Source organism: Periophthalmus magnuspinnatus, chromosome 5, assembly GCF_009829125.3.
Source record: "Periophthalmus magnuspinnatus isolate fPerMag1 chromosome 5, fPerMag1.2.pri, whole genome shotgun sequence".
In the NCBI taxonomy this organism is placed as follows: Eukaryota; Metazoa; Chordata; class Actinopteri; order Gobiiformes; family Gobiidae; genus Periophthalmus; species Periophthalmus magnuspinnatus.
This window is the reverse complement of record NC_047130.1, coordinates 33,408,343-33,552,521: the sequence shown is the minus strand read 5'-3', so window position 1 is coordinate 33,552,521 and position 144,179 is coordinate 33,408,343. Positions and strand designations below refer to the sequence as shown.

At 39.2% G+C, this 144,179-nt stretch overlaps 9 protein-coding genes and 1 long non-coding RNA gene across 11 annotated transcripts in view; 6 read left to right on the top strand and 4 right to left on the bottom strand.

Moving 5' to 3' along the window:
* The first annotated feature begins 63,705 nt into the window (after positions 1 to 63,705).
* LOC117371675 (monocarboxylate transporter 1-like) lies at positions 63,706 to 71,042 on the top strand. The gene is given in 6 exon segments (XM_033967373.2): positions 63,706 to 63,954; positions 66,516 to 66,695; positions 66,698 to 66,776; positions 69,219 to 69,362; positions 69,608 to 70,381; positions 70,586 to 71,042. Coding segments are annotated over 5 exon segments (1,353 nt in total). The 5' UTR covers positions 63,706 to 63,954; positions 66,516 to 66,557; the 3' UTR covers positions 70,804 to 71,042.
* Positions 71,043 to 72,005: 963 nt separating this feature from the next.
* Positions 72,006 to 78,788, top strand: sycp1 (synaptonemal complex protein 1). The gene is made up of 33 exons (XM_055222019.1): positions 72,006 to 72,444; positions 72,890 to 72,974; positions 73,071 to 73,114; positions 73,193 to 73,354; positions 73,448 to 73,515; positions 73,583 to 73,656; positions 73,722 to 73,780; positions 73,861 to 73,936; positions 74,011 to 74,084; positions 74,159 to 74,267; positions 74,356 to 74,429; positions 74,530 to 74,702; positions 74,791 to 74,858; positions 74,926 to 74,987; positions 75,056 to 75,172; positions 75,239 to 75,301; positions 75,378 to 75,481; positions 75,558 to 75,675; positions 75,749 to 75,819; positions 75,919 to 76,000; positions 76,068 to 76,130; positions 76,201 to 76,263; positions 76,376 to 76,492; positions 76,566 to 76,676; positions 76,761 to 76,853; positions 76,946 to 77,020; positions 77,098 to 77,172; positions 77,224 to 77,367; positions 77,462 to 77,515; positions 77,586 to 77,651; positions 78,223 to 78,330; positions 78,408 to 78,470; positions 78,561 to 78,788. The coding sequence occupies exons 1-33, from the start codon at positions 72,334 to 72,336 to the stop codon at positions 78,696 to 78,698; spliced, it is 2,964 nt and encodes a 987-aa protein (XP_055077994.1). The 5' UTR covers positions 72,006 to 72,333; the 3' UTR covers positions 78,699 to 78,788.
* Positions 78,789 to 79,014: 226 nt separating this feature from the next.
* LOC117371348 (uncharacterized) lies at positions 79,015 to 80,296 on the bottom strand. 2 transcript variants are annotated; one of them, XR_004541439.2, is made up of 4 exons: positions 80,222 to 80,296; positions 79,654 to 80,104; positions 79,258 to 79,410; positions 79,015 to 79,180 (listed from the first exon to the last, which is right to left on the bottom strand). It is a non-coding gene; the product is annotated as an uncharacterized LOC117371348 (long non-coding RNA). The 2 variants fall into 2 exon arrangements; XR_004541440.2 differs by having other exon boundaries at positions 79,258 to 79,364.
* A 325-nt stretch (positions 80,297 to 80,621) lies between these two features.
* On the bottom strand, positions 80,622 to 88,725 carry slc5a8l (solute carrier family 5 member 8, like). Its single transcript, XM_033967010.2, has 15 exons — positions 88,227 to 88,725; positions 87,973 to 88,038; positions 87,695 to 87,746; positions 87,529 to 87,596; positions 87,201 to 87,355; positions 86,295 to 86,435; positions 86,078 to 86,207; positions 85,877 to 85,965; positions 85,287 to 85,399; positions 82,209 to 82,276; positions 82,032 to 82,118; positions 81,768 to 81,961; positions 81,507 to 81,616; positions 81,332 to 81,417; positions 80,622 to 81,230 (listed from the first exon to the last, which is right to left on the bottom strand). The coding sequence occupies exons 1-15, from the start codon at positions 88,578 to 88,580 to the stop codon at positions 81,135 to 81,137; spliced, it is 1,809 nt and encodes a 602-aa protein (XP_033822901.1). The 5' UTR covers positions 88,581 to 88,725; the 3' UTR covers positions 80,622 to 81,134.
* Positions 88,726 to 90,001: 1,276 nt separating this feature from the next.
* On the top strand, positions 90,002 to 90,553 carry tshba (thyroid stimulating hormone subunit beta a). Its single transcript, XM_033966859.2, has 2 exons — positions 90,002 to 90,177; positions 90,252 to 90,553. The coding sequence occupies exons 1-2, from the start codon at positions 90,016 to 90,018 to the stop codon at positions 90,534 to 90,536; spliced, it is 447 nt and encodes a 148-aa protein (XP_033822750.1). The 5' UTR covers positions 90,002 to 90,015; the 3' UTR covers positions 90,537 to 90,553.
* A 2,610-nt stretch (positions 90,554 to 93,163) lies between these two features.
* Positions 93,164 to 97,510, top strand: slc25a55a (solute carrier family 25 member 55a). The gene is made up of 10 exons (XM_033966202.2): positions 93,164 to 93,297; positions 93,859 to 93,946; positions 94,038 to 94,163; positions 94,455 to 94,510; positions 95,474 to 95,564; positions 95,650 to 95,768; positions 95,859 to 96,054; positions 96,130 to 96,284; positions 96,359 to 96,434; positions 96,516 to 97,510. Exons 2-10 carry the CDS (start codon positions 93,927 to 93,929, stop codon positions 96,670 to 96,672), a joined length of 996 nt encoding a protein of 331 aa, XP_033822093.1. The 5' UTR covers positions 93,164 to 93,297; positions 93,859 to 93,926; the 3' UTR covers positions 96,673 to 97,510.
* A 97-nt stretch (positions 97,511 to 97,607) lies between these two features.
* On the bottom strand, positions 97,608 to 104,621 carry tspan2a (tetraspanin 2a). Its single transcript, XM_033966205.2, has 8 exons — positions 104,517 to 104,621; positions 103,109 to 103,211; positions 100,720 to 100,817; positions 100,294 to 100,368; positions 99,990 to 100,082; positions 99,843 to 99,908; positions 99,483 to 99,566; positions 97,608 to 98,612 (listed from the first exon to the last, which is right to left on the bottom strand). Exons 1-8 carry the CDS (start codon positions 104,583 to 104,585, stop codon positions 98,547 to 98,549), a joined length of 654 nt encoding a protein of 217 aa, XP_033822096.1. The 5' UTR covers positions 104,586 to 104,621; the 3' UTR covers positions 97,608 to 98,546.
* Positions 104,622 to 107,371: 2,750 nt separating this feature from the next.
* On the bottom strand, positions 107,372 to 115,507 carry ngfb (nerve growth factor b (beta polypeptide)). Its single transcript, XM_033966204.2, has 3 exons — positions 115,414 to 115,507; positions 109,510 to 109,650; positions 107,372 to 108,224 (listed from the first exon to the last, which is right to left on the bottom strand). Exon 3 carries the CDS (start codon positions 108,205 to 108,207, stop codon positions 107,635 to 107,637), a length of 573 nt encoding a protein of 190 aa, XP_033822095.1. The 5' UTR covers positions 108,208 to 108,224; positions 109,510 to 109,650; positions 115,414 to 115,507; the 3' UTR covers positions 107,372 to 107,634.
* A 15,193-nt stretch (positions 115,508 to 130,700) lies between these two features.
* Positions 130,701 to 132,351, top strand: LOC117371681 (potassium voltage-gated channel subfamily A member 3-like). The gene has a single exon (XM_033967380.2). It carries the CDS (start codon positions 130,710 to 130,712, stop codon positions 132,225 to 132,227), a length of 1,518 nt encoding a protein of 505 aa, XP_033823271.1. The 5' UTR covers positions 130,701 to 130,709; the 3' UTR covers positions 132,228 to 132,351.
* A 10,334-nt stretch (positions 132,352 to 142,685) lies between these two features.
* Positions 142,686 to 144,179, top strand: part of LOC117371444 (potassium voltage-gated channel subfamily A member 2) — a 6,304-nt gene continuing 4,810 nt past the window's right edge. Inside the window, exons 1-2 of the mRNA XM_033967132.2 lie at positions 142,686 to 142,817; positions 143,610 to 144,179. The exon at positions 143,610 to 144,179 is cut by the window's right edge and continues 4,810 nt beyond it. Coding sequence (XP_033823023.1) covers positions 143,747 to 144,179 — 433 coding nt within the window. The 5' untranslated portion in view covers positions 142,686 to 142,817; positions 143,610 to 143,746. The remainder of the gene's footprint in view (positions 142,818 to 143,609) is intronic.

The window sequence follows — 144,179 nt, the reverse complement described above, 5'->3', positions numbered from 1 at the left end:
TTAATTTGGCTCGCCCATATTACTGTACTGTGTGGCGAGAACTGTGGCCCATTAAAATTAAGACTGCAGTGTTTGATAGCAACATTAAAAGTCATATATATATATATATATATATATATATAGAGAGAGAGTTTCTATTAAACCCACATTTTTATTTCAGTTAATTTTGACGTACTGATTAAACTTCCCTTATTTAATGAAAGTTAACCCAGATGTGACTTCCAAAAATGAAGAATAGTAACATTTACGTCAGTAAAGGGGAACATATTATAGACTTTTAGTCATGTTATAATGATTTTCCCTCATCATTAACTTGCTTGAGTTGTATTTCGATTGAGTCATGCATGTTTGAGTAATCTTGTCCAACATTCATGTCTTGAGTGCTTGAGAAATGCACCAGAAAATGGACCTGTAAAGGCAGGCAGAACGGACCAAACAGTGCAAGACTCGGGCAATATTTACAGTGTTTATTTACAATTTGTGAATTAAAGTTCAAACACAGGAATAGATCTGGCGGGGAACAGGGGACAGAGTCCAGGAGCGGAGCGGGCGATGCGGTGGAGTAGTCGGTGCGGGCAGCAGTGGGACAGGAAGCTGAGCGGGAGCCAGTATCCAGGGACGGGAGAAGCGGGAGTGGAGACAAGGCGACCAGAGCCAAGACGGGGAGCAGGGTGCAGAGCAGGGTCCAGCGAGGCAGAGTGTAGGAGACAAGAAGAGATGAGACTTTACCAGGTCGGGAAGGCAGGGTAGGAGCTGAGCCGGGAGTGCAGTAGCCGGGAGGGTCCAGAGAACCGAATCTGGAGAGCAGCATAAAAATCCAAATGAGCGGGATGCAAAAAGACAAAATGGCAAAGGCATTCAAAGACAAGCAAGAGCATTCACGTGAACACACAGATGATCTGGCTCCAAGCTTCTGACCCCTCTTATCCACGGTAGGTGGCATTGATTGCGCTGATGAGCTGCAGGTGCACGAGGGAGGAGCCAGGAGGCCAGCTCTGGCTCCGACAGGTGGGGGAGGGAAGGAACAAGGTAGGAGACAAAACAAGGACAGGAACAGTACGGATCGTGACACCTGTTGTTAATTACTAAGCATTTTTAGACCAATGTTACAGCTTACAATTAACACGATTTAAAATAATGATCTATATATGTTCTTTTCATTATCACAGTGGCTAATATAACATAACAAATCAGGCATTAGAATATTGTCCACACAAAACCATTTTGTTGCACTGCTGGTTGAGTATAAAGGTGAGCTCAAGATGAAGATATGAGTTTAGGTTGAGACAAAATAGTAGGATGTGTTTTTTGGACAGTCCAGAAAAATATGCCTATATAGCCTTAAATGTATGATTTCATCAAGAGTTATATATGCTCCTTGTCCTTTTTATAGAACCTTAAACTGTGATGGTGCTCTCAGGTTGACTTTCTGAGTAACATCAAAACTCTATCTGACAATTGCAGTATGTTTAATTGCAGGGGGGGGGGTGAAGTGTGGTCTGTGTGACCCTGTCGAGCTGTAGAGGGCTGGATGGAGAACAGGTATTAGCTCATGTAAAATTAGCAGCAGGGCCCTGTGTCAGTCCAGGCCTAGGCACTTAATCTTGGACTTTTGTCAGACTGTTGCCTTAACAGGTCAAATGATATCTATAAATCAAGGATGCCTCGATGGAGAGCAAGGAGAACACAGGGAGAGAGAGAGATGCCGAGGAGAATGAGATCGTGGCCATAAAGCCTCACCTGAGGAAATAATCCAGTCATTCATAAAGGATTAAAACCTGTAAAGAAGATTGATTGCCTCTTTTTCTCCTCTCTGCTCAATGTAATCCCAGATTAGAGAAACCTCACAGGGTTAGATTTTAAGGAAATTTACCTAGGATTAATGGAGAAAGGCAGCCATCTTTTGAGATTGCTCTGAATTTTGCCACAGAAAATGCACCTCTGTGCTTTCTCATCATTCATCCATCTAAATATTTTTCTTCATACTTTTCCACTTATTTATCATGGGGTTGAAATCTGCAAGCCAAAGGACTCCATATGGAAAGGCACTGCACATTTTGGTCTGGTTAGAGAAATATAAAAAAACACAAAATGTAAATATATTGTTGAATACCAGGGGAGGTAGTGGGGGCAGGCAATGGTTAGAAACTGGAGGGTTACCAGTACGTGTCCTTTCCAAGCACATATATTCGTTGTGTCCCTGGGTATGTCCCATTCCACTACAATCACTGTAAAGCCTCAAAAGCTTTGTTGAGATCGGTAAGGAATCTGATCTAAAAATTTGTCAAGTCATGATCCGCAAAATAAATGGTTCATACTGTAAAAGTTTTAGTCTTCATAAATTATGTCAGAAAAGTTGTCTGTGTCTGCATATAAAGATGACTGATATATATTATATATAATATATATATATATATATATATATATATATAATCTATATATATATATATATATATATATATATATATATATATATATATATATAATATAATATATATAAATAAATAAATAAAAGATATCTTGCTAATGTATTTATTTACAGTGATTCTAACATTTTAAGAGTGTTACTGAGACAGTGTTTGGGGCATGGTATATACTTATTACCCACTTATTTTTTTGTTTTTATTTAAATCTGTTCGTGGCGGTGGATGTTAACAGACACAAATTGTCACCATGGAATAATTTCCATCTGTTGTGCCAGATTGACACTTACAAACACACTGTGATTCATACACCGATGCACTTCAAAAATGTGATTGAAGAATAGGGCAATACGTTTTAGATGGACAGATAAAACCAACAGGTAAAGAGACACATTAATGATATGTAATCACAAAGTTTACCATAGAGTCATGGTGCTGTCAGGCCAAACCAACAGTAGCTGCTGATGGAAATGGAGCTTGGTGGGACCTTCAGGAACTAATTTAAAGTCCAGGTCTAGGGGCTGTCACGGCGACACCCGCGACCACAGCACAGTTAACGTTCCCAGCAGCTGTCACCACACTGACAGACAGGTCCACCACTGAATAATTACATACAGGGCCAGAGTGAACTGTGATCTGGTGAACTTTATTCTTCCTGGCAGCCCCGACATGCAGCGCATACCCCTGTGCAGTCCCCATTCCCGCGCCAGGCACAGCCTCCATCTCATCCATTAACACTGCCAAGACATAAATAACCCTGAAAGCTGATGATTTATTGATTTGGTGGCACCTCGGTAGATGAAAAAATAAATATGTTTTAGTGGCATCTCAGACAGTGGCACAGAAACTTTCTTTCTGTGTACAGGCAATAGTAGCCAGTTTTTATGTCCACGTCATAACTCCACTGGACTAATCTCGGTTTCATCAAAAAAGATGCATCATTCCAATACTTTTGAGTTTTAAGTCATGTTATAATAGTTTTCCCTAGCCATTAGCTCTGTACTGTGCAGTTCAGTGTTGAGTGAGATTTTGTACAGTTAAAAAAAAAAGTACATATATTGCAAAAACATGAATATTTGCTACTTGCTACTGTAAAATATAGCTATCACGAAATGGCGGCTAACAGTACCAACAACCAATTCCAGTTTGAACACATATTCAGTTGATCCGTTTCTATATTAGTAAGTCATTTTCAAACAATATTGCAGTTTAAAGGATATTTATCCCTGTCTGGGACCTGACCATAATCCTACACATTCCTCATTTTTGAATTGCTCAGCACGTTTGACAGGTGCTAGTTCAGTCATTGCTGTGTAGGTGTCACCCACCGTGAGTCTAAATGAAGAGTGTTTAAAGAATCTCACTCAGATTTATCAGCATTTACCGTAGAATGAGCAGCCAAGCTTCTTTCCAGAATCAGCAATTACCTCAAAACGGCACATTTCTCAAGTGGGAACATATTAGTGGCTCCTCAAGAATTACTGCACTGATTTCAAAGAGACAGCCCTCTCAGTTTGATATGAAAACAGAATAGAAAATGAAGAGTAATTACCAGGAGGCATTTCAAAACCTAGTAATTAAAGGAACACGTGTCACTGGAGGCAGCTCAAGATTTGTCATGTTTTTTTTACTTAGTATACTGAAGTATGAATGTACATATAGAATGTGACAGTTATGATAAGGTCAGTTACATTTCACAGTTTGAAAATAAATCTTTGCTTCAAAGGTTGTAAAATGTGTATGCTATGTATTTGTTAACATTAAGAAGCTGCATCCCAGAAGCAGTTTGAATCATATAACAAATTTTATGACAGTGTAAGGCAAGGCAAGGCAAGGCAAGTTTATTTGTATAGCACAATTCGTACACAAAGTGCTTTACAGAATAAGAAGGACATTAAAATCACACAAATAAAAACATAATCACAAATAATCATCATAAAATTAACATTAAAACAGAAGAGTGCAGAATAAAAACCTTTCAGTTGTGTGCACAGCTAAACAGAACTGTTTTGAGCCTGGATTTAAACATTGTCAAAGTAGAGGCCTGTCTCACATCTTCAGGAAGAATATTCCAGGTTTTAGCTGCATAAAACTGAAACGCCGATTCCCCATGTTTAGTCCTGACTCTGGGCACCAGCAGGAGGCTGGTCCATGAAGTCCTCAGAGGCCTCCAGAGAGATGGTTCATATGACAAGCATAACAACGTCCAAATGCTTCCTATTGTTCTTAAATAAATAAATATAACCATGACTTATACAATAGTATGCCTATATGGAATTGACAGTGGCACAATGAAACATTGATTATACAACTGGATATAGTAGTTCATTATCAGAAACATGATCAAAAGAACATATTGTATTGCCTGTCACTGCTATTGAGAACTGTGAACATCTCTATCTGCGTGACAAAAGAAAGCTATCACATAAGAATTCTAACCTGTCTACCTGCAAATCTCTCTCCATCTGCAGATTAGGTCTAAGTCCTCCCAAATCTTGGGCCGGGGCTACATCAGAGGATATGCAGTGCCAGGAAAGTTACGTAACTCATTAAGAGCGCAGTGTTCTCTCCCGGGCCGCAGCCTCATCCCTCTAAACTTACAGCCTTTGAGCAAATAAAGCCATAGCAGAAGACTGAACTATGAGACAGCAGCAAACTCCATAAGACCTTCTGATCTAACAATTGGGTTTCAAACAGAGGGCAGCTCACCATGTTATTAGCAGCATTACTCTGGTACTTCTGTGTGCTAATCAGCCATTTTATTCGGCATTGTGAATGTATTTGATGAGGGACTATATAAACTTTTGAAAAGAACATAAAGTTAACATTATACAGTCCATTATTATCTACATTTGAAAGAGCAATTACTGTGTGAAAAGTTCTCACTCAATAATTTGCCAAGGAGACAGTAAGTCATTTGATTCCCTATAGTTTCAGTAAAGCAAACAGCACTCTCTCACCCGCTGCCCTGATTGTAGTAAAGAAGTGAAGGAATGACGGACTAAATTGTTATAGGCTTAGGGGAATTGGTGCTACAATTAATATTCCACCCAAATAAGCAACTGCAACAACCCCTTTGTCCCCCCTATCATATAATTACATCAAATCTATTGATACTAGCTGCATTCCTTTTGCATCCTTTCCTATTTAGATTTACCAATATAAATAAAATGGGTGGTTTGCAGGATCTGGGCTGATTTGCTTAACATTACGACCAAAGTATAACCATGACAATGTGGTTCACCTGCACACGCAGTTCAAAGAGCTGTCAGGACACAGCACACTAACTGACAAGTTTCATATTGTCAAAATAAACTTTCCTTTTTTGCTGCAGCATGTCCTTGAAGAAGACTGAGCTCCCGGGCCTCCGTACCTGTCTTTCACTGAACATATTAGAACAACATTGCTATGATTGGCATTGTGCATTAGCGATCTCCTCCCAAGCCTTTCCCTATTGTCATTCTACGTACGCCGGTCTGCGGTGTTCTCCCTGAGTCTCTGTGAAGTGCCATGACAACACGCTGCAGAAGCCCGAAGGCCTTCTCAGTCAAGAGGCCTGTGCTCAGATCTGCACATGACTGCTCTCCTTCATCTATTTTCATGAAGAAAAACAAAAGGGCAGTTTGAACAGGGGATAAGGCAGTGTGGCTAAACATGCCTGAGGGACCCCATGTACATGAGTGGGCGGACCCTCTTTGCTCTCAGAGACATGATGAAAGTATTCCAGTATGACTTAAACTACAACAACTATGTGAGCAAGGTAAACAATGGCAGAGGCTAGTTACATTACTCTGATCCGCAGGTCAGCAGTTTGACTCCTGCAATCTATACAAAACATTGTAGGTACAGTGGCCATATCCACTGGTCCATAGGTTGATGGTGCGATTTCAGCTCACACAGATGAATACTGCCATTGTGTCCTTGGGCAATACACTTAATCCACCTCACCCCTCATGTATGTGTGCATTGGTGTGTGAATGGGTGAATTTCCTTTGCACTTTCAGTGACTTGGAGATGGAAAAGTGCTATATAAATGTGACCATGTACCATTATACATACTTATAATTTATCTTTCAGGTCCATTGGGGGAAGTTGGAGTATAATTCTCTTTAAGTTGGACAAATATGTGGCTATGAATCTGTTTGTCTGTCCAGCCATTAGTAATATCGCACAACACAAGGGAGATGAACACAGTAGCAGAATCCATTTGTTAATTCCAAACGTGTCCTCTTTGCATTTGTTTAACTGATGCTGAAATTGGAAATGAGAGCATGGAGAGCCTGTGTAACTGTCTGCATCCTTGTAGAAGTGTTTCTGGAACACAATGCAAAGTGACTAACCATGCCTCAGTGCTCTTTGCAGAGGTTATGCAGATGTAATGTGTCTATGTTACGATAGAGACTTGATGACTACTGAATGTCTTGTGGTTATGCAGGAGCAAAGCCTCTGTGAGCTGCCTTCTGCCTTCAGGCACCATCAGAACTCTGCCCCATTTAGGCCCAACCCTTCTTCTCAACTCACCAGCTGGTTGCTAACTAGCCTGTATCCTCTACGCTACCTGCATTGTTAATAAGAACCATAGCTCTCTGTGTCAACACAAATCGGTTGCTTCCCTCCTATCAATACTTCCATCAGCCAAACAAGCATTAAAGCCAGACAATATACGCTTTCTCTTGTCATAGAATAAAAAAACAAACAAAAAAAACAAAACAAAAACAAATCTAGCATTGTGGTAATAAGCACTTGAGGTACTTAAAGATGCAATGTAACTTTTCAGGTGTTCAACAGTATGACATTTAACACATCTATGTATTTCAATGGAGAAAAGACAGAAAACACTATTCAGTAATAAATGCATCTATCAAACAACCCTATGTATCCCCTAGGGGCAATTTAAACACATAGGGTGGTCTTCATAAAAATGCTCAGTGTGCCAGGCAGTTAGCAAGAAGTTTGTTTTTAGTTTTTTTTTTTATAACTTGCTTATTACTGCCGTTATTTCAAATTCATGGATACAACAACAGTATATTACTGGGGGTGTAGCTTAAGCAACAAGCCAAAATTATGTCCTTTTTTTGACAAAAAGGTGTAAGAAGAACAAGAGGAAAAAGGTAAATCATTGCCAAAACCATCCATATGTACATTTGCAGTGGTTCATGCAGAAGTAAAATTCTAATATTTCAATAGGAGGCTGCAGTGAGCTATGAATTCCATGTGAAAAAGGTGAAGAACTATTTAAAATAAAAGAAGAATTGGACACTTACTCCAACATGTATTCCATTTATACATCTTTAATCAGCTATTACTTTGAATGCTTGTTTTTCATCACTGGAGGTTTTACAAAGGTTCTGAATGTATGTTTGACTTGTGAAGCAGATAGAAGAGTGCATGTGGGTTGTGAAGGGTGTCTGACTGTTACTGAAGATAATGTGGGATATGAATGTGAAAGTGCTTTTAGCTGGTGCACCCTCTGCTTCAACCTTGCCCAGAGTGAGAGCAGAGAAAGGGCAGGGTGCCTGGGGCCTGGCCATGTCTGAGTGATTAGATAAAGCTCGAGAGACCAAGAGCTGGGAGCTGCAGCCAACATCCTGCAGCAGTGACTGCTCCCAAATGACAGCAGCGCACTGGATGCCTAATGTTACCACCTTTGTTTTATATGGTTTTACTGACATACATAACAAAGCAATGAGATGAGAGGCAGCTTTATGGAAATATAGAACCTTCCCTAGCCATTACATAATATTTTATTAATTTATTTCAAACATACACAATGGAACTTTTCTGGGGGTCTGCCACATATTTGTCCCCATGGAGATGTTTTTGCTTTGCCTGCCTGGAATGTTCCTCAGTATTGCTTTCAACTTATCTGTCTCTGTGGAGAAAAGTAGGTCACATCGAAAGGTTGTAGTTCAGATCTGTGGAGAATGCATTATTCTCAATGGATGTTATGAAATAAATGCTGATTTGGTAAGTTCAATGTCATACTGTGCGACATTACAGACTGAGCAATATAGAGACGAGCAAGTGGTGGAACAAAACTGTATAAGTAAACAAGTCTAACCAACAGATGGCAACAGTATGCAGCTTGGTTACGTAGTAACATAAAAATGTTTACTTTGTCTTTTTATATATGGAGAGAAAGAAGATTTATTTACAAAAACAATCATTCATTTTTCAAAGCAGAACCTAAAGCTCATTTGTGCCAGTGCCCTGTCTTCACTGTGACAAAACAGCTGGTAGGGGTCCAATCCTGCATATTTCATGGGACCTAAGTGTAGCATTTGTGGATTGTTTTATGATAATCAGATTCACCGAGGTGTCAGATAGATCTCAGAGTAAATCCCCATCTCCTGCTCAGGTCAGGTGAGAGCCACTCTTCCTCCACACAGCAGATGTCGAACATGACAGTTAGGAACCAGCACACTGCAGCGAAACAGTTTTGCCTGTTCTGACTAGCTCTGTGACCTGCTTCACAGCCCCATCCCGAACAAGATGGGACCTTGGATAAAGCTGCAAAAACCAGGTGAAAACAACTGCATCAAATGTACCTCAAATGTTTTATTCACAACAAAAGGAAAACAATATTTTAATTTTTTATTTTATTTTATTTTTTTCAGTCTTGAGCTGGACCAATACTTAGCTTCCCAAAAAGAAGAATGGATTAATTTCAATGATGAGCAAAATGTTATTTTGTTCCAACTATTGTTAATATTAGGATTTAAATGACTACATGAGTTCTTATTGCATCTTATTGCATCTATTTTTTTTGTCTGAATATATGCTATATTGTGAAAACCTGTTAAAAGAGATTTCAGTATGCACGTGTAGCTGTATTCCATCCATTAAATCAAACCCCCAGGTGTTCGAAACATTGTGAAGGGAAAATCTCAACAACAGCACTATCTTGTTCAGCTGTAAGCCCTTTATTTTTCTGAACGCTGGCTATCAAGCAGAGACAAATGTTTTTTAATAGGATTCCCAGTGCAGGAAACTGACAGTCACAGACCTCACGGCTGTCAACGGTGGATGTTCAGAGGACTATTGATAGCAGGGATGAAGCACAGCTCGCCAGAATCCTTGTCTGTCTGATCAGATGGTTTTAACAGGTTTGGAAGTCCACGCGCATGAAGATAGTGAGTTTATAGATTTCATTGAGGAATACACATGTTAATGAGACAATTTAAATTTGCAATTTACATAACCATTTTGAGCATGCAGACAAAGTTGTTGTGCAGAATGCTTGCAATTGCACAAAACAACAATTGTGATGCAAATGCATAGCCGTTTTCCAGTTAACTGACAAATTGTAACAATGAAAAGTTATTTGCGTGAATTTCTGCCAGTGTGTCTATGCTCCAGTGCCCACAGGAAAAGTACCATCTGCACAGCATTCCACAAACATTTAGCCTTTTTATTGTGAGACAAACGCATTTGTGACGAGCCTATTTCATTATGAACCTTAATGAGGGAAATGGTTTATCTCAGGATGGCTGATGACATTCTTGTTTTGTCTGTGATGTAGGTGAGTATATTGATTTGATGACTTATATGAGCAAATGTAACGCCAAAAAGAGCATTCAGAATCCCAAGTTGAAATATAGGGCATTATGTTTGATAAACAAATCAAAGGAAATAAGTAATTAAAATAGGACTGTTGTATTGCACTAGGGCTGGGCAATATGCCAAAAATTTAACAACATTTTTTTATATTTCTTGACTGTCGGTTTGGGATAGAGGCATATAAAGAACTGCTTTTTTTGTTATGTGATATTATACAGTGCAGATTTTGGCGGCATTTATTTATTGTTCTACTATGTCAGCTTAATAGATATGACAGTATTGTACATTTAGCTTACCGTATTTTCCGGACTATAAGCCACTTCGGAGTAAGAGTCGCAGCAGTGAAATAATGCATAATAATGAAGAAAAACATATATAAGTCGGACTAGTCGGACATACTGGACTATATGTTGCATTTTTGGGGGATCCGAGACCAAGAACAGACATTTTATCTTTAAAGGCAACTTATAATAATAACAATAAAATAGAGAACAACAGGCTGAATAGCAGTACAGTAACCTTGTTTACTCTCGAGCTCACTTCAAATCATTAAATTCATTGAATTCTTCATCCTCGGTGTTGCTTCTTAACAACTCCGCCAGCTCTGGAAGTAGATGAAGTGCCGCTTCTGCTTTTGTATGGCTATCATACCTTCAAGTGCCCTGCGTGATTGTCAATATGACAATAACAAAGATGTGAAATTATATATTTTAATAATTCATTTTTCATCTCATCTCATTTCATTTCAAGTCGCCACACTATGAAAAAAGTGCAACTTTTAGTTTGGAAAATACGTGATTTTCTATAGTCTTTGGTCAATCTCAAACACTGCTGGATTTGAAATGTGGGAAAAGATACAAACAAGGTTGTTACAACAAAACGGGAAGACATTTTAACCTTGAACTAAAAAAATTCTTGTCAAGGTCTAGATACAGAATCTTTATCTGTGCTCTGAAAGTATTTTATTTATTTTCTTTCATTTAATTACAGTTTTTGTAGTCCCACTATACTTGGACAAATCCGTAAACATTTTAAACTGAATTTCAAATGATGTTCCTTTAAGACATTCATTAATCATCTATAGCAATCCCGCCTGGCGGATGTTCACTTAATTTCCCTGTGCGCTAGAGTCATTTATTTCTTGAATAGCCTTGAAGAAGTAAAAAAAAACTGTGCATTCCTCCATGCCGAGATGAACTGATGAATAGTGAAGACACATTGAGTACATGTAAACTCTTCTCCATTTTAAGATGCAAGGATAGATATGTTATTTATTGCATGTATTGTCCCTACAGAGGCCCCTGGGGAACTCCACATGGGCACGAATGGCACTATACCACACAGATGGATACGGTCATTGAATACCTCCAGTGAATAATCTTCTCATTACTTATCATGATGAACTGTGGCATGCAAATATCAATAAGAGGCAGCGAGGCAATCCAATTAAGGCCTAAAAGTAGGAGGCTCATTAGTTCTGAGTCTCTGATAATGCAAATGACACCTCGCTAGTAATCAAGCCTGAAAATAAATGGTCCTCCAAAATCCATGACCACAGGTGATCTAGTCTACCTGTGTGTGATTAAGTGTTGAAGTGAACACGCCCTTGAACGAGATTTTAATGTAAAAAAAATATTGTTAGTGGTAATAAGGAAAGAGAAGAGGAAGCAAACTATTTCAGTGATAAAAGTGCTGTGTAGGCTTTTGTGGTGTTACAAATGACTAGATTAAAAACAGGCAAAAGGTAAAAAATAATGATTAAAACTAATAAATTATGCAAGAGAAACGTACCCAATATGAAAGGAAATTATTCCCTGTGGTTGTCAAAGGTGGGTTTAAAGTAGAATATGTACGCTTAAAAACATCCTTCACAAAAAGTGTTGTTTATTTTTAGCACACTGAGATCTCAAAACTCAGCAAATGCATTACTTCTTCTAGAACTTCACGTGTGTTGAAAAGTTGCTTTGTTTATTCAGTAAAAAAGTGTTTTGTTCACAATGTGTGCAACAAAAATATACATTTATTCATTTGGTCTTTTTATCTTGTATTTATGTGAATCTTTAAAACACATCTTTGCCTATTCTAATTATTCTGACCAGTGGCTTTTGGCTTTTATAGAGGTGTTATAGACAGATTTCCTAAACAATTAATTGAATGTATATGCCATTTATTTCTCAATTACAGAGAAAATCATGCTCACATTTTCTTTCAGATCAGATAGTTTAGTTTTAGAAACCCTGTGAATATTTGTAGCATGTAGTCACTAAAATATTCATTAAAACCCTTTTTCGTCCAAACAGAAAGTCAGTAAAAACAACTGAAGCAACAAGCCCAGACTGTGAATTATGTTGTGCTTCTACAACACGGGAGTTTTCTCATGTCCATCCTTTGCACCTGAAAGAGAATTGTGTTTTTATTTCTCATGTTTTATTAGCTTTGAGATTGAAGCCTTCATTTCTACAGATGGGAGTCTGCGGCTGCCATATTTCTGCAGGTTTCGCCTCATAAGACTCTCACTTATATGAGCTGTATTGTCTATAGCTAGAGCGTCTCTCTGCTGGAGCATTTCACAGGGAAGTCACCTAAATAATGGCTCTGCATTTGAATGTGCCCTACCCGAAGAGACTGTGGACTTTACAAAGAGTGCCACATCAAAACTAATAGGACATCTTTCCTGTTGGATGCGTTTTACTTTGGGGTGAATTTCAAACTTTTACTTGCTTCTCAAATCATGGCTCGCCTGCTCTTTAAATATGTTATTTTCAGAAGGGATAAGATTTGGTTTGATTTTACAATGGAAATGCCCAGCAAGTCTCTAATAGGAGGTGGTCATAAAGACAGAAAAGATCAATTGACAAGATGTGTGAGAGGTATACTTTTATGTAGGGCTGTGCCAAGAATCAAAAGATGGATGGATTACGATCTAAACTTTGATTGATCTCAAAGGTCTACAGCCAATCATGTGGCAATAAGAGCGTGTGGTAATGAAGAGGAGTCACCGCTATCTTGTTAAGGTGAAAGCTCTGAGTCAGGGCTACTGCACATCTCCTTATGTGCAGTGCCCCCTTGGGATATTTTTGGATGAGAGCCGAACTGACTGACCTGGCTGATATTGGGGAGCGAGGGTGTGGTGCCGGTCTGCAGCTGCCTTCATCCTGGCTGTTCTGGTTCTTCCCCAGAAGACGTGGTATTGCACGGAAGGTACTTCCAGGTCCTTTACCTCCGACGGGAATAGTGGTGGCTGGTACCCTAGGGAGGCTTGGAATGGAGACAAGCCGGTAGCGGAACTCACCAGGGAATCGTGCGAGTACTCGATCCATGGCAGAAATGTGCTCCAGGCAGTGAGGTTAGAGGATACCACACAGCGTAGAGCCGTCTCCAAGTCCTGATTAGCCTGCTCAGTCTGTCCGTTGGTCTGGGGGTGAAAACGGGAGGTGAGACTCACGGATGCGCCCAGACCCTTGCAGAAAGAATGCCAAACTTGGGACATTAATTGGATCCCTCGATCTGAAACTATATCTATCGGAATCCCGTGGAGTCGGAACACGTGGTTAGTTATGTGGTCAGCAGTCTCCTTGATAGTCGGGAGTTTTGGTTGGGCGACCTTGGAGAAACGGTCAAAACTAGTAAGAATGACTGTGTTACCTTGAGACGGCAGAAGTCCATTGCCACGTGGGACCACAGTCGTTTCGGGACTGGTAGCGGTTGGAGCAGACCGGAAGGTGGCGAGTGGGAGGCTTTACCCCTGGCACACACCTGGGATGCTGAGACATAAGCCCTGGTGTCTTTGTCGATGGTGGGCCACCAGAAGTGACGTCTCAAGAGGGAGAGTGTGTGGTTGACTCCCGAATGGCAGACAAACTGAGAGCAGTGGACCCATTTCAGTATCTTGGAGCAGGACAGGATCTGGAACAAAGAGAGTACCAGGTGGACCATTACCTGGATAAGGATGGGTGAGTTGAGCCTCCCGGACTAAATCCTTAATCTTCCAGTGGACAGTCGCGACCACACAGGTGGGGGATATGATGGGCTCCGGAGGGGTATTAGTATCTTCCTGGGAGAACTGGCGTGAAAGTGCATCCGGCTTGACTGGCTGGCGGACTGGGCCTCAGGGATCCAACAGAACTGTCTGGAGGGAGAGGTGAGTTTAGTGAGGGGAGCTAAAGTCCCTGATGAAACGCCTGTAGAAGTTGGCAAACCCAACAAATCTTTGAAGTTGTTTCCTGTTAGTGGGCTTAGGCCAATCAGTGACCACTTTAATCTTTTCTGGATCGGCTTTTTGCCTGCCCACACCTCACAGTAAACCCCAGGAAACTGACTTTATCCGCATGGAACTGTCACTTCTCTACCTTGATGTAGAATTTATTTTCCAGTAGGCACTGGAGGACCTGGCGCACGTGGTGTTGGTGTTCCTGTGGGGACTTAGAGAAAATCAGAATGTCATCTAAGTACACAAATACCAAACGATTGAGAAAGTCCCTGAAAAGACTGCTGGAGCATTAGTTAATCCAAAAGGCATGACTAAATATTCAAAATATGCCAGGGGAGTTTTGAACGCAGTCTTCCATTCGTCCCCTTCCCTTATGCGCACTAGGTGATATGCGTTCCGAAGGTCAAGCTTGGTGAAGAAGGTGGCTCTGTGGAGTGGCGTAAAAGTGGAGTCGATGAGTGGCAATGGGAATTTATTTTTAACGGTGATATTGTTGAGGCCCCTTGTAGTCGATGCATGGTCGTATGGTTTGTCCTTTTTGGCAACGAACAAAAAATCAAGCACCCAAGGGTGAAGAGGATGGATGGATAACACCAGCGGCAAATATATTGCTCCATAGTCTCCCATTCCAGTTTGGAAAGATTATAGAGGCAGTTGGAAGGCAAGGGGGCACCAGGCAGGAGGTCTATAGCACCGTAGTATGGTCGGTGGGGAGGAAGCGACAGCGCCTGACTTTTACTAGCCTAGCCCCAGTCGATAGTGGGATTGTGAGTCCCCAGCAAGGGATGGCCCAGGATGAGCGGAGTAATGGGAGCAAAAATGATATAAAACCGCCTTGTTTCACGGTGGTTACCCGACAAAACTAGGGTGACAGGCTGGGCAACGTACGTTACCTTGGCTAGCAGCCTCCCATTGAGCCTAGGGCTATGAGGGGTTGCTGAAGTGGCTCCAGCCCTACCCCCAACTGCTCAGCCACCTGTTGGTCTAGGAAATCCTCCTCGGCTCCAGAGTTGATGAGGGCTAAGATGGGCAGGGTAATAGAGCGAAAGCACAAGGTACCATCTAGTTGAAATCTATTATTTTTCTTCTCTGGGATGTGTTGCTGTCCCTCCAGTACTCCCAGTCCTACTAATGGGTGCCTCCCTATTGGCCAAACCGGGCAGGTGGCTAGAAAGTGCCCCTTTCTGCCACAGTACAGGCACTCATCTGCCTGCCGGCGTTGCAGGCGCTCCTCGGAAGTCAGGTGCACTCGACACAGCTGCATTGACTCCTCCGGTGGGGATGTCACTGGGAGTTGGTTCACTGGTGGCAGCAGAGCGGACCGGTTCACGGTCCGGACAGGCAAACGGCGTCTCTATTTCTGGCGACTCTGCAGGCGATTGTTGATTTGGTTGGCTAGGAAAATCAAAGATTTTAGGTCAGGTGGGTGATCACGAGAAACCAGTTCCTCCTTTAATGTTTCACGAAGACCACCTTTAGCGCTCTGTCGGTCCAATCCACCTCCGCCGCCAGTGTCCAGAAGTCAACGGTGTAATCTGCCACGGACCTGGATCCCTGAACAAGGCTTAGTAGGCGGAGAGAGGCGTCAGCTTGATAGCGCGGGTGATCGAATACCAGTTTAAACTCTCCCAAAAACCATCAAAAGTCATATGGTCTATAGCAGTGTTACAAAATTTAGCCTCTGTCCAATGGAGTGCTTCCCCCCTCAATAACCCACACATGTAACATATTTTCACAGTGTCTAATGGAAAGCAGGCTGGACGTTGTTGAAACATGGAGGTGCATTGAAAAAGGAAACCCAGACAGAGGCTGGGCTGACCTGAATATGGGTCCGGATTGGTGCCTCTCGATTCAGGAGGGCGCGGCGCCACGGTGGTCTCGGAGATGGCGGCGGCGGGATGTGAGGGCGGGAGAGTGAGCAGGAGAGTGAGCAGGGTGAAGACCTGGTTGGAGAGCTAGGAAACTTGCTGAGTCAGAGTGTGGTTACAGTCGAGCAGGGTCCGGATGGTTTGTTCATGTTGCCCAATGATTATTCCGTGGTGCGAAAACGCCCAGTGTAGCGTTTTATCCGGCCCCAAGTCTGATTGATCCATTGTGGCCTGATCGGTCTGTCGTAATGACTGACAATGGGGACCAAAGAGACATAACTCTGGGAAAAGTTTAACTTTTTTGGGGAGTTTTAAATGTTCAAATGAAGGTAGATTAATCAGGGAGTTGAGAGTGGGGTGTTTGCCATGGTCCAGGAGTGGAGCGTGAGCAGCGAGGTCTGAGACGAGGTGAGCAGTACTGGTAGAGGTGAGCTGGGTCAGAAGAGGTGAGATTTGTACCGGTAGGAGAGCAGGGTCGGAGACAGAGGAGCTGAGTAGGTCCAGGGAGCGGGATCTGACGAGGAGCAAAAATATCCAACTTAGAATGAGTTACACAAAGCAAAAACATGAAACTGAGCCAAGCAGAGTTGTACCACAATGGATGTGCGGACGAGCTGGCATTGAGTGTCTGGTCCTGGCTCCCTTTGTCCTCCCCAGGTGTAGCTTGATTACTGATTAGGTGTAAGTGTGCACGGGAGGAACCCAACGCTCCGCCCAACTCCAGCCTCAGATACAGAAGGGAGGGGGGAAAACAGTGCAAAAGGCAGGACAGACTGGGATCATGACACATGTGCATGTTTTTAGGTTTAATATATTGTGCAAACTCATTTCAAACTTTAAATATAGTGATACTGACATCCTGCTCTTTATGCCTGAGTCCACTCTTCTACATTTTTAATAAGATGAAAGAGGATTGAATCAAAAATCAAGATAGATCAATATGGGGAAAAGAATTGTGGTTCTTTTTGTTCCCATGTCATCAGCCCTACTTTTATGGCTGCATAATTTTCAAAATCTCATCAGTAAAATATTCTTAGTACGCATTGTACTTAAAGGCCTTGGGCTTGTTTAAACTGTTTGCAGTATCCTAATTCTTTAGTATACAAGCATGTTTCAGTACTTTCCGGGGTGGGCAAAGCTTGAGTGTCACAGGTAATGACAGATTGCTAACAGCAACACTAAGTCTTGGTATGCGATTGATCAAAATGTGTTATAATTATATGCAGTGCAGACAGTGAAAAGCTTCAGTATTTGCCACTTATAGGTGTGTTTATATACTGTAGGCAAAAGATTTCACTGTGCTACAACAAAAACATCAGGTACTGGGCATTTAATGAAGTATATAAACATTGCTGCTTTCAACTTCTGTTCTCCCATCTGGTGGCATTTATTTAAAGGGACATTTCTAATCAAAGTTTTTGTGAAAAAAACTGTCAAAAGAGTAACAGTTTGTAAATTGCTGCATGTGATGAGGGTTTAGAGCAATATTCAAAGCACATTCAGCCCGTTTCGCATTCGAGCGGGTTTCTTCAGTAACTGTGGGAGGACCATCTGCTGAAAAATATGATGCAATGTTCACATAGCCCCTGGTTATGAGAGATGCCACCTCTTACAACTTCACAGAGCTAAAACAAGCAATGTCAGTGGATTATGACCACATGCATCAGATTACCAGGCTCCAAGAGAGATTGTAAATTGCAGTTCCTCCCATATAGTAAGCTTAAGACTTTTAATTAGTTCTGAAAAGATTCACTCAGGAGTTATGGTGATATTTCTAACTATGAACCAAAGTCAATTTACACTTGGTAAAAAGATTTATTTATTGTTTAACAATGACTTTCATCTGGCATTCAAGTACCAAGTAGAACAGCAGTGAACGATTAGTGTGAAGTGTCTTGCGGACACTTGAGGAGTATTTACTGTCACATCAGCAAGGGAACTGGACTTTGGTAACTTTTAAAAATATTTTTGTATATAGCGTTTTCAAGGAACCACACACCCATTCACACACACATTCATACACCAGTGTACACAGACACTGGGGGCGAAGTGTCTCGCCCAAGGACACACCAACCTGTGAGTCAGTGGATCTGTCAGTAGATCTGCTCTACCAATGATGTTTATGTCGAGATTGGGATTCAAACCGCCAACCTTCAGATCATTGAACACACTCTACCAACTGAGCTACTGTCACCAACCTTCCAGTTAGGAGCAACCCAATTGATATTTTGGGCAATTTCCATTGTTTCCAACAATTATTTATGCTGATGTATTGTTTTGAGTCATTTATGCAGTGTACTAACCAAATATAAGGTTACCTCAAGGGTTACCTCTTGAGAAAGCAATTGCAAATTTCCCTCTGAACTTTGAAACATGGAATCATTTGAACAACTCTTAAGTGTGCTCAAACCTGACATTAAATCTAATGACCACTCAAGCTCCAATGTATGCGTCTATCTGTAGAACCGGATAATCACTCTATAAGAACCAGAATGTATTTATTATCTTAACAAGTAGTTTAAGGTCATTCCTCCGCCCACAAAGTGTCATGTATTTGTATCAGTTATGCCAAAAATCCTTTTAAAATGCATAGCCCTATATGTCTTGCACATGTATTATGTGTGGGCACATTGAAAGGAAGCCATTCTTCTCTTACCACCCTTAACACAATACTGAGCTGAGGATCTGAAAAGTGGTGGGATGCCTTTGTAGAAAATCTAATTATGATCTTTGAGTCCTCTCCAGAAACAGATTACCTATCTCACTAATGACATTTAGTTTCCCATTCACGACCATTTCAAATGAGACTATTGAGGGAGCGTGGGTGTCCTGATGATCCCGATCTATGCCTTATAGCTCTATCAGATGGACAGCTCACATTAGCTACAGTGGCCTTCTTAGAGAATAGCAGTTGCAGCGTGCCATGAGCTGGGATTGTTTTAAAAAATGTGAATTGGGGGCAAAAGGGGAATGAGGATCCTCTCACAGTCTGCGATTTAAATGAGATACACACTGAATGACACGAAGAGATTCATATCTATAGTGAAGGGCCACTTTGCCGGCTGTCGTCAGGGCTGCACAGGTTTGCACAATGTACATTATGTATCTCTCTCTCTACCTCTCCCCTTTCTCTATTTCTCACACTCTCTTTCTCTTTCACAATAATCAAGACTAAGGACTAAGGACAAAAATTATTTTGTGTGACATGTAACTACTCCACACTTGAAATCCGCCTGAACACAGGCTTAGCCTCCAAGTGTTTACTACATTTCCTTTAGAGAAAAAGAGAAGCATTTTTGCATAAGAGTGGGTAAGCTCAGTGTGCCACCAAGCAATGTTTTATTGTTTTATTACCTACCAACCAACCAGCCTACGCACTTATCTACACCTTACATCTTATTCTAATATGACTTTCTTAACATTGATTTGGTGAGTATTATTTTTGTTTCTGTTGTCACCCTTGAGCTTCATGTGTGTATTAATCAGTTTGAAAGTCAAGACCACATTAATAAAGCATCAATTGGATTCATCAATATTTAACTCTGCGTGTAAACTGCAGTAGGTACCATATATTAGTTTATGTGTAAAGCTAAAATACTGATTTAGTTAGGTCTTTATGGATTTCCTACATAATATCTGAGCCTTATCATATTTCATTTTAAACACTTTGAATCTTGAATCTGAGTCTTTTTAGGAATAATTTCTTGAAATGAATCCTTATTGGAATTTCAGAGTAAAAATTATTGATGGTCAGATGGAAAGACGAAGCAGTGAGTGGGCAGAAACTTGACTCCTTTTTCGATCTTAAATGATCAAGATCTTCATTGGAATTCCACAACATACGTAGCAGAGTAGTTAGCATGTCTCCAAGGTTAACATTTTTAATGCAAGACTGAGGGATTCAGAGAAGTGCTCCTTTGAAGTTTCTTGTTGCAGTCAGAAGGGAGACTGCAAGGCTGTTGAAGACTGTCTGCGATATTGACATTAAAACTCAACACATAGAATGATGCCAATTGAAATTTCATAGTGTGCCCTTCGGGGAAGCTGGGGAGTTGGGCAGTGTGAGATGAATAATGAAACTTCCCCTACTTTGCTCATTTTTTATTTAATGTGGAACTCCTTTGTAGCTCCCCGAAGCTTCACGGGAGAGAGTGTACACGTACTACAGGTGTAACGAGAGGAGTCAAGCTCTCTACTTTAGATATGCATGAATGTGGCCTTAAAGGTTAAATGATTATGACTGGCTATTTTTGTAGATTTATTATCGACTGCTGCCTGTTACTAACTTGCTATTATTGCATTGCTTCTGTTTTTGTTATGATGTTATACCTATAATGTTCTTATTACCAGGAGGTTAACCAAGTCACACAATAAATGTATGTAGAGGAAAGCAGTCGCCTGTGCTTTGGCATCTCGTCAATTCTTACAGTTCTTCTGGAGGTACCAATTATTCCTAATGACTTTTCAGTTATTCAATTATATCTTTACCATCTAACACACTAAGAGACACAAGTACTAAAAAAGTACTCCAAAAACATAACAAAGATCACACTATTCATGCTCTACCATTAATATAATTTTTCTATCCAGGTACCATCTTTATAAGAGCAAAAACAGGACAGCTGTATACACAAAATCCATCAGAGGACTTCCTGAACTAGCTGATACTTCATGATCCAAAATATCCCCCAACTGCTTGTAGACTGAAAAAAACAAACAACAAATTCACAGATAAACAATGTTTTTTTGTTTTTTTTTAAACTAAGCCCTTCCAAGAACTCTCCTCCAATCACAGACATTTGACACTAATATTTATCCTCGAGAACAGTGCATTTGTTGTTTTTCATTTCTGTGTGAGATATAGTCACAGCCCTTACTTATTCCTGTAGTGACACTAGCCTCAGAACAACAGGACAAGACATCAGAGGTTTTTCATTTGTCACAAACAGCAGCCGGCCTGGTCCCTCTCTTGTTTCTGCTTGATTCATCTGGTGCTGTTCGCAGGCCCCAGGGACGGACCCACCTCTGAATCACAGCCCACCTCCCAAAGGTTAATAACCTAATGAAAAGTCAAGGGCATCTGTTTGAAATGTGCCATGGCTGAGTGTTGGGGACATGAAACAGGAGAGAAAGTGCCAGCGTCTCTATTGGATTTTGATTTAAGTAAACAAAGGTGCTAACCCAGTGCAGCCTTAGAGGGAGGCACTGTTAGAGCAATGGAGCAATGGAGCATGAAGCTTTTGGATTTCTTGTCCATATAAACGGTCAAGGGGCAGGACTGTTGGTCAGTTCCACCATATGTTATTTTCTTGAGGTTTCAATAGCATAGGAGTTACCAGTTAAACAAATAAAATACTTGATGCATTATATATATATATATATATATATATATATATATATATATATATATATATATATATATATATATATATATATATATATATAAAATGCATCAAGTTCTTTAATGCTGTGATTTGCTTATCAAAATTTAAATCATGTGCCCTGGTTTACAACTAAATGATTAGAAAATTTGAGCAAATTAGTGCTATTTTGTCCAAAGCAATGTGAATCTATTCTGTTCACCTCAGTCCTTGAACAGCCTCCTCATTTATTTTGGGAGTACATATAAAAGTGTAAGTGTTACATCGTCTTGCACATTTAGGAAAATTCTTCATTAATCTTCTAATGACTTTGTCCATGAGGATACCCAACATTTAAAAAGCCTCTGAGAGTGCAAATGATCCACCTGTGAGACTGTGGAAGCACTGAGTCATGCTAATTAGCAATTACATCCACAATCAACCACCTTAATTCATTTAGGAGTATAGGTCAGTGTAATTCATTTTCATTTTTTGTAATAAGGACTGACATAAAATGAATACAGCTAAAATATGAGTCATTAGGACCAGAGAGTTCCAGTCAGACCCATTGCTTTCCAGACATAAAGAACTATAAAAGAAGGTACAAATTTAGTTTGCAGCCATTGTGGGGAAGTCTCTAGAGAGGCATGTGCTCATGTCTATCCCCATCTCTATCATTTTCCTTTCTCATTTGCTCCCCTCTTTGTTTACATTGCACGGTCTCCATAGTTCTGACCCCTGACTCTTCTTCTTCATACATTTGTTAACTCGTGAATTGTCTGCCTCAGAGAACCTCTCCCAGATGTTTCTTCTGAAAACACAACACTATGACCTATGGCATTTCCATCACATACAATTTCCAGCAAAGGACACGTCCAATTTTCAGGGTTTTCTGGAAAAAGACAAGCACACATACTTATAGCTTAAAGGGACAACTACTTTACAGTGCTTTCTAACTAATTTCATTGATGTTGCTTAGTTTAAATCATTTCATTTGTTTATGCTCACATTGTAGGAATAATAGTGATCAGCAGTGTCTGGCCACTTTGTTTTAGTTAATTCACGTTAATTTCCCATACAGTTTTCAAATAGATAAATACATCTCTGCAAGCTTGCTTTGGGCTCTTCAGCTTCAGTGGTCTTCAGTAATGACCGCAAGACCAATACTTTTATTCAAAATCTGTACCAAGCTGGTTAACTTTGAATATGGCACTTCCAGCACCATCCAGTCCTTCTGGTCTCTGGCCCGTCACCCACGGAGACACCTGGGACGGACTCCTCAGTGCTAACCCGTGTCCCGAGGTTGGCTAATGTGGCTAGCGCGGCTACCCGGCTTAACAGCACACCGGTCAAAGTCGGGCTTCTGAATGTCCGCTCCCTCACGGGCAAGGGCCAGCTTGTCCAGGACCTCCTTGCGGACCATCGGGTGGACTGTTTGGCGCTGACGGAGACCTGGCAGCAGCCAAACGACTACACTGCTCTCAACGAGGCCAGTCCACGAGGGTTTGTTTACCAGGCTGAACCGCGTGTGTCTGGCAGAGGGGGTGGGGTCACGCTCATCCACCGTGAAGATTGGAGGGTGGTGCCAGTGAGTGTCCCTGCCTGCCACTCGTTCGAGACAACTGTCTGTCAACTATCTGGACCTATCCCCACCATTATAGCCACAGTTTACCGACCACCAAAACAACACAAGGATTTTATCACAGACATCACAGCATTTTTATCTCACCTCATCACACTGTCACCACACGTCATACTCCTGGGAGATTTCAATATCCACATGGACAATTACAACAACCCACTCACCAAAGAATTCACCTCTTGTCTGGACAGTTCTGGTTTTAAACAATACATCAATTTTCCCACACATAACAAAAAACACTCTCTGGACTTAATATGCTGTACTGGAATAACCCCATTGGACCTTCAAACCCACTACATCCCCTTCTCTGACCACCTGCTAATTTCATTCAATATCAACCTGTGTTTTAAAAAATCCAACCCACCTCACACTATACAGTTCCGTAATATCAAGGACATTAACCCGGATCATTTCTCATCACTCATCAATAACCTCCCCAGTGCTGAAGGCCTTTCTACAACAGATGAGTTTCTTACACACTACAACACACACCTCCACCACATACTCAACACCATAGCCCCACTCAAAACTTGGTCCGTCTCATTCACTCACTCTGCACCCTGGTACACCCCCGCCCTCAGACACCTCAAAACACAAGGCCGCAGACTGGAGAGACTGTACAGGAAAACTGGACTCACTATACACAAAGACATGTTCATCTCACACATCCTCCATTACAAACAATCCATATCCACAGCAAGATCCACATACTACTCAAATTTAATCAGTTCACATGAAGGAAACTCAAAAACACTATTCTCACTCCTCTCACAGATCACAAAACCCCCGGACTCACTTCCACCTCACCTCTATTCCTCAGAATTTAGCAGTAACCTGGCTGCTTTCTTCACCACCAAAATTCAACTGATTCATCAGCAACTCAACCCCTCTGTCTCAAACCCACCTGTTTCATCTTCCGCTTCCCCAATGCACCTGCTTTCTTCTTTCACCCTGCCCTCTCTCACCCAAATCTCTACTTTCATTCGGAACTCCAAATCCTCCACCTGTCAACTAGATTCTCTCCCTACTGTCCTCATCAAAACCTCCATCCCTGTACTGTCCCCCCTCATAACTGATATCATTCACTCCTCTCACACCTCCAGTACTGTTCCCTCCACCCTCAAAACTGCTGCCGTCACTCCGATACTCAAAAAACCCGGTTCTGATCCCTCTGACCTCAATAACTTTCGGCCCATTTCAAACCTACCCTTCATTTCCAAACTCCTTGAGAAAACTGTTGCTGCCCACCTCCACACTCATCTTTCCTCCAATAACATCTACGAACAATTTCAATCTGGCTTCCGTCCCCTCCATAGCACTGAAACTGCCCTTTTGAAAATCACAAACGACCTCCTCCTCTCTGCTGACTCTGGTTCACTCTCCATCCTCCTCCTGCTAGATCTCAGTGCAGCATTTGACACCGCTCTCAGTTTATTCGCTCTCAGCTCTAAGTCATTCACCTCACACCCCTTCCCTGTCACATCAGGTGTTCCTCAGGGTTCTGTCCTCGGTCCTCTGCTCTTTCTAATCTATCGTCTACCCCTTGGTTCTATCTTTAGAAAACACCACATTCACTTTCACTGTTACGCGGATGACACCCAGCTCTACATTTCCAGTAAACCCAACTCCACACTTCCACCCTCCTCCCTGACAGACTGCCTTACAGAAATACAAACCTGGTTCACCTCAAATTTCCTCAAACTTATAAATAAAACAATAAATAAAACAGAACTCCTACTCAAAGGCACCAAATCCACCCTAAGCAAAATAAATCCTTTTTCCATATCCATTGATGGCTCCTCTATCTCCCCCTCCCCTCAGGTAAAGAGTCTGGGTGTCATCCTCGACAGCACACTTTCCTTCACCTCCCATATCAACAACATCACCCGGTCCGCCTACTTTCACCTCAGAAACATCCACCGCCTCCGTCCCTCACTCACCCCACACACCACCGCCATCCTCATCCATAGCCTGGTCACTTCCCGTATAGACTATTGCAATTCTCTTCTGTTCGGACTCCCACAGAAATCACTCCATAAACTCCAACTGGTCCAAAACTCAGCTGCCCGCATTATCACACACACACCCTCCCATCACCACATCACACCTGTCCTGCAACAGCTCCACTGGCTCCCCATCATGCACCGCATACACTACAAAATCATACTCCTCACATACAAAGCTCTCCACAACCTGGCCCCTCCATACCTGTCTGACCTCATTCACATCTCCACACCTGCCCGCTCCCTCCGCTCCTCCTCTTCCCTGCACCTCACTGTCCCTCCTGCCCGTCTTGTCACTATGGGGAGCAGAGCCTTCAGCTGCTCTGCTCCCCTGCTCTGGAACTCCCTCCCCCATGACCTCCGCAACACACACTCACTCCCACACTTCAAATCTAAACTCAAAACTCATCTGTTTAGAAAGGCCTTCTCACCCTGACCACTCTGACCATAACTGCTCTGTCTTTTAATCTATATTTGCTTTAATCTATATTTGTTTTTAAATGTATTTTTAATCATTTTACATTGTTTCAATTTTGTGTACATATGTATGTACGGCGACCTTGAGAGCCTTGAAAGGCACCTAACAAATAAAATGTATTATTATTATTATTATTATTATTATTATTATTATTAACTCCTAATATTTGAATATTTAAAAAGTCTATAGGAATAAAAGAGCAGCAAACAGTAGCCAAATGAGACAATTTGTCAGCCAAAAAGTCGTAGGGATTGGCAATGACTCCATGTTTAGAGTATTTGCCCACAAAACGTGCTAAAATTGCTGTTGTGTCTCTGGGCTAGACACCAAAAATATGATTTGATCTTGCCTACAATTGAAAACATGCACAGTAGCTCCACATGTCCAGGGCTCCTTTGATTCCAAATCTCTGTGACACAATCATGGGTACATACATACATTTAAAATTAAAACAATTACAATATATTTTACATCAATGAATTAGGTGAGAAGAAGAGAGAGGTTGATTTTAGTCAGAAAGACTGGTGGCTCAAATTGGCAGCCACATTTCTGTCAGTCAGCCCTAGGGTACTGTGCTAAAGTAGCCTCTGAGTTTGGAAGGAATAAATATTGAAATTACTTGTTATATTACAAGCCAAGGCAATTTATAAAACTATATGAATGTATACATCTGAACTGGTACTTGACTTTGAGAATCATGTTCAGAGCCAAGAGATAATACACTGGAAGTTATCCAAATAGAAACATCTTCTGGGAAACAAAAAAACTATTAATATATCTTTTGTGTGGCTATTCTTAATTGCGATGGGCAATTCCGAACACATTTCTGGGGGAAGGGACAGCACACTATCCATCACACTGCTGGGATGCCCTATCAAGAGATTACTTGATAAGTTGCCCTGCCTAATCTGGTTAACATAGCAATTTTTCACATTTTAACGATTCATTTCCCAACAAACTCCCTTCTGAGGGCACTTCTTAATAGGAAACTCAGTCGTATTGATTGTATTAAATATGTTATCTGGGCTTTTCAGCAACATCACAGCTTTTTTGTTTGTATTTTGGACTGGTAAATAGGAATGAATTATTTAAAGTGCCCTCAACTTAGTTTTCACTTTTTAGCAAGCTATCTGCATTTAGAGATAAACAACCAATTCAATCCAAGGTTTTTCAGTTTAACCCTGAGTTCTATTCCAGCCGTGGCAGGTTTGGAGGAGATTTTCCCTCCAACCTGCGCCTTCACTGTTAACCAAGTGTGAACCAGCAGCTCTGGACATGGGAAAATTGCATCAGATGCTATCATCAATCTCTATCTGCTGGCAGCATGTCTTATAAAGGTGCAGGGCCAAAAAGCTGTGTAGTGGGCTGGCGGTGCTGTATCTCAGACACACAGGCTTTCACAAAACTTCTCCGTGACAGGCCTCAAAGAGTACACGATATGAGGCACTTTAGACAACACAATGATGGGAATGGCTTTTCTGTCAATTAAACTTACGCAACATGTTCAAAGTTACATTTCAACACAGTGTCTTTTAATTTGCGCCATTAGGACATTAGATTCATTCCTTTTTAATTTTTAATTTTTATTTTTTTTTTTATCATTTTCATATTTGCCTTCTTTAAAACTTGCATGCAACTTTCATGGAGGAGGGTCCATCACCTGCTTCTCTCTATGAAGATATTAATACTTTACCTGAAATGTTCCACAGTATGGCATTAACTGTACCTATCCTCATGTAGACAACAAGCTGACACCACCCAGCCAAGTTAAAAGTCAGTTCTATGGAGACGCAACACCATTCAGACTAAGAATGCTTGTTTACAGGAACAATAACACACACCTGGGAACAAATCACTGCAAAATATACAAGTTTAACATCATGCTGTGGAGCATTCTAGACACACGATAACATCTACACAGAGAAAAATAAGTAACAGACTCCCCACCTTAAATGTTACATACTGCACCTTCAGTCTTCTCGTCTGCAGGTTGTGGCAGTGTGCGGCTTGATGATCGGTGCTTCCTCTAATGAAAGACGCATAAATACATAAATGACTATAGCAATTTGTCAAATATATTTGTAATTAAAGGCTCACAAAACAGTATGATACACAATAGCCCATTAGCTCTAGATATAAAATTGCACATAGAAAAACAGAGTGGTGTTTTAAAGACCAGTTCCCCCTGAAAGACGTCTTAATAAATGAACCCTACCCCTTATCTTCTGTGCACCATTTAAGCCTATTACATTTTCCTCTACTTAACAACTAATGCTTTTGTCTTTTAACTGTGGCTCTGCAGGTCTATTGGGTGTCAGACGCCCTTCCCTCTCACCATCTTTATATAAGAATAACTTAAATTAAAGCCGCAAGCGGCGATGATGGCCCTCGCCCCCCCGGGCAACCGTGACCACCCGGGGCCGGCCACTGCCCCCACACACCATAACTGTATCTTTTACGCATATGATAGGGGGCGCTATAGTGTTCATTTTGGTAACAATTAATAATGCATTCTATTAATGCCCTCATATCACATGTGTGATGAGAATTTCAGCTGTCTAGACCAATGCGTGTGCGTGTCTGACATTTTTCAATGATTTTTTTTTTTTTGAGTCTTTGCGCCCCTGGTGACCAAGTGTGAAAAATTACCTATGCCCATAATATTATTTTTTGGTCCACGTCATGTCCCCAATTTATTCCCCAAATTTCATAGGAAACCAATAATGTTGGCCTTTCACCCCTAAGGTAGGGGGCGCTATAGTGTTCATTTTGATTACAATTAATAGTGCATTCTATTAATGCCATGATGTCACATGTGTGATGTGAATTTCCGCTGTCTAGACCAATGCATGTGCGTGTCAGACATTTTTCAATGATTTCTTTTTTTAGTCTTTGTGCCCCTGGTGGCCAAGTGTGAAAAACAACCTATGCCTGTAATATAATTTTTTGGTCCACGTCATGCCCCCAATTTATTCCCCGAAATTCGCAGGAATCCGATAATGTTGGCCTTTCACCCCTAAGGTAGGGGGCGTTATAGTGTTCATTTTGATTACAATTAATAGTGCATTCTATTAATACCCTCATATCACATCTGTGATGAGAATTTCAGCTGTCTAGACCAATGTATGTGTGTGTTAGACATTTTTCTATGATTTTTTATTTTTTTTTGAGTCTTTGCGCCCCTGGTGGCCAAGTGTGAAAAATGACCTATGCCCATAATGTTATTTTTTGGTCCATGTCATGCCCCCAATTTATTCCCCGATTTTCGTAGGAATCCAATAATGTTGGCGTTTCACCCCTGTGGTAGGGGGCGCTATAGTGTTCATTTTGATTAAAATTAATATTGCATTCCATTCATGCCCCAATCACGCATATGTGATGCGAGCTCTGTAGGGCAATGCCTGTGGTCGTGAGAGGACATAAAAAAAACAGGAAACAAAGGCATTTTTCGGCGGCGGCGTACGGGCGAACCGTGTGGAATTCTGAGAAACCGTGGATTTTTTATGAAACCCCATGTGTCTAGATGTGGCATGTGAAATCTGAGCTCATTTGGACCAAACACCTGGGACTAGATAGGTTTTTGAAAACATGCAGCGAAAAAATTGGTGAATTTTCGATTCAATATGGCCAACTTCCTGTCCGCCCTAGGGCAGCACTATGATTGGCTTTTTTGCTTGTCTCCATGAGCTCTATCACTGGTGCGAATTTGGCTTTGATACGGCGAAATATGCGAGTCAGCTCCCAATTCATTTGAAAATTTTGATTTTTCTAGATGGCGCTGTCGAGCCAGTGGCCATGGGACATTGGCGTGATGCCAATTTTATGAAATTTTTCGCCGAGCCGATCGATCCTATGCCTATATGTGGGACTTCTCATTCATGTTCAGGGGGTGAAAAATGCGATCGTTTGGGTGGAAAAAAAAGAATAATTAAAGTCGCAAGCGGCGATGATGGCCCTCGCCCCCCGCGCGCCCGGGGATCATGATGGGGTCATCAGTGATTAGAATTTGAGCTTTTTAGGCTGATCCATGTGTCTGTGAGAGCGAATCAATTATGCAGGAAAGCAGTCATATTTTGACAGTGTGCTGTGCATAAACCAGAAAGAATATCCCCAAAACGTGGATGTTTATTGACAATAATCATGTGTACATGCTGTATGTGAAGTTTGAGGTGAACCTAGGACTAGATAGGTTTCATTTGCACTTAAGTGAAAGTTTCAATCCAATGATGAAGTCATACTTTGAGGGCCTGCTACATGTAAACCGTAAAAAATATCCACAAAACGTGGATGATTATTGACAAACAACATGTGTACATGCTGTATGTGGAGTTTGAGGTAATTTGGATGAAAAACCTAGGACTAGATAGGTTTCATTTGCACGTAAGGAAAAGTCGTGTAGGAATTTAACTCCAATGATGAAATCATATTTTGAGGGCGTCCTACTCATGAACCATAAAGAATATCCCCAAAACGTGGATGATTATTGACAATCTACATGTGTACATGCTGTATGTGGAGTTTGATGTAATTTGGATGAAAAACCTAGGAGTAGATATGATTCATAGACATGTAAGTCAAAGTGCCAAGTGCCAATTTCTTTTCAATTCATTGCACCCCTGGTGGCCAACCATGGAAAATAACCCATGGCCATAATGTAATTATTTGGTTCTTCTCATGCCACCAATTGATTGCCCAAATTTCATAGGAATTGCATAATGTTGGCGTTTCACCTCTATTGTGGGGGGAGCTATAGTGTTCATATTTATAACAATTAATAGTGCATTCTATTAATGCCGTGATGTCACATGTGTGATGTTAATTTCAGCTGTCTAGACCAATGCATGTGCGTGTCAGACATTTTTCAATTTTTTTTTTTTTGAGTCTTTGCGCCCCTTGTGGCCAAGTGTGAAAAATGACCTATGCCCATAATATAATTTTTTGGTCCACGTCATGCCTCCAATTTATTCCCCGAATTTCGTACGAATCCTATAATGTTGGCGTTTCACCCCTACGGTAGGGGGCACTATAGTGTTCATTTTGATTAAAAATAATATTGCATTCTATTAATGCCGTGATGTCACATGTGTGATGTGAATTTCAACTGTCTAGACCAGTGGTTCTTAACCTGGGTTCGATCAAACCCTAGGGGTTCGGTGAGTCAGTCCCAGGAGTTCGGCGGAGGTCAAGACACGCACCCGACTCATATGATTGGCGGACTGCGAGCGTCTCCAAACGCTGACCGTGTCCTAATTCGACAAATGCACCCTTTGCTGTGCCTATCTAACACTGTTCCTTGCGATTTGCGCGCGTGCGCAATTGCGCACTGCTGACGCGGTCTCCGCGCACAGAAAATTTGTGCTGCGCACAAAAAAATCAAACCAGAGTTGAAAATAAAATAAACACACAACAATTGATTCTGCGCTATTTTTCAACGTGAGTCAGTGAGTGTGACCGGGGACGAGCTGCTCCAGCCAATTATGTGATTCACATATGTATTTGCGCAGCTTATCAACGCCATTGACAGGCGTCCTCATGCGCCGCTATCAGAGTTTTAGCCGATGTGGCCGATGTGGAGTGAAGACTCGCTAATGATTCTAAGTGTTGTTTAACCCCTTAATGTTCTGACGGCCCGCCCTCGGCCAAAGATCCACGCGTAAAATTACGCGCGCGTAATTGCGTAATTTTACGCAGTGTTTTGCAACAGTTTTGCATTTTAAACATGACGAAACTGACAAAACAAAGGAAGTACGCGACTGAGGACACTGTGGATGTTTGTACAAGTTAAACTAGAGGCATCTCGGACCCCCCCACGACCACCACCAATCATCACGCACACACCACTTGGGTGAAGTGTCTTGCCTAAGGACACAATGACAAAACTAAGGACACAATGACAGAAGTTGGTCCGAGCGGGACTCGATCCTCCAACCTCTGTCACAGAATGACTGTCACATGTACTGTATTTTTTGTTTCCAGTGTGTGTTTGTTCACTGTTTGCAGTGTGGTTTGTAAATATATATTATATATTTATTTTGACCTATACCACTTGTTTTGAAAATATTTTATTTACAAAAATACATTATTAATTGTGTTTTGATATGATATATAAATGTACAGTAATAGAGCAGCTGGGTGTGCAGATACAGATTCCTCTCAGTGTATATTGGTCATTGAATACTGTCACTTCGAATACTGTCACTTTGAACGGCATAAAAACATAAAACGACATAAAAAAGAAGAAAAGGAACAGACTTTGCTGTGAAAATGACATGAGAGTGGCACTTGCCAAGGGGAAAGCCATGCATCTCTGAACTGGTCTCTCAAAGGCAACAGCAGAAGTCACACTGATTTGCAGTAAATATTCATTATTATTGTAGCCTGGTGGAAATTAGGTGATGGGTATGTGTTAAAATGTTAAAAATAATAAATAGCATAAATACAATAAGTTCATTATTGGAATACATAATACAATAGAAAATTAAAATAATTTCAGTGTGGTAGTGTTAAAAAAGGTCATGTCTTTGTGAAAAGATATTTATGTAATTTGTTGTGAGTTCATGCATTGTATTGGTTTTATTCTTTGCACACAGTGATGGTAATGCACGATTTATTTTGTGCACCAGTAAAACACACATATGGCTTGAATTTGAAAAAAATATATATTTTATTTTTCAATAAAGAAGGGTTCGGTGAATATGCATATGAAACTGGTGGGGTTCAGTACCTCCAACAAGGTTAAGAACCACTGGTCTAGACCAATGTACACTCACCTAAAGGATTATTAGGAACACCTGTTCAATTTCTCCTTAATGCAATTATCTAATCAACCAATAACATGGCAGTTGCTTCAATGCATTTAGGGGTGTGGTCCTGGTCAAGACAATCTCCTGAACTCCAAACTGAATGTCAGAATGGGAAAGAAAGGTGATTTAAGCAATTTTGAGCGTTGCATGGTTGTTGGTGCCAGAAGGGCTGGTCTGAGTATTTCACAATCTGCTCAGTTACTGGGATTTTCACGCACAACCATTTCTAGGGTTTACAAAGAATGGTGTGAAAAGGGAAAAACATCCAGTATGCAGCGGTCCTGCGGGCAAAAATGCCTTGTTGATGCTAGAGGTCAGAGGAGAATGGGCCGAGTGATTCAAGCTGATAGAAGAGCAACGTTGACTGAAATAACCACTCGTTACAACCGAGGAATGCAGCAAAGCATTTGTGAAGCTACAACATGCACAACCTTGAGGCGGATGGGCTACAACAGCAGAAGACCCCACCGGGTACCACTCATCTCCACTACAAATAGGAAAAAGAGGCTACAGTTTGCACAAGCTCACCAAAATTGGACAGTTGATGACTGGAAAAATGTTGCCTGGTCTGATGAGTCTCAATTTCTGTTGAGACTTTCAAATGGTAGAGTCAGCGGAGCTCACGAGACTGTGCGAGATGTAAGATGGCGGCGCCCTGCTGCTAGAGTTTAGACTAAACAAAAGTTATTCTCTACTCGGAACTTTATTTTCGTGTATATTTTCTTTTTCTCTCTCTCTTTCTATCTCAACTCGCGCAATATACCCACAACCCTGGAATCGCTTGAGGAATATATCGACGACTGTTTCACCCGACTGTGCATCAATATGAACCAGGATTTAACCACCTCCGTCAACAACTCCACTCCCAGTAATGAAAAAAAGAGACTGTGTATGGCTTCAACACCCGACTCAGGTACTACCCACACAAACAATCCATCTGACCCCTCATGCTGCGCAGACATCGCCGTCATTCTCAGCTCAATTGACACCAAACTCACCGCAATGGACAATAGAATAGCACTTATCGAACTTTTGCACCAAGAATTCTCCGCACTCCGACACAGCCTGGAATTCAGTCAGGAACAGATACAAACACTCACCGAAGAAAATAAATCATTGAAAAAATCAGTCAGCACACTCACTACACAGGTTACAACAATAGCAACAGAAAATAAAGCAATGAAAGAAACCATACTGGACTTACAGTCGCACAGCATGAGGGACATCGTGGTATTCAATGGCATCCCGGAGCAACCCACAGAAGATGCAGAGAAACTAGTCAAAGATTTCATCACAACACAACTCAAACTCCCAGCTACTACAGTAAACGCCATCACATTTCACCGCATGCACCGTATGGGACCAAAAAACACCACACCAGACAATAAACGACCCCGGCCAATCGTGGCCAAATTCGAACATTACAAACAAAAACAACAGGTACAGAATCAAGGAAGACAACTGAAAGGAACGAATTATGGACTGAACGAGCAATACCCAAAAGAAATAATGCAGCGCCGCCAAAAACTTTATCCGATCCGCAAGGACATGATTCAACAAAGAGATTCTCTGTCGGACCAGATAATCTCACTTGACAATGTGAGTATAGCTTCTAGCCCTACTGTAAAAAATCTTGGAGTCCTATTTGATCAAAATCTCTCATTCACAGCCCATATAAACCTAGCTTGTAAAACCGCATACTTTCACCTGAGAAATATAACTAAAATTAGAAATATTTTACCTAAAAACGATGCTGAAAAACTCATCCATGCATTTGTTACTTCCAGACTTGATTACTGTAATTCTCTGCTCGCCGCCTGCCCCAAAAGTACTATAAGGAGCCTCCAGTTGGTCCAAAATGCAGCGGCCAGAGTCCTAACAGGAACTAAAAGAAGAGACCACATCAGTCCTGTACTAAAATATCTGCACTGGCTTCCTGTCGAGCTTAGAATCAAATTTAAAGTCCTCCTCCTGACATACAAAGCCCTAAACGGTATGGCCCCATCCTATCTGCAAGATGCTATTGTCCCGTACCAGCCAAACAGAGCACTCCGCTCTCAGAATGCAGGACTATTAGTGGTTCCTACAGTGTCCAAAAGTACCGTGGGAGGGAGAGCATTCAGTTACCAAGCTCCTGTGCTATGGAATCAACTCCCTGCAGATGTTAAACAGGCCCCCACAGTCTCTGTATTTAAGACCTGGCTTAAAACCTTCCTCTTCGGTATAGCATATGACCAGGTTACATAGTGAGGGAGTTAGGGACATTAAAACGATAGGATAATAAGATAGGCTGCAGTAGGAGATAACTGGGGGAAGTATGGCAACCTGAGCACTATCCTCTGCTTTGTCCTATTTTCTCATCAGCAATGCTATTCACATGTTGTCCCCTGTCCCACTCCCCCTGTGGAGTGTATCTCTTTCAGATGCCCCGATGACAGCTGGACCCTCCCCTCCTCCCCTCCTGGCCCTCCTCCTCGCCTGGCTCTCATTCTCCTCGCCCGGCTCTCCTCCTCTTCGTCTGGTCTTCCTCCTCCTCGCCTGGCCGATTTTTCTTGTTTTGTCTGATTTTTCCTGTTGTTTTGTTTTTGTGTGTTGGCGGCACGGTACTGAGTGGCAACACTCATGCTTCACAGCAAGAGGGTTTGGTTCGATCCCCGGGTCGCCAGGCCTTTCTGTGTGGAGTTTTTCATGTTTCTCCCCGTGCCTGGATGGTTTTCCTCCGGGTACTCCGGTTTCCCCCATCAACCAAAACATGAACGCCCTTCGAGACAACTGTTGTTGTGATTTTGGGCGTTACAAAAATAAATGAATTGAATTGAATTGAACAAGGAAAGAAAGCAATCATTGTTGTGGACAAACTTTATATAAATGGACAACTATACCGGAATGCAGAAATAACCCCTTGGCTTTACTAAACTTTCCAATACAGTAACCTCTCCATAACTCAACAACACACAGAACCTACACACACACACACACACATACATACATCCCTTCTTTCCCCCACGCATACACACACACGCACACGCACGCATGCACACGCGCACTTTCGCCCTCTTTCTCTTGCTCGCTCTCTCACTCTCTCTCTCTCTCATATACAAAACTGATTCACATAACCCAGGTCTCAACTAACTACTTTAGACCTACAGAACTGCACTAGTCTTCCCACCCCCAGTTAATAACTCTATCCAATGGCTCTGGACTATGACTCTCCCTTTTATCTTTATTCATTCTCTTTCTCTATCCTACACTTGCACTCACTTGCAGACATACATATACTGCCATGCCTCTTCTTTCTTTTCCTCAACCCCCTATCCAATTTTGTTTATTTTATATCTACTTCTTATTTTCAAGTTTCAACATTTTTTTCCTGTTATCAGTTTATTCAAATGATGCATTTACGGTCTGCTCTGTCTTGGTTTTGCACACCTAACACAAACACATGTGCATACAGACACCAAACACATTAACATTTGTCACTTGGAATGTGCGTGGTATTCGCACACAGGCGAAAAAGAAAAAAAATATCAGCGAACTTCAAAAACTAAAACCAGATATATGCCTTCTACAAGAAACTCACTTATCTAATTCAGATCTTGATCAATTACAATTTAAAGAATTTAACAGTATATATTCATCTACATACAACAGCAGACAACAAGGAGTATCAATCTTAATACACAACAAACTTATATTTAACCATCTCTCGACAATAACTGACCCTGAGGGATGGTATGTCATCATCAATGGCACCATGTCCAACAATAAATTTACAATAGTTAATATATATGGACCTAACACCGACAACCCCTCATTTTTTCACTGTATATTTTCAAAACTAAACGAAGCCTCAAATATAATCATCGCTGGAGACTTCAACACAGTACTGGATTCAAACCTTGACCGCTCACACATCGCAGGACATAACAGACACTGGCATTCCACGGACACAATAAAACAATACATGACAGAGTTTGGACTTGGCGATAGTTGGAGATTGTCACACCCACACAAAAGACAATACACACACTCCTCTGCGGTACATCATTCTTCCTCACAAATTGACTATATCCTCATAAGCAATATTCTCTTGTCTAATATAAAAGAAACCACAATTCATCCCATCTCAATTAGCGACCATGCACCAGTCAGCCTAACACTACAATTGCATTACTACACCAAACCTTCTTTGAGATGGCGCTTCAATCTTTCACTACTCAAAGACCCAGTATTCAATATGATGGTAGAGAGGGAGTGGGCATCCTTCATGGAACTGAATGACTCCCCGGAGACCACTGCAGTAACACTCTGGGAAACCGGTAAAGCATATTTAAGAGGGAAAATTATTTCATATTCAACCTACAAAAAGAAAAAACAAATAGAATTAGAACAACAATTACATCAAAAGATAATAACATTGACAGAAAACGGAAATATACTTGAATTGAGAAACACCCAACTACAACTAGACAAACTTTAAAAAAACAACTTTATTATGCAACAACTCCAATATGACCTTTTTGTAAAACATAATATATCTGGTAAATATCTTGCAAACTTACTTCAAAGAAAAAAAGACAAATCAATAATTCCATCAATACAGACCTTTGAAAATCTAATCACTCATGATCCACAAGAAATGAATAACACATTCCATATATTCTACAAGAACTTATATTCATCAGAAACAGAATCCAATCCAACAGAAATAAAATCATTTTTCCAAAACATAAACCTACGACAATTACCTTCCGATATGGCTGAATTCTTAGATGCACCATTATCACTGCAAGATCTCCATAAAGCCCTCCTTCAGATGCCCAACAACAAAGCCCCCGGTCCCGACGGATACCCCCCCCCCCCCCCCCCCCCCCCCCCGAATTTTATAAGCACTTTTGGACTTTACTATCACCACTTTTCACCCGCACAGTGACTGAAATAAAAATACATCTCAAATTCCTCTGCATATGAATACAGCAGCTATAACAATATTACTTAAACCAGACAAAGACCCAACCCAACCCACCAGCTATAGACCTCTTTCATTACTTAATACAGATTTAAAATCATTACAAAAGCACTTGCCCTCCGAATAGAAAAAGTTACACCACTGTTAATTGACCCTGACCAAACAGGATTTATCAAAAATAGAAACTCTACAGACAACCTTCGTAGATTATTCAACCTCATCAATATCGCTCAACAATCAAATATCAGGACAATCATAACCTCATTAGATGCAGAAAAAGCTTTTGATGAGGTAAACTGGACATTTCTTTTCCACACACTCCATCAATTTGGCTTCGGGGAGTCATTTATCCACTGGATTAAGGCAAGGCAAGGCAAGGCAAGTTTATTTGTATAGCACAATTCGTACACAAGGTAATTCAAAGTGCTTTACAGAATAAGAAAGACATTAAAATCACACAAATCAAACATAAATAATCACAAATAATCATCATAAAATCAACATTAAAAGAGAAGAGTGCAGAATAAAAACCTGTCAGTCATATGCACAGCTAAACAGAACTGTTTTGAGTCTGGATTTAAACATTGTCAAAGTAGAGGCCTGTCTCACATCTTCAGGAAGACTGTTCCAAGTTTTAGCTGCATAAAATTTAAACGCTGATTCCCCATGTTTAGTCCTGACTCTGGGCACCAGCAGGAGGCCGATCCCTGAAGTCCTCAAATTGCGAGATGGTTCATATGGCACTAACATGTCGGAGATATACTTTGGACTTAGGCCATGGAGAGACTTATACACAAGCAGAGCTGCTTTAAAGTCTATTCTTTGAGCTACAGGAAGCCAGTGCAGAGACCTGAGCACAGGACTTATGTGCTCATACTTCCTGGTTCTAGTCAGGACCCGAGCAGCAGCGTTCTGGATGTACTGCAGCTGTGTTAAGGCTCGTTTGGAGAGGCCAGTGAGCAGGCCGTTACAGTAGTCTAACCTACTGGAGACAAATGAATGGATAAGTCTCTCTAAGTCTGGCTTTGACAGTATACCTTTGATTTTTGCAATGTTTTTAGGTGGTAAAAAGCTGCAGATGTTATTGATTTGATGTGGCTGTTAAAGTTCAAGTCTGAGTCCATTATTACCCCTAGATTTCTAGCCTGATTTGAAGGTTTTAGAGAGAGAGACTGGAGGTGACTGCTGACACTTTCTCTATGTTTCTGTGGGCCAAAGATGATAACTTCAGTCTTGTCTGAGTTTAGCAGAAGAAAGTTGTTTTGCATCCACACACTGATCTGTTGGATGCAGTGGCAGAGTGAATCCACTGGTCCATATTCACCTGCTGCTAGTGAGACATAGATCTGAGTGTCATCTGCATAGTTGTGGTAAGACACATTATTGCTGCGTATTAACTGGCCTAACGGCAGCATGTAGAGATTGAACAGCAGGGGTCCCAGGATTGAACCCTGGGGCACCCCACAGGTCAGGGACATTTTATCTGATATACATTTTCCAATTTCAACAAAGTACTCCCTGTTTTCTAAATAGGACTTGAACCAGTTTAGTGCCGTACCAGAGATGCCCACCCAGTCCTCCAATCTCTGTAAGAGGATCCCATGATCAACAGTGTCAAAAGCAGCACTCAGATCTAACAGGATCAAGACTGAGACTTTGCCTGCATCAGTGTTCAGGCGGATGTCATTTGTCACCTTGATAAGAGCAGTCTCAGTGCTGTGGTAGGGTCTAAAACCTGATTGGAAAACATCAAAGGAGTTGTTCATTTCGAGGAAGTTAATAAGCTGTTAGTAAACAACTTTTTCAAGGACTTTGCCTAAAAATGGCAGATTTGAGATTGGTCGATAATTGTTCAATATTGTGGCATCAAGACTGCTCTTCTTTAGGAGAGGCTTGATAACCGCAGTTTTCAAAGCACTTGGGAATGTTCCAGATTGAAGTGACATATTAACTATGTGAGTGAGTGGTGACAGCAAACTGTTGAGCACAGACTTTAAAAATTTAGTGGGTAGCACATCGAGGCAGCATGTAGATGAACTCAGACTGGTGACAATCTCTTGGACAGTTTTATCAGTTACAGGTGTAAAGTGAGTCAGCTCTAAGTGTCTAGGTGGGTGCTGGGTTGTTATTTGTGTTGTGGAATGTATGGCATTTTTAATACCCTGAACCTTGTCATTAAAGAATACTGCAAACTCATTGCACTTAGATGTGGAAATTAGTTCTAACGGCAGTGGAGCTGGGGGGTTTGTTAATCTGTTTACCGTTGCAAACAGGATACGAGAGTTTTTACTACAACTTCCAATAATGTCAGAAAAATACCTTTGCCTTGTTCTACATAAACTGTGGTTGTACATGTGCATCTTTTCTCTGTAAATTTCATAATGAACCTGGAGCTTTGACTTGCACCATTCCCACTCGGCCCTCCGGCACTCCCTTTTCTGTGCCCTGACCGAGTCATCATTCCTCCATGGCGCTTTCTGCTTATCTTTAACCATTTTAACCTTCATCAGGGCAATGGTGTCCAGAACATTCAAAACACTCGAAGTTACAGAGTTCAACAAATCATCAACATCAGAACATGAGGCATTTTCAAAGTGTATCATTTCCATGAACAGTGCACCTGTGTTATCATTTGTGTGTCTCCTTCGAACAACTGCAGGACCAGCCGCTGGTTTGGGAATAACAGACAGGTCAAAGAAGACACAGAAATGATCAGACAGAGCAACATCCACCACATTGACATTTGAAATATTTACTCCTTTTGTAATGAGCAAGTCCAGAGTGTGTCCTCTGTTGTGGGTGGGCTCGCTCACATGCTGAGTCAGGCCAAAGGTTTCAAGGACAGAACTGAGCTCTTTAGCGTTCCTGTCAAACACATTATCCACATGTACATTAAAATCACCTGTAATGACTAAACCATCAAAGTCTGTGCATTTGACTGAAAGCATCTCAGTAAAATCATCAATAAAACTCAGACAGTGCTGGGGAGGTTTGTATATGACTAAGTAGAGTATGGAGGGGGATTGTATTAGCTCCATTTTGAATGAAACATACTCAAAAGATGAAAACACTCCAAATGACAATCTGTGAGTAACTAAACTATCTCTAAAAAATGCGCACACACCTCCACCTTTTTTGTTTACTCGTGTTTCAGATTCAAATTTGAAGTTGGGTGGAGTTGATTCCACTAGAATTGCATTACCTGTGTTTTTGTCGAGCCATGTTTCAGTTAAAAACATAAAGTCAAGACTAAAAGAAGAAATAAAATCATTAATTAAAAAGGACTTGTTACATAAAGATCTGACATTGAGCACAGCAAGTTTCAGATTAGTTTCAGTAGGACTGGATGTTATCTTCTTACAGGGAATGTGAACTAAATGTCTCTGATTGGACAGTCTAACTGTCCTTCTGTTAATCAGTCTACGCGGTGTAACTGTAGATATAGCTCCATCACAGGGCCTCAGCATGATATTATCTTTATCATGACTGTATGTCCTGAGACAGCAGAGGCCCTGTGTGTCCTAGCTCTTGTTGATAACAGCTCTGGGGGAAGGCAGGGAAGGGCGAGGAGGGGGGAGTTTGGGTGAGGGACCAGGTGAATGAGCAGGGGGGAGTTTGGGTGAGGGACCAGGTGAGGGCCGAGGAGGCGGAGCAGGGGGGAGTTTGCGTGAAAGACGAGGGGGGATAGGTGGGTACGGGGAAGAGTTCAGCATAGTTGATGCCAGAACTCTTGATCGCTCTATATTAGGTGTGAGAGGAGCCATCTTAATTCCTGATCTAATGAGACTTTCTAGATGGTCGGGAAGGGCCATAGGTGAAGGGGGGAGGAAAAGGAGAGTGAGGAGTCCCTAGAGGGAGTGGATGTAGCAAAGGGGACCCAGGGTTGGTCTGTGAGCAGGGGAGGTGATGTGGGTGCTGTTGTGACTGAAACCTCTGCTGGGGCTGTCACAGACAGGTTCAAGGCCTGTGATGTGGGCCCTGAGGGAAGTGACGCTGGAGATGCATCCTTCACTTTTGAAGATGGTGGTGATGCTGATTTGTTCTCTTGGGGAGGTGGTGGTGCAGCTGAATCCTTCGCTGGGGGAGATGGTTGTGCTGCTGGTGGTGACTCCTTCGCTGGGGGAGGTGGTGGTTGTAGTTGTGGTGCTGCTGGTGGTGCTGACACATTGGCTTGGTCTGTGGTTGGTGCAGAAGGAATGCTTCTCTCATTCCTCTTTTCTCTCACTGGTCCAGGACCCTGTCCAGGCTGGTTTCTCAGAGCGTGGAGGAGGTTATCCGTCAACACTCTTACTCCACCTCTGCTCAGGTACGGGCCATTTCCCTTGAACAGGTCCTCTCGTTTCCAGAAAAGATCAAAGTTCTCAATGTAGTGCAGTCCTCTGGCTGCACATTCGTTGAACAGCCATGTGTTCAGCTGAAGCAGCCGGGTAAATTTGTTCATCTTCCTTCTGTCTATGGTAGGAAGAGGTCCACTGATGAAAGTCTTAACCTCCACTTTATCAAGCTCCTCAAATAATTCAATGAAATGTATTTTCAAGATTTCAGTTTCATTCATTCTGGTGTCAACTGCACCCACGTGCACAATCAGCTGTTTAGCTCCTTGGTGTGTTGACAAAACCTTTGGGAGGAGTTTTGTAATCTCAGAGACAGTGTGACTGGGGTACGAGCAAGTTTGGATTCCTCTGTGAGTCACATCTCTGATAGCACCGTCTCCTAGCAGCAGCGTATATCTGACCTTGACGTTTGGCACAGACCGCCTGTCTGCCGCCGCTCTTTTGCCAACTTCATTGCTCTTGTTTTGCGACAAAAATCCATTTTCTGTTTGTATATTAACATCAACATCAGTCTGTGACAGTGGTAAAAATCTGTTTGTAAGTTGTATTTTGGGTGATGTAACTATATTAGCATTGTCTCTTATCACTTGTTGCGTTGGCTTGAAATTCTTGTCTTTACAAAGTTTTGGAAAAGACACCGTATCACTCAGGTTTAAGTTGAAAGTAGCAGATTTTTCACTCTCTTCTCTGAAAGTAACTGTGGGTTGCTTACCACTGGAGGTCACAGGAAGCGTTTGGTGAAGTCCTTTTTCAGATTCTAAAACAAATATCCGTGCTTGTAGCTCAATAATTTGTTGTTGATAGTTCCGACAGCGTTCGCAGAAAGAATTCCTTTTGTTTCTTCCCGCGGACATGTTGCTGGCTCGTCAAAAATTTTGTTAAAAAAAAAGTGAAAATGGTTTAAAAATCTTGGTCTACTTAAGAGAAAATCATAACTAAACAAATCTCCCAGCAATGGAAGAGGTAAAATTATTTAAAAAGCAAAGTAAGGAGGAAGCAGCAGGAGCAAGCAAGGTTTGCGTCTGCACTCTTCAGAAGCAGGAAGTTAAGACACTCTATACCTCACCTAGAGCCACAGTCACAACTAATGGTATCACTTCACCCACGTTCACACTGCACAGGAGCACTAGACAAGGATGCCCACTCTCTCCCTCGCTGTTTGCCTTATTCATTGAACCGCTCGCAGTAGCAATACGCCAAAATGACAGCATACAAGGAATATACGTCTCGGACACACATCATAAAATCAGCCTATATGCAGATGATATTCTACTGTACCTACAAACACCACAGCAATCATTACACCAAACTTTCAAAATTATAAATACATTTTCATCCATATCAGACTACACTATCAACTGGAACAAATCAACAATACTCCCTCTCTCAGATGAAAGAGGAAGTTTTGCAGCTCAGGATTCATTCCCTGGTATGCACACAGGTAACATTCAGTATTTAGGCATTAACATTTCCCCCAGGCTGTCAGAGTTGTTCTCACTTAATCATAACCCTCTGCTCAAAACAATAGAAGATGACCTTGGACGATGGACAAACTTACCACTTTCACTAATAGGACGAATAGCAAAAAATGAAAATCCTCCCCAAATTGAACTACCTATTTGCGAACATCCCAGCTACACCTTTGGACAAATGGTTTCAGACACTAGACTCATTAATGATACACTTTTATTGGAAGAACAAAAAAGCAAAAATCAAACTCTCAACATTACAAAAAACAAAGCACAACGCGGCCTCGAAGCATCAAATTTCATCCACTATCACTTAGCAAATCAACTACAATATCTAGTCAAGTGGACAGGACAAACATACAATAATAGCACATGGATTTCTTTGGAACAGTCATACTTCAAAAAACTTTCTTTGGCAGACATACCCTCAATGAATACTACTCTAAAAAAACATAACTGCTTCAAGAACACAGTCATTTCAACAACTCTGACCGCCTGGTGGAAAGCTTTAAAATTAACCAATTCTTCCACGGCACCTTGTAAATACACCCCCATCTGGCACAACCCTGATTTTCACATGAATAGTACCCCACTTCACTATTACACATGGGAACAAAAAGGCATCACTCACCTTCACCACTTATTCCACAACAATAAATTCATAACATTTAAACAACTTATGGAACAGTTCGAAATCAACAACAATAATCGCTTTCAATATTTACAAATCAAATCCATTATCCAAAGCAAGATTAATATAACTAATAATACCCTGGATCCTCCTCAACTATTAGAAAACATAAAAAATATCAAGAAACCAAAGAAACTCATTTCCAAACTATACAAACTTATCCATTCAGACAATATAATACATGCACCACAACTCAAATGGAACACAGATATAGATACACCATCTACATATGAACTCTGGACAGAAATTTGCAAAAATACGCTCTCAATGACATCCAACACTAATCTACAACTTATCCAATACAAAGTTATCCACAGGACACACATCACCCAATACAAGAAATTCAAAATGGGACTAACAGACACAGACACCTGTTCACAATGCACCGTGGGAGTCACAGACACTTTCTTACATGCACTCTGGGAATGTTCACCAGTTCAGGGTTTTTGGAACACAGTTACACACAAACTCACAGACATCCTGAGCTGCAGAATTCCTCCCTCCCCATCCCTATGTTTACTTGGTATTATTACAACTTTCACCATACCACCTAAATATAAAAACAGTTTGTTGACATCTCTAACTATCGCCAAGAAAATAATTCTACAAAACTGGAAATCAAAACAGTCAATAAGCATCAAACACTGGTCTAACTCTCTCATCCATCACATTTCAACCTCTCAAATGACAGCATACTTTGAGGATGACATACCGTCTTTCATGGGAACCTGGACACCATTCATAAACCACTTTAATATTGTTTTCAATCAGTCATCAATATCAACAACATAAACTCCACCGTTAGACTATTATAACACCATTAACATAATTAATTAATGAGAATGCCACACACATTCCTATACACACCCCCATTCCTACAAAGACACACACACACGACATTATCTAAAAATTATTACAATAATTGCAATCATACCACCACTATTGCTGTATACCACTATTATTGTTGTGTTATTGTTTTCATTGTATGTACACGTTTCTATTGTTGCTGTCACTATTATTATTGTCATTATTATTATTCCCTTATTCATTAACTAATTTATTTATTGAATTAATCTGTGGTTCTGATGGAGATAAATAAATGGATGAATATAAACACACATATTAAATATTAAAAATAAATAACATGAATTATTAAATAATAATTTATATATATATATATATATATATATATATACACATACACACACAATATATATAAATATAAATACACAATAATAATAATTATTAATAATAAATTAATTATTAATCAATAATAATAATAATTGACAACAAATACATAAAAAGATTAGGGCTAGCAAGGAATGGGCCTGTTCCTAGGGGGTACTGCCCCTTGAGTGCGGGCTCACCAAAACCTTGCCTCTTTTAATGCATTGTACAGGACATGCACGCACACACATTATACATTTAAATCTAAACCAATACCACCATTAGGACCACAAAACTAACATAGAGCAATATTGACCAACCATTGAACACTGAGTATGACAGCAATAATAAAACCTGTTATTGTTATTTTTACTTTTATTATTATTAGTATAACAACACTTTCACACAACAACACAACTTTCTCTGTAAATAGTAAGCTGTAAATACTGTATGTTTTTCTATGTCACTGTTCAATAAAATAAAAAAATAATAATAATAAATAAATAAAAAATGGTAGAATAGAATGTAGAATGGTAGAGTCAGAATTTGGCGTAGACAGAATGAGAACATGGATCCATCATGCCTTGTTACCAGGCTGGTGGTGGTGGTGTAATGGTGTGGGGGATGTTTTCTTGGCACACTTTAGGTCCCTTAGTGCCAATTGGGCATCGTTTAAATGCCACGGGCTACCTGAACATTGTTTCTGACCATGTCCATCCCTTCATGACCACCATGTACCCATCCTCCGATGGCTACTTCCAGCAGGATAATGCACCATGTAATAAAGCTCAAATCATTTTAAATTGGTTTCTTGAACATGACAATGAGTTCACTGTACTACAATGGCCCCCAAAGTCACCAGATCTCAACCCTATAGAGCATCATTGGGATGTGGTGGAACGGGAGCTTCGTGCCCTGGATGTGCATCCCACAAATCTCCATCAACTGCAAGATGCTATCCTATCAATATGGGCCAACATTTCTAAAGGATGCTTTCAGCACCTTGTTGAATCAATGCCACATAGAATTACAGCAGTTCTGAAGGCAAAAGGGGGTCAAACACTGTATTAGTATGCTGTTCCTAATAATCCTTCAGGTGAGTGTATGTGCGTGTCCGACATTTTTCAATGATTTTTTTGAGTCTTTGCGCCCCTGGTGGCCAAGTGTGAAAAATGACCTATGCCTGTAATATTATTTTTTGGTCCATGACATGCCCCCAATTTATTCCCCGAATTTCGTAGGAATCCGATAATGTTGGCGTTTCACCCCTATGGTAGGGGGTGCTATAGTGTTCATTTGGATTAAAATTAATATTGCATTCCATTCATGTCCCAATCACGCATATGTGATGTGAATGTGAGCTCTGTAGACCAATGCCCCTAATCGCGAGAGGACATCGAAAAAACAGGAAACAAAGGTGTTTTTCGGCGGCGGCGTACGGGTGAACCGTGTAGAATTTGGAGAAAACGTGGATGTTTTATGAAAACCCATGTATCTAGATGTGGCATGTGAAATCTGAGCTCATTTGGACCAAAAACCTGGGACTAGATAGGTTTTGAAAACATACAGCAAAAAAATTGGCGAATTTTCAATTCAATATGGCCGACTTCCTGTCCGCCCTAGGGCAGCACTATGATTGGCTTTTTTGCTTGTCTCGATGAGCTCTATCACTGGTGTGAATTTCGTTCAGCTAGGGCGAAAAATGCGTGTCGTCTCCCAATTTATTTGAAATTGGCGAATTTTCGATTCAATATGGCTGACTTCCTGTCCGCCCTAGGGCACCACTATGATTGGGTTTTTTGCTTGTCTTCATGAGCCCTTGGCGAGGGTCAATAAGAATAACTTAAAAGGGCTTCTCTGCACCAAAACAGACACATTCACTAATGATCCTGTGCACTATTTCAATTTCTGTTGATATAGCACTAGCTTTGATACAGCTGATTGCTTCAGTCTAACTCATTTAATCGTAGGTTGACTATGCCTTTGGTAAAGGCTTATTCTACAGTGCTACAGGTAGCACTCCCAGTAGATAATTCATCACAAATCATTCAAGCTGTGGTTTTTAAACTATCATGGATGTTAATCAGCTGGAATATAAGAGCTCTACATATAGAACAGAATAGAAAATTCAATATCATGTTTTCTGCACATAGCTAAATTACTCTTATGTGCACTAGTTTGTACAGAAATCTAAATAAGAAAGGAAAACAACGAGGCCGTTTACGTCACCCGGACTGGCGTTACCGGGGCCCCACCCTGGAGCCAGGCCTGGGGTGGGTGCGCCTGGTGGCCGGGCCCCGCCCGAAGGAATGACGTGGGGCCGTCCTCCCGTGGACCCACCGCCTGCGAGAGAAGCCATGAGGGGCGGGTGCAGAGAGATCTGGACGGCAGTCGAAGGCGGGGACCTCGACGACCGGATCTCCGGACATGGAGACTAGCTCTGGGGACATGGAATGTCACCTCGCTGGGGGGGAAGGAGCCTGAGCTTGTGCGGGAGGTTGAGCGTTACCGGCAGCTTGGGCTCTGGAACCCAACTTCTTGAGAGGGCTTGGACTATCCATTTCTCTGGCGTTGCCCGCAGGGAGCGGCGGCGAGCTGGTGTGGGCTTGCTCATTGCCCCACAACTCAGCTGCCACATGTTGGAGTTCACCCCGGTGAACGAGAGGGTCGCGTCCCTGCGCCTTCGGGTCAGGGACAGGTCTCTCACTGTTGTGTCGGCCTACGGGCCAAACAGAAGTGCGGAGTACCCGGCTTTCTTGGAGTCCCTGGGAGGGGTACTAGACAGTGCACCAACCGGGGACTCCGTTGTTCTCCTGGGGGACTTCAATGCCCATGTGGGTAATGACAGTGACACTTGGAGGGGCATGATTGGGAGGAATAGCCTCCCCGATCTGAACCCGAGTGGTGTTTTGTTACTGGACTTCTGTGCTAGTCACAGTTTGTCCATAACAAACACCATGTTCGAGCACAAGGGTGTCCATCAGTGCACGTGGCACCAGGACACTCTAGGTCGGAGGTCGATGATCGACTTTGTTGTTGTGTCATCTGACCTCCGACTGCGTGTCTTGGACACTCGGGTGAAGAGAGGGGCTGAGCTGTCAACTGATCACCACCTGGTGGTGAGTTGGATCCGCTGGCGGAGGAGGAAGCCGGACAGACCTGGCAGGTCCAAGCGCATCGTGAGGGTCTTCTGGGAACGTCTGGCAGAGCCCTGTGTCAGAGGGGTCTTCAACTCCCACCTCCGGGAGAGCTTCTTCCTGATCCAGGGGGAGGCTGGGCACATGGACTTTGAGTGGGCCATGTTCTCCACCTCTATTGTCGATGTGGCTGCTCGTAGTTGTGGTCGTAAGGTCTGCGGTGCTTGTCGCGGCGGGAATCCCCGAACCCGGTGGTGGACACTGGAAGTAAGGGATGCCGTCAAGCTGAAGAAGGAGTCCTATTGAGCCTTGTTGGCTCGTGGGACTCCTGAGGCAGCTGATGAGTACCGGCGGGCCAAGCGTGCCACGGCTCGGGCAGTCACAGAGGCAAAAACTCAAGGTTGGGAGGAGTTCGGGGAGGCCATGGAAGAGGACTATTGGATGGCCTGAAAGAGATTCTGGCAAACCGTCCGACGCCTCAGGAGGGGGAAGCAGTGCCTCACCAACACTGTTTACAGTGCGGGTGGAGAGCTGCTGACCTCGACTGGGGATGTTGTCGGGTGGTGGAAGGAATACTTTGAGGATCTCCTCAATCCCACTGTCACGTCTTCCGAGGAGGAAGCAGAAACTGGGGACCCGGAGGCGGACTCGTCCATCACCCTGGCTGAAGTCACTGAGGTGGTTGGCAAGCTCCTCGGTGGCAAGGCTCCGGGGGTGGACGAGATCCGTCCTGAGTACCTCAAGTCTCTGGATGTTGTGGGGCTGTCTTGGCTGACACGTCTCTGTAACATTGCGTGGCGGTCGGGGACAGTACCTGTGAAATGGCAGACTGGGGTGGTGGTCCCTCTGTATAAGAAGGGGGACGGAAGGGTGTGTTCCAATTACAGGGGAATCACACTCCTCAGCCTTCCCGGTAAGGTCTATTCCAGGGTACTGGAGAGGAGAATCCGACCGATAGTCAAACCTCGGATTCAGGAGGAGCAGTGTGGTTTTCATCCTGGTCGCGGAACACTGGACCAGCTCTATACTCTCCATTGGGTCCTTGAGGGTTCATGGGAGACCAGTCCACATGTGTTTTGTGGATCTGGAGAAGACATTTGACCGTGTCCCTCGCGTTGTCCTTTGGGGGGTGCTCCGGGAGTATGGGGTCCGGGGCTCTTTCCTAAGGGCTGTCCGGTCCCTGTATGACCGGAGCAGGAGCTGTGTTCGCATTGCCGGCAGTAAGTCAGACCTGTTCCCGGTGCATGTTGGACTCCGCCAGGGCTGCCCTTTGTCACCAGTTCTGTTCATTACATTTATGGACAGAATTTCTAGGCACAGCCAGGGGCTGGAGGGGGTCTAGTTTGGGAACCACAGGATTTCATCTCTGCTGTTTGCAGATGATGTTGTCCTGATGGCTTCTTCAAGCCAGGACCTGCAGCAGGCACTGGGGCGGTTTGCAGCCGAGTGTGAAGCGGCTGGGATGAGAATCAGCTCCTCCAAATCCGAGGCCATGGTAAAAAGTTGGACCGGAAAAAGTTGGCTTGCCCTCTCCGGGTGGGTGGTGAGTCTCTGCCCCAAGTGGAGGAGTTCAAGTATCTCGGGGTCTTGTTCACGAGTGAGGGAAGGATGGAGCGTGAGATTGACAGGCGGATTGGTGCAGCGTCTGCAGTGATGCGGTCGCTGTATCGGTCCGTTGTGGTAAAGAAGGAGCTGAGCCTACAGGCAAAGCTCTCGATTTACCGGTCAGTCTACATTCCTACCCTCACCTATGGTCATGAGCTCTGGGTAATGACCGAAAGGACAAGGTCGCGGATACAAGCGGCTGAAATGGGTTTCCTCCGCAGGGTGGCCGGGTGCATCCTTAGGGATAGGGTGAGGAGCTCGGTCACACGGGAGTAGCTCGGAGTAGAGCCGCTGCTCCTACACGTCGAGAGGAACTAGTTGAGGTGGCTCGGGATGCCTCTTGGACGCCTCCCTAGGGAGGTGTTCTGGGCATGTCCCACCGGGAGGAGGTCCCGGGGAAGACCCAGGACACGCTGGAGGGACTATGTCTCTCAGCTGGCCTGGGAACACCTTGGGGTCCCACCGGAGGAGCTGGAGGTCGTGTCTGGGGTGAGGGAAGTCTGGGAGTCCCTGCTTAGACTGCTGCCCCCGCGACTCATATATATATATATATATATATATATATATATATATATATATATATATATATATAGAGAGAGAGAGAGAGAGAGAGAGAGAGAGAGAGAGAGAGAGAGACTACTATTGACCTGTTCACTTTTGCCTCTAAATACTACTAACTAGTATCGTTTTAGAGCATCCCTAATCAGTAACCAATCCCATCTCAAAGGGTAGCTGTCCATCTCCCTGACACCAGCTCTAGGCGTCACATCTATCACATCTTGACTGCCTGTGTCTGTGAAGAGAGTGAACCCCCAAAACTCTCCCCTGATGCATCTCTCATCATCATTTTGCGATGAATGTACAATTTTAGAGGTATATATAGGTATATCCTTGATGACAAGATGCCAAGACCTGTATCTCTACGTCTGGATTCTCAAACTAATTTACGAATAAATTCTTACGCTCATAACAATAAACCATATTCGAACATGTAAATTCTGTTCCCCTCTTTAAAAATACATAAAGTGACAAGAAAAACTGTTCCCCTCTAACTGTAGCACAACTGTAAGCACTGTTCTGATATGAATGGAGAAAACCTCTTGTTTTCTTTGTAAACGCCTGTAAAATGTGTATTGTTTGCCCAGAAAAACAGTAAAATTGCAGGGCAAGATGCAAGTTTTGCATCAGTCGTGACATCTAAGGGCCAGCAGTGTATGACCTTTTCATTAATGGCAGTTTGCTCCAACAAGAACACTGTGACATAAACCTTTGTCAATTAATCACAGTGTGATGTTTCTTTTCAAAAGTGCTCTATTATTTTACAAAGATGGCACTTTATTCTGCAATTCTGCAATTAAAAGTCGCAACTAGCTCAGACTACTCTTTACTCATTTGTTATAAGCATTCAAAAAAAATAATAATAATAAAATAAAAAAATAAAAAAAATTCTTTGCCTAGTTAATGATTTGTCCAATCGAGTTTGTTGTTCTGCTTGTACCACAAACATAAAGGGAAAATAAATATATAAAAAGAAATCCTTTTGATTGTTGTGACTGTGAAGGTCAACAATATGTGGTGAACAACAAGTAGGATTACATCATAGTATCCATTGCCGATCATCATTGCACAAATTACTTAAATTCTGCTTCAACTTCAACAGCAAATAAGTCACAATTTGTGAACTTAATATGCACACATAGAAAACTCCATAGTAAGATGTTTTGCAATGACCTCTCCTTCTCTAAGTTCAGGGAGATCCGGCGAAGCAGCCCACTTTAGTGTTGACAGAATCACACTACCACAGTGTGGCATTTAAATAAAAGATGATGCAATTCAAAGGAAGTGCTGCCGACTCCATAGAAAATCTGGTAACACGGAATGACTTTTACCTCAATTTCAAGAAGAGAGCCACTCTTGAGAAGGGCATTATTTTTATCTTGTGTGCTACATTTTCAGGAAATTGAATATTCATGGAACGCATTCTTCATATTTACATACAATGTGTTTTTCTGTTAGTGCGGCACTTTCCACAGCGCGCGCTTCATCACGCAAAACTCTCATCTAATTGTACTGTTGAATTTGTGGTTCCTCCACAGACATTCCAGTTAAACACAATTATGTCATGTTGTTACAACCCAGTTCGTGTGGAGACAGGAATGTAATAAAAGAAAACCAAAATGGAAAATGGTAAAGTAAGAAGTAATTGAATTAACAGGGATGGTAAGGGTAAATATATAAACACAGGGTGCCTTGCAAGGGTTTAAACAAAAGCAAAAAAGTTAAGTTAACTAAAACACAAATTTTACAGTAACAAAACAAAATCTTGACGAACAGACAGAGTCAGTACTGACAACGAAGTGTCTTACCATAAAAAGTCACTACCCTTGTAGTGACTTGACCAAAAGAGACATGCACGAATTGGCATACTGGCCACTCCAGGCCAGCAGCCCCAAACAGGTGTCCCAAATCTTCTTAAATTGGTGGGAGGGCCCCAGGATTGGCCAGGCTGGAAAACAGTCCTCCAATCACTTCCAAGGGCTCCAACAGTCATGATTATGGGGAAAGTGGAAGATTCGGGGATGCACACGAGAAACATAATGTATAAATACAAACAGCAAAAAGAACTTAAGGCCTAGGGCCGTAACAATGCCATTTCTAAATATAACATGAAAGAGGGAGACTATTGTCATAATTGTTAGAAGAAAAATTAGAAACCAGAGTTTGATGAATATTTTATCCCTATACCTGACTAAAGACCTCCTGTTGAGATAAAGAAATGTACACACATATATATATTTTTAATATATATAATTAATTCCATAACAAACTTTGAAAAATACCATTGTAATAACTATATCAACATCTATAGTGAATCTACTGTGTTACATAAAGTGCTTCAGTTTTCACCTGTTTATTTCACATCCACAGCTGTGACTGTAATCCTCTTTAACCACAACTGCCTTATGACAGACCGATGGAGAAGCGGTAGCTATTCCTCATCAGGGCTACATATTCATTCAAATGTGAAGATGAGCACAATCTTGGATGAATATGAATACAGTTTTTACATATAACGTTATGCAATTATCACCTAGTAAATAATACAATAGATGAAAAAAATGTAAAGGAAAAATTGAATGTGAAAGGCATGATGTCCAGTTCCCCAGCTCAGCAGCAGGAGGCAGTGGCAGCTCAACTCAACAGCTTTCGGTTGGTGTATTCAAATATGCCTTATTCCATGGAGACCTCTGTGGCATTATGAGCTAGAGAAGGATCTCTTCTGAAGCTTTCACCATTCTCCCAAAAAGGTTACCACAAATCCACCATGAACACTGATAGAACAGCTCGCTATGCCAGGCTTTCTACATAGGAGTAGGATTTGTTGATGTTATTGTTGTTTTTTGTGGATAAATCGTAAGGCTGCAAGCTGGCATCCCATGCATCTTTTCTCTGATGAATATTGCATGGACTAACTCGAGCAGCCTGCCAGCTAACACCAGTGCTTAATAAAATCACTGTGCAATGGTGAGGTAAATTATGCTCTAACTGCAGTGGCACCTTTTAATTATTTATTAGGAGATTTTCCAAAGTCTAAGCCTATACACACCTCTAGTCGGACTAGATTACAAAGCAGAAATTGATTAGATAAAAGAATAAAAAAATAATAATGATAAGTAGCTCTAAAGTTATTTTAACATTGAAAAATAGTGTCTACAATTCATAATAACTGAAAGACATTGTCTTGTTGTCTTAATTTATGTTATGGTGTGATGCATCCTTTGTGTAGGAGTTGCTCAGGTTAACTTTGGGTTTTACTCAAAGCAAGGCAGGTTTATTTGTATAGCACAATTCATACACAAAGTAATTCAAAGTGCTTTACAGAATAAGAAAGACATTAAAATCACAATACAACAAATCAAAACATAAATAATCAAAATAATTATCAGAACATTAACATTAACATTAAAATTAAATGACCTTTCAGTCATATGCACAGCTAAAGAGAACCATTTTGAGCCTGGGTTTAAACATTGTCAAAGGAGAGGCCTCTCTCACATCTTCAGGAAGATTGTTTCAGGTTTTAGCTGCGTAAAACTGAACCGCTAATACTAAACTAGTAGTCAACTAAAAGTCCAAAACAGCTTTCATTCATCAGTTTGTCATAGATCTGCCATAATCATACATTAATCACACATTTAGGATAATCTCATCTTGTGATGTCTATTTTTCTGTCACACTTAGGTTTGAATATAGGTTGCCGTTTGAGCACTCACATCTATTTATCCAATATTTAATCACATCATTCCAGGTGCTGTCGTCACTACTGTGTACAGTAGAATAATGTGTGGGATGTTGCATTTGGGAGTTGTTTTTCAAGATTTAAAATGACTCCACCTGTGAGTACAGGAAAAGAGAGCATTAAACAACTATCATCGTTCTGTAAAAAAAAAAAAATATAAAACAAGGTAGTGTTTATAGGGTATAATCCATTATATTATATGCAATTGTGCACAATTGCATATAATAATCCTCTTTAATAATTTAATAATCTTTAATAATCCTCTTTTCTGTAGGTGGAAAGTATATATTTTATTTTTCTATAACTAAAACAAAGAGTACTTCTTCTGTTTGTGTGTACATTATTTAGTATATTTATCACACTCATTATGTTATTTGCAGTGAGATATGGTCCATAACAGACCAGTACAGGCAGTACAGATTTAAAGTCACATGTTGCTGCACTTGGATGCCTCATGTTTAACCATGCAAGAGGAAAGCACAGATATTTTGCATGGAGCAATTGTAAGTCAATTTTCTCAACTTCCTCAAGCGTAAAACGAGCCTTGCAGATAAGATGCAAAAAGTGCACTGAGGCTTGTGCATATATATGCACCATTACAGGTGTACAGTGAGAATCATGTCGAAATCCAACTCAATGTAACTGGAATCATGAGGCATAAATATTTACCATGACAGTTTTTTTGTGATCTCATTTGGTATTAAGCCACAGCGCAGCCCCTCTCTAGTCCTCAAGTTGACAAAGCCGCCTGAATTAATGGATAAATGGATTTACTAAACAGAAGATTAGAAGCTGATGGGGCCTGGCCTGCACAGAGACAGTAATAAATGTGGAAAAAGCCAATATTTTACCAAAATGAATGAGTTGCTAGCACACAGAGCAGCTCAGTAAAATAATGTAATGTAATCTATGTGAATGTGAATGTGTGCTATATTGCTGATTGATGGTTCATAAATCTATAGAGAGTCAAACATACAGAATGTGCAAAGAATCTTAGTGGAAGATCTTTTTTATACTAAATATCATAGAACCATTTTTATATCCCCTAGTATGGCATATTTTAAAGAGCACAAATTCAACAAACTGAAATGAATAGATGAAACATAATAATATAATGGATTGCAGTTTTTCATTTCATTGAGAGTGAAATTAACATAAGCTGGGAAAAGAATATTCTCAAGATTACACTTTATTACATTTAAGTATTTCCACACATTTAAAATAACAGAAAACATTTTAATAATACCTTGATGTCATGGAGTTTGCACAGACTTTAATTAAAATACATAAGACTTTACTTTGACCGTTTATAGAGCAAAAGTTTGGGGGCTGAAGATTTAAAATAGCTATTCCATTCTTTGTCCAGAAGATGTCTATCTGTTTATTCTCATATACCGGTAGTTATCTTTTAGGAAAATGTACAATAACCATGGTCCTATCCATTTTTTTTGCATAGCCAAAGTTATTCTCCAAGCCCTGCGAAGTGGCCCCGCTGTCGATACATAATGAAGGGAGAATCTCGACATTTCTGCTCTGTTCTCTGTCCACACCACAGTGGATCGTGTCAAATGGTCTGGAGGCATAACTGCTCTTGTCTGAAATTTTATCACTCAATAGAACTGCCATCTGGCCCGTCTCCGAGGTGCAGCTACTGTGAACCAAAATAGCAGGCGTAATAGAAAAGGTCAGGTGTGCAGAATAGAGGCGTGGGTAAAATGGCCCTCTGTTGGCGTTGCACAGTAACATTGTGACAGATTTAGTGCAGGTCTGTGGTGTCTGCTGGAACATACAGTACCAGTTATTGAAAAGTGGGCGGAGATAGGGGGTAGGATAAAATGGGAATTCGCTCACTCAAGCCTCAAATGCAGGACAATGCAGAGTTACACCAAAATGCATGAATCAATCAAAATGCTGCTAATGATGAGGAAACACTGTTATATAATGGTTAAAAGCTCAAAAAGTCAGTTTGATGACAATGTGTGTACTCATTAATGTGCAAGCCACTAAAACGCCCATGTTAAGTCAGCAGAGGGAATAGCCACTGAATGGGAGCAAGATCTGTCTGTCATAAGGATTAAGTTCAAATTAAGGATTAACATGTATATAATGCTAATGAACATAACAACCTTGGATAAGCAGAAAGACGATGACAAATTTTGATCATGGTCTGTAAATGTAAAAGATGAGATGGGTTATAGTAAATAAAACTGTAAGATTACCTATTAAAAGATTTGATCTGATACTGCATCAGGAAACCAAGGCCACAGAAAGTGTCACAAATCTGGAGTATGCGTGTTTTCCTGCATCACAAATCCCCATGATTACCTGCCTCTCCGCTGTTGTGTGAGAATGATTTGTTGAGGCTTGATCAAGAGGGCTCAGTCACTCAAAAATGAATCTATCCTGGGCTCTCTTCCCTCGAAAGCTGTGGAAAACCCTGATCTATGGTGCTGCGGCAGGAATTGACCCTCATCGGATAAACCGCTCCAAATTGCCTGGCTGATATATAGTGGGCCCTTGTTACCGCTCTACCTCCCCCCTGTCAGTTTTCCCGATTCCCCTCAAGGTCAGCTCCGTGTGGCATTAGATGGAGCTGCAGCTCTCTTGTCCCTTGGATTCCTTGCTCCAATCACATGTGAGACACGCTAATGACTACAACACCTCCCCATGTGGATAAGGGTTAGAGGGGCTGCAACATGTTGACAACACAAAATGGCTCCAAATCAAACACATACCACAGGTTTATCGGGACTATTAAAGCCTGTAGGAATCCAGCCATCACTTAAATTGTTAAAATGACTCAGAGGTGTTTGCAGGGCAAGTGCACACTGCAGGATGACACAAAATGTGAAGTCAATTACACAAACCGGTCTGCAGGCTAAACAGATTTAGGGTTACCTTTATTACTTTTAATGAATAAACATTTACAAGCAATGAAAGTTAATTACATTAATAAAGCAAGAACAATTTCTCTGGCTTGGCTGACACACAGTAGCTTATGGTATTTGGAGAACTGATGCATGTTTAATGACCTGGCTATTACTCAGGGGTTTACAATTTCTGTTCCTCACTCACCTCTGAACTCAAATAAGGGCAAAGTAGAAGTAGCAGAAGAAGTACAAGCAGTGAAAGAAGGAACATGACTCATTGGCTAAAGATGTTATGGCTAAATTACCGTCACTGGTTCCAGGATCACAAATTACTGTTAAATGATGTGCTTACATATATAAACATACATTGATTAAAAACACAAACACTACCAGTGCCAAATGTCAAATATACCATGAAATACAATGTGTGCACAAGAAAATAGCTATAAAATTATTAGTAATCATTCCCATATTACATGTACATAATAAACTGTCCTGTGCTAAGAAAGAATTGGCTGTTGACTCGACAGATCTGCAGGACTACAGGTTTGTCACTGCAGGCTGCTTATGACTGAACTTAAAGAGACCATTGATTGAGGGATCAGTAACATGATTTTCTTGGTCAATGTGGTCAAAAACACTGACAGGAAATGTGACACTGTTGGCTGCAACAATAAGCAATGACTTTGCGCAATTGTGTGGATTAGATTTTTGTGTGAAATCTGAACTATATCATTTGTGTGTTGTACAAGTGCCTATAAATATTGGTGGTGTATAAAGGAACGGAAAGCAACTCAAAGGGACTTTGTTGTCAGCGCATTTGTTCTAGCCTTGTGCTAACAGAGTATCTATTGCATTGGTCCACACATCATTTCCTAAAATTTGTCTTGGCTCAACAATAGGACCCCTGTGATGTAGGAACATATGTTCTTTATCTGTTTACACAGCAATCCTTTCATGGGTCTTTTATGTTAATACAATCACAGCTGTCCTTTAAAATTCACAAAAATAAAAGTTGCACTGAAAAAATTCAATTCCACTTGATTTCTTCGGGATGATCATAAAGTCAGTGAGTTCATTGTCAGCGATGAGATGGCTTTTGAGATTTTGAGAATTTCTAATGATAGCCACAGGACAATTGGAGTTGGAGGAAATCAGCGAACAAACAGATATGGCGAGAGCAAGAACAAAGAGTCTACAGAAAGGCACCAGTAAACGGTCTAAGAATATTAAACGATAAAAGAATGTCTGTCCTTCTTATTAAGTATTGTATGATAAATAGCTTATACTTCTGTATGAATGTGCTTACTAGTGACAATCCACCAACACAGTGATGCCTGAGCTTGAGCATCACAAAAGCTCTGGTTTAGTCAGTATATCAACTGTATAGCCTGTATGGTCCAATCCAAGAGGTCAGACTACTATTATTAAATAGAAATAAGATAAGGTACACTGCATCATGATTGTTTTAAACAGAGAAAACTCTGCAGGTGAACACATATGCATTGATTTGGAGTTTATTTAATGGTATGTAGAAGCTCTCCTTTTTTCTGGAGATTTCATCACTTTTCGATAACCTGATCTGAGATTTGTATCTGTAATGAGAGGAAGATGTTTAAGAGATCTTACTATCTCCTGATGTCTAACCTCAGTGTGAGTCTTTGCAGATGAGACTGTTAAATTTGTTCATGCAGCTGTCACCCATGGAAATGTCAGAAATGTTAGGAAGGTGACTGCAAAACTATGAGCCATTATATATTGTGCTCTATAAATACTTATCATGTTCTTGGTCACATCATTTTACTGAGGTTATAATTACAAGGAAATGGCATTGTTTGAAAAAAAGGTTTAGAAAATTGAGAGACTTTTCCTAATCATAAGCTCCGAAAGCTCAAAATCCATTTAAAGAAGAATTATCACAGGCAGGAAAGGGATAGGCTTTTTAAGTCCATTATGTTGGAGGCAGTCAAATTACAAATTATTTGATGGACATGTTTTTTGAGCCACTGAAAAAAACAAAACAGCTAGGTTCCTGTCAGAGCTGAATTTTGTCAATAAGCATATATATCTAGTTAGTTACGGAAGTCCCATCTCCCTAGAGCAGCGAGTGGTTCTGACTTTGCTGTCTAACAGTCTGCAGCATTTTTTTTTACCATTAAGTTATTCAAATTCCAGTTGGTCTAGGTACTTAGTCGATTAATCGGTTGATGATATCTTAGTTGATTAATTATTTTATTGGTGTTCTAACTATTTGGGGGTGTGCTGTGAGTCCATTGTGCTTTTGATACTTCTATATACTAGCTTAGTTTACTAGTATCTTTCTGTATAGGGTCAGATATTTGGTCTGATAATAGAGATACTTCATACCAGCTCCCTGCCTTGTTGCTATTAGTCACCTAATTGGTACACAAGGCATTGTCAACCAAGAATGTCTTATACTCCACTATAGCCCTATATATGGCCATAAATATAGAGAAATAAATGTTATAGCACTTAATAATAATGCATTGGCTTTATATATAGTTTTTCCAGATGCTCAAAGTTGCTTTACAATTATGTGCATTACTCATTCACTCCTGGGGCAGACTGATGGAAACAAAGCTGCCAATCTGCACCATCGGCCCCTCTGACCAACACCAGCACTCAACACTTGAGCTGTTAAACAACCTACTTTTTTGCAAATATGCATTAATTACCTATGCTCAAAGCCTATGCTTTGAGGTGTTATTCAGTGTCTTTCCCCTCTGTTTGACCCTGCTTCCTGTCATTCTTTTCTACAGTTTATATAGATTAAAGGCTTCATGTGTCCATGTAACGTTAAATCTTATGATAATTTTCTATAGCCAGAGATCTAAGACTCTTGTGTAAGTTTCATGTTCTCATGGGTGAGGCTGTTCCTTGACTGAGCACAGCATGGGGTGGAGAGTATGAAGGCTCTGATAGGAAGTATACTTTGTAGCTGGATATATGTCAATACAATGCAGTGCTTGAAGTAGAATGTGGGTGTATGGTCTGAGTGCATGAAACAAAACTGGAATGAAGAGGGGGGCTGTAAACGACCCAAACAAAGCTCGCGTGACCAAGGAATTCCTCAAACAGGCCTTTAGAGTTTGACTTCCTAATCTCTTTATAAAATGCCTATTGTACAATACATTGACGTTTATCACATTATTATATAACAATTTATGCAATTACAACCACAGGCTCCAACAACAACTAAAATGAAAGGACAATCATTAGGATTCATGCCACAGTCCTGACACACTGCAAATGAGACAGATTACATTGTATAATGACATTAATGCACTACAATTTACATAGACAACAAAGGAATGTAGCTGCTGTAATGATAATCTAAGATGTGCCCCTGGTAAATGTTGACATTGTTGTCTCATTCATTGTCTCGGTTCAGTGGCACAGTTCTTTGAGTGACAGCTCTGGCAAAAGCACAGCAAGAAATATCTATGCCCAATGCCAAACCAGAAAACCCTGACCTAGAGTTTCCTATTACTAACAGTCTGGATTCTTCTCTCAATCTCCCAAGTTCCAATGGTTGGGACGGATAGGTGGATCAACCAATCAAAGAAACATATTGACTGTCCTTTATGAAAACAAACAGCACAGCTACAATGAATAAAGAAGAGAAAAGAGAGCACAATTGTCTCTCCTTAGACAATGAAACTTGCGCTTGAGACCAGTTAGGTACTCCCACTGCGCTCACCCACTGCAAACACAAACTGTTCCAGACAGGTTTCCCCAAACCATTGAAGGATTCTGGATGGGCCAAGAGCAGAAGACAAATTATTACAAAATAATGTATCATTAAACTTGAATTCAATTTGAACCTAAATCTAAATAAGGAAAATATTTTATAAAGCACAGATCCAAGTGTATGAGTCAACATCTGTAGTAGGTTGCACTTGGTCCAAAGCTAATGATGAGTCTAAATTAGAATATGCCACATCTGAGGTCACATTACAGTTGTTGAAAGTTGATATTCAGAGCAAGAGATGCCTCTTCTCTGTGTGTGTATATACTGCTAATGGACATTGGCCATATTGTGAGTCAAATATGACCTTCACATGACCGCTGTCTGCACTCGCCACTTGAAACTTAATCCTCCTCTGTGAATGTTGTCTAAGTCAAAAGTTACTTTAGGTTGGGCATTTGACGATGTAATTTCTCACATGACAGGGTGCACTTACTCTAATTAGACGATGCTATTTATCTAATATCAAGTTTAATGCCAAAGTTATCTAATGGTGTTTTAACCTTTTCACCTAATGCTGTTTAAGCATGCAGAAATGTTTTGTCAAATAAGGGCTATTTAAAGGGGCTAAAAAATAATTTCAATGTACAAATTAAACTTGGATACATATGCCAGCCTATAAGCAACAAAGCTTTTGCTTAGGGCCCAGAGGTCACCAGAGGGCCCCGAAGAGCCCATATATTTATATTGAAAATAATATAATATTTAAAGTTTTATTGGAAACAGGGCTTGTTTGTTTAAAGCAGCCTAAATATCCCTCTCAAACGATTGCATTTGTTTTTGTTTTGTTTTTTATCTATTGTAGCAAAATATGTGCAGCTGCCTACATTTGCATTTGAGCTGGACATAGGTGAAGGCAGCTACGTGCAGAGCCGGCCCAGCCTATAAGCAGAATAAGCAGCTGCTTAGGGCCCAAAGGGCCGGCAAGAGCCCATACATTTATATTGAAAATAATATAATATGTAAAGTTTTATTGGAAACAGGGCTTGTGCGTTTACAGCAGCCTAAATATCCCTTTAAAATGAATGCATTTGTTTTAATCTATAGTAGCAAATTATGTGCTGCTGCCTACATTTGGTTTTGAGCCAGGAATAGGTGTGGGCAGCTATGTGTTTATACCGGTGCAAGGGCCCCTTCCCCCAATGGTGTGCTGAGGCAGCTGAGGTACATTTGAATGACTGCTTTACAAGTTACATTAAAAGTTAGTGAGCTTAAATTTATCTAAAGTCGAGCTTATTACTTAGTTATTACTCAAATGGACGCAAAATACTCCTTTTATCAATGAGAATGAGTCAGGCATGAGAATGAGTCGTGACTCGTGAATGCAGATTGTATAGGCTAATTAATATGTACATTTATGCAAATTGTCTGCTAATTATGCATGCAAATTTATGTTGTAGGCTACATTTACTTGAGTAACCCTTTTTCAAATTGAATTGTAATAGTGTTCTGATACCATACTTTATTTCTTACTTGAATAAAAGTTTTGGTTACTTTGTTTGGCTATTTTGTACTTCTACCTGAGTAGTCAATATTATTTTGAAGTGTACTATTACTTGAGTACAACTTTTTGGCTTTTGCCCTGCCCACATCTGCATTTTATAATGTAAATGTAAGCCCATTGTAGTCAACTGGAACAACTGGAATTTCAAAAATACAATTGGTTGTGGTCATAATGTTGTCAAATGTAAATCATCGATAGTTGAGCCAGGGTACATCCACTGCCAAGGCACATCAGCTTAGGGCCATCTGAAAGCAATGGCCGGCCCTGTACACGCGGAGTATTAGTCTTTAGCTCTGCAGCTTATTGCAATGTGTAGAAGCCATATTTCCAACAGCTAAGCTAATGATTTTAATCCACCTGATGAAGTTTTAAGCTATTTAACCAGTACTGGATATTATACATTTGGGAAGCATATAGCAGAGATAATATGATTTACTAACTGTTGAGAGTCTGACTACTACTGCAAACAGGTACAGCAATGTTTTTTTCATTGAACTTTGTGTTATATTATAAGAGTATACTTTTGAACAAAATTGTAAAGCGACTTTTGAGTGTCTGGAAGAGTACTATGTAAGACTAAGGCATTATTATTATGTTTTATTATAGCTGTGAAACCTCTGTAACATTTCATATCCACTCCTCTGTACCAACAGGCTCAGTGTCACATTCTATGCCCCATTCAAATGCCTGACTAAGCACCTGCCACAGCCTTCTCCAGAGCACAAATATTTCAAAGGATTAGAAAAGAACACAGGGGACGATGGGGTCGACACGTAGGCTGCACTCACCCATTGTCCTGGACTGTTTGGGTTTACCCAGGGAAGTGATGCTCCTAAACACACATTTATTCTCCCAGGCACACATAGCTCTTAAGAAGCTTAAGAGATCTTGTTCAGTTTTAAAAATGTATTTGTATTTTTCATTGTTCTAAATTATTTCTTGGTGCAAAAAAAAAAAGTTTTTCTTTTAAATTTTCTTTATTTTTTATTAATTTTGTTTGTGAACTAGTTTTCACACTTATTCCACCTCTGAGGGATCAATTGTGGGCGTCCTCTGCATGAATAGTTACAATGGATTTTTTTTAACATTGAGAAAAATAGAGGAACATTAAACACCATAACAAAAGTGTATGCAATACAAAACTGAATAGCCTTTCTCAAGCTGTAACACAGCACCTTCATAGATCCTGTGAGAATTTGTTCAAAAGCTCAACTACAGTGGTCTGTGGTCATATTTATCTTTCTGGCAGACAATGCAGTACTGAACTTCACTTAGGTCAAATAGCCAGTAATATTGATAAATCTGCATGTAAAGGAAATGCATCTTATCTCTTAGTGTGCAGGCATAGTTTAATATCCTCTTGATTCACACAAAGTTTTACAGTAAATTCATTCTTAATTGTGTGTGTGTGTAGAACACATGACAGAGGGGTGGAGAGAGAATTAGGGGCATGGACTAGAATCCCGCACAGCCAATAAGAATTTGACTGACCCTACTATTTAGAGTGGCAGTGCTCAAGCCACCTCAACTGCTTAATCGTGACACTAAATGAACTCAACTTTTCAACTTGGCTCACTGAAAACTGATTGAATTGAGGTTGCGGTGTCATTGGCAACTTTTGGACTGACACAGTGGATTTGGAGACTCAGATCACTTTTGGAGTATAGCAACAAACATATGCAGTGATTTTCCTTTTCATCCATATTCAGCAATGCGCAGTCAAAACCAATGAAGCCTGCAGTGTGTTAGAGCAGTCTTTTAAGAGCTTGCGGGCCTTGTTTCTTCTTTCAAGGTAAGATGCTTAACTCATACTCAAATATGGACTTAACAATGGACAGCACACTGTTCAAAATAATGGTACAATATGCTGACTTTTTATAAAATATGTATTGACCTGTTAGTACTATGTAATGTATATTTTCTCTCATAAATATGTAATTCTGTCATCTATAACTGGTCAAGCAAAATGCTGAATCTGATAAATGGGAATAGAAAGCTAGTGTCAAGAGTGGCCTTAAGCAATGACTTACAACTGATATACCGGGAGTGAAGTCATATTCATTTCATTGAGGTGATTTTGCAGTGTGCTTGGGATCAACTAATCATAAATGAATCAAAATTTCAATTTAACTGATAATAATTTCATAGGATGGATAAAATGTGCACTGAGAACTGGACTGAAAATATATTGTCAATCAGTACCACAAAAATGTGATTCCATATTTTTCCAAAATTACTAAGCTCTATAATGTGCCACAGTTTGCACACTAATACATATGCCATCCCTGTCCCAAACATTTAAACATTGATCCAGGCTTGGGATAAGCACAAATCCAACTTGTAGCCCCCTGAGGCCAGTTTCTTCCTAAATAAAGGTTGCTCTCCAAGAATAGGGTGATGTGATGTTATGTGCCATAGTAAAAGTCCAGGGAGCACAGACTTGAGTCGAGTCCAGACTTGTAACCTTTATAAAGTGCAGTGACAGTACTATCATTCCAGTGCTTTGTGTAAGCATGTATGTCACCAAGTGACTCTGCCAGGACGCCCACTTTGGCCTGCTTTATATAGCACTGTACAGAAAGGCTGTGGGCCATGATACCTTTTCCCATTTGTCTTCTTGTAGCCAATTCAAATTCATGGCCTGAATTATCAAACTACCTTTGTATCCATTATAGGGCTATGTAATCCAACATTAATGTAAAACTACCACCTTTTAACAGTTCCTTTTTTCTTTTTGTCATATTACTGTCTATCTTTACTAGTTGCTCCTTTTGTAATGTGATGTCAGATGTTGATTTACTTTTAACGTCATATTTTTAACATTTCCTAGATGTTAAAAATATGATCCTGGCTTCTGAAATTTCAACACGTGAAACAAATCTCAGGAAAACAGTCTGAAGTATAGTTTTATTTTCCTCTATCATATCTCACAAAACATGTAGAAAGACCTGAAATTACTTCTATTCAGTTCTAACATCCCATTCTGATACTGGTTTAATGAATTTGACTTTTTAAAAATCCCATTAAATATTATCATAGAAAGGGAGTATTCTCTCTCGAGGTATGACAGGTATGACATGATTCGAAGTTTTTAAAAAGTGTGACCTCTATAGCACAGCATTTCTAACATTTCAAGATAACTGTCTTTGTTGTGGTATTAAAAAATCTACAAATTTCACTTTGAATTAATTTGAAATGATAGAAAAGTAAACTGATAAAGAAAAAAATATGTTGACTAAAGCTTTATTATCTATATGCAAATTCAAAACTATCACACCCAAATTGTTTCTTCCCAAATAAACATACATTTTCTCATACACAACCACTACACATACATACATACATTCTTACCTTCATTGTCTGGTGGGTTAGTAGAAATAACACAAGCTGCATATTTATAGTCGAAGAGAAGCCACTAACATCCCAGCTCAATAAGCAAAGTTCTTTAACATATTAAATATTCACAAGTCGCAGCACACCACTGGCGTATCCAATAAGTTTTCGGAGCGCTAAGCCAATTCATCAACCAAATCAAGTCCTCCACAAGTGCAAATCGCTATATCATCAGCTCCTCTCAAGTGAAGCCCTGAGCTATTGAAGAACTTGTATTTGTCTTCTGATCAATGTTCCTTGTGGATAGTCTCCCCTGTGTAAACTATACAGCAAGTTGTTTGACTAGGCACATAGACTTGCATTATTCATTACTGCTAAAGAGAGCCAGTGGGAGACCAGCAGGTTGAATACATAGTCAAGGTGCTTGTAACTATGCCATTGTAAGACTTTTTGGAGTGTTTGACTAATTCATTGAGTTAAGAAAAAAATGATTTTACATACCAGAATGATTTTCTGCAGACAGTCCAGTTCTAGGAGATCAGTATCTATTGTTAGTTGGATTTGTGGTGCACTGCAGATGAATGAGGAAAAATAAATACATTTAGGAACTAAATATAATACAACTTTTCCATGAGTTCCATGTTTTCACAGACATTTGCAGCATGTTGCATTTCCAGGATTGCATTTTATACAGTGAATCTGAATTGCCACTATCAAATACAATCACATTACATCAAAAACTTAGTACCAATTTCAGCATCAATATAATCGGCCTGCAATTTTCTCACCTCATCAGTACAGCATCAGTGCAAGAAGATGCAGATTATAGCATTCATCAGTAACAACTATAGAAAGGAACATATTAAACATTCTCTTGGAGCCCAAAGCTTAAACACAACCATACAGTTCTACAATAAATAATTAACAGTACCAACAATTCATTTTACTAAAATAAGATGTTACATATGTATATAAACATATAAATATATCTCAAATGTACTCTTTTATATTTTCAAACAGGCCTTCACTTTCCCTGTGTCTGAGTCCAAGAGAAGAGTGAGGATGCCCGTTGCCCTTGGTGGTCCAGTGGGCTACACTCCGCCCGAGGGAGGTTGGGGATGGATGGTGGTGGTTGGTGCCTTCATTTCCATTGGCTTCTCCTATGCATTCCCCAAGTCCATCACTGTGTTCTTCAAAGAAAATTGAAGTCATTTTCCAATGTGACCAGCAGTCAGGTGTCATGGATTTCATCAATTATGCTCGCTGTTATGTATGGCGGAGGTGAAGTATGAGTTTCCCGATTATGCTTTCAAGCTGTCAAATATCATGCAAAACTGCAGTGCCCCATGGGAGCTAGTGTTAACATAAACGTCATCACAATAAAGAGCCGTGTAACTGTCGGCCCATCCTATGGATAGCCGCAGATCACTCTAAAGAGTAGCTTTTTTTTTTCCTAGATGCTCTCTCTCTGAAAACAGCCATACGTGCAGTGCATACTCCTGAGTTCACTTTTTATATAGAGTATTGCTGGGTTTTAGATTACTACTCAATATTCTGCATAGAATGTTTATTAGATGGTAAACTTAAAAGGTACGCAACTTTTCTAACTATAGTGCATTATCCATATACTCACCAAAATGACTTTATTGTAAATTCAACAGATTCTTGTCTTTCTTTAAGACCCATGGTCCACCCTCATATATAAGAAAAATAAAACTGCTTAACTGCTGTTTATTAGATGGTAAACTTAAAGGTACGTAACTTTTCTAGTGGAGGGTCTGCAACATGACTGCCTCCATGGAGATATTATTGCTTTGAATGTTACAAACAAGCAGGTGATGCTGCCAGGTCAAGTTACAAGTCAGAACATAGGGAACATTTCTGTGCACCATCTTTCCATCACAATTAGACCTTTACCTCTATAAAATGTTGATTTGCTGTCTAATATATGCAGCTAAATTACCTATCACTAGGTAGTGCCATGCTAGTGGCTTCTTTACCTGTCGATGGTCGTATTGTTATGTCTGATCTGAACATGACATTTAGCACGTCCAGAGAGGGAATCAATTGCTGCTAAGTATAAAGGTTGAGTAAAGTCCTCAGATATTCAATGGCTGCAGTTTAGGGGACATTCAACAAAGCTTTAATTAAACTCTTCATACTAACTGTGAAACATTATCTGTCCTCTACAATGGCTTCTTGTTCTTTGTATTCTATGAGACTCCTGGGCAGACTTTCAGATAAGATGGCTCACAGGCAGTGTAATGCCATACTGATGGGCCTGGTTAGGTCATGATCAGCCTTCATTCATGGGTGAAACATTTAACATTTTTTTTTTTCTAAAATGCATCATCCACGTAGTTATCAAAACTAATTTACTGTAAATAGATTCTTATATCCTTCTTTAAGTGCCCGGTCCAGGCCCGAATACAAGAAAGATGAATAAATCATGAAAAAGGGCCTGTTCGCTAAACTGCATGGAATTACAGTGCTGTACAATACACAGTACATGATTACTAAATACTTAAATCATAAGTAGGATGTTTAAGTGTATTTTAAGAATGTGAACATTATGTTGCAGTTAAGCCCTGATTACAGTGTAATGGAAGTACTGGACTCTCATCAGAGAATCAATGGAATCTATTGTTCAGCAATACACAGCCCTCACCTTCAGCTCTACATAAAGATCAGCGACTTTTTCAAATACAGGTTGTGTTCTAAGCTTTGTATTCGTCCTAAACCTAAATTACTCTGTCCCTCTAGTGTTACATTAATTAAAAGCAAACAGTTCAGTGTTAATTTGGACAGACTCAAGCAAGCGTCGCATGGTAATGAGCAGGCACAGGGGAAATAAGTGAGGCCAGTAGAATTGGATGGCAGAATACTTTTTCTGTAAATTCACTACACATTGTCAGGTATATAAACAAGGTACTCCTCTTTCAGTTTTTCCATTCATTATGCTTATAATTTTCTACATTGCTTCATCTTCCTACCTTTTATCTAAAGGAACTCTCTCTGCAGTGTGGAAGGAAAGGACTCATTGTTAGTGCAGAGACTTGCTGCATCACAATTTAAAAGCCCTTTGTCTTGCTCCATACTGGCAAATGAGTCTGGACAAGCCCTAAACAAAAACTGTCAGTTTCCATTTAGTTTTATTGGGTGGTGCAGAGTTTTGGCAGGAAGGCAAGAATGTCTTCAGTGTGGATCCCCAAACTCATTAAATCGAGTTGTTATAGCCCACAGATAGGGATTGTATTTGTCATATTTGCTAAATCATTGTGATTTTTCAATGTTTGGAGACATTATTTTAGTGGCAAGTGTTTACCCTTTCTTTAAACCTGTGTATGAGGTGCTAAATGGATGGAAGAAAACAAAAGCTATTTTGATCAAATATAAAAAAAAACAAAAAAAACCAAAAACAAATATACATTACTAAACCAGTCTACCATTTATACTTACAACGACTATCTAAAAGAACTTAATGGTCAATTACCCTTTAATCCTTCTACCAAAGGTTTTTTTTTTGTTTAGTTTTTTTTCAGAAAGAGATTATATTTTTCATACAAGTAGTCATCTACTGCACTGCAGCAATGACATGAATGACTGAAATAAATTGGTGATTCCACTGCTTTGGCAATTGCACCCTCTGCTGGATAAACTTTTGTAAAGGCATGATGTCTTTTTAAAATTTTTATTGATTAATTATTTTTCTTTTTTGTGCAGGTCCAATTAGCAGTATTCTGGTAAATAAATATGGGAGTCGTCCTGTCATGATGGCTGGGGGTTGCCTGTCTGGAATCGGCCTCATAGCGGCTTCCTTTTGTAATTCTGTGCAAGCGTTGTACTTCTGCATTGGTGTTGTGGGAGGTATGGCATCATTTTGTGATTTTATTTTATATTCATATTTATATTGCCATTGTGTTTGTAGCTTACATGTTAACATATAAACATATAAAATATACACATAAAATCATTTTGTAAAATTCATGATAAACTGATTGCCTGAAAATACAAATAAAAATACTATTACACCTAACAAACTGGACACACACTAGACAGATTTCTAATGCCCATTTTTATCACACTTACTAAAAATATGTTTATTCTTTTAGGCTTGGGCCTTGCATTCAATCTCAACCCTGCTCTCACTATGATTGGAAAGTACTTCTACAAGAGACGGCCTATCGCTAATGGACTTGCCATGGCTGGTAGCCCGGTCTTTCTTTCCACTCTTGCCCCAATAAACACGTGGTTCTATGACCAGTTTGGGTGGAGAGGAAGCTTCTTGATTCTGGGTGGTCTTCTCCTAAACTGCTGCGTCGCTGGTGCCCTCATGCGCCCCATTGGACCCAAACCCAAACCACCAGAGAAGACCAGTGAGAGGTGCACTATGTCTCAGAGAATTAACAGTTTCATTGACTTGTCCTTGTTCAAACACAGAGGGTTCCTGCTCTACATCATGGGCAATGTCATCATGTTCTTCGGTCTCTTTACTCCCCTCGTGTTTCTCAGTAATTACGCAAAGAGCATCCACATTCCTAAAGAGAAAGCTGCCTTCTTGCTGTCCACGTTGGCTTTTGTGGACATGGTTGCCCGGCCCTCGATGGGGCTGGTGGCTAACACAAAATGGATCCGCCCCAGAGTGCAGTACTTTTTCGCCGCCTCTGTGCTGTACAATGGAGTGTGTCATCTCTGTGCTCCCATTTCCACAGACTACAAAGGCTTCGTTATCTATTCCATGTTCTTTGGCTTTGCTTTCGGATGGCTAAGTGCTGTGCTGTTTGAAACACTCATGGACCTGGTGGGAGCGCAGCGTTTCTCCAGTGCCGTAGGGCTGGTCACTATTATTGAGTGTGGTCCTGTGTTGCTAGGACCCCCTCTGCTTGGTAAGGAGGCACACTGACATGGACTGTCACAACTGTAGACTGTTCCCATGCATTGACACTGCAAATAATAGTTTTTCTTTTTCTTATTGGAAATTAAATGTATTTACTAAAACATTTAAATGCAGGTCCTTATGATCCAGTCAGAATCCCACAAAATAGTTTATAAACTGTTATTCACATCCAATACTGTACTTTGTTTTTCAGGGAAGTTCAAAGACATCTATGACGACTACAGGTATACCTACCAGGCCTGTGGAATTCTCCTGGTCGTATCCAGTGTATTCCTCTTTCTTGGAATGGGTCTCAACTATCACCTCCTGGACAAAGAGAAAAAAGAGGAGGAGCACCTGGCCAGAGTTGGGGGCAGTAGGAAAATAAAGACTGAGGAGATAGAAACTAGGAATATGGAAGAAGCTACCTAATGCATCTTTGTCACTCCTCTCCAAGAATGCCCAGTAATTTAGGTTGTATTCAATTTCAAGACACAGATTGAATGCAAAATTATGAGCACAATTTGTAAACATCTGTCCACTATTTTTTCACTATTTGTTTTAAGTATTCTGCACTTATGCACTGATCCTTCTTACAAGCATAAAAAGCCTTATTGTTTATTTCTGTTATGGTGTATGTAATGTATGGTGTAAAGTAAAAGTACAGATACTGGCGCAAAAAACATACTCAAGTAAAAGTAAAGTGTATCACATGATAAATGAAGTATCACATGAAACTTAAGTAAAACTACTCATCTAAAAATGTACTTAAAGAGGAAAGGTAAAAGTATTTTGTGCAGATTTTCAGATCTAATAAAGCTTCAAATATATTGATTTTGATAAAGATTTATGCTGAATTTTGAGCATTTGTTTCATCAAATAACTAAGATTATTAGCCCACATAACCTCCAAATCAAGTGCACTGACTGCTGACAATCAACGTAGATTCTGGGTTTACTCTACAGCTGTCATGTATTGAATCTACAACTGTGAAGTTGAGGTTAACATGCAATGCCTATTCTATTATGGGAAGTAGAGTACGGGAAAACAGTGCCGGCCATAGAAAATGTTAAGCCTGATCTAAAACCAGTTTGTCTCTAATAAAACTTTCTAAAGTGTGTGTTAATATGTGTACGCATGTTCTCCTTAATAGACCTACTTACAACATCGCGTGACACTAGCTCTTCATATATCAAGCTCTTCATACTAAAGACTGTTTTTGAAGACTGCATTACCAAAACCAAAACCAAAACTTGGGCAGAAACCTTAGAGACGCTCTATTTAAGCCCACAGACTTTCTTTAGCAACAGTATTGTCAAGTGTTTACATGTACGCGTAACTAAAGTAAATTGGCTCTTGACTATAGACGACGTAGCCTACAATGTCACTCCGGCCCGACATCTAGTGGTCATTCATGGAAACTGCCAAACGGGGAAAAACACACACAAACATGTAGCAGCTATTTTATATTATATGTGCTTTACGTAGCGATGTATTTCCACTAACAACTAAGTAACATTTTTGATAACAAACCTGGTTCTGTTTAAGACCATTGTACATGAATATCTACATGGACCACTACGTCACGCACATCTGCGCACTGACTACGTGCACCTGTCCATGAAACCGTTAACGGTGGGGTAACGTAGCCGTAACGCTCGTTAAGTGCGAGCCGTAAAGGGATCAGTTATTTACCAAAAGTGTATTTATTGGTTGTAGCGCGGTAAGTAACTATGACTAGTCGTGAGAGCAAAGACAAGGTTTTGTTTTTCTTTTTTCTTTTTTCTTTTTTTTTTGTATTTTGTAAGTTCGTGAACTCTAAGATGCCATTTACAACGACTAAATAAGCTTAACGTTAGCTAGCTAGCAGGATAAGGATTTGTTTAACGTTCACTGTAGCAGAGGCAGTAGTTTTGTGTAAATGACCTTAGTGTATATTCCTCATAATCCACAGAAAAAGGGATGGATCGAGACAGAGGGTTTAGCTTCAAACTCCTGGTGCCGCCTCGCGTCAGCCACGCTCACGTGTCCGCCGTGAAACCCCAGGAAATACACGACACCTCAATGCAACAGGTCTGTTAAATGACCCATATTAAACTATTTTCTGATGCTATACATGTTATAATGTTGTTTCTTTATCACAAACATATCTGGACTTGTGTTTTGTTTCACACACACGCAAACCCTGCATATTTAGACTGGATTCTTCTCTCAAAGCAGGAAGTGCTCCACTGTGTTTTTAAACTACCACTTCATGACATCAAGATGGTGGAACAGAGCATTTTGAGCTTTGAAGATATAGACAGAGTAATAATAAAGTATTACTCAAACACGTGTGAATGAAACAAAACACAAGTCCAGCTATGTTTTTGATGAGACAATGATATTCTAACCTGGCTCAAAGGAGTCATTTTTGTGTAATGTAGGACCTTTAATAATCATCACACAAGATCCAGTAAATATTACACATTTTAATATACATAATGAGTAATGATTATTTTTGTTTTCATATCTGCAGGGCTTTAGGAAATGTTTTGACAAGGAACAACATATTTCCAATAACAAAAGCATACTTGCTTCAGCCAAGCCAAACCAAAGGCAAGGTATTGTTTACATTTTTACTCCTACCTTGTGTTTTCTTTATAATTATTGTTAGTAGTTATTAAATATTATATTTTCAAACAACCCTCTCCTTTAAGACTGTGTGAAGATGAAAGTTGTTCCACCGATGGAAAAGGACAAGGTAATACTTTAATTTCAGCAATGTTTAATCTTTTTAAGTAGTCTAATTTTATTTTCTTTCACTGTTGATATTTCCCAGAATCACAATACTGGGCAACTTTATACCAAGCTGTTTGATGAGGTTGAGAAAATAAAGTGCTGGAAAGTGAAAGTTGATTCTGACACAGTGCAAAAAGAAAAGAAGCTCTCTGAAAACAAAAGAACAATTGAAACACAGCGAAAAGCCATTCAAGAATTGCAGGTATGCATTTACAGAGTTTGTCTCTTTGGGCCAATATGTAACATGTAACAATAAAAAGGACTTTGATCTTGCCATTAATTTTATTCTTGGCAGTTTGGAAATGAAAGTCTTAGCGTAAAACTGGAGGAGCAGATTAGTGAAAATGAAGACCTTAGAAACAGGTATTTAAACACTTATTAATTAAAACTAACTATGCTTACTGTGCTAATACAAGTTTTATTGTTCTAGAAACAACGCAACACGAAACTTATGCAATATTCTGAAAGACACATTTGAGCGTTCTATTGAGAAAATGCATTTATGTAAGTAAAGAAAACATTCTAAAATGTCAAATACATTAGCTTTCTAAATTAACAAATATGTGTAGTTGAATGTGAACGAGAGGAAACACATCATCTCTTGCTGGAATACCAAGAGATCCTTCAGGTAATAACAGAAATATTTAGTATATAATGCAAAAATACTGCATTGTGTATTTATTGATAAACACTTTTTTTTTGACACAGAAACACATTGAAACATTGGAAGCCCTACATCTCAAAGCAGAGGCTGACCAATCAGAACTGCAGAAAGGCAAAAACAGTTTTAATTAGTTATTATTCATAATTCTTAAACTCTAATATGGATGATAATGCAAAATTGACTAATGTTTTCAGCTAAAGACGAGTTAATACAGTTTGAAAATCAGCAAAAAAAATTACAACAAGAAATTGACATGAAGGAGGAAGAGGTAAAAGCATGTTCAAGATATTGAACAATACATGTGTGATTGTGCTTCAGTAACTATACTATATTTATACACAGGTTGAAACTCTTCAGGCTAAGCTTCGAGACAATGATAGAAATCTGAACAATGTGTTTGCTGAGCTCCAAGACACTAAAGAACACTGCAGGATGCTTCAAGAGGAAATAGGTGAGATTACATGCTTTATACAATTCTGTGTCTTCTTCAGTTTTCTATCCCACCAAATTTACATTTTAATAATTTATATTTTTCACAGATCATAAAAGCGACCTCCTCAGAAGTTCAAATGCTGAACACGATTCCCTCATAAAAAAATTGCACGAAACAGAGGTAGAGAGGTGTTTTTAAAACTTTTTCTTTATAGATTCTTTATAACCTTTGTGCCATTATAACCAGTTTTTTTTTTTCAATTTATCTTGAAACAAAACAGCAAGCTATGACCACTCTGCTCGCAATGACTGAAGAATATGAAAAAATTATCCGAACCAAAGAGTTAAATGTACAAGAGCTGACCAGAGAAACCACACATCAGAAAGAAACATTTGTGCAAATGCAGAGGAGTGTAGATGACCTGCACAAGTTACTGGACTCTGAGAAACATAAGTAGATGAACTCTTTCTAGACTCTACCAAAAGTTATATGATCATATCGACAGCTATCGGCTAAATTATATGATCATGTTTATGTGTAGGACTACAGAACTGGAGAAGCAAGTAAATGCTAATATCCAAGAACTTGAAAAGAAAAAGAAAGACCTTGGTAATTATCTTGCAAAACTTTCAGCAAGGGTGTGTGGGTATTTTGTAATTAGCTTCTACCTTTGTAGGAGAAATGACTGAACTGAGTGCACAGAAAGAGAAGCAGATCAACAATCTCATAGAACAACTGGTAAAGCAGAGTCTGAGATGAAATACTTCTTACACAGTTCAATAATACTGACACTATATTTTTATAAGGATGCCACAAATAAATCTATGGAGGCCATAAACAGTAAAATGTCAGTCGTTACTGGCAGAGCAGAGGAAATGAAGGCTGAGCTTTTGAATAAAACTGAGGAAGCTCAACAACTAAAAGTAATTTATCCATATTTAAACCACATTTTATATAGGGTCTTTTTCAAATATTTATGATTGTTACAGGAGGTTTGTCATAATGCAAAAAGGAGTTTAACAGAGCTCACAACTAAGTTCACACTTGCCCAGGTTAGTCAAACTTTTTATTTTTTCATACACTTACTGTATCCTGAAGTACCTGTTACTATTGTGGCTGATACTCAAGGCTCAAGCTAATGAGCTACAGAAACATTTGACCAATGAGCAAAAGAAAAATGAGGCAAAGTCATCTGAAGTGGAGCAATTACAGAAAGAGATTACACAGCTCAAGTGAGTAACAAGTATTGGTTATTATAGAGCATACTTTTATAGACTTGATTTTAATTGAATCTGTGTTATGTTGCAGATGCACATATGAAGAGCTTTTGTGCAATTTTAATGAGCTGCAGTCTGTGAAATATGCCCTTGAACTAAAGCTCGAGAGTCAATGCCTTGACACTCAAACTGTTGAAGAAAACATAAAGGTCTTAATTAACTGTATTTTATGTTATGTAGCCCATTTGATCTTCTCTTAACAGTGTAATTAAACTCTTTCAGATGAGTGAAGAAACGGCTCAGGAGCTGTTGAACAAAATGGAGCAAACTAAAAATGAAAAACACCAATTGCGGTCAGTTTGTTTTTACATTTGAAATAAAAGTTTGGATACTTTTACTTTGAATAATATAATATGAATAATACAATATAATAACTTATACTTTACTTTCAGCCATGAACTTAACTCCATCAAGACCACTCTTCATCACAAATGTCAGGAAATTGAGATTTTGAAAAAGAACCTTGAGGAAAACGTAAGTGTTCTTCAAAAATGCAAGATGTCATGCTAAAAACAAAATATAACATGCTTTCCCATTTTAGGGCAAGAATTTGCTAGATGAAGTGTCAAAAAAGGAAAGAAGAATTAGGCTTATTGAAGCTAAGGTGTGCACTTTTTTGCAGCAAAAAGTTAATTGATTATATTGACTGTACACATTTTACTGTCCTCTGGTAGAGCAAATTACTGAAAAAGCAAGTGGCCAAACAAACTGCCAAGTCCACTGAACTACAGGATGTGGTATGGCTCTCCAGATGTCAATATATCCTAAACATTTGTGCTTCTAAAAAAAAAAAAAAAATACAGATCAGATTTTAATGTTGTCCATGTTTTTTATGTATCGTGTTCTTAGATCAACAATCTCCAAGAAGAAAACCACAGTCTAAAAAGGGTGCATGAGGAGGAGCATCAGATACTACTTGAAGATCAGCAAAACAAATCAGCAGTTGCCCGAGAGTTGGAGATTGAGGTGCACAATTTTTTGTCTCTGCGAATTTCACCTGTTTAAGCAAAAAATATCAAGAACTTCCATTCAAACAAAGGTTCAAAAGCTGAGGTCAGAAACAGAAGAGGCCATCAGGTGCCAAGAAGATACAGAGCTGAAATGCCAAAACAAGATCGCTGATATGGTCACACTCATGGAGAAACACAAAGTAGGACAATTTCTCCAAAACTATATATAGACAGTAGACAGTATTCATGTGGAATTTATTTGATTGTTAAATTATTCCAAGCAGAGCCAGTACGACCGCATGGTCGAAGAAAAGGACGCTGAACTCCAAGTAAACAAGGAAAAGGAGATGAAAGCTATTGCTCATGGAAAAATATTGGTATATAAAATACACAAGATATTTTACACACACTTGAATCTGACAGTAATTAAAAATAACTGTCAAAACTGATTTATCCTTTTTCTATTCAGAAGCAGGAACTGTTAAAGCAAAAGAAAGAAAATGATTCTTTGAAGAAGGAGCTAAAGGAGCACATAAAAGAGAAGGTATGACACTTGTGTATGCCATACATTTTTTTACCTTTAAACCTGTAATTAATAATTTATTACATTTACTAAATTAGGAAAACCTGCAGAAGGAACTTTTCAACTTGAAGAATGAAAAGAAAAACACCCAGACACCTGTTGAGAGCAAACAGGTACTTTGTACCCCACACAATAAGAAATGTCTCTTGAATAGTATTTTTTAGTTACCCATAAATGGCAATAAAAAGGAAGAAGAATCCAAAACTCCAATGGAGAGCCTTTTGAAACTGTACAGATTTGAGTTTTCCAAGGCCAGAAAAACACCCTCCTCAACCAAAGACGAGTGTTGTGCTGTTGCTGGGAAAAGTGTAAGTCATCTATATTTTCTATAATAGTGAATAAACTAGCACATTGTTCCATCTGTATTTTTTATGCCATGCAACACATTTTGTTTTATGACAGGCATCGGAGACCACATCAGTGCTGACTTCATGTCAAACAACACCAAGGAGTGCGGTATGCTCCTATTGTTACATTGAATTGACAGCATCTTTAGTTATTATTAATATATTTTTCACTTTTATAGAGTTTCCACAGTAATAATGTGAAAACACCCAAAAGTACTGCAAGTCGATCTACATCAAAGATTAAAGTAATTTACTTATTAGAACTGGATAATCTTAAATAAGCAAGACTGTGTGTATATGTGTATATAGGTACATATATATGTATGTGTGTGTGTGTATGTATGTATATATATATATATATATATATATATATATGTGTGTGTGTGTGTATAGTAATGTATAGGGGTATATGAATACATACATAGTGTGCACGTATATATATATATATATGTTTTATCGAATAGGTGTGTGTGTATGTATGTATGCACATTGAAAGTTTGTATTTAGTTATGTATTTTGTAAGTTTATGTGCGCATACACACAAATAAATATGCAATGTTTTGATTCTGTGCATATGGAGCCCAGGGAGGGGGGGTAGGATATCACCATGAGCTCGGGATTTTTTTTTAATTTTTTTTTTTTTTGGGGGGGGGGATTATTATTGTTTTTGTTGTCCTGTTTTTGTTATTATGTAACAATATAACAATAAAAATTTGATTAAAAAAAAAAAAAAAGATTAAAGTAATTTAAACTCACAATGGTGTAGAATGACCTAAGATTTACTTTTAGTTGTTGCCGGTGATCCTTGTTTTTTAGTCTTACAGAATTCGGACTCCACCCTCTACCGAAAAGCAATCGGCCTGGGTAAAAGGCACCATTGAACTAGACCCAAAGTCAGACAGCTCAGGTCAAGGAGACCTCTTGGTGAGTTTTAGTAATTTGGATCAAACCTGACACAAGTACTAATAATATTAAGGAAATAAGTAATGCTCTTTATTTAGATGTTTGCAAATACGTCTGCTCCCATAGACTCAGCTCCACACGCCAATGACAACTTTTTTAAGGTAAGATCATACTTTTAGATCACTTTAGATTAGTGTACGGGCCATTGTAATCATATAAGTAGATTTATGCATATTACGTTATTTTTACAGAGCCAGAGTCCTCTAAACTTGAAATCACCTAAAAACAACTTGAAGCTAGCAGCTATGAAAAGAATGAGAGATGCTGGTTGGAGCGCGGTCACAGGAAATGACAAAAAAAAGAGGACCAATGAAAAAATATTTGCCTAAACAGTGAATGTTGTTGTAGGTTGACTTGTTAGCAAGGTGTCAGGTCAGAAACATTAGTTGCACAATGCTTGTTCATAGGCATTATAGGATCTAATATTTGTTTTGTATTGTAAAACATGAAATTTTCCAGTATTTAGTATGTGTTCTGTGTTCAGCCTGAATTTATTTAATTTATTGGCTATATTGCAGTATTGAAGTTTGTTGATGTTTGCTATTGTTCATATACATCCAGATACAGTTATTTCTATTATTTCTATTATTTTGATCTCGTAAATAAATAACGCATTCTGCTCTTTCAGAACTGTTTTGTGTTGCATGTTTATTATTATTATACATATTTAAGGTGTAAGGGAATACAACTGTGTTTTAATGAGGGAACTCCAAGCTGAACTGTGCGGCTGGTGGTACGTTGTCATAGATTGGATGACCATCATAAAGTCCTTCAGAAATGACAGGTCTGCCAGGTCCTGCTGTTGAGGAATCTGAACAAATGTTTTCATGTTTAAGAAACCAATTCTTTAGACCTTTTGCAGAAAATAGATATGAAAAATCCACTTACTCAAGTCTTCTGTGTTGGATAGAGCCAGATGCACGAATTGCAGTTCATAACTAAATCTGCAGCACTTGATCGCGACCATGGCCATAGCGAACAAGCCCAACATAACACTAAAAATAATAGTCAAATTCCTCTCAGAAATGCTAAGCCACACACCTAAAGGGAAATATAACATAAACCTTTCAAAAACACAGTTGTATATGTATATTAGAGGTAGCCAGATTTTCTATTATATTGGAGATAATTATATACTGACATGAATATGAAAATGTAGCATGTATAATAAGTAACAAAATGCTGCAAATGTGACTAAAGCTTCGAAAATAAACATTATGGATTGACAAAATCTCTACTGCCCACCCCAACTTTATAATATGGCTTATTTTTAATTAGGGTTACCTTGAGTTGGAAGAACAGACTGGGAGGTAGCAGTCACCTCCCAGTCAGATGAGTTTGCAGTAGTACTTCTAATAACAGCAGCAGTAGTTGTAGTAGTTGTGGAGTGGTGTATGTTTCTCTCAGATGTTGATGGTTCAGTTTGAGTGGCAGTTGTGGGTGTAGACTCTGACATACTGTTTAAAGGCTTCACGACAGTGGTGGATTCTATTGTTTGAATGTGATTAGAGTTTGTAACTGTCCCGGAAGTATTAGTTGTATTGGGAATCACAGTTGTCAGTGTTATTGTTGAATGTTCAGAAGTGCTCAGTGACGTTCCTTTTCTTGAGCTGTCTGATACAACTTGGACTGTTACCGTAGACTGAGGACTCCAATTTTCATTCTCTGTTGTTGACTCAGCAAGTAATAGGCAAAAGGCCAGCCTAAAAACTAGCATATCCATGACTTTTAAAGCCTGTTGTGGTGAAAGAAGTCAACATATTACTAACCTTATCATTCATTGTACCTCTTGGATTGTCAATATTATAATGTATTTGTATTCTATCAAACCATTCAAATAAACCATGCTCACCTGAGTACAGGAAGAAGAAGAAAATAGGTGCCAAGTGGTGCCATGTCCCTGCTGCCTCTGAACAACCTGAGTATTGTCTTCCTGTTCATGGTAGATAAAAGTGGGCGGTCAATGCTTTGTAAACTTCTTTATTATATGTTACCTAGGAGACGCCGTTATTGTCTGGATCAAAGCTCAATCCTTCTGCCTCTCCTGCTCAAAGGTAACATTTATTGCCAGCAGTCAGTAACAAGGAAACTCCAAGATTAAGAATTACCAATGCACAAGAGCAATCAGATAAAATCAAAAGTTAGTGTAAAATCATTCACAATATTTTATTGACTGGAAACAAAATAATTCATGACATCCATCATGTAGGCAATAAAAAACAACTAAAATTGTGTAATGAAAAGTCAACAGCATTGTCATTCTATATTGTGACATCAGTTTTGGCTAGCAAATTGAGATTTAAAAAAAGAAAAGAAAAAACTATAAATAAATGATGTATGTAATGATTTTTGTTGTGCAGTAACAATGTACTGGTGTTTCCAGATTTGGATTATTACAAATTAGTAGAACAAAATTTGCTATTGCTGGGTTTCACTTGACATCACAGCATTCTATAGGCCAATAATATTTTATACAGATAGGGGGCAGCTAAAATGAATATTGCTGAAAAGCTCATTTTTTGTTGTAATATAGACAGTTATAGGGATCAGTCATTAATAGAAGTAACTAGTTTCAACTTCTGTGAATTTACTTTTTAGATATTTCAAAATACAATATAATTAATAGGGAAAATTGGCTTTTGCCCTTCATCTGGGAGTATGACATCATCACATCATCTGAAAACCCACCAATACAACACTGACAGTATGCTGCATAATATAAATGTACATATAATTCCATAATAATAACCCAACACTTTCTGTATTTATAGCTTGGTGGTCATGTCTTTGCTTATAATTTCAGATTGTAATTCAGTGAAAGCCTTGTTGTCAATTCCCTCCTTTTCTCCTGTATATGATGCCTGTGGAGGATCAACACAATAAAGAATGTTATAGCATCTCCATTAGAAGCATATTGTTAGCTTAGCATTTATTTTTTACTGTATAGAATGCGTATTTTTACCTCTGATGTGTTATAGCCTCTGAAGCAAAACATATCACTCTTCTTCACAAATAGATCCGGATGGAGTTTTTCTTGTTTGCAGCCTCCTAAAATGCAGTATGTTACATGTCAAAGATTGTTATGTAATTAGAGAGAGTATTTTTTATTTATTTTTAACTGTGTTCCAGATTCTTACCTGTGGCTATGCTTATCACTAATCCGGACACTATTGTGACCACGGCACCGAGGGCAGAGAAGTACAGGTAGGACAGAGAGTACCAAGAGTCTGCCAGGAGTGGTCTCACACTGACAGAAAACATATTTTAATTATAATTTTTAATTTTTAATTTTTAATTTTTAATTTTTAATTTTTAATTTTTAATTTTTAATTTTTAATTTTTAATTTTTAATTTTATTTATTCAAACAAACCAACTAATGATCTGGTTATTTCCTTACGTGGGTAGTGTGGTCATGGGCGTGGCACTGGTCCAAGGTGCTTGGGTTGTGTGGTTCTGGCTGATTGTGCTGTTGCAGCCCACAGTGGTAAGTGGGAGAGGGAGAGTCTTATCAGCTGTTGGTGGGTAAATCTGCGCTCCAATTCCTACCCATAAAGTCAAAACTAGTCCGATGATCATTCCAGAAAGACTGCCCTGTAAAATACAGGTAAGATTGTTAGTCTCGTCATCTACAATGACCTTGGTACTGTCAGGAAGTACTTACTATTGAATTTGGTGTGTGGAAAAACATGCCTAAGAGGTAAAGCCCAAGGAGAGGACCGCTGATCATGCCAAAAATGGACAGGGCAGCCTAAAACAAAGGCATAGTGTAAATTGTATTTCCTCCTCTCTACCTCACGGGGGTAGTAAAGAATTAAAATAAAACACTCCAACAACATACCTGCAAAACGCCTCCCATTAATGAAGCAACTCCAGCCATTCCAATACACAATCCTCCAAAGAATATGCCTGACATCACATAACACTATAAATCTCACTAAAAAGGAGTATGTTTTGTTTAAAGGTGTACTGTGTAACTTTTCTGGTGGAGATCTGTGTAATCCCTCAGTCGTCCAGGTCTGATCCATAGTAAAAGATTAAATTAAATTTGTTAACTGGACAAATCTTTGCAGGAGTGAAGATGTTTCACTGCTCATCCAAGCCGCTTCAGTTCCCATCAGATTGATGGTGGGCACTGCCTTATATCTATCTGAAGGGAGGGGCTAACTACACTGAAACTGTAAATAGCTATTGTCTCCAGTTTCATCTTAAATGACCCTATTCAACCTTTAATGACCCTGCTATTGTTCTCTTTGTTTTGGGTCTGAGAATAGAGTTGTAAATCAGTGAGAAATTATGTCTCAGGCCTCCATTCCTGATTAAGGAAGGATTGTCTTTCCTAACAAAAATAGCTTCTTTAACTCCCCTCTCAAACCATTTTTTTCTCTGGCTCAGATCTGAACTTCACTATCTTCAAAGGAGTGGTTAGTGGCTTTGAGATGGAGATGTACGGCGGACTGGGGAGGAACTCTCATGCCGGTGTTGGTACATTCTCTAATGGAGTGTCTGTTTAGTTTTTCCAATGTAACGTTCACTGCACTCTTTGCTGGAGAAGGAAGAAGTCACTGATAGACAGCTGTATTACAGACTCTATCCTGGTGATGCTATTCCCTGTATCTATGGCCTCCCAAAAATCCAAAAAAAAGAAGAAGTGCCCCTCAGACCCATTGCATGTAGCATCGATTCTATCACATATAATGTGGCCAAACATCTGAAGATCATCCTGGCTCCTCTGGTTGGCAACACGGAGCACCATATTGAGAACACAGCAGAATTTGTGAAGCAAAATCAAGTATCTCCAATTTGATTCAGGTGAGACCATGGTTTCATTTGATGTGACCTCTCTTTTCCACTTGTATCCCCACTGCAGTGGCGTTAGAGGCAGCAAAGAGGAGGTTACTGTAGGAAACTAAGTCAAACGAGAGAACTAAACTGACAACAGATCACATCTGCAAATTGCTGGAAATTTGTTTAAATGCCACACATTTCTTGTTTAGAGGAAACTTCTATAGGCAAATCCACAGCTGTGCCATGGGCTCACAGGTCTCTTCTGTTATGGTTAACTTACACATGGAACAATTTGAACAGGATGCATTGGCCTTATTTCCAGGCACATTGGTATTGGTACGTGGATGACAACTGGACTAAAATCAAAAACTGGAAACCTTTACTGCACATCTTAATGCCGTGGATCCAATAGTTACTGCACAATCTAAGAAGGCCAATTTGTTCTCCTTGGCCTCTTCCTGTGGGAACTTGATGTTTGGATCCACGGCATTAAGATGTGCAGTAAAGGTTTCCAGTTTTTGATTTTAGTCCACTGTAAATAAACACTGTAAATCTGACCTGTGTCTCCAGGTAGAAGGCTTCAGGAAACCCGCACACACTGGCCAATACCTGCTGTTTGATTAACACCACTCTGAGTCATCCGTCTTCTACAACACAGAGCTCAAGGGGTGCCCACAAACACAGAGGGAAAAGTAAAGGAGGAACAACACGTGAAGAAAGCCCTCTTGGCTTGGATATCCAAAATAGGCCTTCAATAGATCTAAGAGAGCTAAAAAAAAATAGAACAATAGGGAATCTGCACCTAGAAGGAGAGGTCCTTACACAGCTGGTTTGTCTGAAAAACTTCAGAGAATTTTCAGACAGTCTGCCATTCCAGTCTATTTCAAACCTACGAACACTAAGACAGAAACTGGTTCACCCAAAGGACAACCCCAGAGTCATAAACAAAATAATGTAGTCTACTCCATTCAAGTGTAGTGAAGAGTGCAATGAGTGTTACACTGGAGAAACTAAACAGCCACTCCATAAGAGAATGGACCAACACCGTTGCGAGAGTTCCTCTGGACCCCAGTCCGCCGTACATCTCCATGTCAAAGCCACTAACCATTCCTTTGAAGATAGTGAGGTACAGATCTTAGCCAGAAAAAATAAATGGTTTGAGAGGGGAGTTAAAGAAGCTATTTTTGTTAAAGGCATCCTTCCTTAAACAGGAATGGAGGCCTGAGACATAGTCTCTCACAAACCAAAAACAAAGAGAACAATAGCAGGGTTGTTAAAAGTTGAATAGGGTTGCTTAAGATGAAACTGGAGAGTAGTTAGACCCTCCCTTCAGATAGATATAAGACAGAGCCCACCAAAAATCTGATCAGAACTGAAGAAACGGCGTAGATGAGCAGCGAAACGTCTTCACTCCTAGAAAGATTTGTCTGGTTGACAAATTTAATTTTGTCTTGGCTATGTTTTCTGGTGGAGGGCTTCTTTCCATGGACATGTTTTTGCTTTGTCATGAATGTTCCACGTGACAATGTGGCATTAAGCATATTTATCTCCAGCTTTGCTTTGAAACATTTCAGGCAAAGTCATAACATACCCACAGAGAGAAGAAGGTGGCACACCCTCTTCCAGAAAAGTTTCATAGTGCATCTTTACTCAAGAGACCCACAATGGGGAAATGTGACTGCATTGGATGAAGTTTACTTGTGAATTGCACTGACTCTTAATAGATTAGTTATATAATAAACTTGTGTGAGCCCAGGCCCTTTCAAAGAATTCACTTTCATGAGCATTGCATGCTCTTGCTTGTTATCAAGAAGCTCGGTACATCATGTAGGTCACAGAGTATTTGATTTGTGTTAACTTGAAATCACTACTTTATGTAACCACAATCCTCTATTAAGTTTATGTTCCTAAGATAAGATACAGTTATTTGTATCTGTCTATAGGACTGCAAAATGGAAGGTGTTCACACTGACAGCATCTGATTGCTGTACTCATAACAATATTATTATGTCAGCTGACTTTTGTTTTGGCATAAAACTCTTGTTTTGAGTATTTTCATTTCATTGAGTAAAAATGAACTTGCATAGAACTGATTGCTGTAATTTTTAGCTTTTTAGAGTCCAAAACTTACTCAGTCCCATGTTGAGCCAAGTTACTTGTTTCTGTGTGCGGTTTTCCCACAGAGGAATGATGAAGTCTTCCATTGTGACAGCAACCAGAGCGTTAATGCTGGAGGACACTGTGCTGTGAAACAAAGGGTAATCCTCAGACTTTGATCTTGTAAGCTAATATAATCCTTTGCTGCCCTTTAGCTATTGGAAGGTCTTATTTAACATTTGCTTTACCTTTATAATACTTTTCCATGCTATCCATGGGGCCTTACTGAACTGAACATAAAATTATATTCTACTATATGTGTGTGTGTGTGTGTGTGGGGGGGGGGGGGGGGGGGGGTGACGACATTTCATTTTTTGTTGCTCATTAAGAAAAAAAAAAGTCAAAGTTTAGGACATTGTGTTTTATGCCAGGACTAAATATACTACTAAATGATTACATTAGAAAAGTTACTATCACACCCTATTTAGCAGTATTAAGCTATTTTACATTTATCAACATGTAGTAGTTCACAGTACAATCCATGCTTATCTCAAAGATAAGAGACACTTGTTCTTTTACTTACTGAGGTAACTGATACATTTCCTTGTTTTTGAAAGGCCTCACCTGAGAGTCCCACTGTATGCAGCTGCCACAAACAGGCCCGGGATGCCAGGATACACAGCCAGTATATCCATGACCAGGTATGGAAGGAGCTGCAGGAATGAGTTGTTATTGACATTATTTATATGGAGGCAGATAACATTCTGTTTAACATTATGAGACTGATGATCTATCATTATTATTATTAAATACAAGAAAAGTTACCTGGTCTGAAGTAGTGACATCACTATTTGTAAGTGGGTCACACGTCTTGTAAATGGAATACATGGTTAGTCCAGTCACCATAGCCAAGCTCACAGTCACCCACAGCCCCACCATGTTCACATACAAAGACCTGGCAGAGATGACATTAGACATGTTAGGACTTGGTCTTGATCTGGGCCTCACCCTGATTGCACTGCAGGTGCACACACACACTTACATTTTGGCATGCCCCAGCGTTTTGCAGGAGATGTAGCGCTGCACTTGGGACTGGTTTATTGAGTATATTGAGACCCACATTATGCTGCCTCCAATGACAATAGTCCAGAATGAGTGGCGCTTTCGAGGGTCTGGGTCAAAGCTATGGCAAAAAACACAAAGTCACAAGGTCCAATTACTTTTGTCACTTTTAGTGTTGGGAAGTAACTAAATATTTTGATTGATGTGGAATAAATTGTAGTAGCCCGAGAGTTGAAGAGAAGAGGTATGACACTGGAGGTCTAACGCAGGAGAAGTTTATTTACCATCAGTACAGGACCTGGCACCCAGAGATGTGAACCCTCAAGACATTTTGATAGTGTTGTTCATTCCATTCTAGTGCAGTGCAGTCTGTCTATGCTTCCGTTGTAAGGAGTATTATATCTCTCATGATGCAGGCTAGCAAGGCCTGAGCTGGCAGTATGCCCTCAGTACAGCACAGAAATGGAATGTTTCTAAGTGATAGTAATTGTACCAAAATTACGACACAGAATACAATTTTGAGTAACTGTATTTTATTACTCAGTTGGTGGTATTCCGAATATATTTACTTTTTTAAAATCAAAGGAATACATTGCAGTATTTGGTCATGCAATTATGGGTGAGCAGCTTTTGAAAAACCTGAAAACTCTTTTCTTGTGTCATGCACATATGTAAGTTTTCCTTCACCAATTAATGATTAATAAATGCATAACCAACGGTGTAAAATGCATCCCGATTAATATTCATATATTCAGTATTCTTCTGTAACTAAATACATCAGTCCTCATGACTTGTGGACCAGATGTATTTGGTAAACCTGCCTCTTTGCTATTCACCTATCATAATTGTTACTTTGTTTTAAGCCTTTCTGTGGTCCTGTACTCACTCAAATGCTTTCAGACGTCCTCCTTCTCCAGCGTCTTCCCAAACCTTTGTGAGGCCTCCCTGTAGCACAGCTCCTCGGGCTATGACAGCCACAAACCCAGCCAACATCACCACCATCTGCAGCACATCAGTCCAGATGACTGCTTTCAGACCTCCCTGTGAGAAGAGCCACAGTCAAATGAGCACTGTGATGGTGGTACCATCTAGCTTGTGACTATGGTTATGTCAGCTTCATTAGAAATTTATAACCATTTAAAATGTGGTAATAATTTCAAGATAATAATGAAAATAATGGAAAACAAGTTAATATTCTGCTGTATTTTACCAACCAAAGTGCAGTAGAGGATGCACACTGCCCCTGTGGCCACAAGCACTCCCCATAGATTCAGTCCTGTGACTAAATGACACAAAAATGCATACATATTTGCATTATGTTTAGCAGTAGTAGTCATTTACAACCAAACACATACTGTATGTCACAAGAAATGAACTTACTTTGATTTAGAGCGAGTGCAGGAGCATAGATGACCAGACCAGTGTACAATGCCTTCAAGACATTAGTTGATTAGATTACAGCAGAACAGGCTCACATTCATATTAAATGAAACAAAAGACCAACAATCAATTTTGCATAGTCATAAAACTGGTGCAATGTACAAATTACATGACAAAAAACAAACGTAACTATTGGACACCTAATAATAGCATTTGATTGACACTACATAATTCACGTAAATGCATTCTAATATCATTATTTGAAATATTTTTGTTACCGTCTGTACAATGTACATTGATGTCCCAATAATCCGAATGGGCCGACTAAAACGCATCTCCAAGTACTACACACAAAGACAACATATCACATAAGAAGGTTTCAAACTAATATTATTCTGTTTGCAAACAGAGAATACTGTGTAATATTTTTTAACATAAACCCAAGTATTAGCATTAAGATTTCAAAAAGATATTTAAACTTTATTATTATTATTTCAGTGCACACTTTCCCTCTGCTTTTGTAACTTATTACCTCATAGGCACTGGTGATCCCCAGTCGGTAGAATAGAGGCACAAACAGCTCTGCAGTGACAGTAGACATGATGGCATATGCAAAGCCAAAGAGCCAAAAGGCAGCTCCAAAGCGGTAAGCCTCGGCAGGTGTGCCGATGACTGTGATGCCAGACATAAAGCTAGCAGTCAGAGACATGGCAACTGGCACAGCAGTCATTTGTCGTCCACCCAACAAGAATTCATCACTGGTTGTTTCCTTTCGACCTCGGATCGCCTGGAAAAGGCCAATGCCAGCAGCCCCCAAAATAGTTGCAGCAAAAACTACATAATCCCACACTGAGAATGAGGCTACTGGGCCACCAGTGCCAACCATGATTAACAGTACAGGATAAAAAGGGATACAATTTTGAAATGTTAACAAACTTAAAACATAAGTTCACTAGACATCTTTTGTTTCAAAAGTTCAAAATAGGTTCTGGGTGTTCTTGTCCATGTACACTTACTTCCTCCGATCAGCGAGAAAAGCCAAAGACCAGCAAAAGATGTCTGTAAAGATTAGTTCTGTTGAGTTAATCATCAGTCAAGGGCACACACACACTGTCTGTAGTCTCTTCAGTGCTTCCCATTCTTCCCATTCTCACTACGTTGACGTGAAGAAAATACAATGGTACATTTTTCTTTAAATACAAACACACAGGGAAGATTTGTAGAACCTCTTTGCTCTGTACATGCTTAACCTGGGTGATGTTTTTAGAAAGCACAATGTCGCATTTCATTGTTTTGTAGATGACATTCAAATATATCTGCCAGTGACCACCAATGACAACTAGACCACAGTCAATGCTCTGCAAGGACTGTCTCAATGAATAAAGTGAATAAAGTCCACCTTCTTTCAGTTGAGGCTCCTTGCTTAAGTAAAGCCTCAAGTGGCTGATTTTTTTAGATTTCTATTTCGTTGACGAGAGCAAATTAGAATACAAGGTAATATTGTAACATTTAGCAGTTTCACCAACACCAAAATCCTGTACTATTATATTCGACCTTTATACTACACTACAACATAGGCTGTACAACTTTTATTTCATCTGAAATGGGCAGTAAATTCTTTTGAAGTTAATGTAAAATGGCAGTTAATGTTTAAGTTGATGAGTGAAAAGATTTAAAAAACAAATAGCAACTTTGCCGTACCATTATAGTCAGTAAATATTAGCTACAGGAACAAAACTTGGACTGATCTATGTGTTTTGCTGACTCTTATGGTAAATTAGTCTATGAATCATTACATAATTGTGAGCCATGTCACAGTTTAAGTTAATTTTTATTCACATTACTTTTAAATAGCGTTTGTTTTGTAAATGTAAAATCCAGGTTAAAGTCTACTTGAAACCACAGTTGTGTGTGGTAAGTCTGTGACACCTAGTGGACATAAGACACTCCTCTGGAAATAGTTTCAGCTTAGGTAAAGTTACACCAAGCTTTCAGCTGAAGCAAAATGAATGTATTCATTATGCAGTTCTCTTCATGTGCATCATCATAAGCTCAGTGGCCTCTTACATTTTTCATGTCATTGTTTTAATGGACACTGTCATCTGTAAAAGCAGAGATTATGGCTTATTTGAATAAAGATTGATTTTAATGTTTTTATAAATAGTGTTTCACCGAGTTGCTAAACCTCAGTTTCTTCTGCACCAACAGGTGAGTGAAGACAAGCTACTGTTTGCTATTCTTTTAATTGTCTTTTTTCTGTTGATTTATGTGTGTGGTGTGTTTATGCAGGTTATCTATACTGCTGAATTATCTTTGTCGACATGGAAACATCGATCTTTGGCTTTTGGATGTTTATTCTGATGTTCAACCCAGCTTTACCTATGTGTGTACCATCTGACTTCACTCTGTTTGTAGAGGAACCCGAGTGTAACTTCTGCGTGGCAATCAACACCACAATTTGCATGGGATATTGTCGCACAAAGGTATGCATGCATTTACTTTAATGACATTATGATGACTACATGTATTTCTGAGCATGTTTTATTGTGGGATCCAGGACAGTATTGTGAGGGATGAAGTTGGCCCATTGTTGAACCAGAAAAGCTGTACATATGAGAAAGTGGAGTACCACACTGCCCGGCTCCCAGGCTGTGCTGATAATGCTGTGTTTACCTATCCTGTGGCCCTGAGCTGCCACTGTGGTGTCTGCAGGACGGAGAACCACGAGTGTGCCCACAGAAATAACCCTGGCTTGCAACGCCTGGGACAGTCCAGTTGTACTAAACCAGTTTGGCACATTTACCCATATCTGGGTCAGAGTGATTACTCTATCCCTTTCTAATATTGTTTCTGCATCTGTATCCTTTGTGTTGGGTATGCTGTTGTTAATTTTTTATTGAGTCTGTCTACATAACCTTCAATGTCAAAAAACTGTTTGTGACTGTCTTATCCTTACATGACTTCCTCTGTGTATCCTGAATTTCTACCCAATTAAATCAAAAGTCTTTAAATAACTCTTTGACTACGTTGTGTTTGATCTAATCACATCCTGTCTTGTATGATAGGTTTCTGTTTACAAAATAAGAACCATACGACCATGACGCTCCACAGTGTCATCTCTGCAAGGCTATGGCTATATTTATCTCAGGGGTCATTGTGAATGCACGTGATCAGTGACACACCTTCTAACACTTTGACTCTAGTAGTGCTTGTAATCCTGGCCTGGAAAAGTCATATAACTTCTACAAAGCTGTCACTGTAAATGAGCTTACACCTTGAGTGTTTTTGTGACACTGGCCTGTTACAGTTATTTCTCATTAACACTATTTGGAAAAAAAAAACAGATTAATGATAACCACAGAGAGCATAAGACTATCATGTGACTCTGTGTGATGTGGCTGTTGTTATCTGTCAGCAAATTACATACTATATACATATTTTCTGGACTGATGTCAGATTTTTCCTGGGATCTGCTGTAGCCACTCCTCCAGTTTGGGGGTCACTGCCCTGAGTGACCACAGGCACCACTGATGCCTTTGCCTTCCAGGCCTTCTACAGCTCTTCTTTGAACCCCTGGTATTTCTCTAGTTTTTCATGCTCCTTTTTCCTAATGTTCCCATCACTTGGCATTGCGATGTCCACCACAACGGCTTTGCTCTGTTATTTATCCACCACCACAATGTCCGGTTGCTTCGCCATCACCATTCTGTCAGTCTGTATCTGGAAGTCCCACAGGATCTTGGCTCGATCATTCTCCACTAACTTTGGAGGTGTTTCCTGCTTTGACCTTGGGGTCTCCAGTCCATACTCTGCACAGTTTCCGTGCACTATGCCTGCCACTTAGTTATGCCGATCCATGTATGCTTTCCCTGGCAGCATCTTACACCCTGCAGTTATGAGCTGGATTGTCTCAGGGGCCTCTCACGTTGGGTCTTGTTTGGTGTGGTAGCTCATATATACTATATACACATATATAGTGTATACATATAATGAATAAAAGAACATTATAGCTTTTCACATGTAGATTTGACTTTGCAAAGCTTTTCTTTTACTCAAACTAGACCAACCAATGGCTAATGTGATATGAAGAACTTTAACACACATACCCACAATGCCTGAGGAGGTCATTAACTGAGCGTTACATGGTCAGCCAACCAGGGGACGACTGTATGACCCCCAGGGGCCCTAAGAATAAACTTCTGTGTAAGGAAACAAGCAGACAGCAGGGAATTCCAGTCACCCACTTTGCTTACAAAATAAGGGGAGTTTCTCAAAACTTGACTTGACTTTATTCCACACTATATTTTACCTTTGCTGTTACGTGTGCCTTTGTAACACATGAATAACCTACAGTTTTATAACCTGATTATGGTATGATCACACCGGGCAAATGGTTTGAATTCTTGTTTTAGAAATCCTAATACCCAAACGGATAACGAAGTACCTGATATGGAATTTGCTTCCATCAGCAGTCCAACAGAACCAGCTGCCACATAGCGATCACGCTTTCAAACAAATGTACCATTTGTTTGTGGTGTGTTTATTCACCCGTAAAGAAAGACATTTTATATAAGAGTGGCCACTATTTTGAATATGTAATGCTTCTGCAGTATAATAGTACATTTACAGTAGATATTCATATTAAAATGTTTTTATATAGTATTGTACTAAAGTGTTTGATATCTTTTTTTAACACCCAGGACTTCTACCACTGAGGAGCAGCATTGTTTTTGAACACTATTCCCAGGGCTTGTATCAGCCTGCAGAGCTGCATTCTCTAGTTGCAAAGTTACAAAGCTTATTGTAGGATCTTTTATTATTTTTTTTCTGTTCATGCATCAACAATGAAAATGTTCTTAGTTCTATTGGCAAATGGTTTTCATAAGATCATGAATAGGCTAATTGTAATCAGAATTGTGAGAAGGGTCTGCAGCTAGGTAAAACCTTTGTTTGAAACCCATAGAACCGGTTGTAGAATGTACTAGATCCAACTGGTACATAACATATCTTTGTCATAAGCAATTTTCATAACCACAACTTTGACTTTTGTTAAGACAACGCCCATCGACATTCACAGCATCTAGATGTTTCAGAACTCTTGAACATGACAGTGTTGCGTGAGTCACAGCTTGCACCGCACTGATGTCATGCTCATGATAATCAGGCACTAGAGACATCAGTGCTTAGCCTAATTGTACTTAACTGGGGAAACTCAAATAACTATGCATTTTAGACAAAAGAGACGAAAGCAAAGCTAAAGGAACAACGGTTTTCATTTTCCATCAATCACTAGTGTGTTAACATTGGTGAAAAATAATGAGGAATTTGTAAAACAACCAATAATCGTCAGGAAAGACTCTATTTCAGCCAATGAATGTAGGGGATCGCCTTTCCTGTAGAGCAGAAATTGTGTTGGGGGAGGGACTATGCGAATACCAAAAGAATGAGTCGGACTCCGCCCACCGGGTTAAAACTCAGTGGAAATTTCCAGTGCCTTTACTCGCAAGTATATCAGCAGCGTGACGGGCGACTGAAGGACAGAAAAGCTGAAAAAAAACCCAAAACAAACACACGAAAAACAGCCTAAACAACCCAACTTTTCGGTGAGTTTACCTCATTTTCATTTGGGCTATTATAAGATATTTTATAATCAGTGGCACAATCAAAACTGTGCAGGAAACTGGGCAGGGCGACCCCTTTTTCTTGCTTCATCAATTTAAATGCGCGTGATGAAGTAGATCCGTAACATTGCCTATATATCCTTAAAATTTAACATTTAAATTACAATTACACATTTGTGATGTAGTTTACTCTAGATTTCTTAAAGAAAGAAAGAAAAAAAAAGCCTATTCAAATTAGATAGTTCTACTGCGTTGGCCAGCTTGTATCCCCCCGGTTTATGTCTTTTGGCTTTTATAGCCTGTGTGATGTGGTAGGACATATTTTATTTGAATTTGACATAGAGGCGCGTGGAGATGGGCGCGAGGACGACACAGGCCATTTGTGGCTTTCCGGTCTGTGACGTCTCCTAGGCCACGCCTAGGGGCTGTACCATGACCTGCTGTATTTAGATAAGCCCAGGGCTGCCTAGGATAAGCGTTAGTACAGTACCCAGGAGCCTGTCCACAACTTCCCATTAACTTGTATTCTTTATCTCGTTCCAGCTTACTATATTAATAGAACCAATCAGAATCTATTGCGTTTTGCGCATCTTCTTGACTTCCTAATCATCATGTCTCAACAGCAGATCAGGTAAGGCTTAATTTAATGAATAAAATATTAAACCATACATATTTAAATTTTTGGCCATTTTAGGGTCTTATTTTTTTCTTTCTCTTTTCAGTCTCCCAGCTAAGCTCATCAATGGGGGTATTGCAGGCATTGTTGGTGTCACTTGTGTCTTTCCCATTGATTTGGCAAAAACCAGGTTACAAAATCAAAGAGCGGGCAAGCAGGTGTATAAGAGCATGTAAGTCTGGTTACTAACATCTTGAAATGTACAGACGTTGATCCATTTCCAATTTCCTGGAATCAGCGACTCTATTCTTTAGGTATTACTTTTAAGCCTACAATAACAGGCATTCATTATGAGGAATGCATTTCCAAATTTCAGACCTCCTGTGTCGTACAGGGCTATATGCTCCGGCATTGCTCACTGTAGTTCTCAACTGAGGTGTAATTAATTGCATTGTTTTTTTGTTTCACAGATAAGAATGTTTGTGTTCAAATGAAATTTAAAATGTTTTGGTCTTATCCACAGGATGGATTGTCTTGTGAAAACTGTCCGAACTGAAGGCTACTTTGGAATGTACAGAGGTAAGACTTTGACACACGTGAATGATTCAACCTTTAGATTGTCGTAAAGCATCAGAGCCATCAGTTGTCTAGCTCATTAATACTAGTTTATAGCATCCTAGGGATCAAGTAATGTTTGCATGAATCCCCTAATATTTACAACATGTTTAAACCCATAACAGCATAATATGAAGTAATGTAGTGTGTAAATTATTTCTAAACCGTACAGTTATTGATTACATGTGTTTGGTCATCAATTTGACTTCTTATGGAAGTGGTTTAGTTAAGGTACTAAAGAATAGGCCTCTGCTTTTGTGAGGAATGCTGTTGTTTGCATCTGTGTTTTTCATATTACAGACTTGGGTCCCCCTGGGATATTGAAGGCTAGCCGATATGGCGCAGCCACGCTGGAGGCAAATCATTAAATGGTTCTTACAATATTGCTCTATTTAAAACTCTAGGCACACGTTCATGTTTTGACATCTTTTGTCCTCTTGTTTGACTTGTCTTTTTTTTTTTTTTTTTGTCCCATCACTGTCTCTTAACATTCCTAATTTCAGGACTGTGCATTGTGTCCAAGTAGATTTTGGGTAATCTAAAAAAAGATGCTTTTTGCCAAGATTTACCTCAAGTCTCAGGACACAAAGACAGACCAAAATCTGTCCTGTCTTTTCACTTCACTAACACTTCTGTTGTTTTGTTCTTAACATGGTCACTCTTGTAATTTCTTCTGTAGTTGACTCAAAAGTGGTTTCTCATTTGCTTTCAGCTCTTTCAGTATTTTTTCTGTTTCACTTTCTTCCTAACCATATTTATGTAACATCTTGATGTTCTCATGTTTATCCGAATCAAAGCTCCTAAAACTGTATTATTCTTGTGTACATTTACATTAATGTAACTGACCTATGTAGTGGGGTAATGACTATGGAGGGTACAGTTGTCTTGTAAACGAACATATTGTTAACAATAACTGTTTCTCATCAGGTGCTGCTGTCAACCTTACTCTTGTCACTCCTGAAAAGGCCATCAAACTGGCTGCCAATGACTTCTTCCGTCATCACCTTGCCAGTGGCGGGTAAGCTGACATTTTTCAATTTTTCAATTTTTTTTTCATTTATGTTGCCTTCATGTCTTAATTCAGATTTATTTGCTGTCTACAGAAAGGGACTGACTGTGTTTAAAGAGATGATGGCGGGGTGTGGAGCGGGCATGTGCCAGGTTATTGTTACCACTCCAATGGAGATGCTGAAGATACAGTTGCAGGATGCTGGCAGAATTGGTGAGTGACATGTTGAATATGTGCCGAATGTCATTTAGAGTTGTCATTTTGGCATGCATTTACTTAACATATTGCCACAACCTTCTAAAGCTGCCCAGCAACAAAAGCCTGTGATGATGGCTCCAACTAAGCTTGGGACCACAAACACCCTTCTTAGTCGCTCCTATAACTCTGGCACCGTGGTGACAGCTCCACGTGCCTTGTCTGCAACACAGATTGCTAAAGAACTGCTGCAGACTCAAGGCATCCAGGGGCTCTACAAAGGACTGGGGGCAACACTCATGAGGTAAGCCTTGCAATATCTTTAAGTGGGCAAATCGTCAAATTTCAATTTTCTAATGCTATTTTGTTACTCTTTCAGGGATGTCCCATTTTCTGTTGTGTATTTCCCCCTCTTTGCCAACTTGAATCGGCTGGGGAAGTCCAGTACAGAGGAGTCTTCTCCATTTTACTGGGCCTTCCTGTCTGGCTGCGCAGCTGGGTCTTGTGCTGCTGTGGCTGTCAATCCTTGTGATGGTAAGATGTGTCCAATGGTCACTTGTCTAATATGTTTGTGAATTTGAGCATTGACTTCTTTATGTTGCTCCTAGTGGTGAAGACGAGGCTGCAGTCTCTGAGCAAAGGGACCAGTGAAGAGTCATATAATGGGGTTATGGACTGCATCAAGTGAGATTTATTAAGTGATGTACAGTGATTTTTGCCTTGAAGGTGACCCAGTGATTTACACATTTGTTTTTTTTTCCATAGTAAAATTATGCAGAAAGAAGGACCTTCTGCCTTCCTGAAAGGAGCAGGCTGCAGAGCCCTGGTCATTGCTCCTCTGTTTGGAATTGCACAGGTTATGTACTTTGTGGGGGTTGGAGAATATATCCTTGATAACTCACCTATGAGACTGCTTAATTGAAGTTGAAGCATAAAAGATGGCTGGCTATGCATGGGGAACATTTGAGTCAACAACTCTACACCTGGCAGCTACCATTGGTTTACACTTTTTAAATTTATTTATTTCATTATGATTTTTTTTTAAAGGTTGTTGGACTATTTCGCAAACCTTCAGGATTGTAAAACGTGTTTTTGTTTTTTTTACTGACAGCCTTGTTGCACTTGACAATTGTGACTTATTCAGTGGGCCAGGGCCAATGTTTGCACTTGCAACATTGGCCTTACCAGTTTGGGGGACCGGTTCCAGTGTTACTCTTATGTCCCTAAAATGGCCTAGTTCCATTCCCTCCATGAGGGAAAGCTGTAAACCTGTTATAAATGTATGTCTACATTTTTGTGTTGAATTACTGATTGAAGTGGCTTGCAATACTTTTTTTGAATGCGGTCTTTTATAACAGACCTGCGATAAAGGTGTTTGTTTTTTTTAAAAAACAAACAAAAAAAACCCACATTATTTATTGCTGAGAGATTTACTCTGACCTTTTACAGACAATTTCAAGTTACTGTGAGTCTGACTGATCAGATCCTCCATTAATATTGGGACCATTCAATAAGTGTTCTGTGTCCTCTTCAATACTTGATATTGTTTTCTAGTAATCTGAAAACTTGATGCACCACCCTTTTGTTTGTTACAAAATATGTGTTCTATATGCATACCATTTGATTAACTTGTGGTTTTTGCCTTAAGAGATCTTGTTCTCCTGGCCAAACATTCATAACTTGCATCAGAAGATATGTGAAAACTTTTATTTGTATAAAAGCTTTTTGTATACTGTAAATAAAAATATTAATGTACATAATACTGAACTATATATATTTTAAATGTTATTGATGTTGGTACAACAGATTGTAATGGTCTTAGATAAGTGTGCATGGTGAAAACAGCACGTTTTGGCGGTTGATCTGAAACAACCCTCTGCACAAAAGCATACAACTGACTGCAATGCTGCTGTTACATAACCTTCAGGACACCAAAATCACTTGTATTACAAAATACAGAAAAAAAATCTAATAAGTTGACATTGGTTAAAACACCACACTTTAATTGTAGTTAAAATGTGTTTTAACTGTTTTATACTTGACTAAATGTATCACACCAACAATATGTACACCACAGAGAATCAAACACGGTGAATAAGTGTCATGGTACAGTACACATGCTCCCATGAGCTCATAACTTAAAAATTACCTGCATGATTTACAAAGTGGCAGTTTTATCATAAAACCCTACCCTCCCTAAGTCTGGGTTTGAAAATTAAGTCTACACTTATTTTGTGCTTCAGTAAATAAGTGGTGACAGAACAAGCACATATACAATCACATAGAAAGGATAAAAGTGCAGTAGCTGGAGGCATATCTTTGTGAATTAACAGGCACAGTTTGTTCTGCAACAGGAGGCTAGTCCTCAAAACATTACACCAAGCACATTAATCTGGTTTAATTAACAAAAGGCCTATATGATTTGCTTTGAAGTAGCAAGTAAGAGCATCTAACAGTTTTTACTTACAAGTCTCAGCATTCATCTTGTTCGAAAAAGGCTTGGTTTGTGTGTTGTGTCATGTAGATGTTGAGAGGCACTGCAGTTTGACAGAAAGCTGCTGAACACTGAGGAATGTGTCAAGAGGACACTAACTGGGCTTAAGTAAAAAAAATAAATAAATAAAAAAATAATAATATAAGTTTTATGTAAAAGAATTACAGTTGTATCAGTTTTGTGCTGGTGTACTTCTGTTAAATGTCAACAATCAAGTGTACTGTTTCCTATTTGGTCCAAAATGTACTTTTTATCCATCAGTCAAATGCAACTCAATCTTTTGCAGCCATTTCAAATCACTCCTATATGACCTCCCTACTGTTCCTTATGGCACAACAGAGAACCATACTGAAGATCATACCAATAATCTGAAATGAGAGGGGACATTGTATAAGACAAATGCCATAAGAACTCACCATGTATGAATCAGATCTACAGTTAAAACTCAAAGTTTACATACACTATAAAAAGACACTTTTTTCTCACTGTCTGACATGGCATTTTTCATTACTTTCTTCAAAGTCAGAAGTTTACATACATTTTGTTAGTATTTGGTACCATTTTGTTTAAACTGTATGACTTGGGTCATTCTTCCACAAGCTTCTCACAATAGTTACCTGACCGAACTGGTGTAACTAAACCAAGTTTGTAGGCTGCCCTGTTTGCACATGCCTTTTCAAGTCTTTAATAGGATTGAGATCAGGGCTTTGTGATAAATAACCCCACATCATGATGCTGTCACTCCAATATGTCACAGTTGAGATGGTGTTCTCAGGCTTGCAAGCTTCCCCCTTTTTCCTCCAAACTCCAAAATTGAACTGTTTGGTCACAATGAGCATTGCTACAATGCTCATTGTGACCAAACAGTTCATTTTTAGTTTTGTCAGACCACAGGATATGCCTCAAAAAGTAAGGTCTTTGTACCAGTGTGTATTTCCAAACTGTAATAGCTTCTTCCTGACTCCTGGCAGAGTCCCTTCAGCCCATGTCAGTACAGTGCTTGTTTCACGGTGGATAATGACACACTCGTACCAGCAGCAGGATCTTCACAAGGTGAGTAAAGTCATGAAAATTGTCTTAAAAATCCTTCTCTCACTATTATGGCATTTAGCAAACAGAAACAATTTTGGTAATCCTAATTGAACAGGAAAAGTTTAGTCTTTTTTATATAGTGTATGTAAACTTCTGGTTTCAACTGTAGGTACAAAATGACTGAATGAAGTGTGAAAATATCATACCATCACTCCAGCTATACCAATTCCAATGTAGCCAATAATATGCAGCTTTGAATTGAAGAAGTCTGTAATTGCAATTAGACAATCCTATAAAAAGAGACAAAGTTAAATGAGTGACAACAGAAGTGCAATTAGACATAAAAGACCAAATAATACTATTATCAAATTTGCAATAAGCTACTACTACTTAATAATTAATTATTAATTAATTTCTTAAACACAAGGGTAAAAGTTAATTTAATCATACCAATTCTTAGCACATTTAGCACTTACATAATAAGCGAACATGCAGCTATTTGCATAGTACAGAACAATGAAACAAGAACATGCATTACTGCCATCTAGTGACAACTAAGAATGGACCTTCTTGTCTGCTTCCTCTTCAGGACACAGAGATAGATCAGGTGTGGAGCCTCCACAGCAGTCCAGCTGAAAAGGTACAAATATTTTTGGCAGTGCATTTACAAATTTGAGCGTTAATATTAGATGGTCAAATAAAAATAAACCCACTGTTTTGTGGTAAATCTTTGCTATTGCTGTGCCATTCACATTGGTGTTGTCAGTGATAGAGCTGCTGTAAAACTTCTGAACTTCCTCAACAATCTGTGATATAAAAATACACATTATATATTTAATACTATATATATATATATATATATATATATATATATATATATATATATATATATATATATATATATATATATATATATATATATATATATATATATATATATATATATATATATATATATATATATATATATATATATATATATATATATATATATAAAATCAGAAAATACATACTTACCTGTTTTTTGTTGATAAAACCAAACACACCAGCTGCAATCTCCGCTCCAAAGATGATCAGAAGGCATGCAAAAAACTGGAAGAAAGCAAAAATATCTTTGAAAAATAGTACACTATATTTAATCATTATTTAAAAGTATAGGATAAAGAGTATAAAGAATACAGTACAATAAAATTGGCAGTGAATAATTGAATAATATAAGTCGAATCTGTATGATAGTTCCTTCAGAATTGTATGATGGTAAAAAAAATAACCATGAATTAATACTGATTACATGACATAATGTACGATTACACAATGCATGAGAAACCATGTACACCATTTTTTTTTTTTTTTTTTTTTTTTTTTTTTGCTTTTGGACCAGACAAACAGACAAGATGGTAGGTTCAGTCAGTTCATTATGGAATAATAACTCTTAACACCTACTGAAGTTAGAAGACACTGCGACTCCCTTACAGCTCCAAAACATCCAAAGAATCCGACCACCATCATGAGACCTCCAGCTCCCAGAAGAATGTACACCGCTGGGACAAACAAAGAGAGAGAGAGAGATACATACGTTACTATACTATACTTTACTACTATTCTTTAAGCTTGAGAAGGTAAGGTTGGTTTAGGTGAAATTCAACACTTCACCAGGAGATGCCAGCATTGTCCCAGGACACTCATAGCTCTGTAGGAGTTGTGTTTACAATGGCTTGCCTGTTATATTGAGTAGGAGGTGATATAGCAGCTTTGATTCCCCTCTCCCACTGCACAATGTGATTATCAGCCCACTCCAGCCTTTGATAATTCACAAATACATTTCACATAGTGATTTTAAATAAACATTTTGGTTTATGAGATATAAAAAGTAACCTTTCTCGAGATAGTAGAGCCAAAAGCCCCACTCGTTTAACACATGTATCCTAGTCTATAAATTATGACATTATACACAAAGATGACCATGCCTACCTTTAATAGCCTGGTTTCAATCAGTGCTTACAGTGCCAAGTCCAGACAGGTCTTTCAACCATTAAAGATGTTACCCAACGTACCACATATCTCCTTAGCATTTATTTACTCAGGACTGATTCAAAATTTGTCTTTGTCCTTGCTATGATGTTGTCATCTCCCAACTCCCCATCTGGACTACCAGGTTTCGTAACCATACACCATCCTGCCCCTCCTACCCCACACAAGGGCTCTGCTCTGGGCCTCATCAGTGCCATCGGCAGCAACCACCAAGGCAATTTAATTAATCCACAAGGGAGGGGACACAGACTGTTGTTTTGTTGCTGCTATGCAGAGCTAAGGATGAAGTTATTATGCTCTATTCAAGTGACGAATGACAGGGATTCAAAGTAGACTGGGATATACAAACTCCTTTAATAGGAAGGAATTGAGATCTTAACCCGTAATGTTTTCCATCCCATTATTTCCACTCCAAAGCTTGATGATAAAGCAGCCAAAAGGAGGAGTACAGCAGATAATAAATATTAACAGAACTAGAAGCTGTATTTTTATTATTGCTCATTTATGTTGTGTAAATTCTTCAAATGTCCCTTTTACTTATTAATTATAATATACTGATGCAATAATGAATGAACACATTGCAACATTACTTTTTCCGCCAGATCTCCTTACAAGGCCAACAGTGCTGATAAAGATGTCAGATGTTCCCTAGAGCTACATTTGCATTTAAAATTATGCTAAATGATAACATTCTTAGAGGTAGTTGCAAAGGTGTTTGCATATTCAAATGTATATGTCATTTCTTCAACCGTATTTTTCTTTTTTACACTTCATAATATTGTGGCATTAGCTATTTGATATATTGTCAAACACATCAGTTTATGTTATCATTATCTACTGGTGTCACCTTCCCCACCCGACCTGCTGACTTTACCCTGAGAGAGGCAGCATCTTCCTAGAATCTGTTGAAGTGAAGTCACCATTTTAGGTCATGGTCTGAAACAAGAATAGGCTTCATTCTGAACCTCTGCACCCCCAGCCAGAGAGAGAGCGAAGGAGACAGGGGCTATTGTGTGCATTCATGCTTACACTGAGTGAACTTCTGCATGCATTAAAGCCAGCTGTCTTTTTTCTTTTAGAAAAGGATGTCTGTCTGAAAGCATTCAAAAGCCATCTGAACACATAGTAGGATACAATAGTTTATTAAGAAACAAGTGTGCAATTTGTCAGCTTAAACACTTTCAATTTGTCAGAATTTAACTTCATGACATTGTCTTGTTATGATATTTATTGGCAATTGTGGTAAAGTTACATCTACACTATCTACACACTTGCAATATATGATAAGCAGTTAAACTTAAAATGCCAATGCAGATCCTTTTCGAGGGTATAAAAGCATATAAGTAAAGCCCAGAGATCAACACCGTACACATACTTTAACCCAAGCTCTAGGCTTTGTATAGAGGTCAATCTAAAATAAAATTATTATAAACCTAATCTCTACAAGGGATATATTTGACTAAGCATTGCCATTTTGGGCATGTTTAAATGTGGTACAGTTTTTGTGGTACCATTTTTATTCTCAAATGAATTGTATTGTATTGTATTGGTTTGCATATAATTTATCTTTGCTTTGGTTTGGATTTAGTCTCTGTTATAGCATGTATCTATTTTGACAGTTTGTCAAGTAATTTACTTTTGCTGCAAAGCACATTAAAATATAATAATAATATTGTTATTGCAACATTTAAAATATTGTTGTTGTTTGTTTTGTTTTTTTTATCTATTTGATTTATTCTGTTTTTTGTGGTAGGTCAAATGTTAAATATTTGGAGTTCTACTCTACTATATGCAGACTTACCTATAAAGAAGGTGTCTGGGGCACCATCTCCAGTGAGCAGTTCCACTGTCCCTGGGTCAAACCTGAGCCACAGTCCCACTGCCAAAACCAGGAGGCCCGACAACTGCAACACAATCACATAACAAACTTGCCTAACTAGTGTTGAGGGCAGCAAATAAGCCTGTCGCTAGAAGCCTTATGGATATCGGTAACCAATTTGGTGGCAATGTTTAATTGTACTATTCCTGTAAAATAAACCAATTAAATAAACCTTACATTCACACAGACACAGCCACAAAGCCTTCATTAACATTTACAGAGGCACTTTGTCTGTTTCTGTCTCACACTCTCACCAGTCAAGGAGCTTTTGATGTCCAGGCTGGGTTCCCACTGTGTCTTCTTTTTATTCTAAGAAAGTGCTGCCAGATATGTAAATGACTCACTTTAAAGAATGAAAGAATGTCCAAACTCAAATTCACTTGAGATAGGACAGGCTAGTAGGAGTTTGGGATTAACAACAGGTTCACTGAGTATTATTGTGTTATGGGATTATAGCTATTATATCACCTATTACATACATGAAAGTTGCATATTATACAACTCACATGGACACAGAGAAAGGTACAATAAAAAGCTTTTTTTTTTTTTTTCATTTTAGCATTCAAAACATAAAGTTATAGATCAAAACCAATGGATATACCACGGAGTGTCAATCTTGCCTTCTTCTAATTTTTGGGTTAACTAAAACTACTAAAACTACTAGATGTAAACAAATGAAAAAATAAATGTCCAAAATGTAATAGTGAATACTTAAGTTCCATATCTCCATCCCCCATCACTGGGAGCATCTATGGTTCATCTCCCATAGTGCATTTGGGCCAGTGACAGCCTCTTTGGTGCCAGGGTGACATAACATGTCCTGTGATTGGCTGCTTGTCAACAGTTCACCTCACAAAAATGACTGAGTCTGGTATGGTGTGGGTGGAAAAAAACAAGTGGATGTTCATTGGAAACCAAGCAGCTGTATTATAGCTAACGTGCCACAAAATGACATCTTATGTTTTGTGGCTTATTGGATTATTAAATTGAATTATTAACCTAATATAATACAGGGACGCTAGAAGGCTGTAATAAATGAGGTATGGGTCTGAGGTGATTTACAAATACGAGTTTCACACAAGTCTCAGATGAGTCAAGAGCAGGTGGAAAAGGGCTGCACAACCATCAAACCCGCTCTGGCACAGTCAGGCAGCGGTGTGTAGAAGATGTAAACATAGAAAAGGGAGGAGTATACACGACTTATATGCACAGAGCAACAGTGAAAGCCTTGCAAAGAAAAAGCACTAGGCTTATTTATTACTATGACATAACCCCACGCAAGGTATATAAGGAGGTTTCCATGCAAGTACAACTGAATAGCGCCTCTTACCCAGAAGATGAAATTGAACACAAACAGCAGATATTTCACGCATTTCATCCCGCCCTGCACTTTACTCATGATGTGATCCGTCGATTTTTCCAGATGAAATAAAGAACAGTGATATCCTATGATGTAGTCAGCCCTCGACTGTTGCAAATGAGACAGATGACCTACTGCACCGCTGCACAGTCAAATCCTTACGTGAAACGTGAGCAAGCAGGATGGACGCGCGCCGCCTGGCCCCGCCCATACGTGTTTTGTGCTTGAGTGAGAGCAAAGCCGTGTGTGAAAGCGACTCTGGGCTCATGTGAGGTCCTTGTGGAGCAGCAAGGCCCCTCCACCTATATTCTACATCAGCCTGACCACATCTCCCTACAGTAGCGTTTTCAATTAACAACCACCTTGTTTAATTTAGTGCTGCCTAGATTTGTTAATGTTTGAGAGTTTGTGTTGAACTTTGTGTCTACTGCTTTTACTTTCAGCCCTGCTGTCTTCAGAGTCGCAAGGTGCCCCTTTGTTTGTTGTGGAAATACAGGTTGAGTGCGCACCAAAAGCGGCAATAAGATTTCACAGGTATATTTTAAGGTGATGTAGCTCTAGAAAGCTATTTCAAGATATCCCAATTCCCAGGTCTGTGTGTGCCCTGGGAAGGCTGGGGGGTCATCTTGGGTTTTTATATCCACTTCTATCGTATGTTTGCATAACTTTATTTACTGAAGTGGGACGGACAGACAGCGACACCCTTTTAGCTTTTCGCAATATCAGCGTTTCCATCAGTTTGGGTGGACCCTTTGCGTAGCCTGCACTGTTGCTCTCTCTGTGCCAAATTATATTCTACCTTGAACAATAAATCCATACAACAAGTCTATCATTAACCTGCTAAAATCCCATTATGTCTCAGCAGTATATTTTTTGTACCTGAAATGTAAATCTAATAACGTAGCCTGATCTCCATATGGTGCAACGGTGAGTCATCCTTATGACAGCATAGATGGAGATGAGATTCACGCCTAAAAATGTGTAGCCGATTTGGTGTAAGAAATTGTGAATTTAAGAATGTGCATCTATGCTATTATTGCATTTATAGGCTGTAAGTTTTGCATGACGAATGAATAGGTATTGGAAGGGAACTTCGACAGAACTGGTTAACTGTTAACAACAACCTTGTGATATTGAGTGGGTTGGGTTACATTTGTCTCTATCTAGCGTAAGACACAATCGTTACAGTAGGCTTAAGCCATATAATAATTGCTTGCTTCTCTCTCTTGTTTTTTCTGAAAATTAAACCATGTGTTTTGTTTTGTTTTTTTAGTTCACAACATTTCTTACCATAGAATAGACAATATATTGGCTATGTATTGTAGACAAAAATTTTACCATGTGCGAAACGTCGGAAATAAATACCACATGCGCAGTAGACAGACACCTGGAGAAGAGTGCAACTTTGATGAACAAGGTATAAAAATTAAACAATCACATAACCTAACGCCTAGCTACTTAGGATAAAAGTTTTTTTTGTAACTGTTAGTCGTAATTTGTTTTGTATGTCCATATTACGTTCCTTTCAAGGTTTAAAACCGCCAGTTTTTGGACCGCTAGAGGGCAGCAGAGTATAACAACAGCCTGGTTAACACATTCATTACTGGGTTTCAGATGACATCACAACATTCTATAGGCCAAGAATACTTAGGGGAGCAGCTAAAATGAATATTGTTCAAATAGTTATTTTTTGTTATTAAATAGTAAGGGGTCTGGTCAATAATAGAAATGATCAGGTTCAATGTGTGTAAATTTACATATTGGATATTTGATGGCAAAACAAAATATTATCATTTGGCGATCTGGCTCTTGCCCCCTATTTGGGAATAGGACATCAACACATTCTACAATTTGAAAACCACCAATAGGTAAACAATTACCCATTAAAGATGCAGTATATGCTCTTACTGCTTTAACAAAGGAATTACAATCACCGCCTAAACTGGGTTGCAAGTGCTCAGTACATTTTATATTTGATTTAAACATGTCTACCTCATATTTAGGGAAATACGTGTATATACAAGATTTGTGGATATCTGTTGCAGACCTTATAATTACCTTTTGTTATGATGACTTTAGAAATGTGTATTTTGGAGTATTGTGGACTTGTATATAACAGGGCAGTGGATATCCATAATATTATTTGTGAATTGGAACAATGTTGTTGTGGATATCATAAGTAATATGGAATGTTTTGTTCTATACTATATGAACTATACTTCACAATTATGTAGTTAAATTAAACTATTGCAAATGAACTGTAAACTGATGGTTCATGTTGGTTTCCTTTATGTTTTAAATTGTAGTCTTCTGTTCTACACACTTTTATTTATATGTAAGTTGAAGACAGCCTTGTCTGCTCCCACAGTCCCACAGCCTTGTCTGCTCCCACAGTCCCACAGCCTTGTCTGCTCCCACAGTCCAATATGTGATTTTGACCCAAATGTCACTATCAAAACAAAGGTGCTGTGATACTATCTAAGTAAATTAAGTAAAGAAAGAGAACTGAAAGATTTGGAGAGCATTTTATATTTTTGTAGCCTTTTGTCATGTCTACTATTGAAAGAGAAGCTAGAAAAACTGAATTCAAAGCCCTGATAAATGTTGCCAGTAAAATTAAACCTAATTTGTGTGATTAAGACAATTTCTTTTTACTGCACAATGTTACTCATTGTTCTTGGAAAAGAATAGGCTTATCGTATGATAGCTAAATAACCTTTCATACAAATTTAAACAACAGAGCCCATAATGTGGTATGTGTTTAATAAATAACAATATCAACCACTTTTGTTTAACAAACATTTGCGTCCCTCATATCTGGGACAAATGGTATTTCAAATAAGTCTTTTGTCAATTCTTCAGAAGTATTTCTACTACACTATACCCTATAAACCAATCCATGTCATCAATTTTAACTTTTCAAAACATGATTTATTTTTGACCCAGACCAGACCATAATAGAGCACACCAATAACTTCCTGTGTGTGGGGAGTGGTCTGTCTTTGGCAGTTATGAATGTGCAGAAATGTCTTTTGTTGAATGTATTTGTGGTTATCTCTTACAGATGGTGATATGTAATGACAAATGTTTATTGCCGCCATGATTTGCGGCTAAGCACACAGACACACGCAACATTGATGCGGATGTGTCTCCAGGCCACTAAGTTGTCGTGAGAGGTCAGAGCCCGAACAAATGTGTGGGAGTTGGTGCAGTAGGAGTTCCAGTGTCTTGAATCAATCCCCAAACAGCCTGACCCAGCCCCGGAACGCGATGTGTGACAGGTTGTTTCAAAGAAATATTGCTTCTTGTTCACATTGTTGATCTTTACATCTGGTAACACTGTCACCTCATTTCCTAAAATATCAGTTGCTTTGGTTTTGTTCCCTACCCAGTTGCTGACACTGTCACACACGGAGTACATGCCCCTGTGCTGGGGTTGCCCTGCTTGTCGGCTCTTCCTGGTGCCCCGGGCCCATGAAGGCTCTGCATCAGGGGGCTGAGCGCTGAGAAGCACCCTGGGTGAGAGGTGACGTCTCTTTCTGAACAGTTTGGAGTCCACTGTGGGTATAGAGGTGCCTGCGTCCTGCTGCTTTGTGATCCTGGTGGAGGCCACTGCCTGGGCACTAATGAGGAGGAGCAGGGCCAGCATAGACGACCTCATGGGCTCACCACCGGGCACTGTCAACAAACCACAGCAAGTGAGTGCAAATGGTAAGGTACGTTATGTACAATAATACACAGTACACAATACACAGTATATTAGTGCTGTCAATTCATAACAAATATGTGTCACACTTCACAATTAAACACATACCACACCCTTTTCTCAATATTCATATGTAACATGTTATTGTTAATTTTATGGTATTATTTAAATATTCTACACATTTAAATACATTATTTAAATGCCAAAATGGCTCAAATTTAAGCCTAGACACTGTATCTCACAATGAAACTTTGTGGCCATATGTTTCAGGTAAATATACATGACCAGACAACAAGTTTAGGAGGGTTAAAGCCTGTCATTGTTGCTTGCAGGTGCAACTGGTGTTCATGGTGGTGACAGATGCAAGTGACTAGGGTAAGCCTGGCGTCTTTAGTGTTCTGTAGCTGTTTTATTTAATCTAGCTTAGACCAGATTGATATATGTAGGACTTGAGTTCAACACATTGATCAATCTGGAACGGCTCTCTCTGAAAGCGACTGGTAAATGTGTCGCCATGTTTGTTTTGTTCACTTCAATGCTTCGATGCTTCACCTTCAGCTTCCATACAAACCTCTGCCGTGTTATAGCCAGTTGCTAGGCGAATTTGAACTTTACAGCGGAAGTATTTCAAAATGGAGTTTGTGAACTCACAAATATTGTGAAAATGTTTCTCTGTAAGGTTTTCCCAGCCGTGCTAAGCGTTTGGTCTAAATTCATGCCATGCAGTAAATTTATTATTAATGCAATAATGTTTTTTCTCTAATGATGAGAACACCACAAATTACAGGTATTTTTTCCAACATGAAGTGACAGTGAATATCCACCATCTTGGGCATGTTAACACTATTACCATTAGCAGGCTATATCAGGTCCAGCGATTATACAATTGGTTTGCCTCTGGACACATTTTGAATAGTGGTGTATGACATTTGTAGGCACAAGTTAACATAAAAAGCATAGCCTGAACACATGGCGCATCAGTTGAGTCATGACCGCATTAAACACTTGGGAGGTCTTACCTCTGCTCTCTGTCGCTGTGTGTGGTGAACAAGGGGCAGGAAATGCACTAATGTAATATTGATATTAAATAAGTATATTAATAAGTGTATTCTATGATTTAAGAAAACTTCAGAATGACAGAAACATGCATGCTGTTGTTGTATCTATATCAAGGTATATTTGCACAGTGTAGCAGAAGCTTGCTCCAAACAGCATTTTAAGACATAGGTCCCAGTATGTACTGGTGCATTTTTGTACCTCCTCAGTGTCTCCTTGTGATCGGTGGAGTCCTGGCGGCTCTTAGAGAATTGGATAGAAACTCAGCTCATTCTGGGCTCCAGCCATCTGGCCCCTATGCAGTACCATCACCTCACTAGCCTCTGCATCCAATATCCAGATCTGAGAAAGACGAGCAGAAAATGCTCATAAAGCCACTGTAAACACATTCTTTGTGAGGCAGATACGGGAAGAGAATGTTAACTTTACAGCTTAGCTTAAACACACAGTGGACATACCAAAATACAGTTGCAGACCTGGGTAATGTAGATTACCTGAAGTAGACACAGGCTGTGAACCTAATGTTAATGTTGTAAAGTTTACTGTACTTGTATGAAATCGTTTTGACAAGATTGTTACAAACCAAACACTTCAATGCAACTAAAAAGTAAGGGAAAGTCTGATCATTTGGCTTAATTTTTTTGTAGAGAGGAGGTAGTGTTTTGAATGTCACAAAACCCTACTCAGTATGTTTAGAGGTTTTGGAATGTGATGGAAACAACTTTTTGAGGTGATACCCCTACATAGAATGAACAAGATCAGTGTATGGGCCTGTGGTTGGCTAGACACTTGAGGAGGGCTTGTTATTAGTTATTAGTTATTAGCAAGGCAATCTGCTGATACTGATTAGAGCTAATATTGATATTGCTAATATTGCTAATATTGATATTGATATTTTGAGCTGTATGATGGGTAGGTTTATGCCAACATTAAATGAAAATATATAAGTGTATATAATGTGTAGATTTAGGTAGTGCTATAATGAGCTCAATGCTTTCTTAATTTAAAAGAAGTTGTGATCCATCACACCTCATTAGGTCTGCTGCAGTAAAATAGATCCTTTTGAAGAAGTCATACAGCTACCAACAGACAGTATTTGACCACTGCTTAAGGCACTAATCATTTGTTCAGTAGTGGACACTGACTGGGAATTGCAGTGACATTTTTCAGTAACACCAATCAAATTGGTTCTCAGATATATAATGCATTAACTTACAGTATGTATTACTCATCACTTAAGTGTTTAAAAATGAAAATACTGTTTGTGATTAATGAGATCATTATAATCCTCCAACAGGAAAATATAAACTCAAGTTCATTTCCTCTTGTGTTCCCCGTTGATACTCTCCTCAGAGAAATGCTTATCACTCACAGTACTGATCTTTCATCAGGCAGAAATTCTAAGACTTAAACTTGTACTACTGGCTTTAATAATAAATTAATATGTAGGTGAAAACTAACGGCTAGCCATAATTTTCATCCTTGTTGGCTAGATAAGAGAGTGTATGGGTTGATAGATTTCGACTTCATTGCTAAAGTTTCAAAAATGTTTTTCTTTTCTTTTGATCAGTGTATTTATATCTGCAACGCACAGTATATTCCTCCAGGGTATCAGCATGTACATTATAGTTTTTAGGTTACAATCTTTTCACATGCCTAAGCTTGTTTTTGCATGTGAATAGTCAATGATGTATTTCACTTTTGGCAACTAGTCAAGCCAAACATGTTAAGATAATAGTATACATGTAAAGCATATTCTTTTCTCATTTTCACTGTAGCCCTGTTGTATCGAGTTAAGATCATGTTTCTGTTATCTATCAAACTATTTATAAAATTGTTGCAAAAGGCCGATGTTGGCAGTGAGATTGTGATTTAAGACAGATAGATGAAATTGTTCATGTCTAAGATGATTATGTGACGCCAAACAGCTACTAATGTGAGGTCCTGTTCATCAGAAAATAAGCTGCTGTCATGATGTAAGAGAGCTATCAGTGACCAGTCACTGTGATTGCAACATATGGGCGGCAGTGTTGTCTAGCCGAGTAGTTCCCACAAGACATCTTTGCTCATGTTTCCTGTTGATTGGTACTATCATGGAGACTGGAGACTCTTTCCATAGCAAGTCCTTTCTCTTATGTCATCAGACTTAATCAAAAGCAGGTACGGAAGGTATGCAGAAAATTCTTTCCATTTTTACAAAAAAACGTTCATGATTCACAGTGAGCTGTGTGAGAAAGTGCAATAAATGGAAGATTTAACAAGGACATTTTCATGACTTACTGGTGGCTTTGTTTGGTCTCACTGCTCTGAGAAATCACAGCTGACCTATGTCTCCATACACAATGTTGTAACTATGCACAACACATTCAGTGCGGAAGCATGTTACACTTCAGATTAGTCAAATAAACATTTAGAACAATGGCTGGGTTCATAATTTATTGGCTTATACACCACTTCTCTTAAGCTCTTGTTTTAAGATGCATTTCATGCACAGCCTCCTATGAATACTATCAGCTAAATCTCAGTAATCAAAAAGATGAACATTCTTGTAAACTCATATATGTAAGATGGACCTTTGATTAAAAAAAACAAAAAATACTTTCATTTCAATCAACAGAGGAAATTGATTTCCCTGTTTAAATTCCTAAACACACTTTCACTGTGTTGTGAAAGTGTGTTTAGGAATATATACAGACTATTATGCATGATTAGAGGCCATAACTACCGTCTTCCTCAGACTTTTTCTAAGCATCTCATGACATAGTGTTTCCAAGGAAAACTAAGTGTTTAAAATGTGTCTCTGCGTTGCTGCTTTTGTTTCATTGAAACTAATCACCAGACTTTCCTTAACTATCACAATGTACCAGGGCTGACTTGAAACAATATGGAACTGTGAAACACAACTAATACAACTAAGGAATTAAGCAAAACGTTGACTTAATGCTCTTTTGTTTTTTCTTTTTTGGAACTATTTAGAGCATTCACGTCACAGCATTTCAAATAAACTTCAAACTTCACATGAAAATGTTTTGCCTGTTGCACTGCCATGTTGCTTTCATATACTTATATACCATAATATAAACTGGAGAGCATGTTTATTATTGCTCACCGCAGACACAAGATAATTATTTTGTCAAGATGTTTGTGGAGTTTATATTGGATAAACATATGAGGTTATTATGGCACACATAAGTGTAATGCTTGTGTGATTCATTCTGCATATTTTGTTTGAATATATTTAGTTTGTTTCTATCGTGAGAGCGCCTGCCCTCTTGATGTCATCTGGTGCTAATCCAGAAAGTCCTCATCTTTGTATATATCATCACACTTTATTCTTTTCAGTGCTTTGACTGCCTTCATTACCATACCTTTCTGTCCTTGTGCCCCCGATTGTGTTTTTGGTGGTAAAAATCTATGTGGCCTTTACAAAGTACATGAAATGCCAAAAGTAAAACCAGTCAGAAGAACACACACATTATGTAAAGCAATCTCTTTCTCTAGCTGTTTTACAAACTTTTCTATTAAAGGATTCCTTTATTTTGTATCTCTGGATGCTTCATTCAGACTGACACACATATTCCAGTAGTTTTATGTTTAACATTTCTTCTCTTTTCTGGTCAGTTTGCCCTCTCAAATGCAAGCTTTTGTGTGAAAACCACAGTTGTCTAGTCTGCATCTAAAGATGCATGCTATTTCATGTAATCAACTTGAATAGATTTATATGGGTCATTGTTATGTCAAAGACCATATTGGTCTTACACATTTTCAATGTTATACTTAACAATGTTTTGACAAATTGCATAGAAGAATTTGTTACTATCTAATTGGAAGCCTGATTTATTAAAGTTTTAACTCCAAAAATGAGGATTTTACTCCATTAAGATCTAGTAGTTTACTAGCTATTTGATTAGATACCCGAAATCCTCTGTATTTTTATTTAGTAATTTATTTACATAATGTTGTCAACAAAAATGTAGTATATTTTAAGATTTGTATGTAATTTTTACACATAAAACTACTGAAATATATTTACATTAATACAATATGACTAGGAGAAAGGACACGCACATCCATCCTGAAGCAAGCGTCCAAGAAGGCAACACAAAATATATCTAAAAAAAAGAAGTTGGACCACATAACTTAAATACTCCAAAAGTGAGTTTATTCTGCTCTCTACAGTGATGTTAGTGGTGCAGCTCTTCATCAGACAGAGCCTGATGTTTAGATTTTTTTTTTTTAAATATGAAAACATATGAAGAAAATCTTGCAATACATTTTGTAGCTATAAATTTAACAATTGTTCCTATTCACTAGCAGTGTTTTGCCTTAAACGATGGGGTAATAATAACAGCAAGCTATAATGATAGAATAATTATTTTGCTGTGTTTTACTATAGTATATTAGAATGTACTATGGTAGAAGTTGCTCCTGTTTTATTTCTATGTATTAGTAGGCACTAGCTTCTTAGCATTGTGCCTGGGGCTAGTAGAGAAGACGGGACATGTCTGAATGAAAGGATAGATGCTGATGCAATTATGCACAAGCTAATGGTGTTTGATACCAGTGAAGGCAGGAATAACAGAAGCCCCTGTAATTGAAGGCAATTATAGTCTTGTTCTTTTTGGAACTGCGCAGTAGAAACTGAACATATACTGTATTTTTTGCTTGTCAATCACATAACCATAATAGCAAACATATGCAATTAATGAGTAACAATAGTTGGGTGTATTGCTAATCTATTTGGGAAAACTAAACATGGGCAGTAGTTTTCATTAACCCTTTCAAGTAGGATGAAAACAACCTTAACACATGCGTCTAATGTTTGGTCCAAGAGCCCCTTTTCATCCACATTCTATTATCCTTAAAATAATAAATAATGTTATTTTAGTGAAAATGGAATGTATGTGTTGATGGAAAACTTATTTGGAAAACAATGATTTTTTACTGTTTCCCTCCCTCATACACATTGCATTCATGCGCTCTGCAACTTATAATTAAATACCACAGTAGGACACATCAAATGAGGACAGGCTATGGGAAAACACTTCATTCTGCTACACGACCTTCATTAGTTTTGAGTAGAGAGTCCCGAAGAACAGTAATTAGCCAAAGAAATACAGCGAAATGTCCAGTAATGTTTTAGCTGGAAGACTATGTTTGTCTATGCAAGTCAAGGCCATTATGTTAAATTCATTCAACTTAACAAATAATAGTTTTTGGTCTATACTTTGGGGTTAACTGTGAGGAAGCCACATGTTTGGCAGTGTTACAGTATTCCTCACATCTCATTTTAGAAAGACACAAGCCCAAGTTTCTCTTTGAAACCAGCACCAAGGATTAACCCCAAAACACACCTCCAGCGCCAACCTGACAAACTTATGTCAACAATAACATCTGACACTAAAACTGACTGGTGTCACTGTGAGGTGCCCGCAAGCCTGCTTGACTGTACCTACTCTTACTACTCACTGTCATATCTACCCACCACCCTGCCCCCCTGTTTTTCAATAAAGGCACACATTTCCAGCCTAGATTTAAAGAGGACTCTATCAATAAATCACATGGGAAGGTTAGGGACTAAACCAGTAGCAGGAAAAGTGTATTATGTTGTTTTCTCAAGCATAGCTAATAACCTACTATTATGCAAAGAATGTAATAAATTGCTTTAAGTACACATATACTCTGTGCATAATTTGATGTTAGCCTCCAGCCAGTTCCTTGTTACAAACCCAAGCTCAAAATACAAAAAAATGTGCAGGAATGCTTTGAGAGTATTTCCTAGCCTCAAGAGATGAGTGTCGTTCTGATATGTGCTATTGTAACCTGATGAGCCCAAGGCTAAGCTTCAGCAGTTTGTGATGGGAAAGAGGAGTGTGCTCTGTGTGTTATGGTCTCATTCTAACACATACAAACATAACATCATTATTTTTCATGAAAACTAGTCTCTACAGTGAGTTGTAGTGAAACAAATACACAGTTAAGACCTTGAGTCTTAACTGGCAGAAATCTGTGTTGTGACAACAGTGTGCTAGCCTTACTGTCCATGTAACTCTATTTTCATAGATGAAAACGAAAAGTTAAGTAAAGATGTAAATTTGTACTTACTTCAGTAAAGGGTCCCACTCATGAAGACTGGTTTCCAAGGGTTCCTCAAACTCATTCCAGTTTGTGTTCAATTCCACAAAAGTCCAAGTCAAATATATTTTCTCAGTAGCATATCCAAATTGTGGTGTCTGCAGACTACACTTGTTTGAAAATAGTTCTCAAACAAAGTGCGAAACATCCCAGAGGCTGCGGACTGTTCGATTGTGAGGTGCAGAGTGGGGCAGGTCCTAGTGTCTGCCCTCCTCCCTCGAAAGCACAAGTAATTGTTCATCATTTCCTCAAATTCCTCTTTCAATGTTTAGAGTTGTCGCAAGCTTGTTCTTCCTAAAAATTTGAAACAGTGTATACATTTATTTATTTATTTTTTTACCATTGTCTCTCTCTACTTAATTAATTACTCGCATGGCTTTTCAGTGTTGTGCATTACAAATCCAATAATTTGACTGATACAGGCTCTAGTACTAGTCACCTTTTTACCCTAATACAAATGTAGTTTCATTTAAACCAATGGAAAACAAATAGCTTTTCCATTCCTTTGACATCTCCGTGAGATAGTGCAGGTGTTTGTATATTTCCCAGATGTGAAACCAACTATTTTTAAACTGACGTAATTGTCCAGGCCAATACTTTCATTCTGATAGAGTTAAAAATGTTTTTTGCTGTTTGAAGCATAAGCAGTGTATTCAGTGAAAGTACTAAAATTTCAAAAAGGGATGTGATCTTGAAATTGTATAAACCAATGCAGGTGTATTTTAGCTCAAGGTCACCACAAGTTGAATACATTTAGTCATCTATGCATGAATACAGTAGTTGTATTTGTGTTGTTTTTGAAGCAATACTATATCCCCATCTGTTCACATCTGGAGCTTAAAGAGAACATACTTATTTGATTCTGTCTAATTACTGTATTAAAGAAGGATTAAATTCTTAGATTTTCCACTTAGACCATTAGGACATGACCATTGGTTTGCGCTATATAAAACATTGTTGTATGTTGTTTTGGCCTTACACTGCTTTGTTTTACAGGATTTTTGTGAAGGAAAATGAGTTGTCTCTGAATTGAATTGTCTCTGTTCCAGTAAAAGAGTTTATAGTATTACTTTATCTCATAATCAATGTATTTTGAGCATTCTGATGTGCTCTATAATGGGACACAGGTCATCCACCATTCTATTATCCTTATTTTTATTTTAAAATGTATTTTCCAGATAGTTATTTTAGTGAAAATGGAATGTATGTGTTGATGGAAAACTTAATTAGAAAACAGTCATTTTCTACTGTTTTACATAAAAAAAAAAATCAGGGTTTCCCTCCCTCTTACACACAGCATTTGACTTACAATTAAATATCACAGTAGGACATGTCAAATGAGGATGGGTTATTTGTTATAAAAATAATGTCATATACATGCATTTATGATTTTGTATATATCTTCTCTATTCCACTAACAGAGTTTACAGTATTACTTTATCTCATAGTCAATGTAATTTGAGCATTCCAGCATGTTCTATAATGGGACATAGGCCATTATCGCCCGCTTTTTGGGTAGATAAACTACTCTTGTGCAGGCACTACTCAGATGTGGAAAATTACAGGAAAGCATTATGTTTACAGTAGCTCAATCATGACTGATAGAACATTCATCCAGATCCAGATTTTTCTACAGAATCAACAAAATCTTACCAGAAATAGTTATACATAAAATACATGTTAAAATGTTATTGAACATCTATTTTAGTGCTTCTTTGTACTGGTGATCCACATCTGGTCTTCATCAGCCACATCAGCGAGGACCAAGTCTTCGAAAAGACAGCTGACTTGGTGGAACTGAGCAGGAAGTAAGTTCTTAATCTTGGTTCTATGAAAACTTCAGATCTGATTATCATAAAGACATAGCAGAGCAAGATGTAGTGCTCCCTGGTCAACAAGTGTTACACAGAATTTTGCAAGTGGGACTGCAGCTCCCTAACAGCAATTCTGGTCTCATGGACTTAATTTGCTATAAAAGTCATCTGTCATCTCCTGCCCTATAAAATTCAGGAAGAAGTAAAAGGCACGATGTAATTTCCAATTCAGCAACTGTTATTGAGACCACACCTGCGAATGTTGTCATTGTAAAAAAATATCTATATTTAAGGGGTTGTGTAGGGTTTGTGTGAAGAACTGTAAGAGTCAGGTTTCCTTTTGCAAAGTTAAACATAGCTAAAGTTTTGGTCCCATGTGGATCAAAGTTCAAAGCAAAGTTTACTTCCGACATCTGAGTTGAATTTACTATTGGATAGAGTCTTTTTAGTACTGTCACTACAAGAGTTTTAGCTATTTGTGGTTTATTAATGGTTTCCAGTTTATTCTAAGCAAATGAACCTGACCTGAGCAGTAATCTAAAGGATCACAAGCCAATGTCAGGTCAAGCATGTGACCTCTGACCTTCTTTGTGCCCAGCCCAGATTACTGCCAGGCCACCAGCCATAGCCTTTCTGGAAAAGCATCCCAGCCCCAGAGTACAATGGCCTTGTTGTCTTTCTCTGATTTTTGCATTAGATAAAATGTAATGTAAAAATTCAAAAAACAGACCAAAAAATGTCATAACTATTTTATATTATTGAGTGATCCAGTAAGTTTTATTACAACACCTTCCACATCCATACTTGATGTTGTTGTACTGTTTTTCCTTTGTGTAAATCTTGATGCAGTGATTGTCAGCACACTGTGTTTATACGTGGAATGATGATTGAGAGATCCTCTCCTCGTTATGTGTTTACAGAGACTTCAGTCTTGTGTGTGCTTGGTGAAAAAATGCTATTCTTTGTAAAAGTAATAATATAAAGCATCAATATTAAAATTATCCCTACAATCATACAATCATAATCATTCTCATTATTTAAGCAGTTTCTGTCACTATCCAATGTTAACCATTTATAGATTGTCAAGCATTTATTGGGGACAAAACCTGATCCAGATCTTCCCCAAATCATTCATTAAAATTGTAACCAGTGGATATGTAAAATCTTTTGTCCTGTGTCGGTGAACTTGATGGCAGAAGATATACGTCAAAGTCCCTTTTTTCACAATAAAGTATTGTTGGGCAGTCTGTTGGTGCCAAGGTTTGGCTCTGTTCCCACCACAGATGCCCCGCGGCATAAATTGCTTGGCAGTCTAAGCTTCCCAGAATGTATAGTGAACAGCGAATAATGTGCTTTGACAGTGCAGCGTGATGTCATCAATAGCAAGAATTTGTTCTATGCTGTTCAGTAGAAATCTAAACATGTCTATTATTGTGAGTGCTGCCTACTATTTCATCCATTATTTTAATAACAATTGAAAGTATTAACTGTAATTTGGGATACCTTTAATACACCAATTGGCACTTAGACTTTTTTCCACAGATAGTGTTTTTCAAAATGTAGTCCCCTCTTTGTTCATTACCTGTTCAGGACCCATCACTTCAGAGTTGTGCCGCTGTAATCAAATCTGACTCAGGCGGGACAACTAGTCCAGCGGCTAAATAGGTTTGGCCCTTGGGGCAAGCCAATGTCTATTATGCTATTACCTTGAAAGACTGGGACCCCCACACACATACATGCACACAGAGGATCGGGTGGCAGCCAAACTTTGATCAAACTGGAGCAAACTGCAGGACTCGATCTGGATCTGTCATCTCTTAGTAATTTAGTATAGTAAAATGCTATCATAAAAGGTGTATTACTAAGTCCAATTATTTCTTATAAATATAATTTTCTGGCAGATATTACAACAATACTGCAGCATTAGGTAACATGATCTCTACATTGAAGGTAGTAATACAGATGCCACAAATAACACACATTTAATAATAAAATTCAATCAAAACTGTTTTGTTTTTTTTCCATTTGTGAAGATGCAACAGACATCACTCAATACTCAAAAGTCTCAAAACTGAGGCGTAAAACATAGCCTACTGTACATCTACCCAACAGTGTATTTCACTGTTATAGTGAAGTTCAGTTCCTAAAATTACTTATACTTTATATTTAAAAATGGCTTGTACTTCATGTGAATTTGAACAATCTGGTCACCAGATGTGTTTAGGATATCAACATAATTCCCAAACCAGCTGCCGAACACTGTCAGATTTATTGTATATTCAAAAGTGGATGTGTTTCCAATAAGACATATAATTTAGAATATTTCTGTTTGGTAAAATATGTATTTGTACGCATAATCATAAACATCTTAACAGATGCTGATACTTGGCTTTAAATATTTAGCAAAATTGTTCAGTTTGACCTTCAGGACTGTTTTAACAAGAATGTAGCCCCCTCTGCATAGCTTATCCCTAAAAATGTCATGTGTTCTTGGCATGTGAGACCCAGCTCCCCTAAATTCTACTAAATACCTTAGTTGCAGTTTAGACTCTTTAATGCATTCTGAGGACATAGGTCTGACAATTTCAGGAAAGAAAACACTAACACTAGTTTTGCTGTCATTTCCAATCCAAATAGTGTCTGTTTTTGTTCTAGTTCTGCTCATGCAAATGTATTCAAAATTAGAGCAAAATGACTCTGAGCACCTCAGTTCAGCAAGATATACAGAACAAGGACAGAAATGGCTAAATGCTTGTGCTGCCCTCCTGTGGCTGACTGAAGTAGTTCCAACAACAAATCAAGCAGCAAATTGCATGAAATATGTTTAGAATTTGTGGCTTTGTGTATTTGAGCTTGAGGGTTTTTTTTGTTTTTTTTTTGTTTGTTTAAATAAGTGTTATTAATTATTTAAAAATTTTGTATTGTTCCCATAATCTAATAAAACACATGATTTTCAATGCATACTGTTGCTCCAGTCGTTGTATAACATAGCACATCCTGTTTTGAAGCCAGTATCCTCAGTGGAGCAGCGACAGGGCAGGTATGCCTGCCCAAGTGCTCATTAGAAGAAAGAGCAAATGAATCCTCGCAGGAATCTTCTAACTATACCAAGCCAACAACAACAGATGCACAAGCCTGCTGCTGGAAAACTTGTGATTGGTTAATGAAGCTCTCTTTGTGAGTGCTTTTGCCAGGCGAAATGTCAGCAGTGGCAGTGTGGCATACAAAATAAAGCCTGAAGCCACCAGTGACATCATGTGTGTGACAAGAGTGATCCCTTTGTATTGAGATGGGGATGTGGTATAGGACAGCTGATGCGTAGTGACTGATTGGCTTAAAAAGCTTCACAGAGCAGTATGCCTTTGTGTATGTTCCGCTATAAGTAGCTGTGCATAGTAATGATGACTATATATAGATAGCAACATGTATTACACCTTCACAAAGCCTTGAAGTAGTACAGCGTAGCATAGGATATAGGCAGGGAAAGGCTGAAAACAAAAACTGTAACATGAGAAAAGAATCCGGTGTTGAGATTTGGAATAACACAGTGGGTACATTTACATGGCCAGTAAATAAGTAAAAAACAGATAACTAGAATAATCTGAAAATGTGATTTTTGGTGTCTATTTACATGCACAAAACAATTCTGATCATCAAAAACACCTGGTGACATGTGTCAGTTAATCAATGTTTTTTAGAGCAAATATTGTATTTGGAAGACAAAGTGTAATCAATTTAAAAATAACTCATTCATCAGATTCTGTTTACCTGACATTTCAACGCTCTGATAACTCGAGAAAACAGATAATGATCTGATTTTTGTAAACACAGGCTTAGAGAATTACAGAATCATTTTGCATGTGTCTAGTTCATGTATAGAACAAATGCACAGCTCCAACTGTTGTATCTGGTTTTGTCCCTTGGGAGCCTCTAGCAATAGGAAAACAATAGTTGGCTTGGCTGTGTACCCTTGCATCAGGTGTAGTAAACAACCTTGTAGTATTTTCTACATTACCAACCATTGATTAAATGTAGGACAACAACCATGTCCAATTTTTCTATCTTCACAATGCAATAACACACTGATAAAGATTGTTGGAGTGACTAACAGTAGAAATTGACTGAAGCCAATCTCTCCATTTTAAAGTGTGTGTCAGAACCCAGTTGGATCACTCTTCTCCCTCAATCTCGCTCTGGGCTGCACTGAAACGTCTCATAGAAACCTGTCATATATCACCTGAAGCACAGTAGAGTCTAGCTCTCTCCTCATGGGTCAGAATATTTATATCTATGTCCCATCTGTGCACAAATTGTTCTCCTTTTCATAAATGATTGAGCTAAAGCAATTGCACATGCAGAAAGGGAAGTGAGATATACCCTTGGTGTGTAGCAGGAGCAGTCACTGTGTCCAATGTCTGTGTTTGTTTAGTGAGAACAAATGTGAGCTGTATCAAACGTGACACAGTTGGAGTCGCGCCGGATGTTTTTGAATAAAGGTGTCAGATTCTTGTGTCTTCATTGCGTGTGTAGATTTATGTATCAGCTCAAGTTAGTGCAGTTTTACACTTAGTTAATCACATTTGTAAATCACTGAATTAACCATCTCTTTTGGCTCAAGCTTTGGTGTTTCTTTATTAATGAAGTAGATTAAGATTCTCTATTCAAACTGAGCATTTATCTTATTAACAAAAGTAATTTGATTTAGTGATATAAATGCGACAATTATACCAATATTCAAAATGGCATTTGTACAGTGCAGATGGGCATATGCAATCCACAAAGGTCCAATTACTAAATCCATTTTGTAAATGGTTACATTAAATCATTAGGAGCTGTACGATCACCAAAGCTATTACACACCAGTAAACAGAGACTTCAGAGGATTTATGGGCACGCACTGGCAGCACGCTGCAGTGCCAGCTGGGAGTTTCAGCGGTCAGTGATACAATATACACGCACTACATCACAAAGACTTCACTTTACTGTGACACATTTAAACCAAACACTCTACATTTGGCTAATGTGCTCATGATGATGGTACCTCCTGTGACACAAGGACAGCTCACAGAGATGCTTCTGTGATTTAGCACTTGGGGTTCATCTGGTCTCTTCAAAGCGCCCTCTTCTAATGAGCACTTTGAAGTCTGTCCTAACAAAGCTCCTGTCTGCTGTTTGAGCCTAAGAAAAGATTAAGAGCACTTTATTATTGCAATCAACAATGGGAATGGAGGGGTGTTGCTTCATGATTCAATGACTGTATTTCCTTGTTAATCAGTTTTAATGTTCCCAAGCAACACAGTAAGATGCTAGAATTTAAGTGTACAATTTACATTATAGGTATATTCAAATCTCATTTTGCTGATTTTGACTACACCATTGTCCTTTGTGTCATAGTTTTTCCATGCATATTCCCACAGCTGTGGCTGAATAGACACTGTCATCATGTCCACTGACCTAGATCATTACCTCAGTCAGGCTGCCACTGTGTTATTGGTAAATATCCCAATACAAACTGCTGCTGGGAGACTCAATACTCTTGTGTGGTCATACCAAGCTGCTGTTCCTGCCCATGTACTATCTGGAGCTTCAACCAAATTTATATATTACAGCTTTAGACCAGTTTTACAAGAAAGAAAAAAAAAACCCCAAAAAAAACAACAACACATTTGCACTTACCTGTTTCAAGTATCTTTTATTAGGATAATAAATAGCCTAGCTTAAAAATTACATTCAGAACTTTCCAATATGACAGATATCTGAGATGTTAGAATGGTAGAGTTGACCAATGAATTTACTGTACACATTGTTGTAGGCTATCTTTGCTGGTTGACTGATGTGCTTCTGGGCTTCTGCCAGTTTCAAATGATTTTGGTTTGTTTCTGGCAGCGACATGCTGGAACCCTTCTCTGCTCGCAATGAGCTGTCTAATCAGCCTATCCACAAACTTGGCCTGGTTTGAAACAATAAAAGTTAACCTGATGTGTTTTCCTATTCAAAATAATTTTTTTAAACATTAAAACAGCATTGACTTTCTAAGATGTCTCAAGCTCATGTCAGATTTTACACTATAGAGTACTGATTGTGTGAAGATACTGTGAATCACATGTGACATCCAGAAAATAGACTCTTCTCCACTGATAAATTAATCAAATTTATCAGTGTTTATTTATCAAATTTTCTTTTAATTGGGATTGACATTCAGTCATGTCTAATCGTCAATGATATGCTTGGGTCTATTGAATCAGGAGGTCTACAGTCAACCTTCAGTCACTATTTACTATTGATTCAGCCTTAGGAGGAATACACTGAGCTATTTTCTGTGTTAAATGTCACTGATAAAAGTGTGTCTTGATCATGTTCATGAAATCAATATTGAAAGCCATTTTGTTTTTGAAAAGAAGAAATAAAATTCACTTGAAGTTTTTGATTGATCAATATGAGGAAAATAAATTGTGATTTTTATTTTATTTTTTGTCATATGGTCCAGCCCTTCTTCTCGGCCTGTGCCTGAGAAGATATTTCAGTAACAGGACTTCAAACAGACATCTCTCAGCAGCACAAGATTTCTGTTTACATCAAACATGGGAATAGTGCCTGTGCTGCTTGCTTGTTTGTCCATGAAGAAAATAGTGTGGGTGATTCATTAGCATTCATGCATGCGAACATACATGTGCACATTCTTAATATTTACAGTAGATGCACTCTTTAGGCTTTTCTTTCTATTGGTGGAAATGAGAGCTCAATAAGTATATAATTAATCCTACTTTGCATAACTTCCTACCCAAGAGAATGTGTGAAATCATGTTAGCTACACGTGTGTTTGTGTGTGTCACCAAACATGTGGGGGTGCAGCTGCTTAAAGAGCTGTCCATAGTGGGCAGCAGGCTGTGAAATTTAATCTCAAAGTGTTAATTTCACAGCCTGGAAAACTGGCCAGGAAAATTCCCCATCACAGCAGCAGGAAAAAACTGGAATCCCCCATTTTCCTGTTACCATGGATACCAGCATGATACCAAAATACCATCAAAGGAATGCCTCTATCTGTGCACATGGATATATGTTTGATTTGACCTCATACAGTATCCTCAGGAGGAATGATACAGTGGAAGGTATTTTTGTCTATCTATTGGATTAATACTTTATAATATTGTCCTTCCCAGGTCAAGTCATGTCAGTATTCCCATCTCAGTAAATGCATGTTAATCTGACATTTTAGCTTCTGGTTATGGGTGGACAATATTGACAGAATTAAATATCTTCATATTTTCTGGCTTTATCTGTATAGTGATATTCAGATGATATTTTAATAATACATCAGGGAAGTGATAAAACAAGTCTGCAAATGACTTGGTAGAGGTTCAAATACCACACAAAATGTGACTGGACCATAAAATGAACCACAAAAGCACAGAATATCTTTTTATAAACTTGTTTGGGAGATTACACTAGACATTCCTGTGTCTTTTTGATGTAATTTTTGATAAATACATTACTTCTGTCTGTCTGGATTTTTAAAATAATCTTATATTGCAAATAGTTGATATAGGGTTATTGAATAGTTGACAATAACAATGAACTAAATTAAATGTAGCTCATAGGACCAGGATCATAGGACCTGTTCATGGTCCTCTTTTACATAATTTTAATGTTAGTTAAAAGATTGGGTAATCTTAAATTAAGGTCAATTAAAATGGGCAGCAGTGGATTCTTAAGATGGGTGAAGAGAAGTATTTTCATTTTGCCATCCTGCACAGAATAAGAGAAGGGGTATCTAAATGAATACAGAGCACAGTGTTGTGCAAAGAGAGACACACATTCCTACTTAATTTTTCATGCATGTGTTTGCATTGTGCACGTCTACTGATCACATAAATTATAGGTTTACAACAGCTAACTCACTCTATCTGGCCTCAGGGCCATTTGTAGACTTGTGCTTTTTTCTACATAATATTTTCAAATTGCATGTAGTTACAGAGCATAGTATCGTCCATAGCACAGAGGTTAAGAATTAACCTATTCTATGCAACTGTTGTATAATGAGTGCAAACATCACCATTCAAGCATGTAAAGTCCATTTTCAGTACAGTTTAACTAAAGACCATTTGTGCATACTGCTCATCAAAATTCATCCAAAAAGGTCAGCGTGTGTCTGGAGTGCTTGACTTGAGAATCTATAATTTCACTCAAACTTGCACCAAAGTGTGTTCTGATGTGTGACTGTGCATACAATGTAACTGAAGAGAGTTGTTATGGTCCAAGCAGCTAATCCTGTCTTTTGGAAGCATTGAGAACAGGATTCAGTTAAGATTCATCTAAGAACGTTATTATTGTAGCGGCCTGAAGTATTCCAATTAGATTTTCTTTTTTTAAGCTTTTTGGCCTGGCTTTATTTGAATAGACAGCTGTAGCGTGAAATGATGAAAGAGAGGGCATAGACACTGGCTGGGAAATGAACCCATTACACCAAATTGCAGACTTTGAGACTTTATAATCATATTATATTTCAATTTGATTGTGATATTGTGTAGCCCTAATCTAAACTTCTCACTATATATATATAGGGGGGGGGGGGGGGGGGGGTACAATTAAACTGATACCCAGTTTAATTGACTTCATGCTCCTTCCTGGTGGTGCTATTGCGTTCCCCAAATGAGCCTCAGTACCATCTCTAACCATGCTTTGGCAGTGAGGCACGCGCAGCACCTGTCAGGAGTTACATTAGTCAGCCCGTCTGCTCCGTACTAACTGTGGTTCACACTTGAAAGATGTCTCCTGTGCCAGCTCCTGCAGGGACATACAAGCCTGATAAATTACACAAAAAAAATATTTTTGTTATTATGAAAAAGGATACGGCAGCATGACTTGTTTATATAAACTTGGCATACAGTCAAAAGTGAAATGTTAAGGCTATTTTGATATATTATTTCTCCTTTTCCTATTATTTTATGTTGATCCAAAGCAAGTCATTTAGGGGTAATAAAATAGGTAACAAATAGGTGACATTACATAGTTATGTAGAGTCAACATAATGTTTTTAGTGTACGTTCTGTTTCTGGTGTATTTAAATTCTAAGGACTTATAAACTAAACATAACTTGGTTGTAGTTTTGTTGAACTTGATGAAGCAATAAGAAAGCATTAGTTTCAGTGTGGATCTATGTCACTGTGCTTTAATTTACAATCAAAGACAAGATTGGTATTCCAGCTTCATACTCTCTTCTCAAAAGAATGTCCCAGGTTAGGCATGAAGCATGGTCCGATGCTCCAGGGTCTTTCCCCATAACCCGAGAGATCTATTACAGTGACAGGGTGTCATGGAGGGACCACACAGTTCTGCCCTCTGGGGGACTCTAATCCAACGGGCTGCATCCCTTTCTCCTCCTTGGACACGACCTTCACATATCTCTGTGAGGATGCTGTTTGGAATAGTAATTTTGCAACTCACTCTTCATACTCGCATGTTGCTGAGATCCTGATTGTTGAAGGGACCCTCATTATAAATTCATATGTGATGCTACCTGTCTTAGTAAAGGTCACCACATGTTAATCAAACAGTTTCATTGTCCCATAACTGATATTGGACCGGGTGTGGCAAAAAAATTATTTGTTATTAGTTATTATGACTATAACTTGTAAATATCTCAACTAATTTCATGTCTAATTTAATCTAGGTTTAATTATGGCTGTAACATTAAGTCTCCAAAGTTGATGGTACTGGGATGTATTCCCTTGCCATTCCCCATGTGTCACACTTGGTTTGCGCGAGGCAGTGGCAGCTGCTCACATTTCCATGGTGGTAAAACAACTTAGTGATGTATGCAGCATGTGTGACATAGCAAAGACATCACACTTTGTATCTCACACGCACTATGGTCAGCCAGAAGAGTTATAGAAGGTCCCTGTATGCTTAATGGAATTTTGAGTTGTTTTTCTCACTTTGCAACTTGCAGTTGTCAGTTTAGCCATTTGACCAGTTATAGCCATTAAACAGACTCCTTGGACTACAAACTATGATACTATGATCCAGATAGCAACAAAGAATGGCTTTGATGTGAAACATTTTGATGCACTTTGATGGAAAATGCAATCTGTTCTACTACAAATCATATCATGCTACTACAATAAATTAGAATTAGTCTACTTACATTTTCATTGACAGAGGCGGTGAAACTATTTTCTCTGCTAAATGGGACCAGTCCAGCTGGTCCAGCTCAAATATTGACTATTACGATACCCATTTAACCCCTTGTTTGACTCCATGAGCAGAAAAGTAAGCTTGTGACCTTGACCTTCACCTTGACTGCTGTGGACTGTGACAGTGGACAGTGTGGATGTGTAATGATTGTGTACTGGTCACAGCCAATATATGACTCTAATCAATAGACCGCTCTCTTTCTCTCCTCTCTCACTGGATCGATCTGCTGCGTGCCTGAGCCAGCAGACAGAAAAACCTAAGCTTCTCATTATTCAAACAGTGAGCTTTGTCTTTTGTCAGACTAAAGCCAGCCCTCTTTGCTGCTGCTATCTGCATCGCCATCGAATGACAAATGCACTCAAGGTCATTTGGGAGGGATGATTATATTAAAGTCTCAGCCAGATGCGTTATGTCTTTTGTAAAACTCCAGCTTCTGCCAGGCTCAAAAAGTCAATTTTTAAATTTCCCACACTGATAATCTTTCATTGTCCCTATCTCTTGAGGTCTATGTGAATAACCATCCTCCTTGCAACCTTTACAACTGTAATGAACTGACTGTATTGTGATCTATCCCAGGAAATCCTATATCCAATGTTTACAAAGACATACAGTGGGTATGGAAAGTATTCATTTCCCCTTAAATTTTTCACTCTTTGTTATATTGCAGCCATTTGCTAAAATCATTTAAGGTTTTTCCAAAATTGTTGAAATTTTTACAGAATTATTAAAAAATAAAAACTGAAATATCACACAGCCATAAGTACTCAGACCCTTCGCTTAGTATTTAGTAGTAAGAGCCCTTTTGAACTAATACAGCCATGATTTTTTTTTTTTTTTTTTTTGAGGGGGGGGGGGGGGGGGATGTAATGAGTTTTTCCACACCTGGACTTGGGGATCCTCTGCCATTCCTCCTTGCAGATCTTCTCCAGTTCTGTTAGGTTGGATAGTGAACGTTGGTGGACAGCCATTTTCAGGTCTCTCCAGAGATGCTCAATTGGGTTTAAGCCAGGACTCTGGCTTTGCTATTCAAGAACAGTCACTGAGTTGTCCTGAAGCCACTCCTTCATTATTTTAGCTGTGTGCTTAGGGTTATTGTCTTGTTGGAAGGTGAACCTTCAGCCCAATCTCAGGTCCAGAGCCCTCAGGAGAAGGGTTTTCGTCCAGGATATCCCTGTACTTGGCCACATTCATCTTTCCTTCAATTGCAACCAGTCATCCTGTCCCTGCAGCTGAAAAAACACCCCCTCATGCTGCCACCACCATGCTTCACTGTTGGGGCTGTATTGGACAGGTGATGAGCAGTGCCTGGTTTTCTCCACACATACCGCTTAGAATTAAGGCCAAAAAGTTGTATCTTCAATCAACAGCAACAGCCATCAATTACTTTTATCCCTGGCCTCCATAGCATCCAAGGTTCATCTAAGAGAGCAAATCAAAGCAATATTTTCTCATAAGCTGAGCAGAGAGGCAGACCCGATGCATTCAATCAGTCTGTGTTCACAAGCTACATTAATGGAATTTTGAACAAAATGTATTCACTATTATTTTTAACGAGTTGTGAATTGACTAAAGTAAAATACAAAGAGGGAGAGGGTGTGGGAGAAATGGCCAGGAGCTAACCAGTGTAGTGTGCGTGGTCTAAGCCTTTAAATCTGCCCCATTTCCACGCCAGCGCTAAGTGGCCTTGCAGTCAACACAAAAACAGTGTGTCATTTTAATCCCCATCTGCAAAACGTTCAATCCATTGCACTCACTGTGAAATCTAGTCTCTTGGAAATTACATAACTTAAGTCACCTTCTTTTTCACCAAACACCCCATTGGCTGTCATGGAAACCAACCCCAGACAAAACTTCCTTTGCTTGTTGAGATTCCGTCACTGGAGGATTGTCAATCATGATGGTTTCTTTATAGTGTGGATTTAGAATTGAACGAATGCACTGGCAATGATTAAATTCAAATCTGATTCAACTGATTGTTTTTTTTTCATGGTGTTGACTCTGGCAAATCCGTTAAAAAAGTGTGTTCATGTTCATGCTTTTATTCATACTTTTGTTCATTATAGACAGCAATCTTGGTCTAACACAATGTACATTTATTATATACTTCCTGTATAAAATAGCCAAACTGAAAAGTTTCAAAAATTTCAACCTGATTTATTTATATTTCAATAGAAATCTTTCACTGCTGGTCAATAGCTATACACCTCAGATTGCTTTATTTACAATTGCTGCAATATAATTCATGTGCTTAATTCACAGTATCATTTTAGGTGAACCTAATGCAATTTGAGACTGACCATGATGATAGTATACTTCTAATTGTTGTGGATTCTATGAGAAGATGCTGCAGTCTCCTGAGAGACCCTAAAGACTATTTTTAGTTTTTGGTAACTTTGGGTGTTAATGTTGTAATATTTGTCACATGTTGCACATGTTGCCCACCAAAGCTTTTGTTTAATTTTTCACATGCCTGGTTGTAGGGGCAGCATGAAGCCCTATCAACAAGAAATGCTTTTATTTTCTCAAAAATGTCCAGTGTCTACTGTGTAAAAACAAATTCATTTCTTATGCATTTATACAAGCAGTGCTTTTGTTGTGTTTGTGAGAAAGAGAGAGCTCACTTTGAGCCACACTTGATCCTGCCTGCAAGGCTTGTTTTCAGCACCATGGAGAGCAGCAACACCCCCAACAAACAACTCTCTGCGCATGCAAAAGTAGAGTGTTTCACGCTTCCACTGGGATTTTTGCTGTTCACAGCCTGAAACGTGCATCATGTGAAGCAGCAATTGCTGCAAGGCAATTATTTTGCCGTATCAACTGCATAGACGACACGAGTGAGACTGATGAAGGAATTGGGGTCTATAAATCCAAACGCGGAAGGTGCCAAAAAGATTCGAAGCGAATAATAAAATCCGGAGACAAACGCCCCTTGTCTCTTTATTATGTTAGACGTGTTGAGCAGGGAGCTCAGTGTCAGCCCAGAATCAAACAGGTGTTTATGTTGTTCTCCTGAAGCAGAGCGCGTTGTGTGAGGGGTTCATTTCCTATTGGGTGGCTGTTGCTGGACGTATGTCAGACATATGCACGTCGTGGGCGGGTGTCCGCGTGTTTGTTAAAAACTGAAGGCAGGGGGAGTGCAACGCTTCGGATCGTGCAGCCACAGATAGGTGGATGGTGGAGATGTGAGCGCAGCGGCGCACGGCGCTCCAAAGCGGTTGGGCTTTGGCTGGGCCCCTTCGGACTCTACAAACCACCTGTATGGACCAACACTCCTCCAGTGGAATCCACTCACCCTTGTCCAGCAGACATAGGGGCAACAGCACGACGCGCGGCTGGGGTGATGAGGCGGAGCGGTGCGTCATGACGGCGGACAACATGTTGGAGGACCTGCCCGTGGAGCGGCACGAGCACGGGCGCCAGGGATGCTGCGAGAGAGTAGTTATCAACATCTCGGGCTTACGGTTTGAGACACAACTCAAAACTTTTAACCAGTTCCCAGACACGCTCCTTGGGGACCCGAGGAAGAGGATGCGATACTTTGATCCGTTGCGGAATGAGTACTTTTTTGATAGAAACAGACCAAGCTTTGATGCCATACTGTACTACTATCAGTCTGGAGGACGCATCCGCAGACCCGTCAACGTGCCCATTGATATATTCTCTGAGGAAATCAGGTTTTACCAACTTGGAGAAGAGGCCATGGAAAAATTCCGCGATGACGAGGGCTTCATTAAAGAGGAAGAGCGAATACTCCCAAAGAATGATTTCCAAAAACAGGTTTGGCTCCTCTTTGAGTATCCCGAGAGTTCAGGACCGGCTAGGGGTATAGCCATCGTATCGGTGCTCGTCATCCTGATTTCCATTGTCATTTTCTGTATGGAAACCCTACCAGAGTTCAGGGACGAGAGGGAGCAAGCCACAGTGGCCCCAGTTATAAATGGCACGTCTACTTCTGGCCCCAATCCATTTACAGATCCTTTCTTTGTGATTGAGACTCTCTGCATTATCTGGTTCTCCTTTGAACTACTGGTCAGGTTTTTCGCCTGCCCTAGTAAGGCGACTTTCTCAAAAAACATCATGAATATCATAGACATTGTAGCCATTATCCCATACTTTATCACACTTGGGACGGAACTGGCCGAGACGCAGACAAATGGAGGGCAACAGGCAATGTCTCTGGCCATTCTGAGAGTTATCAGACTGGTTAGAGTCTTTCGTATTTTTAAGCTCTCACGACACTCTAAAGGCCTGCAGATTTTGGGGCAGACACTCAAAGCGAGCATGAGGGAACTGGGCTTGCTCATATTCTTTCTTTTTATTGGAGTTATTTTATTTTCCAGCGCTGTTTACTTTGCAGAAGCAGACGACCCAACATCCAGCTTCACGAGCATCCCAGACGCGTTTTGGTGGGCAGTGGTCACCATGACTACTGTGGGATACGGAGACATGCACCCTGTGACTATCGGGGGGAAAATTGTGGGTTCTTTGTGCGCAATAGCCGGCGTCCTGACCATCGCCTTACCCGTGCCTGTGATTGTGTCCAACTTCAACTACTTCTACCACCGAGAGACGGACGGAGAAGAGCAGCCGCAGTACAAGCACTCTACCAGTTGCGAGCATCTCCCCCCCGGGGAGCTGAGGGGGTCGTGCAGCTCCTCATCTCTCAGCAAATCGGACTACATGGTGATAGAGGAGGGCACGTTCAAGCAGTCAAACTACAGTACAGAGAACACACAGAACTGCGTTAACATCAAGAAAATATTCACAGACGTGTAAAATATTTGTGGAGCATGACATCTAGTAGCTATAATAATATTTTTTATATAATCTAGAGTAATGTGTACGTCCATATCTGTGGCTGACACCTGCCTAAATGTCATCTTAACAAGTCATTTTTATCCAGAACAAACCAAAAGAAAATAACTCCTTATTTTTCTAACAATGAAGTGTTAATATATCCTGGTCTAGAGGAGTCTGCAGGCCAGGTTAGTATTCATATATTGTGAAAGTATTCATTATGGGAGGATATATTCTTCTTTACTGTAAAACGACGCGAAACTTTTGTTTGTTGAAAGTCACTTGTCATGCCAGTATGAAACACTCGAAGTTTTATAGGCAACCAGTTCCTCTTTTCACCAACAGATGGAGTCAGTGACACACAGTTGGGAGCGTTGTATGATCTTTTTTTGTAGTATTTTATTACAGTTATTCAATCTTCAAATTTAACAGCATCAGTGACTGTTTTTTGCAGATGTAGCACGTTTGAACAATTTCACTTCAAGCGACCATTCTATTTAACTCCAATACTAGTGGCTGATAAGACTGGATGATGGATAGAAGTAGAATACCATTTGTCTTATATTTGCACTACAATTGATATGCAAGGGCTTATTCTTACACTTTGTATGACCGGAGAACTTATTATTTTAATTATTATTTAGTTTTTTTTAAATGCAAAACATTTGTATTGCTCCATCTGGTGGTGAAAATACTTTTGGCACGTTTCATTTTTATTATTACCGAGTTATTCTGTAGTTGTGAATTAGTGGCTTGTTAAGGAAAATATTTCAGCAGAGTGTAATAGTGTCACATGTTGCCTACATATCTTGATGTTACTGCGGAAGTAGTTGGTGTTTCTGGTTGGGATACCCTTGTAGCCTATAATATACTGCATCTAACTGCCAATCAAGACGTCTTGTGCTTCGTAGGACGGCGAGTTTCAGTGTCGAGTGTCAGTGTCCTTAATTGACTGTGATACTTTATAGCCAAATACCTATGTGGGTTATATTTCTCATAACCTGTTGTCTTGTTGTCAATATTCTTCAGGTATCTACACTGTTCTATATGCAAATGCCTATCATGAGTGGAACTTTTCGTAAATTGTATTTTTATTCAGATCTGCCTCATAGCCTATATAAAATAAAAAGGAAAAAGCAATGACTGAATATCTATGTTGTGTGTTGAAATTATGTTTGAGGTCATGTGTAAAACAAGGGCGAGCATGTGCCATGTCCCGCCTTTCTCTAGCTGAACCCGCCCGTTGATACAGTCTCCATGACAACGGTAGTTTCCCAGGTAACCCCCTCCAATGTTGCCATGGTGGTGATGTGTTGCTTTTTCACAAAGACTTTCCAACTGTGGTTCATTATCACCTCTTTGTCCTCCGAGGCCTGAAAAGAGCAACAATATGTATTTGGATATCAAGCAACATCTCCGAAAGCCAATCAAATCAATTACTTAAGATAAAGTCCATGGCCAACGACCTCAAATTTGTGATAAAAACGTGTAGTGTATTGCAGATACACTGTGGTTTATCTGCTAACTCCACGCCACTGTGCTGCCTTGTGAAAGAGTCCCAGCTGCTCCTTTACTTGTGACCCATTCCCTGACTTGGCGTGCCAACTGGCCTAACATGATCTATCTTTCTTCTTCTCACATTGAATTAGCACGTGTGTTTTTCAGAAGGGCTAATTTTATGGCACATTATTTATAAGCCTCCTTCGAATTCAGACATGAAGCATCAATGTAATACAAGTGTGTAAGACAGGTCGCAATGCTTCTATTGTTGTCATACTGTTATTGTGTGAATACATACATTAGTCATTATAGCTAAACCGACATTAATGACAGTTTATGATGCCATTCTAATTTTGTTTTGGCTTACTCAGGCCTACTGTATGTGTCTATTCTAAAACAGATAACTTACTACTGCCCTCTAGTGGGTCAACACTAATATTACTGGCACTACTCCTGCCTACTTCAAACATATGACAGGTGACGCATGATACTAGAAATGATTTAGATGGTTGCACAGCAAACTAATGGAATGATTCATCTGTCTTCCTGTCAGTGAATCAGCCTGTCAGCCGTAATCTCTGATCTTGGACCGTATAGCTACATAAGTAAGTATTTATCTATGATGAAGAATTATTTTGAATAATCATCTATTCAAATGAGTTGGATTGTGTCAGAAGTGTCATCACAGTATAAATGCTTAGATTATGCAATATTCAAAGTTCTTATTATAGGTCAGACTATCTAATCATTGTGAAATACTGAAAAAATACTCCCATGACTTTCTGATCGATTTTGTTCAGACTATAGCGGCACAAATACCTTTTTCTTTCATACTATTTGTGAAGTTTGAATGTTACTGTCAAGGTATTTGATATTTTTAGCAGTCTTTTGAACAGTGTAGTTACTTTGTATGTTATGTATAGGGCAACAAAGTGAAACTTTGTTAAGCCAATGTCTAGTCCATGTTTTTTTTAGACTATGGGGGAGAATTTTAGACTATAGAGGGCCACCATAGTCTATTCTATTAATGGGAATCACTCCTTAATTAAAAATATGTAAATGTATGATTTAGTGGGAGAAATGTGAGTACATTGGGCCAGATCCATCACAAACCTCTTAATGACCTGAATTGTTGTAGTGCAAATGGCCGTGAGAGCTCTGTCTTCTAGGTTGAACACCTGAAACCCAGGTGTTCTGTTTAAAACCTGCTGACTGGCTTTGTTCTCTCAGTGTCCCAGTGTAGAACTGAAACTTCCTCAGTGTATTTATAACCAAGGAACGCACAACATGGCTGCATGGTTCCCAATGTCATTTATCACAGACTGCAACAAGGACACTGTGGTTCAGCCTATCTTGTTCTGGTTTTCTAAACCCAAGAGAGGGATTTTAAAATGCAGGTTGTGCCATTATAAGAATTCTTTTTAAACAAAATTGCATGAAACCATAGAAGCTAACAGCTGTATTTTGAATGAAACAAACAAACAAACATGTCATTCTTTTCTTTTGGTGCTACTTTGTAGTACCCCCCATGTCATAAATGCTTTAAAAAAATGTAACATACAAAGCCACATGTTTCAACAAGTTACATTTGCAACAGCTGTGAGAAAGGCCATTTTGTTTGTGTGTAGTATAAATACAAACTTTAATTGCCATGTGCCATCAACAAATTAGCAAATTTAAAATGTTATACTCTAGGGGCAGAGAATAATATGGCATAAAATGAATTCTAGACTTCATTACATTTCATTTCCTCAGGGCTATCTGTTTGTGAGAGTTCACACTTCATGGTGATTGGTTAAATCTGCTTGTCACTTACTCAGAGTGTGATAGAAGTAAATGGAAGTAATGGGTGAGGAAAAGTAGACATGTGATAGAGCATAGTGTTGCATTAAACAGAAAGGCAGACTATTATCCTCCTGAATACTATTGTGTTAATGTCACAAGCCATCTCATAAACCTTGTTCTTGCAGTGCACATCTCAGAGCCTTTGTTTCTTGACTATTTCTCAACTGTAAGATGGTCTCAGCTATTTAACTTTACTTCACGCTGTTCTGGGATCCTTCTCATTAACAGGGAAGTATTGACATGAACTGCACACAGTGACTGCACACCGTGACTGTACACAGTGACTGTACACAGGGACTGCACGGGCTTCAAAGGACAAATACTTTCACAAATGCTTACAGTAAACAAGATAATACAAGCAAACACTGCCCTAGTGTTAGCTATGTTCAAGGCATTTTTAATCATTCACAGTATGGAACAGATATTTTTTTTATAACCAGAACCTTTTAAAGTGATCTGATCCAAGCTTCTCCCTGCACATTATCATTATATTGTCCTTAAGCAAAGCACTAAGCCCATCTTGTGCATGTATAAATGTGACGTTTGTGTCAAGGCCTGTTGTAGCCTTTATTTATTTGTACTACTACTACTCATCCTCATCATCATAATTATGCAATAATTCTGTAGCATTAAAACTACCCAATTAATTATTATTTATTAATTAATTATTAATAATTATTTTAAAGATTAGTATAGTATTGAATAGTTACCCAGTGATACTGCCCATTTTGCAAATTTACACTGATGATAATTGAACATTATATGGGTTTTGCCCCAAAACTATAAATAGAGAATACAAGACACATTGCCATTCTTTCTGTTGGTGTCATTCATCCATCTGTTCTTTTGAGAATGTGTAATGTGAATAGCCCCCACTCCGGGGGCTATTCATAAAGTTCACTCCTCTGGATCACGACTCAGTGTGCCGTGCTTTCACTTGCACAAAGGACAGCCCCAAAAGCATGTCAAAGGAAGCATATATCCCTCCCCCACAGTCACGCATACTCAAGAATTCTGCAAAACTGTATATGTAACCAGATCATATGCTTGGCGACAATTGTCCATAGACGGAAATATATTTAACTGACATTTATTTTTACTTCCACCTTGAAGGTGTCCTTGCTTTGTTGTAAGCCTAACAACAATGAAGAAAATGGATGTTGAAGTTTTAAGATTGACCATGCTTCTTCAACCAAAAAAATGTTTTAAAAGTTTTCATTTGGGATTTTAAAAGAACAATTTGAAGAAAAACTTTTTTTTTTTTTCATGAAATACATGGATGTTTATGGATATCATCTAATTTGAGACTTAATTTTGAAGTTATATTGAACTTATTAACTACACAGTTGATCATAAACCTGTAAAAAGTGCTTTGTCATCTTATATCTTATCCTATGAGATTGCAGAAGCCCGGAAGACACTTGATGCCTATGTCCCTCCCACAGCCTCCTCAAGAGACAGTCTCCGTAGCAACTATCCCGAGTTGGGCAGACGGTGCACTTACAGTACTGACTGCTGAGTGAGAAATTTCAGTGCTACTGTGTGTCTTGAAGGACAGGCTGCTGCTGTTGGAGCTCATGACTGCGGTAATCTCAGAAACCCCCTGTTACATGTGTCAGGTGTGCAGTGAGTCACAGGTCCAGTGCCGACTGCGTATCCACTCCTGAGTCATGCACCATCATTAAGTATTACATTATTATTTTAATATTGTTTGTCCACTCCTCTCATGACCATGTAGCTTGATTTAGTGTACTTGGTATTTGTAAAATAACCTTCTTACAGATGCCTTGAAAATCCCTGTTTCACGTACTACATTGTACAATACTGCATAAGGATATCCCTGCAACAGTGACAGGGATTCACAGTGACTGACTCAGTCCTTCCCTTCAGCACCAGCATGGCACACTGCATAGAATGCAGTGAAGACAGTGTTTGTTAGGTTGTTGCTCTGTGTAAAATGACAAATGAGTGGTAACCTTTTGTTCAAAGCTTTGCTGTTGGTCTGTGACAACTATAAATGAATTAATAAACAACTAGTTTGAATCATATTCAGTCTTGACTTTCATTCTGTGGTCAATATCAGTAGTATTAAGTGAAAACCCTCAAAAAATTGAAATGTCAGAGGAAAAGCTGCCATCTGTTGTTAGCCTGGGTGACCTAGTCTTATTGTATTCTCACACTAGATTGCAAAAGTATCCATCTCCCTGGAACTTTTTCACATATTATAAGAAAATGCATTTAAATTTGTGGTTGTGACATGTCACAACCACAAATTTAAATGCATTTTCTTAGCATTTTATGTGAATGAGCAACACAAAATGGAAGTGAAGTGGAAGGAAATATTTTACAAGATTTCAAAAGTACAGCATGCAAAAGTATTCAGCCCCCTTTTTCTTGAATGCAAACAATTGCTTTTAGAAGATGCCTGATGATTTTGGAAAGATTGGATGTTGACCTATTGACTAAAAAGAGTCCACCTGTGTGTAATCTTAAATGCAGCTGTGCTGTGAAGGCCACAGAGGTTTGTTAAGAGAGTGTTGGGGAGCAAACCATAAAATGCAGTCAAACAGGTCAGAGAAGAAGTTGTAGTGAACTTTAACATGGGGTTGGATCTAAAAAGATTTCCCAAGCGTTGAACTTCTCAAGGAGCACTGTTCAATCCATCATCAGGAAATGGAGTATGGCACAACTGCAAACCTACCCAGACATGGCCATCCACCAAAACTTACAGAACGGGACAATTATTAGTCGTGCACTACACAAATCTAGTCTTGGATGGAAGAGTGGTAAGAAGTAAGCCATTGTTGAAAACCAACCATAAGAGGTCTTGTTTACAGTTTGCTAGAAGTAATTTGGAGGACACTGCAAACATGTGGCAGAAGGTGCTTTTTGGAACTTTTTGGCCTAAAAGCAAAACGCTAAGTGTAGAGGAAAACTAACACTGCACATCACTCTGAACACACTATCCCCACAGTCAAACATAGTGGTGGCAGCATCATGCTGTGGGGGTGCTGTTCTTCAGCTGGAACAGGGAAGCTGTCAATTTGTGGTTGTGACTTCACAAAATCTGAAAATGTTCCAGGGAGATGAATACTTTTGCAAGCCACTGTACATTACTTCTGTCTGATAATATGCTGACAGAAGAAGCCAAGTCAATTCTTTTTATTTATATAGCAAAATTAAACAACAAGTAACAAGTTGCACCAAAGTGCTTTACAACAAGAAACACCACTTGTAAAACAATAAAACAAATATATAATATATAAAATAGTACATGCAAAGATAGCTGAATACACAAAGATAAAATCTAAAGTCGTCAGCTTTAGAGAAATGCTTAAGGGCTGATAAATGCATTTTTAGGAGGGTTTTAAAATGAGGTAAGCTTGTTCTCAGATGAAGTGGGAGGGGCATTCAGGCTAGGAGCCACAACAGAGAAAGCTCGGCCTTGATTTTGAGGCAGGACGAGAACGAGTAAGTTAAGAGTTTGACCTGAGAGACCGAGTGGTAACATGTGGGGTTAAAAGATGAGTGATGCACTGAGGCGCAAGTGAATTGAGCAACAAATAATAACATTTTATAATCAGTTCTGTATAGAATGGGTAACTGTAACCTGTTGTGGAAGGATTTTGCAAGGCCTGAGTACAATGAGTTGTAGCAGTCCAGTTGAAAAAAGCTAGTTTTAACAACATTTGAAATTTGCTTCTCAAAGTTTAAAATTTAGTCCATAAAAACAAGGTCCTTTGTAGGGGCCCAAGGTCAGACGCAAGGGTATCAGTGTGAGGTCCAAATAGAATAACTTAAGTCTTATCTTCATCCAGCTGGAGGAAATTATTGGAAGTTCAGTTTTTTTCCAGGGGTGGACACTCCCTTATCTACTTTGACTGAGAGAGATCTTCCTATCAAATATCAGGTGAATTATTCTCAGACTGAGCCCAGCAACCCAACTACTTGCTGCAGGCATTTTAGGAGGACACAGTAGTCAATTATGTCAAGGGCTGTACTTAATTCCAGTAGAATTTACACTTCTTAGGATCTAGAATCAAGTGTGAGAAGGATATTGTAGACCTTTACTAGAGCAGATTTAGCACTATAATGCTCACGGAAACCAGACTGAAACTTGTCAAAGATATGTAACATGTTAACATAAGCTGAAATTTGAGAGAAAATATTTCTTCCAAAGTGTTTGCTACTGAAGGTAATTTGGGTATGGGCCTGTAGTTTGATACATCCTCAATGTCTAAACTGCCTAAACCACTCCTGTTTCTGGTGCGGTTCCTGGGACTACCCTCATCCTGCTGGGGTCCAATCTGACACCACTCTCCTATCCTCCATTTTCTCTCCACATCTTATATTTACCCATATTTTTATTTGTCCTTGATGGAGTCAGTGAAGGACAACCAGATCCAGCTGATTTGATAATACAGGTAAAAGCTGTTGGTTTCATTAATTGGCTTCCAATCTATAGGAATATTGCATGTCCTTTTTCAAGCCAGATCTTCAGAGCAGTGATGCCTCAATGAAACAAGAGGAAATTGTATATCTAGAGGAGATAGAAAGGAGTTAGTTTTCAGCATTGTATCATTGTGTTGATACAATGGGCCTGGGCCTATACACGCTAGTAATCTCATTTCTTGGGTTGAAGACTATTTGCACAGATAGTTTGGGACCTGTGTCTGCTGCAATGCAGTGAGAGTGAGAAATGACATACTCCAGACTCCATTGCACCTCAGGGACAAGCCTAAGCTACTTGTCTCCTGCTGGTAAAGCTATTCTGTATGAGGTTAACATTGATTTTGTTTTGCTTAATTATTTATATTATATTATATTATTTATATATATATATATATATATATATATATATATATATATATATATATATATATATATATCAGCTATCTTTGCATGTCAGCTATCTTTGCATGTACTATTTTATATATATATATATATATATATATATATATATATATATATATATATATATATATATATATATATATATATATATATATATATATATATACACACACACACACACACCCCCACACACACACACACACACACACACACACACACACACACACACACACACGCACAAAATAACAGGCACAGGTAGAAATGCAAGGTCCATAAAAGCCCCCATATTGCCTACAAAACCTTCTTGCCTTGAGGTCGAAGCATTAACCCAGTGGAACATTTATAATAGCTGTTACAGGCATGTGTTTTGTATATTAGCTACTTTGTGTGGGTGGCAAAAAAGTTTGCTCAAAGCAACTTTATTATGAAAGAGGGGCATGATTTTGTAATGATGTTGTGTTGTAAAAATTGTACACATTTACAGTGTTATTTTCTAAAAATATTTTATCAGTATAATTAAATGGCCTCAATTAAAGAGCTGGCTTATAAATCATGTGCTAAAAAGATAGAAAATGCTTAATTTTAATGCTCAGTTTGTCCTGCTTGAACAAATACTCAAAATCTACCTACAGAACAAAATGCATAAATTCAGTTCTCACACCCTTTGTGTTAGAAGCTCTTCCAAGACATGTTCTAGATCAATACTCCTGGGCCTGGAACAGACTTAACTTTGACTCTCTGCCAACCTCCACTCATTGTCACATCTATCAAAGCTCCATGCACATCTCAGACATTGCATGGAAGTAGGCGCTTTTAATTAAAAGGAGCCCGCTAATGCAAAGTGAATGAAGCTTCTTATCCAGTGGTGAAGGTTGTCTCATAAATAATGACTCTGCTGTCATGAGGAACCTGGGAAAGCCATTAAGAGACAGAGCCAATGTGTGTGTAGCAACGAGCCGGCACTCGGGCAAAAGGCCTGACGGGAGGAGAAACCTTGGCAGAAGAGACCATCCCGCTGGTGTTTCCCTCCCCAACACCTACCGTCTCTGTCTATTTCCTTCTGCCCTGGACAACAAGGGATTCCCAATGACCTCTAACCTATGGAGATCAGTGCTGCTCACTGCATCCATTTCTAGTAGCATTGGTCCTATCGGTAATAAGAAGAAGATGGCCCATTGATCAGTTGGCTCTTTGTTCTAAAGATAGCAAGACACCATAATGGGGGCTTGGCTCTATTTTAGAAGCTTGTGCTGGGAAGCATTATAAATATAATCCTTGGATAAACATATTTAAAGAGGAATACATCTGTATGAACTCAGTTTTTTGAAATTAAGATGTAAAATAGGTTGGTGGAATTGTACTGAAGAAGAGAGTTTTTCTGATTTGGTTTGACGTTAAATTATTGACTACATCTTATACTAATTTCACATTTTCAAGAGGCTTCAGGACTTTAAGGTGGATTTTGTGCCATTAGTATTTTTCCCATATACTGCTATCTTTATTAGGCTATATAAAGAATATAAACTGATTAAGCAGTCTTCATTTCAGCCTCTCCTTCCCCAGTTCCTCTTTGGTATGCAAAGCAATGCCCTACTGCAGGTCTGAATTTGTTATCCACTAGAGCACCATGGGCCCATGGCGTCTGGCCACAACAGCGGCTCTGCTGATGGGATACATCACGCAGAAAGAGCAGTGTGTGTCCGGTATTTGTGTCCGGTATGTGCGGTCTGTGTGATGTGTGCAAGGGGCTGTGGCTCAGTGAAATTGCATAATCTTCAAGCCCAATACGTTGGGCGATTCTTTCACGCATGTCGTTTTAAGTCAGCGTATAAGAACGCTGCTGCGCTCAAACCATTAGGACACACAGAAGTGAATGTTAGGACGCTCGGCGTATTAGACAGGCGTTTTAAGACGGGCGGGGAGGCGTTATCAAATGGATTTGGACGCGCAGTTATTACAAGTGGACAATAGGAACATTATTTGGAGACCGTATGGCTGCAGATGTTGTCGCGCTGGCGAAAAGTGAACAGGGGTGTCTTTCTGCTGATCCCAGCACCTTTGATTTTATTAGGTGACTGTGAGGCACCAGCAGTACCCCTGCGTTAGGGTCCCTCCCTCCTCCCGTTTTGCCCATCACCGAGACCATCCCAGTCTTCTGGAGACGGGGAGGGGAAAGTGAGGACACACCCGCACCTACTGTACCCGGCGTTTACGCGAAGATGCTGCAGACAACATGAGGTGAAGAGCATCGACTATCCCAAATTGGAAACATTTTTTCTTGCCTTGGAGACCAAAGAGCTGGTTACCGCAGTGTGTTTCTTGCCGTCGTTTTGCTAGTATTGCCTTTGGCTATCAGGAAAATGACTGTAGGTATGTTCAAATAAGCAATGTTTTGTGATCCCGATGTCTATGTTATGAACAGAGTGAATGGATATGTTGCTACAGAAACAATTTTACAGGACGGCCTTAAGATGTGCATTTGTTGGTGTTTTTCCGCATTCTACCAGCAGATTCAGTTGATGCAGAGATACAGTTTTTCTCTTGGAACCTATTTCCTTCTATGGATCAATTATTTATACATGTTTCTGAATATTTTAGATTCAGGCACCATTTCAAGACAGAAATTCACAAAGCTAGACCTGAAGTCATGCAATGTGATCCATTAATATATGCTTCTTGCTGCAGTCAATCTTGTAGCATCTTGATTTTTAAGCTGCAGCATTTTTATTAGCCTATATTCAGGACAGGATGCAGTCTGTGACTTTGCTGCCTACTGCATTGACCTGTTCATGCATGGCTTCCCTGCGAAAGGTAGTTTCATTAATTTTATTGTCCAATGCAGCAAGGTGTCCTCATTTTTTAACTTTAGTGAATGGAAATATTTCTTAGCCTCTTATTTTCATCTGCATAAGTATATACTCTATATGCAAGGTACTATATTGCTCACTTGCATATTAAGTAGACAAGAGCATTGAATGTATTTTTATCCTGGTTTACTCTTGGATTTTAGAAACTAAATTGCATATATCTGGTATGAGTGCAACTTTTTATTTTTATGTTGAGTTGTTTGCTGTTAATGTTTGAACTAAACCCCATCTGAATGACATAAGTACAAAGTGTTGTCTCTTTCTGACTCTGTCTCTCTATGTGCTCTAAATGCAGCCCAATCCTAGGTCTCATCCTGTGGTCGTCGGGTCTTTACGCTGAGCCCCCTCCCTTTCCTCCTGGCCCGTGCCTGCAGTTGTCCAGGCTGCAGGGCCCAGACTCACTGAAAGGTGCAGGCCTCCTCTTCCTGCAGAATGACTGTTGCCACGGGCGACCCCTCAGACGAGGCGGCCGCTCACCCGGGAAACCCCCAGGACTATGACCCTGAGGCAGACCATGAGTGCTGTGAAAGAGTGGTCATCAACATCTCAGGGCTGCGCTTTGAGACACAACTTAAAACTCTTTCACAGTTCCCAGAGACCCTGCTAGGAGACCCCAAAAAAAGAATGCGCTACTTTGATCCTCTGAGGAATGAGTACTTTTTTGACAGAAATAGACCCAGCTTCGACGCCATATTGTATTACTACCAGTCTGGAGGACGGCTACGTCGCCCTGTCAATGTCACACTTGATATTTTCTCGGAGGAGATTCGTTTTTATGAGCTGGGTGAGGAGGCCATAGAAATGTTCAGAGAAGATGAGGGATTCATTAAAGAGGAGGAACGACCTCTTCCTGATAATGAATTTC

Bases quoted from the DNA above. Each gene is read 5' to 3' on its own strand.
- tshba (XM_033966859.2), top strand. From the start codon at position 90,016: ATGGAAACATCGATCTTTGGCTTTTGGATGTTTATTCTGATGTTCAAC. The intron at 90,178-90,251 runs GTATGCATGCAT...TGTGGGATCCAG, and splicing joins TGGGATATTGTCGCACAAAG to GACAGTATTGTGAGGGATGA.
- sycp1 (XM_055222019.1), top strand. From the start codon at position 72,334: ATGGATCGAGACAGAGGGTTTAGCTTCAAACTCCTGGTGCCGCCTCGC. The intron at 74,268-74,355 runs GTGAGATTACAT...TATTTTTCACAG, and splicing joins GATGCTTCAAGAGGAAATAG to ATCATAAAAGCGACCTCCTC. The intron at 76,001-76,067 runs GTAAGTGTTCTT...TTCCCATTTTAG, and splicing joins AAAAGAACCTTGAGGAAAAC to GGCAAGAATTTGCTAGATGA.
- tspan2a (XM_033966205.2), bottom strand. From the start codon at position 104,585: ATGAGTAAAGTGCAGGGCGGGATGAAATGCGTGAAATATCTGCTGTTT. The intron at 99,567-99,842 runs GTCCATTCTTAG...CTCTTTTTATAG, and splicing joins AAGAGGAAGCAGACAAGAAG to GATTGTCTAATTGCAATTAC. The intron at 98,613-99,482 runs GTATGATATTTT...CTCTCATTTCAG, and splicing joins TTGGTATAGCTGGAGTGATG to ATTATTGGTATGATCTTCAG.
- slc5a8l (XM_033967010.2), bottom strand. From the start codon at position 88,580: ATGGTTGGCACTGGTGGCCCAGTAGCCTCATTCTCAGTGTGGGATTAT. The intron at 87,747-87,972 runs GTAACAAAAATA...AATGTCTTGAAG, and splicing joins CAATGTACATTGTACAGACG to GCATTGTACACTGGTCTGGT. The intron at 86,436-87,200 runs GTGAGTACAGGA...TTTTTGCCATAG, and splicing joins GGACGTCTGAAAGCATTTGA to CTTTGACCCAGACCCTCGAA.
- ngfb (XM_033966204.2), bottom strand. From the start codon at position 108,207: ATGAGGTCGTCTATGCTGGCCCTGCTCCTCCTCATTAGTGCCCAGGCA.
- slc25a55a (XM_033966202.2), top strand. From the start codon at position 93,927: ATGTCTCAACAGCAGATCAG. The intron at 94,164-94,454 runs GTAAGTCTGGTT...TCTTATCCACAG, and splicing joins AAGCAGGTGTATAAGAGCAT to GATGGATTGTCTTGTGAAAA. The intron at 94,511-95,473 runs GTAAGACTTTGA...GTTTCTCATCAG, and splicing joins CTACTTTGGAATGTACAGAG to GTGCTGCTGTCAACCTTACT.
- LOC117371681 (XM_033967380.2), top strand. From the start codon at position 130,710: ATGGACCAACACTCCTCCAGTGGAATCCACTCACCCTTGTCCAGCAGA.